Source organism: Anas platyrhynchos, chromosome 30 (assembly GCF_047663525.1).
Source record: "Anas platyrhynchos isolate ZD024472 breed Pekin duck chromosome 30, IASCAAS_PekinDuck_T2T, whole genome shotgun sequence".
In the NCBI taxonomy this organism is placed as follows: Eukaryota; Metazoa; Chordata; class Aves; order Anseriformes; family Anatidae; genus Anas; species Anas platyrhynchos.
This window is the reverse complement of record NC_092616.1, coordinates 6,397,819-6,538,846: the sequence shown is the minus strand read 5'-3', so window position 1 is coordinate 6,538,846 and position 141,028 is coordinate 6,397,819. Positions and strand designations below refer to the sequence as shown.

The 141,028-nt window shown below is 59.9% G+C and overlaps 5 protein-coding genes across 5 annotated transcripts in view; 1 reads left to right on the top strand and 4 right to left on the bottom strand.

The window, feature by feature from the left end:
- LOC139999872 (kremen protein 2-like) overlaps positions 1-5,923 on the bottom strand; it is a gene marked incomplete at its 5' end in the record, with an annotated part of 20,987 nt that extends 15,064 nt beyond the window's left edge. The window contains 5 exon segments of the mRNA XM_072029500.1: positions 2,443-2,728; positions 2,731-2,798; positions 4,845-4,998; positions 5,793-5,830; positions 5,833-5,923. Of these exon segments, the coding sequence (XP_071885601.1) occupies positions 2,443-2,728; positions 2,731-2,798; positions 4,845-4,998; positions 5,793-5,830; positions 5,833-5,923 (637 nt within the window).
- A 41,462-nt stretch (positions 5,924-47,385) lies between these two features.
- ATP2A1 (ATPase sarcoplasmic/endoplasmic reticulum Ca2+ transporting 1) lies at positions 47,386-70,854 on the bottom strand. The gene is given in 19 exon segments (XM_072029499.1): positions 47,386-47,522; positions 47,525-47,583; positions 49,167-49,387; positions 52,701-53,036; positions 54,757-54,975; positions 55,065-55,190; positions 55,271-55,402; positions 55,491-55,593; positions 56,312-56,400; positions 57,465-57,631; positions 61,503-61,800; positions 63,101-63,186; positions 63,874-63,954; positions 65,518-65,623; positions 65,625-65,657; positions 67,285-67,389; positions 69,004-69,086; positions 69,220-69,237; positions 70,716-70,854. Coding segments are annotated over 19 exon segments (2,517 nt in total). The 5' UTR covers positions 70,834-70,854.
- A 4,800-nt stretch (positions 70,855-75,654) lies between these two features.
- On the bottom strand, positions 75,655-93,106 carry SH2B1 (SH2B adaptor protein 1). Its single transcript, XM_072029498.1, is given in 15 exon segments — positions 75,655-76,088; positions 76,214-76,304; positions 78,215-78,386; positions 79,982-80,197; positions 80,200-80,211; positions 82,957-83,078; positions 83,165-83,232; positions 84,314-84,405; positions 86,012-86,113; positions 86,229-86,600; positions 86,602-86,691; positions 86,693-86,725; positions 86,727-87,023; positions 87,025-87,371; positions 93,094-93,106. Coding segments are annotated over 15 exon segments (2,046 nt in total). The 3' UTR covers positions 75,655-76,069.
- A 611-nt stretch (positions 93,107-93,717) lies between these two features.
- LOC139999869 (ataxin-2-like protein) lies at positions 93,718-116,040 on the top strand. The gene is given in 22 exon segments (XM_072029497.1): positions 93,718-93,790; positions 94,054-94,092; positions 94,095-94,123; positions 95,876-95,904; positions 95,906-96,042; positions 96,097-96,129; positions 96,132-96,199; positions 97,656-97,744; positions 99,322-99,371; positions 99,607-99,674; positions 106,830-106,958; positions 108,204-108,248; positions 108,251-108,293; positions 108,296-108,342; positions 109,223-109,248; positions 109,250-109,286; positions 111,365-111,373; positions 112,244-112,307; positions 113,110-113,251; positions 114,118-114,361; positions 115,139-115,331; positions 115,889-116,040. Coding segments are annotated over 22 exon segments (1,635 nt in total). The 3' UTR covers positions 115,930-116,040.
- A 171-nt stretch (positions 116,041-116,211) lies between these two features.
- TUFM (Tu translation elongation factor, mitochondrial) lies at positions 116,212-134,781 on the bottom strand. The gene is given in 13 exon segments (XM_072029496.1): positions 116,212-117,638; positions 118,747-118,866; positions 120,877-121,028; positions 123,381-123,485; positions 123,581-123,713; positions 125,608-125,772; positions 129,109-129,213; positions 131,609-131,705; positions 131,707-131,758; positions 131,761-131,769; positions 134,356-134,381; positions 134,383-134,473; positions 134,745-134,781. Coding segments are annotated over 13 exon segments (1,266 nt in total). The 3' UTR covers positions 116,212-117,464.
- Between the last annotated feature and the right edge of the window lie 6,247 nt (positions 134,782-141,028).

Sequence of the window (141,028 nt, the reverse complement as noted above, 5' to 3'; positions counted from 1 at the left end):
CAGGACCCCCCCAAATACTCAGGGACCTCCCCAAAACCCCATAACCCCAAGGGACCCCCAAAGACTCCACTTGGGGGGCAAGTTCCCCCAAATACCCCAAGGACCCCCCAAAATCCCATAAACACCCCAAGACCCCCCAGACCCCTTTCGGACTCAAGCCCCCAAATTTATGGGAGCCCAAACCCCCAGTAGCCCAAAGGACCCCCAAGGACCTCACTTATGGGGCCAGGACCCCCAACCCCCTTTTTGGGGCCAGCACCCATTCCGTGTCCCCCCCACCCCCCCTAAATTGGGCCAGGACCCCAAAACCCCCCCAAACCCCCTAAACCCCCCTAAAACCCCCCAAAACCCCCCTAATCCCCCCCAAGCCCCCCCAAGCCCCCCCAAAAACCCCCCAAAGCCCCCCAAGCCCCCCTAAAACCCCCCCAAACCTCCCCAAAACCCCCCAAAACCCCCCCAAAAGCCCCCCAAAGCCCCCCCTAAAACCCCCCCAAACCTCCCTCAAGCCCCTCCAAAATCCCCCAAAAACCCCCCAAAGCCCCCCAACCACCCCAAAATCCCACCAGAAGCCCCCCGACCCCCCAAAGCCCCCACTTGACCGAATCAGCCGCAGGCGACGACCCAGCAGCAGCAGCAGCCCCAGCACGAAGGCGCCGGCGGCCGCGTAGCTGGCGCGGGCTGAGCAGCCCCACGGATAGGGGTCAGGTGTGGGGCGGCCCATAGGTGTGGGTTGGACATGGGGCAGCCCCATAGAGTCAGTTATGGAGTCAGTTATGGGGTTAGATGTGGGGCAGCCCCATAACTACAGCACTTATGAGGTCACTTGTGGGGCGGCCCCACAGATAGGGGTCAGGTGTGGGGCGGCCCCATGGATAGGGTGGGGTGTGGGGTTAGACATGGGGCAGCCCCATAGATACAGCACTTATGGGGTCACTTGTGGGGCGGCCCCATAGATACAGGGTCAGGTGTGGGGCAGGGTGTGGGGCAGCCCCATAGATAGGGGTCAGGTGTGGGGCAGCCCCATAAATAGAGTCAGATATGGGGTCAGTTATGGGGTCAGGTGTGGGGCAGCCCCATAGATATGGGGTTAGATATGGGGCAGCCCCACAGATAGAGTCAGTTATGGGGTCAGTTATGGGGTTAGATGTGGGGCAGCCCCATAACTACAGCACTTATGAGGTCACTTGTGGGGCGGCCCCACAGATAGGGGTCAGGTGTGGGGCGGCCCCGTAACTACAGCACTTATGGGGTCAACTTGTGGGGCAGCCCCACAGATACGGGGTCAGGTGTGGGGTTGGGGATGGGGCAGACCCCATCAATCAAGTCAGATTATGGTGGGATTTGTGGGGTCAGTTGTGGGGCAGCCCCATAGATATGGGGTCAGGTTTGGAGCAGCCCCAAAGATACATCACTTATGGGGCTGGGTGTGGGGCAGCCCCATAGATAAAATCAGTAATGGGGTCAGGTGTGGGGCAGCCCCATAGATACGGGTCAGTTATGGGACTAGATGTGGGGCAGCCCCATAGATGTGGGGTTAGATATGCAGCAGCCCCATAGATAGAGTCAGATATGGGGTCAGTTATGGGGCTAGATGTGGGGCAGCCCCATAGATGTGGGGTTAGATGTGGGGCAGCCCCATAGATAGAGTCAGATATGGGGTCAGTTATGGGGCTAGATGTGGGGCAGCCCCATAGATATGGGGTTAGATGTGGGGCAGCCCCATAACTACAGCACTTATGGGGCAGGTGTGGGGCAGCCCCATAGATAGAGTCAGTTATGGGGTCAGTTATGGGGTTAGATGTGGGGCAGCCCCATAGATATGGGGTTAGATGTGGGGCAGCCCCATAACTACAGCACTTATGGGGCAGGTGTGGGGCAGCCCCATAGATAGAGTCAGTTATGGGGTCAGTTATGGGGTTAGATGTGGGCAGCCCATGGGATTGCGAGGGTGGGTCGTGAGCCCCCCCATTGCTCACCTCGGGTGCTGTGGGGCGCTGGGGGGCTCGGACTTCGGTCGTGGGGCTGGGGGCGCTGGGGGGCGCGGCCACACCTTTGGGGGGAACAGCGCCCAGTATAAACCAGTACCTCCCAGTGCCCCCAGTCTCCCCAGTTCCCCCCCACACTCCCTCCCAGTGCCTCCCAGCCCCTCCCAGCGCCTCCCAGTGCCTCCCAGTGCCTCCCAGTCCCCCCAGTACCCCCACACTCCCTCACAGTGCCTCCCAGACCCTCCCAGTTCCCCCAGTACCCCCTCCCAGTGCCTCCCAGTCCCCCCAGTCCCCTCCCAGTGCCTCCCAGTCCCAGCTCTTCCCATTCCTTCCCATACTCTCTCCCCACACTCCCCTCCCAGTGCCTCCCAGTCCCTCCCAGTGCCTCCCAGTCCCTCCCAGTGCCCCCCAGTACCCCCTCCCAGCCCCTCCCAGTGCCCCCGGTCCCCCCACTCACGCCGGTAGGTGGTGCCGGAGCCCTGCGCGTGCCGCAGGGTGTCGGAGCGGAAGGTGAGCTCCAGCGCCTCGGTGGGCAGCAGGAGGGCGCGGGCGGGGGGCGGGGGGCGGCGGCCGTCGAACTGGGCCAGGAGGCGGCGGCTGCGGGCGTCGCGCAGGGTCAGGCGGTCGTTGGGGTCGCGGATGTCGAACAGGCGGAACGTCACCTCCAGCGCCGCCCCCGTCCCCGCCGGGGTCCCCGTGCCCCCCCCCAGGCGCCAGCAGTCGACGTGTGGGGCATCATCATTCGCGGGAAGCCGGGGAGTCAGACGACCCCCGAGGGGGCCGAGCTGTTGGCGCGGCACGCGCCCACCCAGGCTGTGGGGAGAGAGGGGGGGGTTGGCATGGCAACCATAGGGTGTTGCCATGGTGACCATGGGGTTGTGTTGCCATGGAGACCTTGGGGTTGTGTTGCCATGGTGACCATGGGGTGTTGCCATGGGGTGACACCGTGGTGCCATCGCTACCACAAGGCCTTGTTGCTATAGGGAGCATTAAATGGTTGCTATGGCAACTGTAGGGTGTTGCCATGGCGACCGTGGGGTTGTGTTGCCATGGTAACCATGGGGTGTCGCCATGGGGTGGTGACACCATAGTGCCATAGGCAACACAAGGCCATGTTGCTATAGGGACCATTAAATGGTTGCCATGGCAACCATTGGGTTGTGTTGCCATGGTGACTGTGGGGTTGTGTTGCCATGGCAACCACGCGTCAGCATCACCAGGGTGACGTCCCCACGGCAACCCCATCCCCATCCCCACACCACCCCCGCCCCACGCGTCTCCATGGCAACCAAGGGGTGGTAACCATGGCAACCGCACCACCGGCACGGGGACATCACCAGGACAACGTCGCCATGGCAACCGCCTCCCCATGATGTACGGCTGCCAGGTCTACCCAGCAACCAGCTATACGGCTGCCAGGTCGACCCCAACCTAGCCTGCCCATTCCAGTCTACGCCTAGGTCAACCAGAGCGACCAGGATATGCGGCTGAGGTGGACCTAGAATTAGATATGCAGCTGCCAGGTCAACTCACTAACCAGATCGACGGTTGTCAGGTCAACCACAGAACCAGATATGCAGCTGCCAGGTCAACCCAACACACAGATCTATGCCAAGTCAACCCAGATATATGGCTGCCAGGTCAACCAAGCAACCAGATTTATGGCTGCCAGGTCAACCTAATACACCGCTATACAGTTGCCAGGTCAACCCACTAACCAGATAGACGGCTGCCAGGTCAACCAAATACCCAGACATACGGCTGCCAGGTCAACCCAGTAACCAATCTATGGTTACCAGGTCAACCCAGCACCTCCAGCAGGCAGCGCAGTGTGCAATACTCGCAGTGTTTGCAGTACTCGCAGTGCCCGCAGTGCTCGCAGCGCCCACGGGTATTTACTGTGCTGTTGTTTACAGTATACACCCGCGCTGCCGTGGTGTTTACAGTGCCTGCGGTCAGTGTTTGCAGTGCTCACAGCACCCATATCACTCGCAGTGCCTGCAGTACTCGCAGTGTTTGCAGCGCCTGCGTTGCCTGCAGTACTCACAGTACTTGCAGTACTCACAGTACTCGCAGTACTCGCAGTACCCGCAGCACTTGCAGCGTTTGCAGTACTCACAGTGCCCTCAGTGCCTGCAGTACTCGCAGTACTCACAGTGTTTGCAGTACTTGCAGTGCCCTCAGTACTCCCAGTGCCTGCAGTGCCTGCAGTACTCACAGTACTTGTAGTAGTTGCAGTGCCTGTAGTACTCGCAGTGCATGCAGTACCTGCGTTGCCTGCAGTACTCACAGTACTTGAACAGTACTCACAGTGCCCATAGTACTCGCAGCGCCCACAGCACTTGCAGTACTCACAGTACTCGTAGTACTCGCAGTACTAGCAGTACCCGCAGTACTCACAGTACTCACAGTGCCTGCAGTACTCACAGTACTCGCAGTACTCGCAATACTCACAGTACTCACAGTACTCACAGTGCCCTCAGTACTCGCAGTACTCACAGCACTCACAATACTTGCAGTACCCACAGCACCCGCAGTACTCGTGGAGTTTGCAGTACTCGCAGTACCCGCAGTACTCTCACTACTCACAGTACTCGTGGTGTTTGCAGTACTCACAGTACTCGCAGTGCCTGTAGCACTTGTAGTACTCGTAGTACTCACAGTACTCACAGCACTCGCTGCACTCACAATACTTGCAGTACTCGCAGTACCCGCAGTACCCTCACTACTCGCAGTACTCACGGTGTTTGCAGTACTCACAGTGTCCACAGCACCCACAGCACTCGCAGTACTCGCGGTGTTTGCAGTACTCACAGTACTCACAGTCCCCATAGTACTCACGGTGCCCGCAGTACTCACCGTGGTAGACGGCGAGGCGTCCGTCCCCTCCGCAGAGCTGGCTGGCCTTGCCGAAGCACACCTGGTCGCACTCGGCGGTGCCGGCGCGCTGCCCCCGCCGCAGGTCGCCCGCGTGGCCGCAGAAGCAGGCGTAGCCGGCCTCCAGCCCTGCCAACTGCGGGACGCTGGGGGGCGCCGGGGGCCGCACAGGGGCGGGGGGGGGGTGCTATGGGGCTGGGCGGGGTGCTATGGGGGCTGGGGGGGGTGCTATGGGATGATGTGGGGCTGGGGGGGTGATATGGGGTGATGTGGGGCTGGGGGGGGTGGGGAAGGGGGATGTGGGGCTGGGGGGTGCTATGGGGTGATGTGGGGTGCGCTGTGGGGTTATGGGGCTGTAGGGTGTGCTGTGGGGTGATGTGGGGCTGGAGGGTGATATGGGGCTGGGGGTGGTGTATGGGGTGATATGGGGTGATGTGGTGCAGGTGGGTCTATGGGGTGATGTGGGGCTGGGGGGAGTGGGAGGTGTGGGGAGATGTGGGGCAATAGGGGCTGGGGGGGGTTCTATGGGGGCGATGTGGGGTTGGGGGGTGTTTATGGGGCTGGGAGGTGTGGGGCGATGTGGGGCTGGAAAGAGGATATGGGGATATGGGGGGCTGTGGGGCAGTCAGGAGGCGCTATGGGGCTGGAAGACCTATGGGGGCTATGGGGCTGGGGGGGTATGGGGCTAAGGAGGTATGGGGCAGGTTGGGGGTGCCATGGGGGCTGTGGGTGGGGCTGTGGGTCCCCGGGGCTGTGGGGCAGGTTGGGGGTCCCACAGGATCTATGGGCAGGGCTGCAGGCATGCAGGGGCGATGCTGAGGGTGCCTTGGGGGCGGGGCCTTTGGGCGTGTCCCGTCGGGGCGGGGCTATTGGGGCGTGTCCCGTTGGGGGCGGGGCTTATGGGGGCGTGTCCCGGGGGCGGGGCCGTACCTCGTAGCCCCGCCCGCGGCAGAAGCGCAGGCAGAGGGCACGGTGAGGCGCGTGGAGGTGCCGCTGGCCCCGCTCAGCGCCGGCAGCGACCCCGAGTCCACGAAGCAGCCCACGAAGCCGGGCACTGGCGGGCAGGTGCGTGGAGGGCGGCACGGTGACCAGAACCCACCCCAAAACCACCCAAAACAACCCCAAAATGAACCAAAGACACCCCAAAATGAACCAAAACCACCCCAAAATGACCCCAGACAACCCCAAGACCACCTCAAAACGCCCCGAAAATGCCCAAAATGACCCCAAACCACCCCAAAATGACCCAAACACCCCAAAAAAACAAAACAACCCCAAAACCACCTCCAAAAGGACCAAAATGACCCAAACCACCCCAAAAAGACCCCAAACCACCCCAAAATGACCCAAATGACCCCAAACCACCCAAATGCCCAAAACCACCCAAAACGCCCCAAAATGACCCAAAACCACCCTGAAATGACCCAAAACATCCAAAATGAACCAAAACGACCCCAATGCCCCAAAACAACCCAAGACGACTCAAAACCACCCTGAAATGACCCAAAACAACTCAAAACCACCCCAAAATGACCCAAAACAACCCAAAACACTCAAAACCACCCTGAAATGACCCAAAACACCCCAAATGAACCAAAATCGACCAAAACGACCCCAAAACGACCCAAAACGACCCCAAACGACCCCAAACGTCCCAAATCAACCAAAAACGACCCCAAACTGACCTCAAAAACCCCCAAAAGCACCCCATAACACCCCAATGACCCAAAATGACCCCAAATGACCCAAACCACCCTGAATGCCCCAAAAACCCAAAATGACTCAGGAACCACCAATGACCCCAAACAACCCAGAAAGTCCCAGACCCCCCAATGTCCCCTGTACCCCCCATCCCCCTGTCTGCCCCCAACCCTCCCCATCACCCCCAACCCCCCATCCCCCCATTGCCCCCAACCCCTCATAACCCCCCGTGACCCCGTGTCCCCTCTATCACCCCCCAACCCCTCCCCCTATTGCCCCCAACCCCTCCCCATCACCCCCGACCCCCCGTGTCCCCTCTATCACCCCCAATGCCCCCATGACCCCCCAGTTCCCCTCACTCCCCTCATCACCCCCAACCCCCTACATGCCCCCCAACCCCTCTATCCCCCCATGTCCCCATGCCTCCATCACCCCCCAACCCCTCCTATTGCCCCCCAACCCCCCATAACCCCCCATTACCCCCCATCGCCCCCCAACCCCCCCATATCCCCCCATTGCCCCCCAACCCTCCATAACCCCCCCATAACCCCCCATATCCCCCTCTATCACCCCCCAAACCCTCCCCATCACCCCCCAACCCCCCATATTGCCCCCCAACCCCCCCAACCCCCCAAATCCCCAATTGCCCCCTATTGCCCCCCATCACCCCCCAACCCCCCTCTAGTTGCCCCCAATACCCCCCATATCCCCTACCCCCCATCACCCCCCTATTTGCCCCCAACCGCTCCCCATCACCCCCAAACCCCCCATATCCCCCCATCACCCCCAAACCCCCCAATATTGCCCCCCCCCCCATTTTTGCCCCCCTTACTGCGGCAGGAGATGAGGCTGCTTCCACTTGGGCGCCCTCGTCCCCCCATATCCCCTCTATCGCCCCCGACCCCCCAAATTCCCCCCAACCCCCCCAACTCCCCCATATCCCCCCCAATTGCCCCCTATTGCCCCCCATCACCCCCCAACCCCCCTCATTGCCCCCAATCCCCCATATCCCCCCTTCCCATCACCCCCTATTGCCCCCACGACACGCCATATCCCCCCCAACCCCCCAACCCCCCCATATTGCCCCCCAACCCCCCATAACCCCCCCCCCAATTGCCCCCTATCCCTCCCATCATCCCCCATATCCCCCTTTATCACCCCATATTTCCCCCATAACCCCTCCCCATCACCCCCAAACCCCCCATATCCCCCAATATCACCCCCCACCCCCCAATATTGCCCCATTTTGCCCCCTTACTGCGGCAGGAGGAATATCACAGTACTTCCACTCAGCGCCTTGGTCCCCCCTGGCCACGTAGCACCAGGGCCGGGCGTCGCCGTCGGGGTTTCGGCAGTGGTTTATGAGGCCCAGCCCCCAGGACCCCCGGGGGAGAATGGCGTCTGGTTCCAGAAGAGCAGGGCCACCGCCCCCCCGCCCCGTGCGGCTCTGGGCCCCCCGTGCAGTGAACGCCGTTCACCGTGGAGGACACTCGGACGGGCCTGCACAAGGAAGGTATAGAGATCTTAGAGCCCAGCTTGGGGGGACACAACCCCTTTCAGGGATGAAACCCCTTTTTGTGGGGAAGGGTATTGGAGGCACAACCCCTTTTTGGGGGGAGGGACCCCTTTTAGAGAGGGGTGGGACCCCTTTTAGGAGGAGATAAACCCCTTTTAGAGGGGCACGAACCCCTTTTTGGGGGGCACAACCCCTTTTTGGGGGGTGCAGATCCCTTTTGGGGGGCAGGACCCCTTTTAGGGGGCAGAACCCCTTTTGGGGGGCAGAGACCCCTTTTGGGGGCAGAGACTCCTTTGGGGGCGCGAGACCCCTTTTGGGGGTAGAGACCCCCTTTTGGGGGGGGTAAGAACCCCTTTTTGGGGGTAGAAACCCCTTTTGGGGGGCACAACCCCTTTTTTGGGGTTAGGACCCATTTTTGGGGGGGCACACCCACTTTTGGGGAGTCAGCCCCTTTTTTGGGGGGGCACGACCCACTTTTTGGGGATAGGAACCCCTTTATGGGAGGATCAACCCCTTTGGGGGTCACCAACCTTTTTGGGGGGGGGGGAGGGACCCTTTGGGGGCCGGGACCCCTTTTTGGGGGGGCAGGACCCCTTTTGGGGGGTCAGACCCCTTTTGGGGGGCACGACCCCTTTTGGGGGCACGGACCCCTTATAGGAGGTCAGACCCCTTTTGGGGGTCAGACCCCTTTTGGGGGGGCAGGACCCCTTTAGAGGACAGAACCCCCTTTGGGGGGGAAAAGGTCTTTTGGGGGGCACAACCCCTTTTGGGGGGCAAGAACCCCTTTTGGGGGGGGGTAAGAACCCCTTTTTGGGGGGGGTAAGAACCCCTTTTTGGGGGCACGAACCCCTTTTTGGGGGGCAGGGGTATTGGGGGGCACGACCCCCTTGGGGGGGTAGGACCCCTCTTTTGGGGGGTTGAGACCCCTATTGGGGGGGGGCAAGACCCCTTCTGGAGGGGTTGGGACCTTTTGGAGCACGACCACTTTTGGGGGATGAGACCCCCTTTATGGGAAGATCAACCCCCTTTCTGGTAGATCCCTTTTGAGATACAACCCCCTTTTAAATGAGGCACACCCTCGAAGATCAGGCCCCTTTGGGGGGTGGCAGGGGTATTTGGGGGGCCACAACCCCTTTTCAAGAGGGTCATGCCCCTTTTTATGGGAAGGGGGTGTCAACCCCTTTTTGGGGGGGGTCAGCCCCTCTTTTTGGGAATTAGACCCCTTTTTGGGGGGGCACACCCCTTTTTGGGAGGTAGGACCCCTTTTGGGGGGGTGAGACCCCTTTTTGGGGGACACGACCCACTTTTGGGGATGTAAACCCCTTTATGGGAGGGATCAACCCCCTTTTTGGGGGTAAATCCCCTTTTTGGGGGATACAACCCCCTTTTTGGGGGTAAATCTGTTTTATGGGTCTAGACCCCATTTTGGGGGGCATGGTTCCCTTTTGGGAAGAAACCCCCTTTATGGGAGATTTAGAAACCCCCTTTTGGGGGCAACCCCCTCTTTTTGGGGGATCCAATCCCCTTTTTGGGGTCTAATCCCCTTTTTGGGGGACTAAACCCCCATTTTCAAGGGCACTGACACCTTTTGGGGGCACAACCCCCTTTTTGGGGGTACAGGCCCCGTTTTGGGGGGAATCAACCCCCCTTATGGAGGAGGTCAACCCCTTTTGGGGGGCATCAACCCCTTCTGAGGGGGTGTAACCCCTCTTTGGGGGTCAGATCCCCTTTTTGGGTTGAACCCCTTTTGGGGGTGGGACCCCTTTGGGGGTAGAGACCCCTCTTTTCGTGTCGATCCTCTTTGGGTTTGGATCCCCTTTTTGGGGGCTTAGGACCCCATTTTGAGGGGTTTCAGCCCCTTCTTTTGGGGTTAAACCCCTTTTTGGGGGGGTCAACCCCCATTCTGGGGGGTCACACCCATTTTGGGGCTCAGGACCCCTTTAGTTGGCCATTTCCTTTTTTTTTTTTTTTTGGGGGGCAGCCCCAGGCGTGTCCCCAGCAGGATGGGGGTGGGTTTGGGGGGGGCCGGGCCTGCCCAGTTGTACCCCCCCGCGGCCCCCGCCCCACCTGTCGCTGCCCGTCACAATGGGGCCGGCCCCCGGCCCCCCCTTATGGGGCGGCCCCGGGTCTTTTGGGGGGCCTTGTTTTGGGTTGCTGGGGGGGGGGCAACCCCCCCCCCGTGTTTTATGGGGCGGGACCCCCCCCCCAATTTTATAGGGCTGGGTCACCAAACACCCCAACCCCACAAGGACCCCCCATTCCCATAGGACCCCCCCCCCACAGGACCCCAAACCCCATAGGACCCCCCAAACCCCATAGGGCCCCCCCCCCAACCCCATAGGACCCCCCCCATTCTATAGGACCCCCAACTGCCCCCCAAATCACACCCACTCACTGCTCCAACCTCCCCCAGCACCTCCCCCATCCCAAACTGGGCAACTCAGCAGCTGGGAGCACCTCAGGGCCTCCCCAGCCGGGGGTGGCTGGAGGTGCAGCCACTCCAGTCCGGAACTCAAACAGTTTGGGAAGAGAAATGGTGACTCAGACGGTCTGGAACAAGTGGACGACCGGGACTAACTGGGAGGGACTCAGAACCTGAGCCCAGCCGGGGAGGTGACTCTCCAACCCACCCCTCCCAGTCCCGGAACTGGGACCAACTCCAAAAGAACAACCAACTGTGAACCAACTAGGAACAAACTAGAACAACTGGGCAAAACAGAGCATGACTGAAGGACTGACTGGGAAGGACTCAGAACATCAACCCAAAGCCAGGAAGAGGTCACTCACCATCCTCAGCACCTCCCAGTCCCAAACTGGGACCAACTGGGAAGATGGGCCAACTCCAGGCTCACTGGGGGCAGCTCAGACAGACCGGGAGCTAACTGAGGACTAACTGGGAGAGGCTAGGAGCACCTCAGCCCCAGCCCGGGAGCCGCTCCAGTACCACACCTCCCGTCCCAACTGGGACCAACTGGGAAGGGACCGACCAACTGTGACCAACTGGGCAACGAGGCATTAGGTGGACCGGGGCTAATTAGGACTTAACTGGGGTTAGTTGGGGGCTCAGAGACTAACTGGGGGCTCCCCCAGGCCCCGGGGGGGGGTCACTCACCGTCCCCACCCCTCCCATCCCAATTCAAAGAAATGACCAACTGACCACTGTCATAACTGGGCTGGGACAGGGTGGTGCTAACTGGGTTAACTGAGGGCTGACTGGGGAGGACTGGGGGCTAACTGTGGGCCCCCCAGCCCCGGGGGGGGGTGGCTGCTCCGAGACCCCAGCACCCTCCCCGTCCCCAAAGCTGGGACCAACTGGGAGAGAAACAACCAGTAGGACCAACTGGGACGGACCAGGAGCTAACTGGGCTAACTGGGAGAGAACTAGGAGCTAACTGGAGACCCCCATGGCGGGGTAGCTGACCGTCCCCGTCGCCGTCCATGGCCGTGGCTCGCGCAGGGCGAGCAGGAGGCAGGCGGCGCGGGGCACCCACATGGCGGGGAGGGGGCCCAGAGGCCACCGGCCGCGGCTCCTTCACCCCGCGGGGGGGGGGGGAAGGAGAGGTGGGGGGGGGGGGGGGGGGGCAACGCCCCCCATCGGCCCCGCCCGTCGTCGAATGGGAGAGGAAGGGGGTGGGGCCGGGGATGCAGGTGGCTGGGGGGGGGGTGGGGGGGTGGGGGGGGGGGGGGGGCTTGTGGGGGCACGTTGGGGGGGATGGGGCTGGGGGGGGGGTGGGGGGGTGGGGGGGTGAGGGGGTGGAAGGGGGTGGGGGGGGTTAAAAGGGGGAAGGGGATGAGGGGATCCCTGAGAGGTTGGGGGGTCCAGAAATGAATAGGGGGGTCCAAAGAAGCTGGGGGTCCTAAAGGGGCTAAAAGGGGGGTCCCAAAGAGTTGGGGGTCCTGAAATGGATGGGGGGTACCCAAGGGTGCTGGGGGGTCCCAGAGGATTTGAAGGGGAGTGGGGGGGGTCCCAAGGGTGGGGGGTTGCAAGGGGGGTCTGAGGAGGTCCTAAAGGGAATAAAAGGGGGGTCCTGAGGAGGTTGGGGGGTCCCGGAATGGATAAGGGGGGTCCCAGAGTTGAAGGGGGATGAGGGGGGTCCCGAGAGGTTGGGGGGTCCTGAATGGATGGGGGGTCCCAAGAAGTTGGGGGGTCCAGAACAGGCTGAAGGAACTGGGGGCTGGGGGGGTCCCGAAATGGATGGGGGGGTCCCAGAGGGCTTGGGGGGGTCCTGAAATGGATGGGGGGGTGCCAAGGGGGTTGAAAGGGATGCTGGAGGGGCTGGGGGGTCCCAGAGGACTGGGGGGGTCCCTGGAGGTCCCGAAGAGGTTCAGGGGTTCCTGAAGGAGCTGGGGGATCCCAGAGGGGGTGGCAAGAGGACTAGAGAGGCTGTCAAGGGGGGTCCCAGAGGATTTAGGGGGTTCCAAAAAGGTCAGGGGTCCTGAAATGAAGGGGGGGGTCCCAAGGGGGCCTGAGAGGGGGTCCTGAAATGGATGGGGGGGGGTCCCAAGGGGACTGGAGAGGTCCTGAAAGGGTGGGGGGCAAGAGGATTTGAGAGGGATCCACAGGGTGGGGGGGGGTCCTGAAAGGGTGGGAGGTCCTGAAACATCAATTAAGAAGCTGGAGCATTTCAAGAAGGTAAAGAGAATACAAAAATTTAAAAAGAATACAAAGATTTTGGGGGGGTGCCCAAAAGGGCTAAGAGGCTGCCGCTGACCCCTTGGGGTGTGGGAAGGTGCCCGGGGGGCGCGGAGAGCGGAGGTGGCCGAGGAGCCTCAAAATGGCGCCGGCCGCAGAGCCGCGGCGCCCTGCCCCACCACGACAGGTCCCGGCCCGCCCGGACCCGGGGGCTGCCTCTGCCCCGACAGCTAGGAACTTGGCCGCCCAGCTCCTTCCCGCCGCCTTTTCCCCTTTTTTTTTAATTATTTTTTGAACATTTTTTTGAATGTTTTTTGTTGTTTTGAGGCTCCTCCTGGCGCCATGGCGGCCGCCGCCTCAGGGCCCAGATGGCGAGCACCAGCGGGCCCCTCCCGCCCTTCCCCGCCGCCATTTTGTGACCCCCTCAAAATAATTTTATTCCTTTTTAACCAATTTTCTGCTCCTCAAAACCCTAATCGCCCCAAAACGCCGCCGGATTCCCCACAAAGGTTCCAAATGGCTGCTGGAGCTTCCGAGCCCTGAGATCTTCCCTAAAGCCACTGAGGCTTACACGATAGCTCTGCCGCCCAAACCCTGAATCTTTGAGAGTTCAAGAATTCCCTCAAATTCTTCTCTAAAATGGCTTTCAGAACTTCTCAATTCTCCAAAATCTCACAGAAAAGCCGCTGGGTTCTTTCCTGACGCCTTTTAAAACAGCCACCGCCGCCTCCTGACCCTTTAAACCCTTGCCAAAAATATCGCAAGATACTGTTCAATGTCCGCCAAAACTCTCAATCCTAAATTCTGCCAAAACTACCCTAAATCTCCCTGACACCTTTGAAACGGCCGCAGCCCCCCAAATCTCTCCTCCCTTCTCCCTGCGCCTTTCTAGATGGCCGCCCTGCTTCTCGACCCCTTGATTCCCCAAAACCCTAAAAACTTTAAAATCTCCCCGGCCCCTCAGGACCCCTCGCCCCTTCTCCTCCCCCTCTTATTTCTTTTTAAAATGTCCGCCGCCGCCTCAAGCCTCCCGACCCCTCACTTACCTTTTAGCGCCTTTAGGCCCTTAAACACCCTTTTTAACGCCTTTTAACGCTTTTAACGCCTTTTAGCACCTTTTAGGCGCCTGCGCCTTTTTTGCCTTAGTCGTGGGCGAGCCGCTCCCGCTCCCTGGGTCCCCAGAGCCCCCGGGTCCCCTCACAGCGCCCAGCAGTGGCGGCCGCCCCCCGCCCCTTTCTTGTCACGTGTTGCCCGCCCCTTTCCCCCCTCACGTGTTCCCCGCCCTTTTCTTGTCACGTGTTCCCGCAAATAGGGGCTGGGACCCCCAAAAATTGGGGCAGGGACCCCCGAAATGGGGCCGGGACCCCCCAGAAATGGGGCAGGGACCCCCGAAATGGGGCAGGGACCCCCCAGAAATGGGGCTGGGACCCCGAAGTAGGGTAGAGACCCCAGAGATGGGGCAGGGACCCCCAGAGATGGGGCAGGGACCCCCGGAGTTGGGGCAGGGACCCCCAAAATGGGGCAGGGACCCCAAATGGGGGTTAGGGCTGTGGGGCAGGGCTGACTGTGCCCTCCCCATTCAACAATTTTGCCCCCCTATATTTGACGATTTTGCCCCCCAATAGCGATTTTGCACCCCCCCATATCAATGATATTAGCCTCCTGTGGCGATTTTGACCCCCCCATGTGACGATTTGTGCCCCCTATAGCGATTCTGCCCTCCTGTGGCGACTTGCCCCCCATCTGATGATTGTGCCCCCCCCGATCACGATATTCGCCCCCCTATATCACGATTGCCCCCCGGTGGTGACTTGCCCCCACGTCACGATTTTGCCCCCCTCTGTCACGATTGTGCCCCCACGTCACGATTCTGCCCCTCCTGTCACGATTTTGACCCCATATCGTGATTGTGCCCCCCATCATGATATCGCCCCCCATCACGATATCGCCTCCCCCCAGATCACAATTTGCCCCCCAAATAGCGATTTCACCCCCACATCACGATTGTGCCCCCCATCACGATTTGCCCCCCCATGATAAGATTCTGCCCCCCTGTCACGGTATCACCCCCCAAATAACAATTTTGCCCCCCTATATCACGACTGTGCCCCCCCATATCACAATTTTGCCCCCCATACGATTTCGCCCCCCCATATAGCGATATCGCCCATATAGAGCGATACCCCCCATTAGGTATAAAGGGAAGGGCTACCTTGAGCGGGGAGGGGTCCAGGGGGTCCCGGGAGGGTCCCGGGGGTCCCGGGGGTCCTGGGGGGGTCCAGGGGGGTCCCGGGGGGTCCCGGGGGGTCCCGGGCTACCTCAGGATGCGTCAGCCCCAGCAGGTGCTCGAGGTTTGGGGGGGGGGGCCATGGATGGCCGAGGTGCGGAGAGGGTCCTAGGGAGAGAAGGGCGACTTGGGGTGAAAAGGCAGCTGGGGCCGGAGCTAGGGTTGGGGGGAAAAGGAAAGTGAGGGGTTTTTGGGGGGAGGTTTTGGGGATTGGGGGGAAGGAAAGGTGTGGAGCAGAGATGGATGGGGGAAAAAGGGAAGGAAGGATGTTTTAGGGGTGTCAGTGATTTGGGGGGAAGGATGAGTGAAAGGAGAGTTAGGGGCACCTGGACTAATTGGGGTGAAAAAAAAAGGGTTTAGGGGTACCTTGGTTAAATTAAGGTGAAAAATGAGGGGTTGGGGGCCCTTGGTTAATTTGGGTGAAAATGAGGGGACTGGGGTGCAGAGCAGTTAAGTAAAAAGCAGGGGTTGGTACAGAGCAATTTGGGTGAGAGGAGGGATTTGGGGCAGAAGGGGATGGGTTGGGGGCAGAGGAGGGATTTAGGGTGGAGGGGGGCTTTGGGGTGGGGCAGGGTGTTAGGGTGCGGAGTTGGGATTGGGGCGGGAGGAGTGGTTGGGGCGGGGAGGGGGGTCTGGGGCGGAAGATGGTGGTTGGGGTGAGGTTTTGGGTGAAAGGAGGTTAGGGGCGGAAGGAGAATTGGGGTTGGAGGGGGGCTGGGGTGAGGTTGGGGTGGGAGAGGGGCGGTGGGGCCGGAGAGGAGGGGTGGGGCAGAAAGGAGTTAGGATGAGGTAGAAGAGAGTGTGGGGAGCGCAGCTTTGGGTCCGAGGCGGCTCCGTCACCTGGCACGTTCTCGTGGTCGGGGCCGTCCCCTTCGCTGTCACGTGAGCTACCTGGGGGACAGGGGCGGCAGGGGGTGGGGGGGTTATGGGGGAGGGTCGGTGGGGGGGTTTTTGGGGTGATTTTGGGCTTTTTGGGTTTTCTCACCCCACATAGCGGGAGGCGGGCTGGAGCCGGCGGCCGGGACATTGATTTGCTTGCAGGGGCTGTCCGCTGGGGGGGGGCACAGGGGGGGCACGGGGGGTCATGGGGGGGTCATGGGGTCATGGGAAGGTCATGGGGTCACGGGGGGTCATGAGGGGGCTATGGGGGGCTATGGGGGGTCATGGGGTTATGGGGGGTTATGGGGGGGTTATGGGGTGATGGAGGGCTATGGGGTCGTGGGGGGCATGAGAGGGGTGGGGGGGTCATGGGGGGCTATGGGGGTTATTTGGGGTTATAGGGGGTGGTGGGGGCTATGGGGGGCTATGGGGGGGTTATATGGGGTTATGGGGGGTCATGGGGGTTATGGGGGTTATGGGGGGTTGATGGGGTTATGGGGGGTTGTGGGGGGCTTATAGGGGTTTAGGGGGGTTATAGGGGTCATGGGGGGTTATGAGGGTCATGGGGGTTATGGGGTCATGGGGGTTATGGGGGTTTATGGGGGTTATGGGGGGTTATGGGGGTTGTGGGGGTATGGGGGTTATGGGGGGGGGGTTATGGGGGGTTAATGGGGGCTGAGGGGGGTTATGGGGGGCGGGGGCTATGGGGGGGTTTAATGGGATTATGGGGGTGGTTTATGGGGTTTTAGGGGGGCTATGGTGGGACTGCGGGGTTATGGGGGGCTTATGGGGGGTTATAGGGTTATGGGGGGATATGGGGGGTCATGGGGTTATGGGGGGCTATGGGGTGGGTTGTGGGGTGGGGGGATGTGGGGGTTATGGGGGGTCACGGGGGGGTTATGGGGTCACGGGGGGTTATGGGGGGCTATGGGGGGGTTATGAGGTCATGGAGGGTCATAGGGGGGCTATGGGGGGTATTGGGGGGTTTAATGGGGTCACGGGGGGTTATTGAGGGGGGTTATTGGGGGGGTTATGGGGTCATGAGGGGGGTTATGGGGGCTAAGGGGGTTTATGAGGGGGGCTATGGGGGGGGTGGGGGTTATGGGGGGGTCATGGGGGGGTACGGGGGGCTCTCACCCAGGGAGCGCCGGGGTCCTCGGGGACGATACTCGTCTCCTCTCCTGCGGCGCTGGGGGGTGGGGGGGTGGGGGGGGTGAGGGGGGGCACGGGGTCGGGGGGGGGTCATTGGGGGGGGTCATGGGGGGGTCACTCACCCGTGGAGCCGCTGTCCCTGTCCTGGGGGAGCCCCCCCGCCGCCTCCCCCTGGGGGTCCGGGAGCACCACCCTGGGGGGACACAGGGGGGTCAGGGGGGTCACGGGGTCATGGGGGGTCACAGGGATCGGGGGAGGGTGGGGGGGGTCAGGGGGGGACATGGGGGGGTCAGGGGGGGTCGGGGGGGGTCAGGGAGGGGTCAGGGGGAGTAGGAGGACTAGAAAGGGATGGGGGGGTCGGGGGGACATGGGGGGGTCAGGGGGGACAGAAAGGGGTCATGGGGGGGTAGGAGAGGGACAAGGGGGTAGGGGACATGGGAGGGGGTTGGGGGGGGACAAGGGGATGGGGGGTGGGGGACATAGGGGGGGGACAACGGAGAGGTGGGGGACATGGGGGGGGGTTGAGGGGGGTCACGGGAGGGGGGTGAGGGGGTAGGGGGTCATGGGGGGGTCAGGGGGGACATGGGGGGGGTGAGGGGGGGTCAGGGGGGGGTGGGGGGACGGAGGGGGACACGGGGAGAGCAAGAGGGGACAGGGGGGTCAGGGGGTCACGGGGGGGTCGGGGGGGTCAGGGGTCACGGGGGGGGTCCGGGGGGGGTGACCACACGTCTGCGGTGGCGTGGGGAGCTCGTCTGTGAATGGTCATTGAAGGAGGAGGAGGGGGGCATGGGGGGTGGGGGGGGGCAGGGTGGCCGCGGGTCACCCCCCGTCCCCCCATTTTACCCCCCAACTTCACCCTCGGGCTGGGGGCGGGCGGCGGAGACGCGGCGCTGCTGGGGGACCGGCACTAGAGGGGCGGGGGGAGGGGGGGGGCACGACCCCCAACTGACCCCGACCCAGGGTCCCCAGTGCCCAGTGTTCCCAGTGTCCCAGTACCCCATGCCCCTAATGCTCCCAGTGCCCCCAACATCCCCAGTATCCCCAGTGCCCACTAGTGCCCTCCCAGTGTTCCCAGTGCCCCATGCCCCCAACAACCCCAGTGTCCCCCAGTGCTCCCAGTGCCCTCCAGTGCTCCCAGTGCCCCCAGTGTCCCCAGTGCCCACCAAGTCCCCATCCCAGTATCCCTAGTCCCCCCAGTGCCCCCAGTCCCCCCAGTGTCCCCCCAGTGCCCCCAGTCCCCCCCAGTGTCCCCCCAGTGCTTCCCAGTGCCTCCAGTGCCCCAAGTCCCCCCAGTGCTTCCAGGTACCTCCCAGTGCCTCCAGTGCCCCCAGTCCCCAACGTCCCCCAGTATTCCCCAGTGTCCCCCAAGTGCCCCCAGTGCCCCCCAGTGTCCCAGTCCCTCCCAGTGTCCCCAGTGCCCCCAGTGTCCCCATCCCAGTGCTCCCAGTCCCCCCAGTCCCCTCCCAGTGCCTCCCAGTGCTCCCAGTGCCCCTCCCAGTGCCTCCCAGTGCTCCCAGTGCCCCCAGTCTCACCCACGGCAGGGGCAGGTCGGCTCCACCACGGGCGGGCGCTGCTGGGGGGGTGGGCGAGGCCTGGGGGCGGGACGCCGATGGGCGGGGCCGGGACGGGGCCTGGGAAGGGGCGGGGCTGGGGGACGCTCTGGGGCCAGGGCGCTATGGGGCTGGGGCAGGGCGGAGGTCTCTATGGGGCCAGGGCGCTATGGGGCTGAGGATCTATGGGGCAGGGGACAAAAGAATTCTATGGGGCTGGGGACAGGATGAGGACGCTATGGGGCTGGGGGCTGGGGCCAGGGCGCTATGGGGCAGGGGATGGGGACAGAAGATTCTATGGGGCTGGGGACAGGGATGAGGATGCTATGGGGCAGGGATGCTATGGGGCGGGATGCTGTGGGGCTGGGGACGGGATGAGGACACTATGGGGCTGGGGGTGCTATGGGGCAGGGGACAGGGGCAGAGGATCTATGGGGCTGGGGCCAGGGCTGAGGACGCTATGGGGCTGGGGGTGCTATGGGGCAGGAAGCTATGGGCTGGGGACAGGGACGGGGATCCTATGGGGCCAGGGCTGCTATGGGGCCAGGGCCAGGGACAGAAGTTCTATGGGCCGGGATGCTATGGGGCCGGGGACAGGACGAGGATGCTATGGGCCAGGGCACTATGGGGCCAGGGAACAGCTGTGGGCAGGGGTGCTAGGGGCCAGGATGCCAGTGGGCAGGGACTGGTGGGGGCGCTATCAGCTGGGTGCTATGGGGCAGGGGACAGGGACAAGGGGTTGCTATAGGGCTGGGGGCGGGACAGGGTGGGCTGTGGGCTGGGATTCTGGGGCCGGGACGCTGTGGGCTTGGGGCCAGGGGCTGGGACTGTGGGCTGGGGGTGCTATGGGGCAGGGACGCTATGGGGCCAGGGCTATGGGGCCGGGGCCACTCACGTGGAGAGGGGTGATGACGCCATGAGCTGCTGGTGGGCACAGGCTGGGGGTCCTGGGGGGGCACGGGGTGGGGGTCACACCCCCCACCCCCCGTGCCCCCCACACCCCCCACACCCCCCAGTCCCCCAATCCCCCAAAATCCCCCAAATCCCCCAAATGTCCCCAATGTCCCGGATCACCCCAAATCCCCCAAATGTACCAAATCCCCCAAATGTCCCAAATCCGTCCCAAAATCCCCCAAATGTCCCAAATATCCCCCAAATCCCCAAATCTCCCAAATTCCCCCAAATCCCCCTGCCCGCTCACTTGCACTCCTCATCCATGCGCGCGCTGTGACCTGGGGGAGGCGGGGGGGGAGGGGTGGGGGGAGGAGCACCCGAACAGCCCCCCAGAATCCCAGGGGTCCCAGAAATCCCGGGGGGGTCCCAAATCCCCGGAGCCTGGGAGGCCCGGAAGGCCCCGAGGCCCCAGAGCCCCCGGGGGTCCCCAGAAATCCCCCGAGGGGACCCAAAATCCCGGGGGGTCCCCAAAATCCCCCAAAGCCCCCAAGGGGACCCAAAACCCCGGGGGGTCCCAAAATCCCCCCATCCACTCACGGCGGTGGCAGCGGGTGCAGAGGGCGACCAGCAGCAGCGGGCAGCAGGGCCAGGCCCACAGCGCCTCCATGGGCCTGCGGGGACACGGCCGGGGGGGCCCTTGCCCCCGAGTGTGGGCGCCCCATCATGAGGGGCCCCGGAGTTCCAATACCGGAGTGACCACACACCCCAAAATACCCGTCTCCCGCCCCACAAGTGTCAGGTGCCCCTAGAGTGTGGGGCGGAGGTGCTGTGGTGCCCCATAAGTGGCCCCCCACCCCGAAATGGGCCCTCCAAGCATCCACCGACCCAGCACTTATGGAGAGCCAAGTGTCTAGATGCCCCCATGGTGCCCCCCAGCCCCAAAATGGGTCCCCCAAGTCAGCGGCCCCATAGTGGGGGGCAGAGGTTCTTCACAGATCCCCCCATCATACCCACCCCAAAATGCCCAGCCCACACTCTCCATCAGCCCCGCTTCCCGGCTGCCCAAGCAGCCCTGCCCCATGGTGGTCAGTGGCCCCCATCAGTGCCCCCCACCCCCAAACTGTGCCCCCAGCGCCCCATGACTGCCTCCCCAGACCCAAAACTAGCTCCTTTCACCCAAATGCCACCCCCGCCCCATGTCCAGCGGCCTCCGTCGGCTACCCCCACGGCTTCCGCGGTGCCCCGCTATGGGGGCTGCCCCACAGAGTGGGGCTCCAGCCCCACCCCGAAAGAGGGGTTCAGAAAGTGCGAGGGTCAGAGACCAATGGGGTCCTTTTCACAGAAATGGGGTCCCTACCTTCCCGTCTCGCTGGCTCCTGGCTGCTTCACGGTGCCTCCCCCACAAGTGCCGTGCCCCCACAAGTGGGGGCCACAGCCCAGAGATGGCTCCGTCACCCAGAGTCAGCTCCTCCACCCAGAATTCAGCCGCTTTTTTTACCCCGGAATTGGGCTCCTCTTCACCCGGAACTCAGGGCTCCGCCCCAACCCCAATGGGTCCCTCCCCACATCTCCCTGCCCCACATCTCTGCCGCTCCACATCACAGGCACCCGCTATGGGGCGCCCCATAGTGAGGCACCCCGATGCCCGACGCCTCCTGCCCCACGTCCCCTGCCACGCCTCCCAGCATCAGGGGCCTCCTGCCCCACGTCCATCACCCCACAACCTGGGCCCCCAATACCCCACATCCCCTTGCCCACATCTCCACGTTCCTCCCTGCCCCACATGGGGCCTTCCCGCCCACATCTCCACCCGCCCCACAACCTGGCCCACCTTCCTATGGCGCCCCATAGTGGGGCCCCCAAATACCCCACATCCCCCTGCCCCACATCAGGCCCTCCTGCCCCACATCATCCCTCTGCCCCACGCCTAGTAGCCCACAACCTGGGCATTTCACTATGGGGCACCCCATAGTAGGGCCCCCAAATACCCCACATCCCCCTGCCCCCACGTCTCTGCCCACATCAGAGCCCTCCCGCCCCACATCGTGAGCATCCTGCCCCACATCATCCCTCCGCCCACATCTCCATCGCCCCACTACCGGGGCACCCTGCTATGGGGCACCCCATAGTGGGGCACCAAATACCCCCGCCCCCTGCCACGTCTCCCCCTGCCCACATCACAGCCCTCCCACCCCACACCCCCCATCACCCCCAGCCGTGACCGCCGACTATGGGGCACCCCCACAGTGGCTCCCCGGTACCCCCCGCCCCCCTCGCCCCCTCCCCCGTGCCCCGCCCCTCACCCCGTGCCCCCCGCCCCCTGCCCCCGTCCCCCCCTTACCTGGGCCGTCCCTGTCCCGTCCCCATGTCCCCGTCCCCGCGCCGGGCCCCCCCGCCCCCTCCAGGAGGGGCTCCAGGCGCCAAGCCGTGGGGCGGGGAGTGTGGCGGAGGGGGGGGGGCAGCCTAGCGCCTGTGGGCCCCCGTCCCCCAGCATCCCCAAAAATCCGAAAAATCCCAAAAAATGTCCCCAAAATATCAAAATATCCCGAAATAGACAAAATGTGCCCCAAAATATTCAAAATATCCCCAAATATTCAAAATATCCCCAAAATATTCAAAATATCTCAAAATACTTCAAAATATTCAAAATATCCCCAAAATCCCCCTAAAATCCCCACAAATCCCCCAAAATCCCCAAAATGTCCCCAAAAACCCCGCAAATCCCCCCAAAATATCCGAAATGTCCCCAAATCCCCCCAAAATCTTCAAAATCTCCCAAAATCTCCCCAAATCTTCAAAATCTCCAAAATCCCCAAAATCTTCAAAATATCCCAAAACTTTTCGAAAATCTCCCAAAATCTCCCAGATCCTCAAAATCCAAAACATGTCACCAAATCCCCCAATCCCTCCAAATCCCCAAATATCCCAGAACCCCCCAAATTCCACAAAAGGTCCCCAAAGCCCCCCGGATTCCCCAAATCCCCCAAAATCCCCCCAGATCCCCAAAAACACCCCAGACCAGTTGGGGTTGAAGGGCTTGATGGGTGAATGGGGTGGGGGGAGGGGAAGGGGACACGCGGGGGGGGGCCTCGTGCTCCCTCCCCCCGTGTCCCCTCCCCCCGGTGTCCCGGGGGGGGGTGGCGCGAGGGCGCGCCGCCAGCCGGCACCTTTTGTGAGCGACCCCCGCGGCACCACCAGGTCCCCGTCCTCCTCATCAGCACCGGCAGCCCTGGGGACATTTGGGCATTTCGCGGGATTGGGGGTATTAGGGCGTTTGGGGCATTTCGGGGATTTTTGGGGGGCATTTTGGGGGCATTTGGGGGCATTTAGGGGACGTTTTGGGGACATTTTGGGGGCATTTTGGGGGATTTGGGGGACGTTTGGGGGCATTTTGGGACATTTTGGAACATGGAGACATTTGGAGGCATTTGGGGCATTTAGGGACATGGGAACATTTTGGGGATTTTGGGACACAGGAATACGTGGGGACATTTGGGGACTTTGGGGACATTTGGGGACACTGGGGGGCATTTGGGGGCATTTGGGGACATTTGGGGACCTTGGGGGGCATTTCGGGGCATTTCGGCCCCGAAATTTCGGGGCATTTTGGGGACATTTCAGGACATCTGGGGGCATTTGAGGGAGCACAGGGGGATATTGGACATTGGAACGTTGGGACATTTTGGGACATGGGGTCACAGGGACACGCCCCTTAGACCCCGCCCCTTGTGACCCGCCCCTTAGACCCGCCCCTTAGACCCCTGCCCCTTAAAACCCACGCCCCGTCCCTTGACCCCTCATGACCCCACCCCCTTCAGCCCCTCCCCCTTGAGCCCTCCCCCTTTAGCCCCGCCCCTTAGACCACGCCCCTTACCACCATCACCCTCCCACCCTCACGACCCCTTGTGACCCACCCCTTAGCCCCTCCCCCTTTAAGCCCCGCCCCTAAGCCCGTTTGTGACCCCTCGTGACCCCTAATGACCCGCCCCTTAGCCCCGCCCCCTTAGCCCCGCCCCTTTAGCCCCTCCCCCCTAAGCCCCTCCCCCTTAAGCCCCTCCCCCCTAAGCCCCTCCCTCTAAGCCCCTCCCCCTAACCCATTGTGACCCCTCGTGACCCCTAATGAGCCCCACCCCTTAGCCCCGCCCCCCCTTGGCCCCCACCCCCTCAGCCCCTCCCCTAAGCCCCTCCCCCTTGAGCCCCTCCCCCCTGAGCCCCTCCCCTCTGAGCCCCCTCCCCCTAACCCATATGACCCCTCATGACCCCTAATGACCCCGCCCCTTGGCCCAGCCCCCCTTAGCCCCACCCCCCTTAGCCCCTCCCCTAAGCCCCTCCCCCTGAGCCCCTCCCCTAAGCCCCTCCCCTCTGAGCCCCTCCCCCTGACCCATCCTGAGGCCCCTGATCGCCCCTAATGACCCCGCCCCCTGGCCCCGCCCCCTCACCCACCCCCTTAGCCCCTCCCCCTAAGCCCCTCCCCCCTAAGCCCCTCCCCCTAAGCCCTCCCTCTGAGCCCCCTCCCCTAACCCCGTTGTGACCCCTCATGACCCCTAATGAGCCCCGCCCCTTAACCGCCCCCTTAGGCCCCACTCCTTTAACCGCCCCTTTACCCCCAGCCCCTCATGACCCCTCGTGACCCCACCCCTTTGAGCCCCTCCTCTGAGCCCCGCCCCTAAGAGACCAGTGCCCGCCTCTTGACCCTTGTGACCCCACCTTTGGCCTCCCCCTTTGACCCCTCCCCTAACCCCTCCTCACACTCCACCCCTTAGAGACCCATTATGACCCTCATGACCCCTAATGACCCCGCCCCTTGGCCCCGCCCCTTAGCCCCACCCCCTTGAGCCCCGCCCCTTAGCCCTGCCCACTCACGCTCCGCCCCCTGACCCATGCCATCCTTGTGACCCTCATGACCCCACCCCTTAGCCCCGCCCCTTAGCCCCCACCCCCTTAGCCCCGCCCCATTTAAGCCCCGCCCCTCGCCCCTCCCCCACTCACGCCTCCCGCCCCCTTCCTGGCCCGCAGCGGAACCCGGGCAGGGTGAGGGCGGTGCCCAGGAAGCTCCAGCGCCGCCAGCGAAAGGGGCCCAGCAGCAGCGCCCCTGCAGGGACCTGGCCCCGCCCACCGTGGGGGGCAGCCGGGACCGGAGCGCGTCGCTCACCTGGGGGGGGTGACCAGTATGACCAGTTCAGCCCACCAGTATAACCAGTCTCACCAGTTCTGCCACCAGTGTGGCCAGTACAGGCCGACCAGTATGACCAGTCAGACCAGAACCAGCCAGATGTCAGCACTGAGACCACCCAGTGCACCCAGTGAGACCAGAATCAGCACCAGTTAGACCGACCAGTAAAACCAGTATGCACCAGTTATACCAGCCAGTATGACCAGTTACACCACCCAGTATCACCAGTGGGACACCAGCTACCAGTGAGACCGGTAGCACCAGGTCAGACCGACCAGTGAGACCAGTATGACCAGTTTACACCAACCAGGTGGACCAGGATGAGCACCATTATACCACCAGTGGGACCAGTTACAAACAGGTATTAACAGGTAGAAAACCACCAGGTGTAGACACTGAACCACCCAGTACACCCAGTGACAAGTATCACCAGTTAGACCGACCAAGTGAGACCATTTTACACCACCCAGTGCTCCCAGTGGAGCACCGCAGTGACACTGACCAGTATGACCAGTATAGCCAGTGACACCAGTGAGACCACCCAGATGTCAGCACTGGACCAGCCCAGTCACCCAGATGAGAACCAGGGTGTGGGCGTGGGCACTAGACCCAGATGTAGCCCAGTACACTGGACCAGTGCACCAAACTGACACCAGTCAGACCACCCCAGTGCACCCAGTATCCAGACCGTCACCACCCCGACAGAATCTGTCCATGCCCCCATCACCCTTCCCAGTGCCCCCAATCCTCCCAGTACTCCTCCCAGTGCTCCCAGTGTCCCCGTCCCTCCCAGTACACCCAGTACAACCAGTCATCGCATGACCCATTCACACCCCAGTGCTCCCAGTGCCCCTCCCAGTGCTCCCAGTGCCCCTATCAACCCTTCCCAGTACCCTCATCACCCCTCCCAGTATCTCCCAGTACCCTCCCAGCCCTCCCAGTGCCCACCAGTCCCTCCCAGTACCCCCCAGCCCCCTCCCAGTACCCCTCCAGTGCTCCCAACCCCCCAGTCCCTCCCAGTGCCCCTCCCAGTGCTCCCAGTGCCCTTCAGGACCCCTCCCAGTCCCTCCCAGTGCTCCCAGTACCCCCCAGTCCCTCCCAGTGCCCCCCCAGCCCCTCCCAGTGCCCCCCATCACCCCTCCAGGTCCTCCCAGTTCCCCCCAGCCCATCCAGTGCCACCCAGTGCCTACAGATTCTCACAGCACCCCACAGAGGCTGTGGGCTGCCGGCGGTCCCAGTAGGTGTGACACCACAATCTCCAGCGCCTCCGCCCGTCGAGCGCCGCGTGGCACCACCACGTCCTGCGGCGGTGACGTCATCGGGTTATGACGTCATCGGGTTATGACGTGATCGGGTGGTGGTGATGTCAGGTTATGGCGTCACCAGGGCAGTGACGTCACACCGGGCAGTGACGTGGTGGGAGGTGGTGGCGTCACAGGGTGATGACGTCACACAGCAGACCCCCCCACTGCCACCCACCCATCCCTCCCAGTCTGTCCCCAGTGCCCCTCCCATCCCTCCAGGTTCATCCCAGTGCCCCCAGTCCATCCCAGTACCTCCCAGTCCCATCCAGTACCCCCCAGTCCATCCCAGTACCTCCCAGTCCATCCAGGTCCCCTAGGTCCCCTCCCAGTCCCTCCCAGTCCCTCCCAGTCCCTCCCAGTGCCTCCCAGTCCCTCCCAGTCCATCCCAGTACCCCCATCACCCTTCCCAGTGCCCCCCAGTCCCTCCCAGTCCCTCCCAGTCCCTCCCAGTCTGTTCCAGTCCCTCCCAGTGCCCCCAGTCCCTCCCAGTCCCTCCCAGTCCCCCCCAGCCCCTCCCAGTCCCCCCAGTCCCTCCCAGTCCCTCCCAGTCCCGTCCCAGTCCCTCCCAGTGCCCCTCACCAGCAGTGAACCACGGCCAGTCTGAGGACAGCAGGGTCCCCGAAGATGGAGACCTGGGGGCGAGGGGGGGGGATTTGGGAAGTGGCCCCAATGTCCCCAACCCCCCAAATGCCCCAATGCCCCCAACCCCCCGGATCCCGGACCCAGACCCCAGAATACCCCAATGTCCTTAATGTCCCGGACCCCCAACCCCCAATGCCCCCATGCCAACGTTCCCAGATGTCCCCAAATCCCCCAAATACCCCTAACCCCCCCAAACCCCCCCAGATCCCCAATGTCCCCAATGGCCCCAAACCAAATACCCCAATCCCCCCAATGTCCCTAAATCCAGATCACCCCAAATGTCCCCAAAACCCTGGGCAATCCCCAGATGTCCCCAGACATTACAAGCCCCCGAACCCCAAGATCCCAGATCCCCCAGACCCCCGGATCCCCAGGTCCCCGGAATGTCCCCAGACTCCCAAATATCCCAATGCCCCAGAATCCCAGATGTCCGGGATGCCCGGATGCCTGCATGCACCCCAAATCTCCCCATGTCCCTAAATTCCCAAATCACCCCAAATGTCCCCGGACCCCAAATGTCCCCAAATCCCCAAACATCCCCAACCCCCCAAATCCCCCAAATGTCCCCAATCCCCAGATGGCCCAGAACCCCCGGATACCCCCAATCCCCCAAATCCCCAAATGTCCCCAGAATCCCCCAATCCCCGAATGTCCCAGACCCCCCAGTGCCCCCCTTACATAGAGCCACCAGCTCCGTGGCTCCCAACAGCGCCCAGAGCAGCAGGGCCCGACCCAGCCCCCCAACACCCCCATACCCCAGACGCCCCAAACCCCCCAAACCCCCCAACACCCCCAATGTCCCCAAATGCCCCGAATGCCCCAAATCCCCCAATGCCCCCATAACCCCTAATATCCTAAATACCCCCCAATCCCCCAAATATCCCCAAATCCCCCTAAATCCCCGAACCCCTAAATCCCCCGAATGCCAAATATCCCCGGACCCCCGAATCCCCGGATCCAATGTCCCTAGATCCCCGATCACCCGAAATGTCCCCGAACCCTACGACGTACCCCAGATACCCCAAACCCCCAAATACCCCAAACCCCAAAACCCCAATGTCCCCAATGTCCCCAATACCCCCAAATACCCCAAATCCCCAATGTCCCCAAAACCCCCAATGTCCCAATACCCCCAAACATCCCAGATACCCCAGAATCCCCAATGTCCCTAATCCCCGAATACACCCCAAATGCCCCGGAACCTGCGATGTCCCAAAACCCCTAATCCCCCAAAACCCCCGAATACCCCAAATCCCCGGAACCCCAATATCCCGAACCCCCCTTTACGTGGCAGCTTCCCCGGCTGCGTGTGGCCGCCAGCAGCTACGCCCCCACCAGCAGGGCCGCCCCCAGCCCCCATACCAGACACCAAAGTGCCGCCCCCCAACCCAAATGTCCCCAGTGTCCCCAATTCCCCCAGATGCCCCCAAACTTCCCAGATGTCCCCAATGTCCCCAGATCCCCCCAAATATCCCCAGATGTCCCCAAGTCCCCCAAATACCCCAATATCCCCAGATGTCCCCAGTACCCAACGAATCCCCCAAATCCCCCAAATGTCCCTAAACTCCCAAATCACCCCAAATGTCCCCAAAACCTCAAATATCCCCAAATACCCCCAAACATCCCCAATCCCCCCAAATACCCCAAATACCCCCAATGTCCCCAAACTCCCCCAAATGTCCCAAATGTCCCCAAATCCCCCCACGTCCCCAAATGTCCCCAATCCCCCCAATCCCCCCAATTTCCCCAAATGTCCCCAAATACCCCTAATCCCTCCAAAACCTCCCAAATATCCCAAATGTCCCTAATCCCCAGATCACCCCAAATCACCAATGTCCCCAATGTCCCCAGATCCCCCAATTCCCCCAAATGTCCCCAGATCCCCCAATCGCCCCAATTCCCCCAATGTCCCCAATCCCCCAGATACCCCAATGTCCCCCCTTACGTCCACAGCCCCCGGCTCCGTGTGGCCGCCAGCAGCGCCCCCAGCAGCAGGGCCGCCCCCACCCAGACAGGTGCCCAGAATCCCCCCAGATCCCCCAACCCCCATGTCCCCAGATGCCCCAGATGCCCCCAAATACCCCAGATCCCCCAGACCCCCAGTACCCCAGATACCCCAATGCCCCCAGATACCCAGTCCCCAGAACCCCCAGATCCCCAATGTACCCCAGACCCCATCCCAGATCTCCCAGATCCCCAGATCCCCGGATCCCTAATCCCCAATCCCAGTCCCCAATGTCCCTAATCCCAGATCGCCAAATCCCAGAACCCTAAATGTCCCCGGATCCAATCCCCAACCCCCTACGTGGCAGGCCCCGGCTCCCGCGTGGCCGGCACGCGCGCCCAGCAGGCCGGGCCGCCCCCAGCATCCCGGGGCGCGGCTGCCGCGCGGGGGGAGCGGGCAGCGCACCGGGCTGCGACGGGCCACCCCCGCCGCCCGGGCGCCCCCGTGGCGAGGCGTCCACCGCCCGGAACACGGGCTGCGGGGGCAAATGCGGGGAACACAAATAGGGTGGGAGGGGGTCAGGAACTCAAGCTCCAAGGGACATCGGGGTCATGGCCCCGTGACCCTTGACCCCATTTCCTCCCAGTGCCCCTCCCAGTCCCCACGTGTCCCCTCCCAGTGCCTCCCAGTCCCCCTCAGCCCCCCTAATCCCCTCCTAGCCCCCCTCCAGCCCCCTCCCAGTGCCTCCCAGTCCCTCCCAGTGCCCCCCAGTCCCCGTCCAGCCCCTCCCAGTGCCCCCCAGTCCCCCTCCCAGTGCCCCCCAATCCCCCTCCCAGTATCCCCCAATCCCTCCCAGTGCACCCCCAGTCACCTCCTAGTCCTCCCAGTGTCCTCTAGTCCCCCCAACCCCTCCCAGCCGCCCCCCCAATCCCCTCCAGTACCCCCCAGTCCCTCCAGTCCCTCCAGTCTCCCCAATCCTCCCAGTCCCTCCCAGTTCCCCCCAATCCCCTCCCAGTCCCTCCCAGGTTCCCAGTCACCTCTGAGTGCGCCCGGCAGCGGGCGGGGGCTGGCAGCAGAGGATCCCCGGCGGCCACGCGCGCCCCGTACAAGGAGAAGCCGGGCCGGCGCCAACAGCCCCCGTCACGAAGGCCACGGCCATGAAATTCCACGTGGACAGCACGAACTCCGGCTGCAACACCGCGGGGTCACCACAGGGTCACCACAGGGTCACGGGGTCACCACGGGGTCACCAGGTCCCCAATGCTCCCCATGCCAACCAGGTCACCACGGGGTCACCATGGGTCGGGTCACACGGGGTCACGGGGTCACCACAGGGTCCACACGGGGTCACCGGGTCACCAGGTACCAACCATGTCACCGGGTCGCCATGGGGTCACACGGGGTCATGGGGTCACCACAAGGTCACCGGGGTCATCGGGTCACCACGGGGTCACAGGACACCATGGGGTCACCCGGGGTCACCAGGTCACCAGGTCACCACGGGGTCACCGGGGTCACCACGGGGTCACGGGGTCACCCTGGGTCACCCCGGGGTCATGGGGTCACCATGGGTCACCCCGGGGTCACCTGGTCCCAATGTGTCCGTGTCCCCTGCCCCCATGCCCCCCCGCGCCCCCTGCCCCATGTCCCCCCTGCCCCTCACTTGGTGGCCAGGTCCCTGAGGTCGCTGGCCCAGGCCGTGTCTGCATGCAGGGGCGTCCGGGCGTCTCTCCAGGCCCCCCGGGGGGCTCCTCCACCACCGCCACCAACAGCGCCACCGCCAGCGCCCCCCAGCCCCGGCGTCACCTGGGGGCACCCCATGGGGCGGGGGCACCCAAAGGGAACCCCCAAGACCCCCAAGGCCCACAACCCCCAAGACAGGACCCCTGGGACCCCCGGGACCCCCAGAGACCCCCGGGACAGGACCCCCCAGGACCCTCTTGGGGACAGGAACCCCCCAGGACCCCCCGGGACACCCCTTAGGGGACAGGACCCCCCAGGACCCCCCAGGAACAGGATCCCCCAGGACCCCCCGTGGGGACAGGACCCCCCAGAGACCCCCAAGGACAGGACACCCCAGGACCCCTAGGACCCCCCGTGGGGACAGGAACCCCCCAGACCCCCAGGGACAGAGACCCCCAGACCCCTTGGGACAGGGACCCCCAGGACCCCCAGGGACAGGACACCCCCTGGGACCCCCCAGACCCCCAGGGACAGGACCCCAGGACCCCTCACCCTGAGCGCCCAGTGCCAGTTGACCGCCGCCTCCTTCACCTGGCCCTGCGGCGGTGTACCCAGCCCACTGGGGGGGGGCAAGATGGGGGGGGGGGGGGGGGGGGGGGGCGGGGGGGGCACGGCCCCACGTGGCCGCGGCCCCCCCAACACCCAATTGCCCCCGAACCCCTCCCCCCCACCCCCAATGCCACCCCAGCCCCCAAGTGCCCCCGGAGGCCCCAGAAGCCCCCCAAAGTGCCCCCCAGAATGCCCCAAATACACCCCAATTGCCCCTAAGTACCCCCAAATCCCCCCAAACACCCCAAACCCCCAAGTGCCCCTTACCCCCAAACCCCCCCAAATTGCCCCAAATCCCCCCAAACACCCCCAATTGCCCCCATAGCCCCCAAACCCCCCCTAACACCCCCCAATTGCCCCCGACCCCCCAATCCCCCCAATTACCCCCAACCTCCCCAAATGCCCCCAATCCCCCCCAAACACCCCCAAATGCCCCCAACCCCCCAACCACCCCTCAAGTGCCCATAGGCCCCAAAATCCCCTCACGCCCCCAAACCCCCTCACCCCCGGATACCCCCCGTTACCCCCCAACCCCCGAATACCCCTAAATTTCCCCAAACCCCCCTCCAGATATCCCCCCCAACCACCCCAACCCCCCAGTCCCCCCACCCCAATCCCCCCCACCCCGATCCCCCCACCCCCGAAATCCCCCCCCCCCACCTCCCGGGGCGCCGGCGAGGTCGAGGCGGCCGAGGGCGCGGCTGCGGGCGATGCCGGCGAAGAGGTGGGCGATGGAGGTGGGGGCGATGGTGGAGTCAGTCGCCTCCCCACCCCCACCAGCCCCCGCCCCACCACAGCGCCCAGAACCACTGGGGGGGGGGGAGGAGGGAGGAGCCCACGCGTCACCCATGGGTGCCCGACCCACGGGGCCCCAGCCCGGTGGGGGGGGGTGGGGGCACCCATGGGTGACACCCATGGCGGCCGGGGGGATCCCAAGGTCACCCCACAGCACCCAGGGGGGTCAGGGGGGCACCCGTGGGTCTGCCCCACACCTCCCCTGTGCCCCACATCCTGCCCACGTCTCCCATGGGTACCCCCACGTCTCCTGCCCCACGCCCCCCCTGCCCACATCCCCCCGGGGTACCCCCCACTGTCCCCACCCACACCTGCCCCACATCCCCAATCGGTATCTCTCACATCCCCCCTGCCCACGTCTCCATGGGTCCGCCCCACGTCCTGCCCACGCCCCCTGCCCGCGCCCCCGACCAGGTCCACCCCACGCCTCCCATGCACCCCACATCCCCCCATGGGTCTGCCCCACGTCCCCCCCGCCCCACATCCCTGCCCCACATCTCCCACAGGTCTGCCCCACACCCCCCACCCACACACCCCACATCCCCCCATGGGTCTGCCCACGCCCCTACCCCAACCCCACCCACACCCTGCCCACACCTCCCCATGGGTCTGCCCACATCCCCAACCACGCCCCCATAGACCCACCCACATCCCCCCAGGGGTCTGCCCACAACCACCCCCTGCCCCACATCTCCCATGGGTCTGCCCCACACCCCCTCTGCCCCACACCCCCACCCAACACCCACCCGCCCCACGCCCCGCCCCACATCTCCCATGGGTCTGCCCCACATCCCCTGCCCACGGCCGCCCCCTGCCCCACACCCCGCCCCACACCCTTGCCCACAGCTCCCAGCCTCCCGGGGCACGAAGCTGGTGGCAGGTCACGCGGTCCGAGGGCGATGCCGGGGCACACAGCCGCTTCATCTGGGCGGTGCAGGTCGAACAGGGGGCCGGCGCCATGTAACTGCTGATGGACACTGCACCACGTGCCGCCTCAGCCCCACAGAGTGGGACAGGACCCAAGCGGCGGTGGGGCGGGGTCCCCAAGTGTGGGGCGGGGACCCCTGTTCGTCCCGTCTGCACAGCCCGGAGCTGCCGTCCCCGATGCCGAATGTTCCTCCACGTGGGGAAGAACGCCTAAAGGGGGGGGAAGTGTGGGGCAGGGGGATGTTGGGGCTGCCCGTGGCCTGCCCCATTAGCCTCCATCCCGGCCACGGTGAAGCGGTCCATGTAGTTGAGGAGGTTCGTGTCACAGACCGGCCACGGTGGAGTGAGCGGCCGGGCTGCGCAGGGAGTGCCGTGGGCGCTGCAGGGCAGGCTATGGGGCAGGCTGTGCAGGGCAGGCCGTAGGGGCAGGGTGCGCCCAGCTCGCCCCCGTGTGGTCGGGGCGGCCAGCTCCGGCCACGGGCGGCGCTTGGGGGCGCGGGGCGACGCCATGGGGCCTCCCTCGGCCTGGGGGGGGGCGGGGAGGCATGAGGAGGTGGCCCACGGAGCCCTGCCCCATGCGGATCCTGCCCCATAGCGAGCCCAGACCCATAGAGAGCCCAGCCCCATAGCCCCTGCCCCATGGGGTCCTGCCCCAGTGCGAGCCTGGCCCCATCGAGGGCCCAGCCCCATGGCCCCTGCCCCATGGGGGTTCCTGCCCCATGGGGGCCCAGCCCCATGGCCCCTGCCCCACGGAGACCCCGGCCCCACAGAGACCCCGGCCCCATCGCGAGACCCAGCCCTACGGCCCCCTACCCCATGGATCCTGCCCCATGGGAGCCCAGCCCCACGGGAGCCCCAACCCCATGACCCCTGCCCCACGAGAGCCCTGCCCCACGGCCCCTGCCCCATGGAGCCCAGTCCCATAACCCCCTGCCCCACGAGGAGCCCAGCCCCATAGCGAGCCCTACCCCATAGCCCCTACCCCATGGGGGCCCAGCCCACAGCAGCCCCTGACCCATAGTGTCTGCCCCATAAGCCTAGCCCCCATAGCCCCTGCCCCATCAGGGCCCAGCCCCATGGCTAAGTCCCTAGGACCCCAGCCCCACAGGACCCAGCCCCATAGACCCCCTTGCCCCATGACCTCCTGCCCCACGGCGTCCAGGCCCCATAGCCTCTCCCCCACAAAGTACCTCCCCACAGCCCCCACCCCATAGCCCCCCTCCTGCCCCATAACTCCCCCATAGCCCCCAGCCCCCCATAACCCCCCACGACCCCCCACAGCCCCCATAGCCCCCCCCCAGCCCCCACCCACCCCGGCCCATACCCCGTCACGTGACCCCCCCGTCACGTGACCAGCCCCCCCTCCAGGGGGGTCAGACACCGGTTCCGCCGCCCCGGCGAGTCACTGCCGCCGCGGCCCCGCACATGACCACCGCCCACGTGACCACCAGCCCCGCCCCTTCCCGCGGGCTCTTATCGAGGGGCCGGGCCTTAACGGGGAGGGGCGGGGCCGGCCGCGGCGTTGGAAATGGTCCTCGAGAAGGGACACTGGACGCTGGAAGACTGGCACTGGATGGAGCACTGGAAGCACTGGGAGCACTGGATCACCCGATAGCACTGGGAGCACTGGGACTTGCTCCACACCCATACTGGGAGCACTAGGATGCCCCCATTCTGTACTGGGAGCACTGGGATTAACCCCATAGGCACTCGGAGCACTGGGATTGCCACAGGGCACTGGGATACTGGGGACACCCCACACCATACTGGGAGCACTGGGATCAGCCCCATTACTATACTGGGAGCACTGGGATTGACCCCCAGGGGGCACTGGGAGCACTGGGGCTGCCCCCACACCATACTGGGAGCACTGGGATTGACCTCATAGGGCACTGGAGCACTGGGATTGCCACCGGGGCACTGGAGCACTGGGATGGCCCACACACCACATACTGGGAGCACTCAGAGTGCTCCCACACCCATACTGGGAGCACTGGATGGCCCCCATTCCACACTGGGAGCACTGGACTGCTCCCACACCCATACTGGGAGCACTGGATCACCCCATTCCATACTGGGAGCACTGGGACTGCTCCCACTCCATACTGGGAGCACTGGGATAACCCCACTCCATACTGGGGGCACTGGGATCAGCTCCCACTCCATCTGGGAGCACTGGGATCGCCCCCATTCCATACTGGGAGCACTGGGATCCAGCTCCATATGGAGCACCTGGGCAGGGCTGGCAGCGGCTGTGTTGGCCCCTCTCCTTATCAGGAGCTGCCCGGACCCTGGGGGAGCGGGCTGAGGCTGCCCCCTCCTTCCCCTCCCCCCCCCTGCCCCCCCTCCCCCCTCCCCCCTCCCCCCCGGGTTGTTTTGGAGCCCCGGCCCCGCCCCGCAAATGAATCCCGGCCCCGACCCCCGGCCCCCACCAGCAGCAGCAGCGACCATGAGTGGGGGTCGGGGGGGGGGGCGAACCCCCCCAGGACCCCCCGGACCCCCCCCTCTGGGACCCCCCCCGACCCCTGACCCCTGGACACCCCCTCAGACCCCAAAATTGCCCCCGGACCTTTGATCCCCAAATACCCCCAATTACCCCCCGACCCCTTGATCCCCCCAGGACCCGAAATTGCCCCCCAGTCCCCGATACCCCCTAGATCCCCAAATGCCCCCAGACCTAAAATACCAAAACCCCCAAAATTATTTGCCCCTAGACCCCCTTGATTTCCCCCAAATATCCCTAGATCCAAATCCCAAATTGCCCCCACCCGGATGCACCCCAAAACCCGAATTACCCCCCAGACCCTTGGTCCCCAGACCCCAAAGTACCCATCCCCCAATTTTCCCCTAAGATCCCCAATTACCCCAATAACCCGAGTGCAACCCCAGACCCTCAATTACCCCCGGATCCCGAGATGCTCCCGACCCCTAGATACCCCCCCCAGACCCCCGATTTGCCCCCTAGAGACCCCCGATTTCCCCCAATAACCCCAAATGACCCCCCTAGACCCTTTTGACCCCCAGATCCCCCTCATCCCCCTAAATTCTGCCAATTTGCCCCCCAGATCCCCCCAACCCCCCTCAATTCCCCCATGACCCCCATGACCCCCAACCCCCCTGATCCCCAATTTCCCCCATAACCCCCCCATGACCCCTATGACCCCCATGACCCCCATAACCCCCCAATGCCCCCAATCCCCCTTTTACCCCCCAAACCCCCCATGACCCCCATGACCCCCATGACCCCAAAACCCCCCTCACCCCCGATACCCCCCCAGGCCCCCGAAGGCGAAAGCGGCGGCGCGGCCGAGGCTCTCCAGCCGTCTCTGCCATGTTCGGACCAGACCCAAATCCCCAGGTCAGGAGTCAGACCGGGCTGATGACATCATTGGGGGGGCTATTTTTGGGGGGGGTAGCCCCACCCCCACCCCCCCCAGGCACCTGTCCCGGTTCAAGGTGGCGCCTTTGGGGACACAGCTGTCTCCTTAGGGGGGGTGGGGGGCCCAGGGAGGGAATTCAGTTCCCCATGAGGGCTTGCAGCCCCCACCCCCTCCTTACCCCCTACCATCGGCCCAGGCGACTCACCGTCATCGACCCCAGAACCGCGATGACGGCATCATCGACGACCTGCGGGAGACCTCGCTGCCCCATGGGTGGGGGCGGGGCCTGGGGGCGTGGCCGGTGGGGGCGGGGGCGGGGACGTGGCCTGTGGGTGTGGCCTGTGGGGGCAGGGGCCTGTGGGCGGGGTCTCTTGGGGGTGTGGTCTCTTGTTCTGGGGGTGTGTGGATTACCTCTGGGGGCGTGGCCTCTTGGGGGTGTGGCCTCTGTGGGCGTGGCCTCTGGGGGTGTGGATTTGAACTGAGGGCATGGCCTATTTGGGCGTGGCTTCTGTGGGCGTGGCCTCTGGGTGTGGAATTCTGGGTGTGGTTTATGGATGGGTATTGTGGGCGTGGCCTCTTTGTGGGCGTGGCCTATTGTGGGCGTGGCCTTTGTGGGCATGGCTTGTAGTGGGCGTGGCACCGGGTGGGCGGGGCTTGCGGAGGCGGGGCTTAGGGGAGGGACGGCAGGGGTCGGGGCGAGGGGAGGGGCGGGGCTGGTGTGGGGGAGAGGGGCGGGGCTTGGGGTGGGACAAGGTTTGAGCGGGGCGGGGCTTGACGTGGGAGGGGCGTGGCTGGGGAGTCGGGGCGTGGCCTGGGGAAAGGGGGCGTGGTCTTAGGGAGAGGGGGCGTGGCTGGGGAAAGGGGGCATGGCTTAGCGAAGGGGCAGGGCTTGGGATGGAGAGGGGGCATGGCTTAGAGGAGGGGGCATGGGCTTAGGGAAGGGGGCGTGGCTTAGGGAGAGGGGCGTGGTTTAGGGGAAAGGGGGCGTGGTTTGTGGGGAGGGGGCGTGGCTTTGAGAGAGGAAAACCAGCCAGGAACGGGGACTTTTGGGGGGCGTGGCTCAGAAAGGGGCGGGGCTTTTTTTGGGGGGGTGGGGCATGTCCTGAGGCCCCGCCCTGCCCATTTTGGGCAGCTGAACTCCTGAAGAACAAGGAGGAGCTGGACGCCATGATCAAGGAGGCGGAACGGCCCCATCAACTTCACCGTCTTCCTGGCCATGTTCGGGGAGGCTGAGGGTGCCGGCCACCCACCCTCTATGGCGTCATCATGACATCATAGCGGGCACTGATGACGTCACTTCCTGTTCTTTTGAACACCCAGGTGACCCGGAGGACGTCATCATGGGGCCTTTCAAGGTGCTGACCCGGAAAAGGATTAATAAGAAAGCTCTGGTGGGGGAGGGCGGGATGGGGGTGGCGGGTGGATGTGGGGTCATGTGGGGTGATGGGGAGTGTGGGATTGGTGTGGGGGTTATGTGGGGTTGGATGGGTGATGGGGGGGATTGGGGTGGTGGGGACGTTAGGGGTCATGAGGGGATTGGGGTGATGAGGGTGATTGGGGTCACAGGGGTGATGGGGGACATCAGGGTGATCAGGGTGATGGGGACATTTGGGGTACTGGGGGTGGGTGATGGGTCATGGGGGTCATGGGGGTCGTTGGGGGTCCATGGGGTCATTTGGAGGACATTGGGGGCACTGGGGGTTCACTGGGGTCATGGGGGGGTCACTGGGGTCATGGGGGGGCATTGAGGGGGCCATCCTGGGACATTTAGGGTGACAGGCCGGTGACCCGTCCCCCCCGCCCCCACCTGGAGGAGCTGCTGACCACCAGTGCGACCGCTTCACCCCGGAGGAGGTGAGGACCCCGGAACCCCAGGAGTGCTGGGACCCCAGACCCCAGGACCCAAAATTGCCCCCAGGACCCCAGAATCCCCCCTAGACCCCCAGAATCCCTTCCAGGACCCCTGATCCCCGCCCAAGAGTCCCCAAAATCCACCCCTAAACCCTAGGACCCCAAAATCACCCCTAGGACCCCCAAATCCCCCCAGGACCCCAAATTCTCCAGGGTCCCCAATACCCTATGATCCAAAATCCCCCTGGGACCCCAAAATACCCCCCAGGACCTAAAATCCCCCCAGGACCCCAAATCCCCCCAACACCCCAATAAACCCCCCAAATCCCCCCAAACCCCCATAATGATTTATGGGGGGGTATCCAACCCCCCAATTCCCCCCCCTGGTGCCCCACCAATAAGAACATCAGCTACTCCCCCTAACCCCCCAACCCCCCAAATTCCCCCTAAACCCAAACCCCCCATATCCCCCCCAAATCCCCCTCCCACCCCAATTCCTCTTTTATGGGGGGGACCAGCCCCCCAATTTAATCACCGGGTGCCCCCCCCCCCAGATTAAGAACATGGCAGATACCTCCCCGACGTGGCCGGCAACATGACTTACAAGAACATCTGTGCTACATCATCACCCACGGCGAGGACAAGGAGGGCAGTGACAACCCCCCAATTTCAAGCCCCCCGAATCCGGGGGTACTGACCCCCCCGCTGGGAATGACGGCTAAACTGTTGGGTTCGGGGGTTGTTTTGGGGTGTGTGGGGGGGGATTTGTGTGGGGGGGGGGATTTGGGGGAGGGAGATATTTGGGGAAGGGGGGCTGTTTTGGGGAGAAGGGGAGTTTTGGGGGTATTGGGGGGGGGTCTATTGGGGGGGGTGCTTTTAAGAGATCTTAGGGTGCTTTGAGATCTGAGGTTATTTTAGGACCTGGTGGTGTAGGGGTGGGCCCATGGGGGAGGATTTTGGGGTCCCCTTGTTTTGGGGTCTAAGATTGGACTGGGGGTCCCCTCTTGTTATGGGATTGACCCCAAAGATGGATTTTGGGGGTCCCCATTGGGGGTCCCCTTGTTTTGGGGTTGGGTTTTGGAATCCCTTGCCATCGGGTGACCCCAAAATTGGGTTCAATTCCCCTTGTTTTGGGGGGGATCCCTTATTTTGGGGTGCCCGGATTGGGTTGCAACCCTCAGCACCCCGTCCCTCCGTCCCCGGGCAGGACGCGCACAGCGAGTCGATGGCGGGGGCGCTGTGGGTCAGCAGCTCCCCATGGAGACGACGTCGACGTGTGGGGCCAGGGAATAGGGGCAGGGTCCCTCCGTCGCCCGCTGGCCTCCACCCGCACCCCGGGGTGCGCCGCCTTCACCGCCGCCGCCCGGCCGCCGCCAGTGCCTGGGGGGGGAAAAGGGGCGGCGGCCCGCGCTGGGGGGCGACGCGCGTGATATGTGGTGAGTCCGCGCTTGAGGGGTGACACGTGTTATAGGGGTGACATATGCTATGGGGTGACCCACACTTGGGGGGCGACACATGCTCTATGAGGGTGACAAACACTTGGGGGCTAACCCCACACTTGGGGGTAAACTCACACTTGGGGGGCAACACATGCTATGGGTGTGAGACCCACACTTGGGGGGCACCTATACTTGGGGGTAGACTTACACTTGGGGGGGTTCCCCCACATTAGGGGGGTACCCCACGTTGGGGGGTCACCCACACTCAAATGGACTAATACTGGGGGTTACCCCACACTTGGGTGACCCTACACTTGGGGGTCACCCCATACTTGGGGCTCACCCCACTCTGGGGGTCACCCCACACTTGGGGGTACCCCACACTTGGGTCACCCCACACTTAGGGGTCACCCCACACTTGGGGTTCACCCCATACTTATGGGTCACCCCACACTTGGGGGTCACCCATATTTAGGGTCACCCCACATTTTAGGTCACCCCACACTTGGGGTCACCCCACACTTGGGGGTCACCCCACACACGTGGGGGTCACCCCATCTTTAGGGTCACCCCACACTTGGGGGGGCACCAATTTTAGGTCACCCCACACTTGGGGGCTCACCCCACTTATGGGTCACCCCCCACTTGTGGGGCACCCAGCTATGGGTCCGCCGCCGCCTGTGGTTGAAGTTGTCCATGAGGACGATGTCAGCCGCCCCGCCCGCCTCCAGCGCCTGCTCCTGGGAGCTGCATCCACTTCCAGCAGCTGCATGGAGCCCGCGGCGCGACGGGCATCCGCCACCACCTGGGTACGGGGGATACTGGGGGACTCAGGACACTGGGGGACTGAGTGGGGGAGGTGGGGGCAATGGGGGCAATAGGGGAGAGTGGGGTGAAATGAGGGTGGAGACGGGGGAGTGGGGGAATGGGGACAGTGGGGCGGGTTGGGGGACTGGGGGGCGCTGGGGCAGCTGGGGGCGATTGGGAGGGTGAGGTGGGGGGAATGGGGGGGCGGGTGGGATGGGGTCAATGGGGGAAATGGGGTCAATGGGGGAAATGGAGGTAGTGGGGGCACTGGGGGCAGAGTGGGGGCACTGGGGGCATGGGGCCAAACCCCCCCCAACCAAAATGAGCTCCCTGAGGGGAGAGGCTCCCCTACCGCCCCCCATGGGTCATCCCCTGCCCCCCACATATGTGGGGTACAACCCCCTATATGTGGGTCCCCACCCCATATATGTGGGTAAGAACCCCCCAATATGTGGGTACCCACCCCGCCAATACATGGGTACCCACCCCCCTACGTGTCCCCCCCCATACATGTGGGACCCACCCCCCCATATATATGGGTCACCCCCCATATGTAGCTCACCCCCCAATACATGATCCACCCCCCAATATATGGGTCCCACCCCCCTACATGCTCCCCCCATACATGTGGGACCCCCCCACCCCTCACCCCTCACCCCCAAGCCCCACTCCCAACCCCCCCCCAAAACCAAACCTGGGCTTCCTGGGACCAGCAGGTGGTTGTGCTGGCCAAGTCAGCAGCCCCCAGGTCGTAGCGGTGGGTGAGGCACCCCCACCCCAGCCCGTCTATTTCTCCACCAGCCGAAACCCTGCAGGTCCTACGTGCCGGCAGGCCTCCCGAGCAGCCCCGCCCCCAGGCCACCGCCACCGCCCTGGAGGCCGCCGTGGCCACCCACCGCTGCAGCGCCCCAGGGTGTTGGCCACCCGCTGCAGCAGCACCCGGCCCCCGGCCCCCAACCTCGGCCACCACCGTCCCCGGGGTGGCGGGGCGCCCCTCGGCCACCCTGAGGGTCACGGGGCGCCCGGTCTGACCCCAACGGCCTGGGCGAGGGCCCCCGCCAGCACCCCGGGGCTCTTGCAGACCAGGTGGGCTCGCCGGGGGGCCGCCCCAGCGCGAAGAGGCTCAGCGGGTCGGGGCCGGGGGCGTCCTTGTCCCAGGCCGGGCAGGGCCAGGGAGCGGAGGCAGGGCCGGGGGCAGGAGGGCGGCCAGGGTGGGGGCGGGGGAGTGGGGGGCGGGGAGGGCAGTGGCGTAGAGATAGAGGATGAAGCAATGAGAACCTGGAAAAAGAGAAAATAGCAGAAAAGATGGGTCCTGTGCCCAATAATGGGTCCTACCCCATGATTGGTTCTGCCCCATGAATTGGTTTCTGCTCCTGGATTGGTTATCCCCCATGGATGGTTCTGCCCCATCAAGGGTTAACCCCCATAAAAGAGTAATCCCCTGAGAGGGTCCTGCCCCATGGATGGGTCCTGCCCCATCATGAGTTCTGCCCCATGAGGGCCCTGCCCTATAGAAGTGGCTAGAGCAGTAGGGTCCTGCCCCATGGATGGGCCCTGCCCCATGGGTGAGTTTCTGCCCCATGGATGGGTCCTGCCCCATGGGAGTTGGACTCATGGATGGGTCCTGCCCCACGGACCCACCCCAATGACCGATCCCCAGACCCACAGCCACGTCCCAGCCATGGGTCCTGCCCCCATGGAACACCCCCTGCCCCATGACAGGCCCCGACCCCCGACCCCTGCCCCCGATCCTGCCCACAGCCACCCCTCCCTCTCCCCTCTATCCCTGCCCCACGGCTGCCCCCATGGCCCCTTCCCCCTCCCCCCCAGCCCCACAGCGGCCCCCTCCCCCGCCCGGCCCAGGGAGTGAACCACCAACCCAGGCGTCCCAGCACCCCTACCCACGCTATCAGGCAGCCTGCCATGGGGCTGACTGAGGGTCCCAGGGCCCCACTGACCTGCAGGGCCAGGAGGTGCTCGGGGTCTCAGCCGGGGGGCGCTGGGGGGCACCAGAGGCTCTGCCACGGCACCGGCGCCTGGGGCGGGGAAGCCCCCAGAAAGGGGCAGAGACCCATGTGTGGGGCGGAGGCCCAGGGGCTGCACTCCCTGGGTGTGGGGGCACCCCTCATGTGGGTCACTCACCCCAATGACCTGACCCGGGGGTGCACCCCTAGTGGGGGGCAACCCCTGACCTGGACCCCAGTGTGGGCAGCCCCCAATGACCTGACCCCCAAGTGTGGGGTGACCCCCAAGTGGGGCACCCCCAAGTGCCCAGACCTCATGTGGGGCGCCCCCTAAGTGGGCAAGGCCAGGTGTGGGCACCCCGATGACCGCTCGGGGCGGAGCTCTGCCACCGCCCCCTCCCCCGGCCCCGCCCCCTCCCCCGGCCCCGCCCCCTCCCCCCCGGAGCCCGCCCCCTCCCCCAGCCCCCAGACCAATCAGAAGCGGCGCCGTTTGGGGCGGCTCCCTTTCCTGGCAATCCGATCAGCGGCGCCGCTGGGGGAGGGGCCGGGGCTGGGGCTGCCCAGCGGCGCGGGGGTGTGGGGAGCCCCGTGGGGGTGTGGGGCTGCCCATGTGGCTGCAGGGCCCCCGGGGTGGCTTCCGGCTTCTTGCAGTGTGCCCTGCATGCGCACTGGGTGGGGGAGGGGCGATGACGTCAGAGGGGGGTGGGAGTAAGCCCCTCCCCCCACCCCGACCCCACACCTCACCCCCCCCACCCCCCCACTTTGTCACTCCCTGCCCCGTGGGGGGGGGGACACGGAGACACTGGGGGACACTGGGGGTACTGAGGAACACTGGGGTACTGGGGGTAGAGGGGAACAGGACAGTGGCAGGGCACTAGGGGAACATATTTTTGGGTGAGGGGGACACAAAAAATGGTGGGGGCACTGCGGGCAGTTAGGGTGACATGGGGTGATGGGGACATGGCTATAGGGTGATGGGGACAGCGGGGGAGTGTTGGGGTGATGGGGAACATTAGGGGGACACAGAAGTGGGGTAAGGGGAACATCGGGGTGACATTAGGGTGATGGGGACATGGCCATGGGGTGATGGGGACACAAAATGGGGCAATGAGGACATTTAGGGTATAGGGACATTTGGGTGACCACCTGGGGTGATAGGACTTAGGGGAGATTTGGGTGATGAGGACATAGAAAATGGGGTGAGGGGAACATGTGGGTGACGGGGACACAGAAAATAGGGTGGCTGAGAAAATTAGGTAACATCGAGTGATGGGGGACACGAATGGGTGAATGGGGACATTTTGGGGGACATTGAGTGATGGGGACATCTGAGGTGAGTGAGGACACAGAAATGGGTGAAGAAGGGGACATGGAGGTGGACACCTGGGTGGATGGGGACACGGAAGTGGGCGATGGAGACATTTGGGATGTAGGGTGATGGAGACACAAAATGGGTCAGGGGGACACAGGTGACACACGGGGGTGATGGGGACATTTAGAGGACACCGGGGACATTTGGGGGACGCGGAGAGGTCAAAGAGGTCCTCGGCCGGACGCGCAGAGGACGAATGGAGGCCGCGAAGGGTTACGCTACGGAGGGGGAGATGGGAACGATTCGGCTGCGAGTGGAACGGAATGCAATGGAGAGAACGGAATGGAATCATCCGGAATGGAATGGAATGGAACGGAATGGATTGGAATGGAATGGAATGGAATGGAATGGAATGGAATGGAATGGAATGGAATGGAATGGAATGGAGGATGGGGGCAGTGGAGATTTGGGGACATGGGGACATGGGGTCATGGAGATGTAGGGACATGGGGACATGGAGATATGGGGGACAGGGGGACAATGAGGATGGAGATATGGGGACACTGGGACATGGGGACAATGAAGATTTGGGGACATGGGGACAAGGAGATGTGGGGATGTGGGTCATGGAGATATGGGGACATGGGGACATGGGATATGGGTCATGGAGATATGGGGACATGGAGATATGAGGACAATGAAGTTGGGGGACACGGGGACATGGAGATGTGGGGACATGGGGACAATGAAACTTGGAACTGTGGGACATCGGGACATGGGGACAAGGCGATGTGGGGACGTGGGGACATGGGGACACGGGGACAGGATGTGGAGGTGCGGGGGCCGGATGATACGGGGGCGTGGCTATAGGAGCCGTTGGGGAGGCTGGGGACATTGGGGCCATCATTGGGAGCATTGGAGCCATCGGGACATTATTGGGGACATTGGGGACATTGGGGACATTGGGGCCATCATTGGGGGTATTAGGGGGACATTGGGGGCGTATTGGGGCCATTGGGGCCATTATTGGGGTCATTGGGGACCTTGGGGATGTTATTGGGGACATTGGGGGACATAAGCCATTATGGGGCATTGTGGGGTTGTTGGGGACCTTGGGGACCATCATTGGGGACATTGGGGCCATTGGGGACCTTGGGGACATTGGGGCCATCGGGGCCATCATTGGGGACCTTGGGGACCTTGGGGTCATTGGGGACCCCTGGGCCATCGGGGCCATCATTTAGGGTTGTTAGGAGACCTGGGGGACCCCTGGGTCATTGGGGACCATCGGGGCCATCATTGGGGCCATTGGGGCCATTGCTGGGGTTGCTGGGGTACTTGGGGACATCGGGGGGCCATTGGGGCCATCGTTGGGGTCATTGGGGCCATTGGGGCCATCATTGGGGACCTTTGGGACCTTGGGGCCATTGGGGCCATTATTGGGGTTGTTGGGGCCGTTGGGACCTTGGGGACCCTGTGGGGACCCCTTGGGGACACGGTGGCCCGCCGCTCACCCTGCAGGTGGTTCCTGGCCCACGAACTTGAGGGCCTCGTCCAGGAGGATGACGAGATCTTCAGCACCCATGGCAGTGCACCAGGTCCGCGTGGGCTTGGAGGTGGTTGTTGGGGGGGGGGAGCAGCCGGGACCACCTGGCACCCAGGAAAACCCTGAAACCCCCAGAAAAAAACCCCCAAGAACCCCTTACAGGCAGGGGTGGATAAGAGTGGCGGGTGCAGGGACGTGGAGAGGCCATGGAGCCACCAGCCCGATGTGACCCACGGCGGCATCCGCATGCAGCTGGTTCTCCGAGAGGCTGTGAGACGGCACGAGGTCTGGGTCACTAGGACCCCCTGACCCGATTTGTACTTTGTCCCTCCTGTTAGAGGCGTTGCACATCTCGATGGTGACCAGCACGAGGCGCCATCAGTCATGGGCACGGGCGACTCGAAGATGTCGCCATCCAGGCCCTTGAACTCGGCGTTGTGCCTCATGCCACTGCATGAGAAGTGGATTATATCAGGGCACGGAGAGAAACTATGGGGGTAGAGAGTAGATTTTTGGGGGTGGGGGGTGGACAAGATGGGTGGCGAGTCAACGCGGTGGTTGGGTCGTCAACGCGATGATGGTGGGGTCGGCGTGGTGGTGGGGTCGGCGTGGATGGGGGGTGTTGGGGTTGGGGGCGTGTTGGGTGGGGGGTGTATTGGGTGGAGAGTTGATTGTAGGGTGGAGAGCTGATTTTGGGGTGGGGGGGGTGAACGGAGGTGATCAGAGGGTGGACATGGTGGTTGGGGACGTAGACGTGATGATGGTGAGTAGAATGTGGGTAGGGGGGCATTATTGGGGTGGTGGGGGTGTTATTGGGTTAGTGGGGGCGTTATTGGGTTGGGGGGGCATTATTGGGTGGGAGTGATGATAGGGTGGGGGTGGCCAGGGTGGTGAGGATGAACGTGATGGGGAGGGAGATCAACGCAATGGTGGGTCTGGAGGGTGGTGAGTGTGGTGGGGGTGTACTCAGTGGGGGTGTTATATGAGGTGGGGGGGGGGTTTGTGGGTGGGGGGCGTTATTGGGTTGGGGGGGGGGTTATTGTGGGGTGGGGGGGGTTGACGGGGGGTTGGGGGTTGGCGGGGGGGTCGGCGGTTGGTAGCGATCAACGCGGTGGTGGTGAGGGTGGTTGGTGGTGGCGTCGACGGTGGAGTGTTGTGAGACTGGGAGCATTATGGTATCAATGAGAGCAATATGAGTGAAAGAAACACATGGCGGTGTGGGGGGGGTTGTTGGGGTGGGGGTGGACGTGATGGGGAGGTGACGCGGTGGTTGGGGTGACGCGGTGGTGGGGGGTGTTGTGGGGTTGGAGGGTGTTGTGGGGTGAGGGGTGGTTGTGGGGTGGGGGGCATTATTGGGTGGGGGGGCGTTTTGGGTGGGGGGGTGGACAGTGGTGGGAGGTCAACGGGGTGGTGGGGACATAAGGACGCGATGATGGTGGGGTTGGAATGTGGTGGGGGCATTAGGGGTGATAGGGGCGTTATTGGGTTCATGGGGGTGTTATTGGGTTGGGGGTAGTATTGGGGTAGAGGTGGTGGTGGGGGTGAGTATCACCGAGGTGGTGGGGGTGGTGATGGGGAGGAGGATGACGGCAATGGTGGGGTCGGCATGGTGGTGGGGGGTGTTATTAGGGTGGGGGGTGTTGGGGTGGGGGGGGCGTTATTGGGATGGAGGGCGTTGTTGGGATGGAGGGCATTATTGGGGTGTGGGGGGGCATTATTGGGGTGGGGGGGCGATGGCGGTGGGGGGGGGGGTCGACGTGGTGGTTGGGGACGTGGACGTGGTGGTAGGTCAACGCGGTGGTGGGGGTTGTTGGGGTTGGGGGGGGCATTATTGGGTTTGGGGGGGGGTCTTTGGGGTGGGGGGGTGATATATGGGGGTGGGGGGGCATTATTGGGGTGGGGGGGGGGTGACAGAGGGTTGGGAGGAGGTTGGACATGGTGGTGAGGGTTGTTATTGGGGTTGGGGGGCATTATTGGGTTGGGGGGCGTTATTGGGGATGAGGGGTGTTGTTGGATTTGGGGGGTGTTTTAGGGATGATGGGGGTGTCACCGAGGTAGATGGGAGGGATCTGGAACGTGTGGTGTGGGGGAGGTGGACGTGGTGGTGGGGGCATTATTGGGTTGGGGGGGCGTTATTGGGTGGGGGATGTTATTGGGGTGTGGGGGCATTATTGGGTTGGGGATTTCACCATGGCCCCAATGCCCACCATGCCCCCCAACACCACCATGATGACCCCCAACCACGATGCCCCCCCAATAGCCACGTTGACCAACCCCAACCACCCCAACGCCCCCCAACCCCCCCCAATCCCCCCACCCCCCTCCCCCAACCCCCCAACCCCCCCGCGCCCCCCCCCCCACCCCCTGACCCCCCCAACCCCACCAGCTGGTGGTGAGGAGACGCTCGGCCCATCTTCGGCGTAGAGGAACCACACGCGGCCGCCACCGTGGCCGCCCCCACGTTGCCTAAGGGCGGCCACATTTTGGGGCCATCAAAATTGGGGTGAGAGTACAACTCAGAGAGGGGTCAGAGCTTAGCCCCCGATGGCCAGGTAGCGGAAGGAGCCGTCCGCTGATGAGGGGCTCCTTGGGGCTGCCGGGGGCTTCTCCATGATGCGGGTCGGGGTCCAAACCAGCGCGGTCGCCGGGACCCCGTCGTTGGCCAGGACCACCACGGCAGCTGCACCAGGATCAGCACCTCCGGCAGCCCCAGCGCCGCCGTCAGGAAGATGCTTGGGTAGGGGGGTGGGGGGTGGGGGGGGGGGGATGGGGGGGTGGGGGGGTTGGGGAGGTTGGGGGGGTTGGGGGATGGGGGGATTGGGGGAACGGGAGGAGTTGGGGGGAATTGGAATAGGGGAATGGGGAGAATAGGGAGAGTGGAGTGGGGGAGTAGAGGGTGGGGGAGTGGGGGGAAAGGGGAATGGGGAGAGTGGAGAATAGAGGGGAGTGGGGGGATGGGAAATAGGGAGAGTGGGGAATTGGGAAATTAGGGGCAATGGGAAATGAGAAAAATGGGGGGAGTGGGGAGTTGGGGGGTGGGGGAGAGGGGGAATGGAGAATTGGCATGGAGAAGAATGGAGAATGGAGAGGATGGGGAGAATGGAGAATGGGGGAATGGGGGAAATTGGGGGAATTAGAGGATTAGGGGGGTGGGGGGAATAGGGGGTATTTGGGGGTTGGGGGAGTTGGGGGAAATTGGGGGATGGGGGGGAGTGGGGGGATTTGGGAAGTTGGGGGGATGGGGGGGATATGGGGGAGTTGGGGGAATTGGGGAAATTGAAGAATGGGGGGATGGGGGGAGTTGGGGGATAGAGGAATGTGGGGGATGGGGGAAAAGGGGGAGTGGGGGAATTGGGGGAGTGGGGGAGGTGGGGGGGATTGGGGGGGGTGGGGGGATGGGAATGGGGGAGTGGGGGGGATGGGGCGAGTGGAATGGGAAGGATTGGAATGGGGAAGAAAGGGAGTGCAGGGGAATGGGGAGAATAGGGGAATTGGGAGAATGGAAGGTTGGGGGGTGGGGGGAGTTGGGGGAGGTTGGGGGAGTGGGGGGAGTTGGGGGAATTGGGGGGATGGGGGGGGAAAATTGGGGGAAATTGGGGGAAAATTGGGGGAAAATTGGGGGAATTGGGGGAATTGGGGGAAAATTGGGGAAATTAGAGGGAAAGGGGAAATGGGGGAAAAAAGGGAAATCAGGGGGAATGGGGAGAATGGGGGGGTGGGGGAATTGGGGGGAATTGGGGGAAATAATGGAAATTAGGGGGGAAAGGGGGAATGGGGGAAATGGGGGAAATTGGGGAAAAAAAGGGAAATTAGGGGGAATGGGGAGAATGGGGGAAAATTGGGGGAAATTGGGGGCGAGTGGGGGGAATGGGGGAAATAAGGGGGAAATTGGGAGAATGGGGGGAACTGGGAGGGACTGGGAGTGACTGGGAGGGACTGGGAGGAGTGGGAAGAACTTGGAGGGACTGGGAGGAGTTGGGAGAAATGGGTGGACTGGGAGGAGTGGGGAGAACTTGGAGGGACTGGGAGGAGTGGGGGGAACTGGGAGGGACTGGGAGGAGTTGGGAGAAATGGGTGGACTGGGAGGAGTGGGGAGAACTTGGAGGGACTGGGAGGAGTGGGGGGAACTGGGAGGGACTGGGAGTGACTGGGAGGAGTGGGGGGGACTTGGAGAGACTTGGGGGGACTGCGAGGAGTGGGAGGAACTGGGCGGACTGGGAGGGAGCGGTCAAGACGAGTACAAAGTGATGGGAATCGAGGAACTGGGAGGCAACTGGGAGGCAACTGGGATGCAACTGGGAGGCGCAGGGCTCACCAGACCACCTCGCCCACGTTGGAGGAGATGAGGTAGCGGATGAACTGCTTCATGTTGTTGTAGATGGCCCTGCCCTCCTCCACGGCCGCCACGATGGTGGAGAAGTTGTCGTCGGCCAAAACCATTTCGGAGGCCGTTTTGGCCACCGCGGTGCCCGAGCCCATGGCGATGCCGATTTCGGCTTTCTTCAGCGCCGGCGCGTCGTTCACGCCGTCGCCCGTCTGTGGGGAGGGGGTTTCGGGGGGTCACGGGGGGGTCACGGGGGGGTGACGGGGGGCGGGGGTCACCGACGTGGTCCCCAAGGTGGGTGGTGAGAGTTGGGGGTGGGATCGGCAACGGCGTCCCCAAAAATGGCAATGGGGACGTCCGCAACGCCGGCATTGGTGGTCGTCAACAAAATCACCAAGAATGTCCCCAAAAATGTCATCGATGACAACGTTGGGGACATCATTAACACAATCATCAAGAATGTCCCCAAAAATGTCATCAATGACGTCCTCAATGTCGTCATCAGCGGTCGTCAACAAAATCACCAATAATGTCCCCAAAAGTGTCATCAATGACCTCCCCAATGTTGTCACCAACAACCTCCAACACAATCATCAATAACGTCCCCAAAAATGTCAATGATGACGTCCTCAACGCCATCATCAACAGTCGTCAACAAAATCACCAAGAATGTCCCCAAAAATGTCAATGGTGACATCCTCAACGTTGTCATCGGCGGTCGTCAACTAAATCACCAAGAATGTCCCCAAAAATGTCAACGATGACATCCTCAACTCCGTCATCGGCAGTCGTCAACACAATCATCAATAATGTCCCCAAAAATGTCATCAATGACGTCCCCAATGTTGTCACCAACAGGCACCAACAAAACCACCAAGAATGTCCCCAAAAATGTCATCGATGACAACGTTGGGGACGTCATCAACAGTCATTAACACAATCATCAAGAATGTCCCCAAAAATGTCATCGATGATGTCCCCAATGTCGTCACCAACGTGACTGCCAATGACGTTCCCAAAAATGTCATTGATGACGTCCCCAACATTGTCATCAACAGGCACCAACAAAATCACCAAGAATGTCCCCAAAAATGTCATCAATGACATCCTCAACGCCATCATTGGTGGTCGTCAATAAAATCACCAAGAATGTCCCCAAAAATGTCATCAATGACCTCCCCAATGTTGTCACCAACAACTTCCAACAGAATCACCAATAATGTCCCCAAAAATGTCATCGATGACGTCCCCAACGTTGTCATCAACAGTCATTAACACAATCATCAATAATGTCCCCAAAAATGTCAATGGTGACGTCCGCAACGCCGTCATCGGCGGTCGTCAACTAAATCATCAATAATGTCCCCAAAATGTCATCAATGACAACGTTGGGGACGTCATCAACAGTCATTAACACAATCACCAATAATGTCCCCAAAAATGTCATCGATGACGTCCCCAACATTGTCATCAACAGGCACCAACAAAATCACCAAGAATGTCCCCAAAAATGTCAATGATGACGTCCTCAACATTGTCATCAACAGGCACCAACAAAACCACCAAGAATGTCCCCAAAAATGTCATAAATGACATCCTCAACATTGTCATCGGCGGTCGTCAACACAATCATCAAGAATGTCCCCAAAAATGTCATTGATGATGTCCTCAACGCCATCATCAACAGTCGTCAACAAAATCACCAAGAATGTCCCCAAAAATGTCATCGATGACGTCCCCAACATTGTCATCAACAGGCACCAACACAATCACCAATAATGTCCCCAAAAATGTCAACGATGACGTCCTCAACGCCGTCATCGGCGGTCGACAACAAAATCATCAAGAATGTCCCCAAAAATGTCATTGATGACGTCCCCAATGTTGTCACCAACAACCACCAACACAATCACCAAGAATGTCCCCAAAAATGTCAATGGTGACGTCCTCAACGCCGTCATCGGCAGTCGTCAACAAAATCACCAAGAATGTCCCCAAAAATGTCATCGATGACGTCCCCAACGCCGTCATCGGCAGTTGGCAACACAAAGCATCTCAGGATGATGGTAAGACCCCAAAACCACGTCAGGATGATCATGGGACCCCAAAACCACGTCAGGATGATGATGGTGGGACCCCAAAACCATGTCAAGACAATAGTGGGATCCCAAAATCACATCAGGATGATACCAAGGCCCCCAAAAAACCACATCAGCCTTACAACGGGACCCCAAAACCATGTCAGGATTATGATGGGACCCCAAAACCACATCAGGACAATCATGGGACCCCAAAACCAAGTTGGACATGCTGGTGGGACCCCAAAACCACATCAGCTTTACAACGGAACCCCAAAACCACATCAGGATGACACCAAGACCCCCAAAACCACATCAGCCTTACAACAGGACCCCAAAACCACATCAGGACAATCATGGGACCCCAAAACCACATCAGAATGATAGTAAGACCCCAAAACCAAATCAGGCTTACGACAGGACCCCAAAACCATGTCAGGATTATGACGGGACCCCAAAACCACATCAGGATGCTGATGGGGGGACCCCAAAACCAAATCAGGCTTATGACAGGACCCCAAAACCACATCATGATGATACCAAGACCCCCAAAAAAACACATCAGCCTTACAACAAGACCCCAAAACCACGTCAGGATGATACTAAGACCCCAAAACCACGTCAGGACCATGACGAGACCCCAAAACCACATCAGAATGATGATAGTGGGACCCCAAAACCACATCAGGATGCTGATGGTGGGACCCCAAAACCATGTCAAGACAATAGTGGGATCCCAAAATCACATCAGGATGATGATGGTGGGACCCCAAAACCACATCATGATGACACCAAGACCCCCAAAAAACCACATCAGCCTTACAACAGGACCCCAAAAACACATCACAATGATGATGGAACCCCAAAACCACATCATGATGATACCAAGACCCCCCAAAAACCACATCAGCCTTACAACAGGACCCCAAAACCACATCACAATGATGATGGAACCCCAAAACCACATCATGATGATACCAAGACCCCCCAAAAACCACATCAGCCTTACAACAGGACCCCAAAACCACATCACAATGATGATGGAACCCCAAAACCACATCAGGATGACACCAAGACCCCCAAAAAACCACATCAGCCTTACAATAGGACCCCAAAACCACATCACAATGATGATGGAACCCCAAAACCACATCAGGATGACACCAAGACCCCCAAAAAACCACATCAGCCTTACAATAGGACCCCAAAACCACATCACAATGATGATGGAACCCCAAAACCACATCATGATGATACCAAGACCCCAAAAAACCACATCAGCCTTACGACAGGACCCCAAAACCACATCATGATGACACCAAGACCCCCAAAAAACCACATCAACCCTACAACAAGACCCCAAAACCCCCCCACCAACCCCCCCCTGAACCCTCCAGGGCTACCACCACCCCGTAGACCCCCCGAAATGTCGTCGCGGCGCCCTCACCATGGCGGTGATCTCGTCGAAGGACTGCAGGAACTCGACGATCTTGGACTTGTGGGTGGGCTCGACGCGGGCGAAGCAGCAGGCGCGGCGGCAGGCCTCGCGCTGCTCGGCGGGGGGCAGGTCGTCGAACTCGCGGCCGGTGTAGGCGCGCCCCGTCACCTCCTCTTCCTCGCTGAAGATGCCGATGCGGCGGCAGATGGCGATGGCCGTGCCCTTGTTGTCCCCCGTGATCATGATGACGCGGATGCCGGCGTCGCGGCACAGCCGGATGGAGCCCATCACCTCCTTGCGGGGGGGGTCCAGCATCCCCACGCAGCCCACGAAGGTCAGGTCGGTCTAGGGGGGGGGGTAAAAAGGGGGGGTGGGGAGGGTGGGGTGGGGGTATGGGAGTGGGGAAGCTGTGGGGGGCTTTATATAGAGATATGGGACCAGGAAACCTATAGAGGACTTCATATGGAGATATGGGACCAGGGAACCCGTGGAGGGCGTCGTATGGGGATATGGGACGAGGGAACCCGTGGAGGGCATCACAAGAAGATTTGGGACCAGGAACCCATGGAGGGCTTCGTATAAAGATATGGGACCGGGGAACCTATAGAGGGCTTCATATGGAGATATGGGACCAGGGAACCCGTGGAGGATGTCCCAAGAAGATATGGGATTGAGGAACCCATGGAGGGCTTCATATGGAGATATGGGACCAGGGAACCTATAGAGGGCTTCATATGGAGATATGGGACCAGGGAAGCTGTGGAGGGCTTCATATAAAGATATGGGATTGAGGAACCTATGGAGAACATCCCATGGAGGTATGGGACCAGGGAACCCATGGAGGACGTCCCACGAAGATATGGGATTGAGGAACCCATGGAGGGCGTTGGGTGGGGATATGGGACCAGGGAACCCGTGGAGGGCATCACAAGAAGATTTGGGACCAGGAACCCATGGAGGACTTCATATAGAGATATGGGACCAGGGAACCTATAGAGGATGTCCCAGGGAGGTATGGGATTGAGGAACCCATGGAGGGCTTCATATAAAGATATGGGACCAGGAAACCTATAGAGGGCTTTATATGGAGGTATGGGACCAGGGAACCTACAGAGGACATCCCATGGAGATATGGGATTGAGGAACCCATGGAGGGCTTCATATGGAGATATGGGACCAAGGAACCCAAGAAGGGCTTCATATAAAGATATGGGATTGAGGAACCTATAGAGGACTTCATATAGAGATATGGGACCAGGGAACCTATAGAGGGCTTCATATGGAGATATAGGACCAGGGAACCCGTGGAGGATGTCCCAAGAAGATATGGGATTGAGGAACCCATGGAGGGCGTTGGGTGGGGATATGGGACCGAGGAAGCCGTGGAGGGCATCACAAGAAGATATGGGACCAGGGAAGCTGTGGAGGGCTTCATATAGAGATATGGGACCAGGGAACCCGTGGAGGGCATCCCATGGAGATATAAGACCAAGGAACCCATGGAGGGCTTCATATGGAGATATGGGACCAGGGAATCTATAGAAGGCTTTATATGGAGGTATGGGACCAGGAAACACGTGGAGGATGTCCCAAGAAGATATGGGATTGAGGAACCCATGGAGAACTTTATATGGAGATATGGGACCAGGGAACCCATGGAGGGCGTTGGGTGGGGATATGGGACCGGGGAAGCTGTGGAGGGCTTCATATAAAGATATGGGACCGGGGAACCCGTGAAGGGCATCCCATGGAGATATGGGATTGAGGAACCTATGGAGGACCTCCTATGGACATATGGGACCAGGGAACCCGTGGAGGGCTTCATACAAAGATATGGGATTTAGGAACCCATGGAGAACATTTCGTGGAGATATGGGACTGAGGAACCTATAGAGGACTTTTTGGGGAGATATGGGACTGGGGAACCCAAGGAGAACATCCCATGGAGATATGGGATTGGGGAGCCCGTGGAGGACCCCACACAGAAATATGGGACCGAGAAACCCCCGGAGACCCTCCCACCAACCAAACCCCAATTCTTGAAGACCCCGTCCACCGCCCTCACCTCATACTCGGCAAACTTGGTGGAGTCCTCCAGCACCATGTCCTCTTTTTTGGGGGGCGTGTCGCGGGTGGCCAGGGCCAGGCAGCGCAGGGTGTCCCTCCCCGTCCCCCACTCCTTGATGACCGCCAAAATCTTCTCCTTGACCACCGGCGTCAACGGCACGCGCGCCGTGCCCACCCGCACGTAGTTGCAGCGGTCGATGACGCCCTCGGGGGCCCCCTGGGGTGGGGAGGGGGGACAGGAGGTGACAAAAGGACCGCGATAAGGGGGGCGAGGACGTGTGGGGAGGGGGTTTTTGGTGGTCCCACCTTGACGAACATCTTGTTGCCCACGGCGGCGCGCGAAGCCTTGGCCGGCGAGCAGTAGACCGACATGGACTTGCGGTCGCGGGAGAACTCCAGGGTGAATTCCTTCTTCATCAGCTGCTTGATGACCTTTGGGGGGGGTTATTGGGGGTCAACGGGGCGGAACTGGAGGCACTGGGAGGAGACTGGGGGCACTGGGGGGCACTCACCGAGTTGCAGGCGTTGGCGCGCTCTACTTTGGAGAGGTTGCGCACGTCGGTGTTGAAGACGTTCATCTTCTCCACCAGGCAGGTGAGCGCCGTCTCCGTGGCCTCCCCGACCTTCTCGTAGACCCCCTTGGACTGCGGGGAGGAGGCCGGGGTCACCGGGACCCCCCCCAAAAAGGTGGCGGGTGGCTGGGGGAAGGGGGTTTTGGGGCGGGGGTCTCACCTCGTTGTAGTCCAGGGAGGAGTCGTTGCAGAGGGCGCAGATGGTGGCCAGCTCCACCAGCCCGTCGTACTGCCCGGCCTTGACGTGCTTCTCGTTCTTCAGCCTGGGGAGGCAGCGGGGGGGGGGCTCGAAAATGAGGCCGGGATTGGGTTTTGGGGGGTGGGGGGGGGGTCAAAAATGAGGCCGGGATGGGTTTTGTTGGGGGTTGGGAGGTCAAAAATGAGGCCAGGATTGGGTTTTGTTGGGGGTCGGGAGGTCAAAAATGAGGCCGGGATGGGTTTTGGGGGATGTGGACCTCAAAAATGAGGCCGGGATTGGGTTTTGGGGGGATGGGGGGCTCAAAAATGAGGCTGGGATTGGGTTTTGGGGGATGGGGGGCTCGAAAATGAGGCCAGAATTGGCTTTTGGGGGTTTGGGAGGTCAAAAATGAGGCCAGGATTGGTTTGTTGGGGTTTGGGAGGTCAAAAATGAAGTTAGGATTGGCTTTTTGGGGATGGGGACCTCCAAAATGAGGCCAGAATGGGTTTGTTGTGGATGGGGAGCTCAAAAATGAGGCCAGAATTGGCTTTGTTGGGGTTTGGGAGGTCAAAAATGAAGTTAGGATTGGCTTTTTGGGGCATGGGGACCTCCAAAATGAGGCCAGAATGGGTTTGTTGGGGTTGGGGGGCTCAAAAATGAGGTCAATATTGACCCATTTAGGGATGGAGGCCCCAAAACCAAGGCCGATATTGACCCGTTGGGGATGATGGCCCCAAAAACGAGGCCGATACCGGACAGGAGCCCCAAGGGGAGGCCGTTCTGGACCCGTATGGACCACTCACACGTCTCCCTCGGGGGCGTAGGTGGAGCCGGTGATGGAGAACTCGTTGAGGGAGCAGACGTCGCCCTCCACCTTGTCCACGATGAACATCTGGGGGGGGGGGACAATGAGGTCAGGGGGCACCTGGGGTGTTCTGGGGGCAACTGGGATGTCCTGGGGTCAACTGGGGTCTACTGGGGTCAACTGGGGCCAACTGGGGTCTACTGGGGGACTTTGGGGGCACCCAAGGGGATGTCGGGAGGTCATGAAGGTCCTTGGGGCACCCAGGAGGAATTTGGGAGCTCCTGGAAGTCCTTGGGGCACCCAAGGGGACGTCAGGAGTTCCTTGGGGCACTCAAGGGGACGTCAAAAGGTCCTTGGGGCACCCAAAGTGACATTGGGAGGTCATCAAGGACCTTGGGGCACCCAAGGGGACATCAGAAGGTCCTTGGGACACCCAAAAGGACATCGGGAGCTCCTTGGGGCACCCAAGGTGACATCAGGAGGTCATGAAGGACCTTGGGGCACCCAAGGGAACATTGGGAGGACTTTGGGGCACCCAAGGGGACATCAAAAGGTCCTCGGGTCACCCAAGAGGAATTTGGGAGCTCCTGGAAGTCCTTGGGGCACCCAAGGGGACGTCAAAAGGTCCTTGGGGCACCCAAGAGGTATTTGGGAGCACCCAAGGGGACGTCAGAGGGTCCTTGGGGCACCCAAGGGGACAGCAAAAGGTCATGAAGAACCTTGGGGCACCCAAGGGGACATCAGAAGAACCTTGGGACACCCAAGGGGACGTTGAGAGCTCCTTGGGGAACCCAAGTTGACGTCAGAAGGTCATGAAGGACCTTGGGGCACCCAAAGGGACATTGGGAGCACCCAAGGGGACGTCAGGAGCTCCTGGAGGTCCTTGGGGCACCCAAGGGGACGTCAAAAGGTCCTTGGGGCACCCAAAGTGACATTGGGAGGTCATCAAGGACCTTGGGGCACCCAAGGGGACGTTGAGAGCTCCTTGGGGAACCCAAGTTGACGTCAGAAGGTCATGAAGGACCTTGGGGCACCCAAGAGGACGTCAAAAGGTCCTCGGGGCACCCAAGGTGACATCAGAAGGTCACGAAGCTCCTCGGGTCACCCAAGGGGACACGGGGAGCCCCCAAAGGCCCCGCGGTGCCCCCCACCTTGCAGACGGACATCTGGTTGGTGGTGAGGGTCCCGGTTTTGTCGGAGCAGATGACCGAGGTGCAGCCCAGGGTCTCGACGGAGGGGAGGCTGCGCACGATGGCGTTCTTCTTGGCCATGCGCCGCGTCCCCAGCGCCAGGCAGGTGGTGATGACGGCCGGCAGCCCTGCGGCAACAAAAAGGGGTCGTCAGCCCCCCGGGGAGGGGAGCGGAGACCCCAAAAGGGTCGAGGGGTGGGTGGGGTGAAGGGAGGGCGATACGGGGAGGTGTGGGGGCGAGGGAGGGCATTATAGAGGTCTGTAGGAGCAGGGAGTGGGGTGGGAGATAAATGGGGTTGAAAAAGGTGGTAGGAGATCATGAAGAAGGAAAAAAAAGCATTATGGGACACAAAAGGGGTTTATGACCCTATATGGGGTCAAGGAAGGGTGTTACAAAACTGTGTAGAATGAAAAAAAAAGCATTATAGGACACAAAAGGGGTTTATGACCCTATATAGGGTCAAGGAAGGGCGTTACAAGACCATGAAGAATGAAAAAAGGGCATTATAAGGCATTATAGGACACAAAAGGGGTTTATGACCCTATATAGGGTCAAGAAAGGGCATTACAAGAACATGCAGAATTAAAAAAAAAGCCGTAAAGGATCCAAAAAGGGCTTGTAACCATATATAGGGTCAAGAAAAGGCTTTACAAGAACATGCAGAACAAAAAAAGGGCATTATAGGACTCAAAAGGGGTTTATAACCCTATATAGGGTCAAGAAAGGGCATTACAAGACCATGAAGAATTAAAAAAAAAAGCAGTATAGGACCCCAAATGGGTTTATAACCCTATATAGGGTCAAGGAATGGTGTTAGAAGACCATGAAGAATGAAAAAAAAGGCATTATAAGGCATCATAAGGCATTATAGGACCCAAAAGGGGCTTATAACCCTATGTAGGGTCAAGGAAAGGCGTTATAAGGCCACGCAGAATGAATAAAAAGGGCATTGTAGGACCCGAAAGGGGCTTATAACCCTATATAGGGTCAAGGAAAGGGTGTTACAAGACCATACTAAATTTAAAAAGGGCATTGTAGGACCTGAAAGGGGCTTATAAGTCTATATAGGGTCAAGAAAAGGCGTTATAAGGCCACGCAGAATAAAAAAAAGGCATTATAGGATCTGAAAGGGGCTTATAACCCTATATAGGGTCAAGAAAGGGTGTTAAAAGACCGTACTAAATTTAAAAAGGACGTTATAGGACCCGAAAGGGGCTTATAAGTCTATATAGGGTCAAGGAAAGGCGTTATAAGGCCACGCAGAATGAAAAAAAAGACATTATAGGACCCAAAAGGGGCTTATAACCCTATATAGGATCAAGGAAAGGCGTTATAAGGCCACACAGAATTTAAAAAGGGCATTATAGGATCCGAAAGGGCCTTATAACCCTATATAGGGTCAAGGAAAGTGTGTTGAAAGACCGTACTAAATTAAAAAGGGCATTATAGGACCCAAAAGGGGCTTATAACCCTATATAGGGTCAAGAAAAGGGTGTTGTAAGACCATACTAAATAGAAAAAGGGAATTATTGGACCCAAAAGGGGCTTATAAGTTTATATAGGGTCAAGGAAAGGGTGTTACAAGACTGTACTAAATTTAAAAAGGACGTTATAGGACCCGAACGGGGCTTGTAAGCCTATATAGGGCGAAGGAAAGGCGTTGTAGGGCCGCACGGGGCCAAGGAATGTTGTGAGAAGGCCAGGCGGGGTCGGGGAACATGGTGAGAAGGCCACACGGTGTCCCCAGCCGGTGCCAGGAGGGGCCGTACGGGGCCAAGGAGCGGGGCGGGCTGCCATATAGGAGCAAGGAATGGTGTGAGGGGGCCACGTGGGGTCGGGGAAGGGCGCGAGGACGGGGTGTGAGGCCAAGGAGCGGCGCCGCGGGGCCGCCTCGGGGCGGGGAGCGGTGTCAGGAGGCCATATAGGGGCAAGGAATGGGCTCGGGGGGCCGCGGGGGGTCAAGGAACGGCGTTAGAGGGCCTTATAGGGGCAAGGAGCAGGGCTGCAGGGCCATATAGGGGCAAGGAACGGGCTCACAGGGCCACGAGGGGGCAAGGAAGGGGCTTAGAGGGACCTGTGGGATCAAGGAGCGGTGTTAGAAGGCAACAAGGGGTCAACAGGTGGGCTCGGAGGGCAACAAGGGGTCAGCAAATGGTGTTAGAGGGACATATGGGGTCAAGGAGTGGTCTTAGGGGGCCATATGGGGTCAACAAATGGTTTTAGGGGGCCATATGGGGTCAAGGAATGGGCTTAGGGGGCCATATGGGGTCAAGGAACCATGTTAGAAAGCTGTATGGGGTCAACAAAGGGTCTTAGGGGGCCATTTGGGATCAAAAAGTGGTGTTGGAAGGCCACATGGGGTCAATGGGGGTGTTGGAAGGACAGACAGGGTCAAGGAACGGTGTTAAAAGACCACAAGGGGTCAAGAAACGGTCTTAGAAGACCACAAGGACTCAAGGGATGGTCGTTGAAGGCCACATGGGGTCGAGGAACGGTGTTAGAAGACCACAAGGGGTTAAGGAACGGTCCTAGAAGACCACAAAGGGCCAACAAACGGTCTTAGAAGGCTACATAAAAGTCAAGGAACGGTGTTAGAAGGCCATAAAATGTCAAGAAACGGTGTTAGAAGGACAGATAAGGTCAAGGAATGGCCTTAGAAGACCACAAGAGGTCAACAAAGACCACAAGGACTCAAGGAACGGTGTCAGAAGACCCCATAGGGTCAAGGAATTGTGTTAGAAGGACAGATAAGGTCAAGGAATGGTCCTAGAAGACCCCAAGGGGCCAACAAACAGTCTTAGAAGACCAAAATGGGTCAAGGAACGGTGTTAGAAGACCCCAAGTGGTCAACAAATGATCTTAGAAGACCCCAAGGACTCAAGGAAGGGCGTCAGAAGACCCCATAGAGTTAGAGAACGGTGTTAGAAGGACGGATAAGGTCAAGGAACGGTGTTAGAAGACCCCAAGGGGCCAACAAACGGTCTTAGAAGACCACAAGAGGTCAACAAACGATCTTAGAAGACCACATAAAGTCAAGGAATGGTGTTAGAAGGCCATAAAATGTCAAGGAACGGTGTTAGAAGACCCCAAGGACTCAAGGAATGGTCTTAGAAGACCACATAGGGTCAAGGAAGGGTGTTAGAAGACCCCATGGGGCCAACAAATGGTCTTAGAAGACCACAAGTGGTCAACAAACGATCTTAGAAGACCACATAAAGTCAAGGAATGGTGTTAGAAGGCCATAAAATATCAAGGAAGGGTGTTAGAAGACCCCAAGGGGTCAACAAAGACCACAAGGACTCAAGGAAGGGCGTCAGAAGACCCCAAAGGGCCAACAAATGATCTCAGAAGACCACTTAGAGTCAAGGAATGGTCTTAGAAGACCACAAGTGGTCAACAAATGGTTGTAGAAGACCACAAGGGGCCAAGGAATGGTCCTAGAAGACCCCAAGTGGCCAACAAATGATCTTAGAAGACCACAGGGACTCAAGGAACGGTCTTTGAAGGCCACATAGAGTCGAGGAACGGTGTTAGAAGACCACAAGGGGTCAACAAATGGTGTTAGAAGACCACATAGGGTCAAGGAACGGTGTTAGAAGACCCCAAGGGGTCAACAAATGATCGTAGAAGACCCCAAGGACTCAAGGAATGGTGTTAGAAGACCCCAAGTGGTCAACAAAGGGTTGTAGAAGACCACATAGGGTCACGGAAGGGTGTTAGAAGGATAGATAAGGTCAAGGAATGGCGTTAGAAGACCCCAAGGGGCCAACAAACGATCTTAGAAGACCACAAGGACTCAAGGAAGGGTGTTAGAAGACCACAAGGGGCCAACAACTGGTGTTAGAAGGCCCAAAAATGTCAAGAAACGATGTTAGAAGGACAGATAAGGTCAAGGAATGGTCCTAGAAGACCACAAGGACTCAAGGAACGGCGTTAGAAGAGCAGCGAGGACCCCAAGGACCCCCCCACCCCCTAAGGACCCCCCCCCAAAGTGTCACCTTCGGGGATGGCGGCCACGGCCAGGGCGACGGCGATCTTGAAGTAGTAGATGGCGCCGCGGATCCAGGAGCCGCCGTGGACGGGGTCGTTGAAGTGGCCGATGTTGATGAGCCAGACGGCCACGCAGATGAGCGAGATGACCTTGGAGAGCTGCTCGCCGAACTCGTCCAGCTTCTGCTGCAGCGGCGTCTTGTCCTGCTCCGTGGCCGCCATCTCGTCGCGGATCTTGCCGATCTCCGTGTTCACCCCCGTGGCCACCACGATGCCCACCGCCTTGCCCGCGCCGATGTTGGTGCCCTGGGGACAGGGGGTTGGGGGCATGGTGGGCTTGGGGACATCGTGGTGGGGATGTGGTGGGCTTGGGGACAAGGGCTTGGGGGCGTGGTGGTGGGGACGAGGATTTGGGGACATGGTGGCCTTGGGGACTTCGTGGTGGGGACATGGTGGGCTTGAGGACAAGGTCTTGGGGGCATGGTGGTGGGGACGTGGTGGCCTTGGGGACGAGGATTTGGGGGCATGGTGGTCTTGGGGACACGGTGGCCCTGTGGACAAAGGCTTGGGGATGTGGTGATGGGGACAAGGGCTTGGGGACATGGGGATGGTGATGGTGGCCTTGGGGACATGGTGGTGGGGATGAGGCTTTGGGGGTCTGGTGGCCTTGGGGACAGGGACTTGGGGACACAATGGCCTTGGGGACTTCGTGGTGGGGACGTGGTGGTCTTGGGGATGTGGTGGCCTTGGGGACACGGTGGCCCTGGGGACAAGGTCTTGGGGGCATGGGGATGGGGACAAGGGCTTGGGGACAAGGGGATGGTGGCCTTGGGGCTCTGGTGGCCTTGGGGACAAAGCCTTGGGGATGTGGTGGCCTTGGGGACAAGGACTTGGGGACACAGTGGACTTGGGGACTTTGTGGTGGGGACGTGATGGGCTTGGGGACAAGGTTTTGGGGACAAGGGGATGGGGTTGGTGGCCTTGGGGACAAGACCTTGGGGACACAATGGCCTTGGGGACATGATGGTGGGGACGTGGTGGCCTTGGGGACAAGACCTTGGGGACATCGTGGTCTTGGGGATAAGGCTTTGGGGATGTGGTGGCCTTGGGGACATGGGGATGGGGATGGTGGCCTTGGGGTTCTGGTGGCCCTGGGGACACGGACTTGGGGACATGGTGGTGGGGATGAGGCTTTGGGGGCGTGGTGGTCTTGGGGGCATCGTGGTGGGGAGGTGGTGGCCTTGGGGACAAGGTTTTGGGGACATGGGGATGGGGTTGGTGGCCTTGGGGTTCTGGTGGCCATGGGAACAAGGACTTGGGGACATGGTGGCCTTAGGGACACGGTGGTCCTGGGGACAAGACCTTGGGGACTTCATGGTGGGGATGTGGTGGCCCTGGGGACAAGGCCCTGGGGACATGGCGATGGTGGCCTTGGGAACCCAGTTATGGGGTTGGTGGCCTTGGGGACAAGGTCTTGGGGTCCTGGTGGTGGCCCCGGGGTCCCAGTGGTGGCCCCGGGGTCCCGGTGGTGGCCCCGGGGTCCCAGTGGTGGCCTTGGGGTCCCAGTGGTGGCCCTGGGGACGCGTTGGTGGCCCCGGGGACTCACGGAGAAGAGCATGTTCTTCTTGTCCTGGTTGACGGCGCGGGGGTCGGGCACGGGGTCGGTGTGCTTGATCACCGACACCGACTCACCTGTCCAAACCAGTTCAAACCAGTTCAAACCAGTTCAAACCAGTTAGCACCAGTTAGGACCCCATTTCTGACCAGTTGCCACCAGTTAGGACCCCGTTTGCGCCCATTTTTGTCCCCACTTGTCCCCGTTCAGGACCGGTTGTGCACAAACACCTCCGGTTGTGCGCCCAGTTACAACCAGTTGGGCCCAGTTACAACCAGTTGGGCCCAGTTATAACCAGTTGGGCCCAGTTGAGCACCAGTTTACAACTGGTTGTGTCCAGTTGGGCCCAATTGCACCCCAGTTTATGACCGGTTGTGCCCAGTTGTGCCCCAGTTTACAACCAGTTGTAAACTGGTGTGTCCCCATCTACAACCAGTTGTGCCCAGTTATGCCCCAGTTATAACCAGTTGGGCCCAGTTGTGCCCCAGTTATAACCAGTTGGGCCCAGTTGTGCCCCAGTTTACAACCAGTTGTGCCTGGTTGTGTCCCAGTTTACAACCAGTTGTACCCGGTTGTGTCCCCAGTTGCACCCCAGTTGAGCCCAGTTGTCTCCCAGTTGTTCCCCCAGTTGCACCCAGTTGTAACCCAGTTGTCTCCCAGTTGTTCCCAGTGGTTCCCAGTTGAGCCCAGTTGCTCCCAGTGGTGCCCAGTTGTTCCCAGCTGTCCCCCCAGTTGCCCCCAGTTGCTCCCAGTTGCCCCCGTACCGGTGAGGATGGACTGGTCGACGCGCAGGGTCGTGGACTTGATGGAGAGGATGCGGATGTCGGCTGGAACCTTGTCCCCCACTGCGGGCAGCCGTCGTTACTGGGAGGGACTGGGAGCACTGGGAGGGGCTGAGAGGGGGCTGGGGGGGGACTGGGAGGGGCTGAGAGGGGGCTGGGGGGGGACTGGGAAGAGCTGAGGGGTACCGGGAGGCTGCTGGGAGGGACTGGGGGGCTACTGGGAGGTTACTGGGATGCATTAAGGGTAACTGGGATGCACTAAGGCTTACTGGGAAGCTACTGGGATGCGCGTGGGAGTTACTTGGGGGTTACGGGGAAGCTCTGGGGGTGACTGGGGAGTTACTGGGAGGCTACTGGGATGCATTAAGGGTTACTGGGATGCACTAAAGCTTACTGGGAGGTTACTGGGATGCACTACGGCTTACTGGGATGCACGAATTCTTACTGGGAAGTTACTGGGATGCCCTTGGGGATTACTTGGGGGTTATGGGGAAGCTCTGGGGGTGACTGGGAGGTTACTGGGATGCATTAAGGCTTACTGGGATGCACTAAGGCTTACTGGGATGCACTAATTCTTACTGGGAGGTTACTGGGATGCACTAAGGCTTACTGGGAAGTTACTGGGATGTATGTGGGAGTTACTGGGGGGTCACAGGGAAGCCCTGGGGGTGACTGGGGAGTTCCTGGGAGGTTCCTGGGATGCATTAAGTGTTACTGGGATGCACTAAAGCTTACTGGGATGCACTAAAGTTTACTGGGAAGTTACTGGGATGCCCTTGGAGATTACTCGGGGGTTACGGGGAAGCTCTGGGGGTGACTGGGGAGTTACTGGGAGGCTACTGGGATGCACTAAAGCTTACTGGGATGCACTAAAGCTTACTGGGAGGTTACTGGGATGCACTAATTCTTACTGGAAAGTTACTGGGATGCCCTTGGGGATTACTCGGGGGTTACGGGGAAGCCCTGGGGGTTACTGGGGAGTCCCTGGGGGTTACTGGGATGCACTAAGGCTTACTGGGATGCACTAAGGCTTACTGGGAGGTTACTGGGATGCACTAATTCTTACTGGGAAGTTACTGGGATGCCCTTGGGGATTACTCGGGGGTTACGGGGAAGCCCTGGGGGTTACTGGGGAGTCCCTGGGGGTTACTGGGATGCATTAAGTGTTACTGTGATGCATTAAGTGTTACTGGGATGCACTAATTCTTACTGGAAAGTTACTGGGATGCCCTTGGGGATTACTCGGGGGTTACGGGGAAGCTCTGGGGGTGACTGGGGAGTTACTGGGAGGCTACTGGGATGCACTAAAGCTTACTGGGGTGCACTAAGGCTTACTGGGAGGTTACTGGGATGCACGAATTCTTACTGGGAAGTTGCTGGGATGCCCTTGGGGATTACTCGGGGGTTACGGGGAAGCCCTGGGGGTTACTGGGGAGTCCCTGGGGGTTACTGGGATGCACTAAGGCTTACTGGGATGCACTAAGGCTTACTGGGAGGTTACTGGGATGCACGAATTCTTACTGGGAAGTTACTGGGATGCCCTTGGGGATTACTCGGGGGTTACGGGGAAGCCCTGGGGGTTACTGGGAGGTTACTGGGGGCTACTGGGAGGCGCTGGCCCCTCACCGGCCACCTCGGCGATGTCCCCGGGCACGAGGTCCCTGGCCTTGATGCGCTGCACGGCGCTGCGGTCGGCGCGGTACACCTTGCCCATCTCGGGCTCGTACTCCTTCCAGCGCCTCGATCGCGTTCTCCGCATTGCGCTCCTGGGGGGGATTGGGGGAAATTTGGGGATTTGGGGAGAATTCGGGGGATTTGGGAGAATTCGGGGGATTTGGGACAGTTCTGGGGGATTTGGGGGCAGTTCTGGGGATTTGGGGACAGTCCCGATCGCGTTCTCCGCATTGCGCTCCTGGGGGGGATTCGGGGGGATTTGGGGGGTTTTGGGGGGTTTTGGGGGGAGTTTGGGGGGGAATTTGGGGGGATTTCAGGACATTTGGGAGGTGTTGGGGGGGATTTGGGGGGATTTGGGGGGGTTTGGGGGCAGTTCAGGGGGATTTGGGGACAGTTCCAGGGGATTTGGGGGGATTTGGGGGGTTGGGGGGAATTTGGGGGGGGTTGGGGGGAGTTTGGGGGGACTTGGGGGGATTTTGGGGGGGATTTGGGGGGATTTTGGGGGGTTTTGGGGGGGTTTGGGGGGGATTTGGGGGGATTTTGGGGGGGATTTGGGGGGATTTGGGGACAGTTCAGGGGGATTTGGGGGGATTTGGGGGGTTGGGGGGAATTTGGGGGGGGGTTGGGGGGAGTTTGGGGGTGTTTGGGGGGAGTTTGGGGGTGTTTGGGGGAGTTCAGGGGGATTTGGGGGGATTTTGGGGGGGTTGGGGGGATTTGGGAGGGATTTGGGGGGATTGGGGGGATTTCGGGGGATTTTGGGGGGGGTTTGGGGGGATTGGGGGGGTTGGGGACAGTTCTGGGGGATTTGGGGGGGTTTGGGAGGTGTTGGGGGGGCTTGGGGGGGATTTGGGGACAGTTCTGGGGATTTGGGGACATTTGGGAGGTGTTGGGGGGATTTGGGGACGTTTGGGGACAGTTCCAGGGCATTTGAGGGCACTTCCTGGGGATTTGGGGGTGTTTGGAGACAATTCCAGGGATTTGGGGACATTTGGGGAGATTTGGGGGCAGTTCCAGGGATTTGGAGACATTTGGGTACAGTTCCGAGGATTTGGGGAGGGTTCCGAGAGATTTGGGGACGTTTGGGGGCAGTTCAGGGGATTTGGGGACAATTCAGGAGGATTTAGGGACATTTGGGGACAGTTTGGGACATTTGGGGAGGTTTGGGGGTGTTTGAGAGGGATTTGGGGGGGTTTGGGGTGTTGGGGGCCTTTTGGGGTCCCCAAAGTGTCCCTAAAGTGTCCCCAATGTCCCCAAAGTCCCCAAACCCACCCCCAAGATGTCCCCAATCTCCCAAAGTGCCCCAAAATGTCCCCAATGTCCCCAAACCCATCCCCAAGATGTCCCCAAGGTCTCCCCAAACGTCCCCAAATGTCCCCAACCTGTCCCCAAGGTGCCCCCAATGTCCCCAAACGTCCCCAAACATCCCCAAAGTCCCCAAATCCATCCCCAAATGTCCCCAAACCTGTCCCCAAAGTGCCCCAAATGTCCCCAAAGTGTCCCCAATCTTCCCAAAGTGTCCCCAACGTGCCCCCAACATCCCCAAAATGTCCCCAAATGTCCCCAAAGTGCCCCTAAAGATCCCCAAAGTGTCCCCCAAATCTCCCCAAATGTCCCAAAAGTGCCCCCAAACGTCCCCAAATGTCCCTAAAGTGTCCCCAAATGTCCCCAAACTTCCCCAGTGTCCCCAAACGTCCCCAAATGTCCCCAAAATGCCCCCACCTGCCAGACTCCCACCACGGCGTTGGCCACGAGGATGAGGAGGATGACGAAGGGCTCGACGAAGGCCGTGATGGTCTCCTCGCCCTCCTCGAACCACGCCAGCACCTGGGGGGGCACGGGGACCCCAAATCGGGGGGAAAAACCACAATTTAGGGCAAAACCCCAAACTGGGGGCAAAACCCCAAATCGAGGAGAAATCTCAAATTTAGGGCAAAACCCCAAATTTAGGGCAAAACCCCAAACTGAGGGGAAGACCCCAAATTGGGGCCAAAACCCCAAACTGAGGAGAAATCCCAAATTGGGGGGAAAACCCCAAATTAAGAAAACCCTAAATTGAGGGGGAAACCCCAAATTGAGGAGAAAACCCCAAATTTAGGGGAGAACCCCAAACTGAGGGGAAGACCCCCAATTTAGGGCAAAACCCCAAATTGTAGGGAAATCCCCAAATTGAGGGGAAAAGCCCGAATTGAGGAGAAAACCCCAAATTGAGGGCAAAACCCCAAATCAAGGGAAAAACCCAAATGGAGAGGAAGACCCCAAACTGGGGAAAACCCCAAATAGAGAAAACCCCAAATTGAAGGGAACACCCCAAATTGAGGAGAAATCCCCAAATTAAGAAAACTCCAAATTGGGGGGAACACCCCAAACTGAGGGGAAGACCCCAATTAAGGGCAAAACCCCCAATTTAGGGCAAAACCCCCAATTTAGGAGAACCCCCCCAATTTTGGGCAAAACCCCCAAACTGAGAAAACCCCCAATTCCGTGGGGTTTTCCCAATTTGGGGGTGTTTGCACCCAATTTTGGGTGGGGTCAGGGGGCACCTTTGGGGTTGTGACCCCCCCAAATTTGGTGACGTGACCCCCCCCCGGCTTGCAAAGCGTCCCCCCTCCCCAAAAACGTGCCCCCCTCCCCAAAAACGTGCCCCCCTCCCCAGAAACGTGCCCCCCTCCCCCCAAAAACGTGCCCCCCGCCCCCCAAAAACGTGCCCCCCTCCCCAAAAACGTGCCCCTCCCCCCAAAAACGTGCCCCCCTCGCCAAAAACGCGCCCCCCTCCCCCCAAAAACGTGCCCCTCGCCCCAAAAACGTGCCCCCCTCCCCAAAAACGTGCCCCCCTCCCCCCAAAAACGTGCCCCTCGCCCCAAAAACGTGCCCCCCTCCCCAAAAATGTGCCCCCCACCCCCCAAAAATGTGCCCCTCGCCCCAAAAACGTGCCCCCCTCCCCCCAAAAATGTGCCCCCCTCCCCCCAAAAATGTGCCCCTCGCCCCAAAAAACGTGCCCCCCTCCCCAAAAACGTGCCCCCCTCCCCAAAAACGTGCCCCCCTCCCCAAAAATGTGCCCCCCTCCCCAAAAACGTGCCCCCCTCCCCAAAAAACGTGCCCCCCTCCCCAAAAACGTGCCCCCCTCCCCCCAAAAATGCGCCCCAGTCCCCGAAAACGTGCCCCCCGCCCCCAAAAACGTGCTCCCCTCCCCCCAAAAACGTGCCCCCCTCCCCAAAAACGTGCCCCCCTCCCCAAAAATGTGCCCCCCGCCCCCCAAAAATGTGCCCCCCTCCCCAAAAACGTGCCCCCCCTCGCCAAAAACGCGCCCCCCTCCCCCCAAAAATGCGCCCCAGTCCCCGAAAACGTGCCCCCCGCCCCCCAAAAACGTGCCCCCCTCCCCAAAAACGTGCCCCCGCCCCCAAAAAACGTGCCCCCCCCCCAAAATTTTGGGGTACTCACGAAGGAGATGCAGGCGGCCAGCAGCAGGATGCGCACCAGGAGGTCCTCGAATTGTTCCACCACCAGCTCCCAAATGGTTTTGCCTGGGGGGGGGGCACGGGGGGGGGTCGTGGGGGGGTCGCGGGGGTGGGGGGGGGTCGTGGGGACCCCCCCGGGGGGGTTTGGGGGGGGTGGAGGGGGGGGAGACCCCCCCGGAATGAGAATTTTGGGGCTCACCTTCCTCCGCCGGGAGCTCTGGGGGGGGAATGGGGGGGTTAAAAAGGGGGGGGGCGATTTTTGGGTGCCCCCCCCCCTCGCGGAAGACCCCCCCCTTCTTGTGGAGCCCCCCCCCTCTCGTGGGTGCCCCCCCCCCCTTTATTGAAGCCCCCCCCAGACCCCTTTGTCCCCCCCCCAGTCTTTGACCTCCAGTAACCCCACGCCCCCCCCGTGACCCCCAGTAACCCCGTGACCCCCCTGTGACCCCCCCAATTTCCCCCTTTTTCCCCCAAAATCCCCCAAACCCCCCTGACCCCATAACTGACCCCAACCCCCCCCCAATTCCCCCATAACTGACCCCATACCGACCCCATAGCCCCCCCGACCCCGTAACGCCCCCCCCCGACCCCATAAGGCCCCCCCCCGACCCCACAGCCCCCCCAATTCCCCCCCCAGACCCCATACCGACCCCATAACCCCCCCAATTCCCCCTATATCCCCCCATAACTGACCCCATAACCCCCCCAATTCCCCCTATATCCCCCATATCACCCCATAACCCCCCCAATTCCCCATAACCGACCCCATAACCCCCCCCCAATTCCCCTATAACCCCCCCAGTTCCCCTATAACCCCCCCAACTCCCCCCAACTCCCCCCATATCCCCCTATATCCCCCCATATCACCCCATATCCCCCCATAACTGACCCTATTAGCCCCCGACCCCATAACACCCCCCCTGACCCTATAATGGCCCCATATCGCCCCCCCCGACCCCATAACGCCCCCACAGCCCCCCCGTACCGTTGTGGCCGTACTCCAGACCCCCAACTCCCCCCATATCACCCCATAACCCCCCCAATTCCCCTATAACCCCCCCAAATTCCCTATAACCCCCCCCAATTCCCCTATAACCCCCCCAAATCCCCTATAACCCCCTATATCCCCCTATAACCCCCCCAATTCCCCTATATCCCCCTATATCCCCCCATAACACCCCATAACCGACCCCATAATGACCCTATAACCCCCCCCGACCCCATACCCCCCCCGTACCGTTGTGGCTGTACTTCTCCAGACCCCCAACTCCCCCCATAACCCCCTATATCCCCCTATAACCCCCCCAATTCCCCCCCAATTCCCCTATAAGCCCCCCAATTCCCCCTATATCCCCCCATAACCCCCCCAACTCCCCCCATATCACCCCATAACCCCCCCAATTCCCCCATAACTCTCCTCCCAACCCCATAACTGACCCCATAACCCCCCCATTTCCCCCTATAACCCTCTCAATTCCCCCATAACTGACCCTATTAGCCCCCCCCGACCCCATAACCCCCCCCGACCCCATAACCGCCCCCACAGCCCCCCCGTACCGTTGTGGCCGTACTTCTCCAGAGAACCCCAACTCCCCCCATATCCCCCCCAATTCCCCCTATAACCCCCCAATTCCCCCATAACCGACCCCATAAGGCCCCCCCCGACCCCATAACCCCCCCCCTATAACCCCCCCGTACCGTTGTGGCCGTACTTCTCCAGGCTCTTTCGGACCTGCTCGGGGCTGAGGCCGTGGCTGGGGCTGACCCCGAAGTAGGCCAGGCACTCCTCGGCCGTCTTGGCGTGCGCGTTCTCCATGGGGGGGGCCGGGGGGGGGGGTCCGGGGGGGGCCGCGCTGCCCTGGGGGGGTCCCGAGCCCCGGGGGGCTCTAGGGCCGGGGGGGAGAGGGGACGGGGGAAGGATTTGGGGGGGGGTGGGGTCTAATGGGGAGAGATGGTGGGGGTGGGGGGCTGGGGTGGGTGTGGTGGTATGGGGCAGGTATATGGGGGTATGGGGTGGGGGTTATATGGGTGGAATGGGACAGGGGGGTGTGGGACAGAGTTATAGGAGGGTGTGGGGTGGGAGTCAGGGATTGGGGGTGTGGGGCAGGGGATATGTGGGAGTATGGGGTGGGGGTGTGGAGGGTATGAGCAGGGGTCTATGGAATGCGGGGGGCTATAGGGGTGGGGGCTATGGATCAGGGCCTAGAATCAGGGCTCTGGGGTGGGGGCTATGGGGCAGTGGGGCGCTATGGGGTGGAGCTATAGGGTGGGACCCTATGGGGTAGGACCCTATGGGGCAGGGGCCATGGGGCAGGACGCTATGGGGCAGGACCCTATGAGGTGCAGGTTATGGGGCAGAGAGTTATGGGGTTGGGGTTATGGGGCAGGACCCTATGGGGTGGGGGTTATGGGGTGGGACCCTATGGGGTGGGGGGTTATGGGGTGCAGGTTATGGGGCAGGGGGTTATGGGGCAGGGGATATGGTATGGGGTGGGAGGTTATGGGGTAGGACCCTATGGGGCAGGACCCTATGGGGTGGGGGGTTATGGGGTGCAGGTTATGGGGCAGGGGGTTATGGGGCAGGGAGTTATGGGGTGGGGGCTATGGGGCAGGAATTTATGGGGTGGGAAGTTATGGGGCAGGACCCTATGGGGTGGGGGTTATGGGGTGGGGGTTATGGGGTGGGACAATGTGGGGCAGGGGGTTATGGGGTGGACCCTATGGGGTGGAGGTTATGGGGTGGGGGGTTGTGGGATGGGAGCTATGGGGCTGGAGGGTTATGGGGCAGGGGGATATGGGGTGGGCTCTATGGGGCAAGACCCTATGGGGTGGGAGGATATGGGGCAGGACCCTATGGAGCACAGGATATGGGGCAGGAGCTATGGGGCAGGACACTATAGGGCAGGAGGTTATGGGGCAGACCCTATGGGGTGGGACAATGTGGGGCAGGGGGTTATGGGGTGGGAGCTATGGGGCAGGGACGCTATGGGGCGGGAGCATATAGGGCAGGAGGATATGGGGCACCCCATAGCGCCCTATAGCTGCCCCATAGCCACCCCATAACACCCCATAGCGCCCCATAACCATCCCATACTGCCCTATAGCTGCCCCATAGCGCCCCATAGCACCCCATAACCATCCCATACTGCCCTATAGCCACCCCATAGCGCCCCATAGTGCCCCATAACCACCCTATAACACCCCATAGCCACCCCATAGCGCCCCACAGCCGCCCCATAGCGCCCCACAGCCACCCCATAGGCCCCACAGCGCCTTCCAGGGGGCGTTTGGGGGCCGTGTCCTCGGGGCTGGGGTCAGGGGGGGCCGTGGGACCCCCTGGTGTGTGGGGGGGGGGGCGGTGTGGGGCTGCCCCACGGCGCGGGGGCCGCGGGGGTGTTGGGTTGCGCCCGGGGCCGCCACCGCCAGCACCTGCTGCACGGCTCCGGTTACTGGGGGGGGGCAGGGGGGGCGGCCCCATAGCGGGTGTGGGGCTGGGAACCCATGGGCTGCCCCATAGCGTGACCCATAGCGTGACCCATAGCGGGTAGGGGGCTGGGAACCCATAGCCTGCCCCATAGCGTGACCCATAGCGTGACCCATAGAAGGTTGGGGGTCTGGGACCCCATAACTTGCCCCATAGAGTGACCCATAGCGGGTGTGGGGCTGGGACCCCATAGTCTGCCCCATAGCTGCCCCATAGCGTGACCCATAACCTGCCCCATAGCAGTTGTGGGGCTGGGATCCCATAGCCTGCCCCATAGCGTGACCCATAACCTGCCCCATAGCGAGGTGTGGGGCTGGGACCCCATAACTGCCCCATAGTCTGCCCCATAGCGTGACCCATAACCTGCCCCATAGCTGCCCCATAGAAGGTTGGGGGGCTGGGACCCCATAGCCTGCCCCATAGAGTGACCCATAGCGGGTGTGGGGCTGGGACCCCATAGTGTGACCCATAACCTGCCCCATAGCGTGACCCATAGGGTGTTGGGGGTCTGGGACCCCATAACCTGCCCCATAGAAGGTGTGGGGCTGGGACCCATAGGGAGTTGGGGGGCTGGGACCCCATAGTCTGCCCCATAACCTGCCCCATAGCGCGCCCCATAGCGAGGGCACCCCCCAAGTGTGCCCCATAGCCTGCCCCACATCCCTGCCCCATAGCAGCTGTGGGGCTGGGACCCCCAAGCCCTGCCCCATAGCGTGCCCCATAGCCTGCCCTATAGCAAAGTGGGGGGCTTAACTGGAGGAGGGGGGGGCAGCTTAATTAATTTGGGGGGGGGGCAGCTTAATTAAGGGGGGGAGGGTAATTAGGGGGGGGGAGGTTAATTAGGGGGGGGCGGCTAATTAATTAGGGGGGGGCAGAGCCCTCCCCCTGCCCCATAGCGGGGGGGGGGGGGGGGGGGGGCAGGGTATAAAGCCCCCGGCGGCCGCAGTGGGGCCTGGAGGGGGGGGTCCCTGGGGGGGGGTTGGGGGGGGGCGTTTTTTGGGGGGGGGGTCCCGGGGGGGGGGGGGGGGGGGGGGGGAGGGCGCTGGGGCTTTGCCTTTTTTGGGGGCGGCGGCGCCGGGGTCCCAAAATAGCCCCCAAAGGGGGGGGGGAGGGGAGGGGGGGGGGGACAGGTGGGGATTAGGAGCCCCCTCCCCCACCCCCCCCCCGCAGCTGCTGCCCCCCCCCCACAACGGGGGGAGGGGGAGGGGAGAAAATGGGGGGGGAGGGGGGGAAAATGGCCCAAAATGGGCCAAAATGGGGGGAAAATGGCCCAAAATGGGGCCGGGGGGGGCAAAATAGGGGTAAAATGGGGGTAAAATGGCCCAAAATAGGGGGAAATGGCCCCAAAATGTGGAGAATTAGGGGTAAAATGCCCCCAAATGGGGAAAAGGGGGGGCAAAATGCCCCAAAATGGAGAGAAATGGCCCAAAATGGGGGAAATGGGGGGGAAAAAGCACCAAAATAAGGGGAAATGGCCCAAAATGGGGGAAAATGCCCCAAAAAGGGGGAAATGTCCCAAAATGGGGGGGAATGGCCCCAAAATGGGGAGAAATGGGGGTAAAATGCTCTAAAATGGGGAGAAATGGCACCAAAATAGGGGGAAATGGCACCAAAATGGGGGGAAAGGGGGTAAAATGGGGAGAAAGGGGGGTAAAATGCCCCAAAATGGAGGGAAATGGCCCCAAAATGGGGGTAAAATGGGGGAAATGGGGGTAAAATGCCCCAAAACGGGGGAAAATGTCCCAAAATGGGGGGAATGGCCCCAAAATGGGGGGGAATGGGGGTAAAATGCCCCAAAATGAGGGGAAATGGGGGTAAAATGGGGGAAATGGGGGTAAAATGCCCCAAAATGGGGAAAATGTCCCAAAATGGGGGGGAATGGCCCAAAATGGGGGGGAATGGGGGTAAAATGCCCCAAAATGAGGGGAAATGGGGGTAAAATGGGGGAAATGGGGGTAAAATGCCCCAAAAAAGGGGGAAATGGCCCCAAAATGGGGAGAAATGGGGGAAAAAGCACCAAAATAAGGGGAAATGGCCCCAAAATGGGGGGAAAATGGGGGAAAAGTGAAGGAAATGGGGCTGGGGGGGCAAAATAGGGGTAAAATGGCCCAAAATGAGGACAAATGGAGAGAAATGGACCCAAAATGGGGGGAAATGGGGGGAAAATGCCCCAAAATTGAGGGAAATGGGGTGAAATGGGGGTAAAATGATCCAAAATGGGGAGAAATGGCCCCAAAATGGGGTAAAATGGGGGGAATGGGGGTAAAATGTCCCAAAATAGGGGGAAATGGCCCAAATGGGGGAAAGTAGCCCCAAAATGGGGAGAAATGGGGGTAAAATGCCCAAAATGGGGGGAAACGGGAATAAAATGCTCTAAAATGGGGAGAAATGGCCCCAAAATGGGGAGAAATGGGGGGAAACGGCCCCAAAACGGCCCTAAATAGGGCCCCAGTGCCCCCAAATGCCTCTGGGGGCAAACTTACCCCAAATCCCCCCAAAACTGCCCCAAAGCACCCCAAATCCCCCAAAACCACCCCAAATCCCCCAAATTTACCCCAAATCCCCCAAATTTACCCCAAAATACCCCCAAACCCCCCAAAATGACCCCAAATTGCCCCAAACTTACCCCAAATTGCCCCAAAACGACCCCAAAACCACCCCAAATCCCCCAAAACGACCCCAAATCCCCCCAAATTTACCCCAAACTTACCCCAAATGACCCCAAAGCCCCCCAAACCCCCCAAATCCCCCAAAACTACCCCAAATCCCCCCAAACCACCCCAAACTTACCCCAAATCCCCCAAATTACCCCAAAATGACCCCAAAACCACCCCAAATCCCCCCAAACCGACCCCAACCCCCCAAATTTCCCCCAAATCCCCCCCCGCCCCCCCCAGGAGGACTCGTCACATTTTGGGTTCATTTTCCGGCTTTTCTTTTAAAAGGCGCCCGCGGTTTCTGTACAAACCGACCCGAAACGGGGGGGGGGGGGGGGGTACAATTTTGGGGGGGGGGGAGGGGGGCACGAACCCGATAGAAAAATAAAGGGGGGGGGGGAATTTTGGGATTTTTTTGGGGGGGGCAGCCCCTGACCCCCCTGTAGTGTTTTTTTTTGGGGGGGGGGGCTTGAACGTACCTGGAGGGGGGCAAATTTTGGGGGGGGGGTTAATTAATTAATTAGGGGGGGGGCGGATTAACGAGCGCCCGGGTGTGTCCTTGCCCCCCCCTTAAAAAAAGGAGCCCCCCCAAAAAAAATCCCAAAGGGACCCCCCAAAAATAGGAGCCCCCCCCCCCCAAAACGCCGCCGTCTTCATCGTCATGGGGGGGCCCAAAATCCTGGGGGGGTCCCCAAAATCCTGGGGGGGGGCCCAAGATTGTGGGGGGGTCCCCAAATCCAGAGAGGGGGGTCCCCAAAATCCTGGGGGGGGCCCAAATCCAGGGGGGATCCCAAAATCTGTGGGGGGTCCCCAAAATCCTGGGGGGGGCCCAAATCCAGGGGGGGATCCCAAAATCCGTGGGGGGTCCCCAAAATCCTGGGGGGGTCCCCAAAATCCTGGGGGGGTCCCGGCTATGGGAGATGCTCAACCCTGCGGGGGGGGGCAGAGAGAAATGGGTGTCGGGGGGGGGATTTTTGGTGTGGGGGTGTTTGGGGGTGCCCCCCCAAATTTTGGGACCCCCCCCAAATTTTGGGGACCCCCCCCCGGGTACTCACGAGCAGTCGGCGGCGGCCAGGGGGGGCGCGGGGGAGTCGGGGCTGCGGGGGCCGGGGGGGTCGGCGCAGCGGCTCCCGGAGCGATCCCGGCCTGGGGGGGGGCACAAAAAAATTAGGGGGATTTGGGGTTTGGGGGGGGTTGGGGGGATTTGGGGGGGTTATAGGGGGTTATTGGGGTAATTAAGTTAATTTGGGGGGGATTTGGGGGGAAAAATGGGGGATTTGGGAGGGTTTGGGGGGATTTGGGGGGTTATTGGGGGATTTGGGGGGGAAATGGGGGTTTTGGGGGTAATTAAGTTAATTTTGGGGGTAATTGGGGGATTTGGGGGATTGGGGCAATTAAGTTAATTTGGGGGGTAATTGGGGGATTTGGGGGCAATTAAGTTAATTTGGGGGGGGGTGGGGGGATTTAGGGGGATTTGGGGGGGGTTGGGGGAGTTTGGGGGGGAATTGGGCGGATTTGGGGGGGTTGGGGGGTAATTGGGGTAATTAAGTTAATTGGGGGGATAATTGGGGGTATTTGGGGGGGTATGGGGGGGAATTGGGGGGTGACACCACAGGGAGACACAAAATGTGTGGGTGGGGGAACACAAAATCGTGGGAAACGCCACAGAAATAAACAAAATGGCAAAAATATCACAAGGGGACAAAAAAATAATAAAAAATACCACAGCCAGTGACAAAAAATGGTGGAAAACAGCAAAAGAGGACACAAAATGGCGAAAAACACCACAGGGGGTGACCCAAAACTGTGAAAAGTGACCCAAAACGGCACGGGGGAGGCCACAAGATGGCGGGGGGACAAAAAATGGTGGAAAACACCACAAGAAGATGACAAAAAATGGCGGGAAACACCACAGAAAAGCACAAAATGGCGGGAAACACCACAGGAGGTGACCCAAAACGGTGCAAAGTGACAGAAAATGGTGGAAAACACCACAGGGGGTGACAAAAAATGGCAAAGAGTGACAGAAAATGGCGGGAGACACCACAGAAAAGCACAAAATGGCGGGAAACACCACAAGGAGTGACAAAAAATGGCGGGAAACACCACAGGAGGTGACAAAAAATGGCATGGGGTGACAAAAAACGGTGGAAACACAACAGGGGGTGACCCAAAACGGTGAAGGGTGACACAAAATGGTGGGAAACACCACAGAAAAGCACAAAATGGTGGAAAACACCACAAGGAGTGACAAAAAATGGTGTGAAACACCAGAAGGGGACACAAAATGGTGGAAAACACCACAAGAGTTAACAAAAATGGCGGGAACCACCACAGAAAAACACAAAATGGCAGAAAACACCACAAGGAGTGACAGAAAATGGCGGGAAACACCAAAAGGGAACACAAAATGGCGGAAAACACCACAGGAGGTGACACAAAACAGTGAAAAGTGACACAAAACAGCAGGAAACACCACATGGGGTAACACAAAATGGTGAAGGGTGACACAAAATGGCAGGAAACACAACAGGGGGACATAAAATGGTGGAAAACACGACAGGGGGTGACAAAAAATGGCAAAAAAAACACCAAAAGGGGACACAAAATGGCAGAAAACACCACAAGAGGTGACAAAAAATGGCGGGAAACACTAGAAGGCGACAGAAAATGGCGGAGAAACACCACAGGGGGTGACACAAAACAGTGAAAAGTGACACAAAATGGTGGAAAACACCACAAGAGGTGACAAAAATGGCGGGAACCACCACAGAAAAGCACAAAATGGCGGAAAACACCACAAGGAGTGACAGAAAATGGCGGGAAACACCAGAAGGGAACACAAAATGGCGGAAAACACCACAAGAAGATGACAAAAAATGGCGGGACAAAATGGCGGGGGGCACAAAATGGCAGAAAACACCCCAGGAGGTGACCCAAAATGGTGAAAAGTGACACAAAACGGTGGGAAACACCAGAAGGGAACACAAAATGGCGCAAACCACCCCAGGGGATGACCCAAACTGGCACAAAATGACCCAAAACGGCGTCCGTACCGTGGGGCCGCTGCGAGGCCACGACGTAGCTGACGAGGGTGACATCCCCGCTGCCGCCCGACTCCAGCGGGATGGGGTGGACGCGGAAGTGCTCGAGCATGTCGAAAACGCTCCGGAACCAGAGGTGCTGGACGCGGCACTGCGCCTCCTCGTTCAGCGACAGACGCAGGTGCTGCGGGGGGGGTTTAATTTTTGGGGGGGGGTCCCGAAATTTTTAGTCATTTTGGGGGGGGACCTAAAATTAGCCTGAGATGGTGGAATATTCGTGAAGTTTGGTTGAGGAGTCTAGAACTGACTCAAAATGTGCAGGTGCTGCGGGGGGAACGGGGGGGGGGGTAATTTTGGGGGGGGTCCCGAAATTTAGTCATTTGGGGGGGGACCTAAAATTAGCCTGAGATGGCGGGATATTGCACAAAGTTTGGTTGGGGGGTCTAGAACTGACTCAAAATGCGCTAAGGGAACCTAGAACTGACTCAAAATCATCTCAGGGAATCTAGAACCTCCCCAAAATCCTCCTAGGGAACCCAAAACCTCCCCAAAATCCTCCCAAGAAGGCGGAATATTCCCAAAGTTTGCTCAGGAATCTAGAACCGCCTCAAAATCCTCTCAGGAAACCTAGAACCTCCAAAAATCCCCTCAGGGAACTCAGATTCTCCCCAAAATCCTCTTAAGGAACCCAAACGCTCCCCAAAATCCTCTTAGGGAACCTAGAACCTCCAAAAATCCCCCCGGAACACCCCCAAATCCCCCTGGAACGCCCCCAAATCCCCCCGGAACGCCCCCAAACCCTCTGAAGGAACCCAGAACCTCCCCAAATCCCCCCAGAACGCCCCCAAATCCCCCCGAGACACCCCCAAATCCCCCTTAGGGAGCCCAGAACCTCCCCAAATCCCCCCGGAACACCCCCAAATCCCCCCGGAACACCCCCAAATCCCCCTTAGGGAGCCCAGAACCTCCCCAAATCCCCCTCAGGGAGCCTAGAACACCCCCAAACCCTCTCAAAGAGTCCAGAACACCCCCAAATCCCCCCAGAACGCCCCCAAATCCCCCTTAGGGAGCCCAGAACCTCCCCAAACCCTCTGTAGGAACCCAGAACCTCCCCAATTCCCCCGGAACACCCCCAAACCCCCCCGGAACGCCCCCAAATCCCCCTGGAATCTCTCCAAAATCCTCTCAAAGAGCCCAGAACCTCCACATATCCCCCCGGAACGCCCCCAAATCCCCCTCAGGGAACCCAGAACACCCCCAAATCCCCCTGGAACGCCCCCAAATCCCCCCAGAACCTCCACATATCCCCCTCAGGGAGCCTAGAACACCCCCAAACCCTCTGAAGGAACCCAGAACCTCCCCAAATCCCCCCGGAACGCCCCCAAATCCCCCTTAGGGAGCCTACAACCTCCCCAAATCCCCCCAGAACGCCCCAAATCCCCCCAGAACGCCCCCAAATCCCCCCAGAACGCCCCCAAATCCCCCTTAGGGAGCCCAGAACCTCCCCAAATCCCCCCGGAACACCCCCAAATCCCCCTTAGGGAGCCTAGAACCTCCCCAAATCCCCCCGGAACGCCCCCAAATCCCCCCGAGATGCCCCCAAATCCCCCTTAGGGAGCCTAAAACACCCCCAATTCCCCCTGTAACTCCCCCAAACTCCCCCGGAACGGCCCCAAATCCCCCCAGAACCTCCCCAAACCCCCCCGGAACGCCCCCAAACCCCCCCGGAACGCCCCCAAACCCCCTCACCCCCCCAAAAAACCGGGGTTCCGCGCTCACCTTGGCCTTGCCCTGGAAGTTGAAGGTGAGCACGTACTCCCCCCGCCGCGTCTCGCTCTGCCGCACCAGGAAGACGCCGTGGCCCCCCGCGCCCCCCGCCAGCACCAGCTGGGCGGCCTTGAGGCGCGAGAGGGTCCCGTGGAACCAGGGGTGCTCGGCCAGGGGGTGCTCGGCCTCCGGGGGGGGCGCGTCCCCCAACGGGGAGGGCGGGGAGGGGAAGGGGAAGGGGGCTGGGGGGGAGGCGGGGGGGAGAGACGGGTGAGGGCGCGGAGGAATTGGGGACGGGGAGGGGGGTTCTAGGGGCTGGGGGGGCTCAAAGGGGTGGAAAGGGGGTTCTAGGTGGAAAACTGACCCTGGATTTATCAAAAATGGGGTTCTAGGTGCGTAATTAACCCTAAATTGGTCAAAAATGGGGTTCTAGGTGCATAATTAACCCTAAATTCATCAATAAATGGGGTTCTAGGTGGAAAACTGAGCCTAAATTGATCAATAAATGGGGTTCTAGGTGCAAAACTAACCCCGAATTGATCAAAAATGGGGTTCTAGGTGCATAATTAAGCCTAAATTGATCAATAAATGGGGTTCTAGGTGCAAAACTAACCCCGAATTGATCAAAAATGGGGTTCTAGGTGCATAATTAACCCTAAATTGGTCAAAAATGGGGTTCTAGGTGCATAATTAACCCTAAATTGATCAAAAATGGGGTTCTAGGTGCATAATTAACCCTAAATTGGTCAAAAATGGGGTTCTAGGTGCATAATTAAGCCTAAATTCATCAATAAATGGGGTTCTAGGTGCATAATTAACGCTAAATTCATCAATAAATGGGGTTCTAGGTGCATAATTAACCCTAAATTGGTCAAAAATTGGGTTCTAGGTGCATAATTAACCCTAAATTCATCAATAAATGGGGTTCTCGGTGCATAATTAACGCTAAATTCATCAATAAATGGGGTTCTAGGTGTAAAACTGACCCTGGATTGATCAAAAACGGGGTTCTAGGTGGAAAACTGACCCTAAATTGATCAAAAATGGGGTTCTAGGTGCATAATTAGCCCTAAATTGGTCAAAAATAGGGTTCTAGGTGCATAATTAACCCTAAATTGATCAAAAATGGGGTTCTAGGTGCATAATTAACCCTAAATTCATTAATAAATGGGGTTCTAGGTGCAAAATTAACCCTGAATTGACCAAAAATGGGGGTTCTAGAAGTTTAATCAACCCAAAATGTGGCCAAAAGGGGGGTTCTAGGTGCATAATTAACCCTAAATTGATCAAAAATGGGGTTCTCGGTGCATAATTAACCCTAAATTCATCAATAAATGGGGGTTCTAGGTGTGAAACTGACCCTGGATTGATCAAAAATGGGGTTCTAGGTGCAAAACTAACCCCAAATTGATCAAAAATGGGGTTCTAGGTGCGTAATTAACCCTAAATTGGTCAAAAATGGGGTTCTAGGTGCAAAACTAACCCTGAATGTATCAATAAATGGGGTTCTAGGCGCAAAACTGACCCTGAATTGGTCAAAAATGGGCTTCTAGGTGCATAATTAACCCTAAATTGGTCAAAAATGGGGTTCTAGGTGCAAAACTGACCCCGGATTGATCAAAAATTGGGTTCTAGGTGCATAATTAACCCTAAATTGATCAATAAATGGGGTTCTAGGTGTAAAACTGACCCCGGATTGATCAAAAACGGGGTTCTAGGTGCAAAACTAACCCTGGATTGATCAAAAACGGGGTTTTAGAGGTTTAATCAACCCAAAATGGGGCCAAAAGGGGGGTTCTAGGTGCATAATTAACCCTAAATTGATCAAAAATGGGGTTTTAGGTGCATAATTAACCCTAAATTCATCAATAAATGGGGTTCTAGGTGGAAAACCAACCCTAAATTGATCAAAAACGGGGTTCTAGGTGAAAAACTAACCCTGAACTGATCAAAAACGGGGTTCTAGTAGCAAAACTGACCCGGAATTGATCAAAAATGGGGTTCTAGGTACATAATTAACCCTAAATTGGTCAAAAATGGGGTTCTAGGTGCAAAACTAACCCTGAATGTATCAATAAATGGGGTTCTAGGCGCAAAACTGACCCTGAATTGGTCAAAAATGGGCTTCTAGGTGCATAATTAACCCTAAATTGGTCAAAAATGGGGTTCTAGGTGCAAAACTGACCCTGGATTGATCAAAAATGGGGTTCTAGGTGCAAAACTAACTCTGAATTGATCAAAAACGGGGTTCTAGATGCATAATTAACCCTAATTTGATCAAGAAATGGGGTCCTAGGTGTAAAACTAACCCTGAATTGATCAAAAACGGGTTTTAGAGGTTTAATCAACCCAAAATGGGGCCAAAAGGGGGATTCTAGGTGCTGGGTTGGCCCAAAAGGGGGTTTTGGGTGCCAAACCACCCCTAAATGGACCAAAAATGGGGTTCTAGATCCCAAACCACCCCTAAAAGGACCCAAAGTGGACTCCAGCCCCTTTAGACCCCCCAACCCCCCCAAATTGGGGTCCAGCTCCCCTAGAGCCCCCCCAAATCCCCCCCAAATTGGGGCACAGCCCCCCAAGACCCCCCCAAAATTGGGGTGCAGCCTCCTTAACCCCCCCAAATCCCCCCAAAATTGGGGCCCAACCCCTTTAGAGCCCCCCCCAACCCCCCCCAAATTAGGGTGCAGCCCCCCAAGACCCCCCAAACCCAGGATACAGCCCTCAAATCCCCCAAATTGGGGTGCAGCCCCCCCAGGCACCCCCCAAATTGGGGTCCCGCCCCCTTAAACCCCCCCAGCCCCCCCCAAATTGGGGTGCAGCCCCCCAAACCCCCCCACCCCCCCTCAAAACCCAGGATACAGCCCCCAAATCCCCCCAAATTGAGGTCCAGCCCCCCGAACCCCTCCAAAACCCATCTAAGACCCCAAATCTCCCCCAAAACGAGGTGAACACCCCCCAAAAAAAGGGGGCGCCCCCCCCCCCAATACCTGCGCCGTCGGGGGTGTCGGGGAAGGGGCCGTGCAGCAGCGGGGGGGCGAAGGGGGGCTCCTCGATGGGGACCCGGGGGGGCAGCTCGGGGGCAGCAGCTCCGCCAGGCCCCCGTAGGCGCCTGGGGGGGGCCCCAAAAATTAAGGGGGGGTCCCCAAAATTAGGGGGGGGTCTTTTTTTTAATTTGGGGGGGGGTCTCGGCCTCACCCTGCGCCAGCTGCTCGCTGCTCTCCGAGTGGTTCGGGCAGGGGGGGGGCGGGCTCTGCGCCTCCTCGCTGGGGGGGGGGGGGGCGTTAAAAAGCTTCTGACCCCCCCCAAAATGTGTCCCCCCACCCCAAAATGTGCCCCCCCACCCCAAAATGTGTCCCCCCGCCCCAAAATGTGCCCCCCAAATGTCACTGACCCCCAAAAGCCCCCCCAATTCCCTCCCCAAAGTGCCCCCACCCCAAAATAGCCCCCCCAAAATGCCCCCCCCAAAGTCACTCGCACCCCAAAAGCCCCCCCCAAATTATCCCACCCTAAAAGTCCCCCTGAATTCCCCCTAAAATGCCCCCACCCCAAAATGTCCCCCCCAAAAGTCACTATCACCCCCAAAACCCCCCCAAAATTTTCCCCCCCAAATGCCCCCACCCAAAAAGTCCCCCAAAAGACCACCCCCCCGGGGGGATTTTGGGGTCAGGGGGGGATTTTGGGGTTTGGATTTTGGGGTCGGGGGGGTCTTGGGGTGCTGGGGGGGGATTTTGGGGTGTGGGGGGGTGATATTGGGGTTGGGGGAGGGATTTTGGGGTGCCAGGGGGGGATTTTGGGGTCGGGATTTTGGGGTGGGGGGGATATTGGGGTACAAAGGGGGAAATTTGGGGTTGGGGGGGATTTTGGGGGATTTTTGGGGTGGGGGGGTCTTGGGGTGCCAGGGAGGGCTATTAGATTTGGGGGGGATATTGGGGTTGGGGGGTGGATATTGGGGTACAAGGGGGGGAATTTGGGGTTGGGGGGGGATTTTGGGGTGCCGGGGGGGCTCAGGGGATTTTTGGGGTGGGGGGGTCTTGGGATGCCGGGGGGGCTATTAGGTTTGGGGGGGGGATATTGGGGTTGGGGGTGGATATTGGGGTACAAGGGGGGGAATTTGGGGTCGGGGGGGATTTTGGGGTGCCGGGGGGGATTTGGGGGGATTTTTGGGGTGGGGGGGTCTTGGGGTGCCAGGGAGGGCTATTAGTTTTGGGGGGGCATATTGGGGTTGGGGGTGGATATTGGGGTACAAGGGGGGGAATTTGGGGTCGGGGGGATTTTGGGGTGCCGGGGGGGGTCGGGGGGATTTTTGGGGTGCAGGGGGGATTTTTGGGGCCCCCCCAAACGCACCCGGAGCCGATGCAGTGCCGGATGTCGCCCAGCCAGGCCGTGGCCTGCAGCGCGTCCGGCGCCTCCAGGACGTACTCCAGGGAGTTGTGCAGCTGGGGGGGCAAAAATTGGGAAATTTTGGGGGAAATTTGGGGGGTTTTGGGGGAATTGAGGGGTTGGGAACCCGACGGGACCCCCCCGGACCTGAAAAGAAAGGAAATGGCCCCGAAAATGCGTGGAAAGAGGAGGAAATGGGGCTGAGAGCGAAAAAGAGGAGAAATCCTAAAATATGGGGGGCAGCAAAATACCCCCAAATTGCCCCAAAACACCCCAAACATCCCAAATGGCCCCAAAACCCCCAAATGGCCCCAAAGCTCCCCCAAAGTGCCACCATCCCCCCCTCAAATGGCCCCAAATGTGTCCCAAAAGGCATGAAAAGCCCCCCAAAATGCCCCAAAAAACCCCAAAGGACCCCAAAATCCCCCCAAATTGCCCTCTAATGTCCCCAAAGCCCCCCCAAGACCCCGAAAGATCCCCCAAAAGACTCCAAAGCCCCCCAAAAGCCCCCAGAGACCCCCCTAAAAGACCCCAAAAGCCCCAAAGCACCTCCCAAAGCCCCAAGGACCCCAAAAGCCCTCAAACCACTCCCAAAAGCCCCCCAAAAGCCCCCAAAGCCCCCCCAAAAGCCCCCCAAAAGCCCCCAAACCACCCCCAAAAGCCCCAAAGCCCCTCCAAAAGCCCCCAAAGCCCCCCAGAAAGCCCCCAAAGTCCCCAAAGGATCCCCAAACTGTCTCCAAAAGCCCAAAAGCCCCAAATAAGTCCCCAAAGCCCCTCCAAGAGACCCCAAAAGACCCCAAAGGACCCCAAAAGCCCGCAAAGGACCTCCAAAAGATCCCCTAAAAAGCCCCCAAAGCCCCCAAAGACCCCCAAATCACCCCCAAAAGCTCCCAAAGCCCCCTAAAGGATCCCCAAACCACCTCCAAAAGCCCAAAGCCCCTAAAAAGACCCCAAAGCCCTCCCAAAAGACCCCAAAAGATTCTAAAGGACCCCAAAAAAGCCCCCAAAGCCCCCCAAAAAGCCCCCAAAGCCCCCTAAAGGATCCCAAATCACCCCCAAAAGCTCCAAAGCCCCCAAAGCCCCCCAAAACCTCCCAAAGCCCCCCTGAAAGCTCCCAAACCACCTCTAAAAGCCCCAAAGCCCTTAAAAATACCAAAAGCCCCCCAAAAGCCCCCAAAAGACTCCAAAGCCCCCCCAAAACCCCCAAAGCCTCCCCAAAAAGTCCCCAAAAGCCCCCCAAAAACTCCCAAAGCCCCCAGAAAGCCCGCAAACCACCCCCAAAACGCCCCCAATTCCCCCCAAAAGCCCCCAAACCACTCCCAAAACTCCCCCAAAAGATCCCAAAGCCCCCCAAAAGACCCCAAATTGCCCCCAAAAGCCCCCAAACCCCCAAAGGATCCCCAAACCACCTCCAAAAGCCCCAAAAGACCCCCCAAAAGACCCAAAGGACCCCCAAAGACCCCAAAAAGCCCCTGAAGCCCCCCAAAAAGCCCCCAAAGCCCCCCAAAGGATCCCCCAAACCACCTCCCAAAGCCCCCCCAAAAAGTCCCCAACGCCCCAAACCACCTCTAAAAGCCCCCATACCAGCCCCAAAAGCCCCCAAAGCCCCCCCAAAAGATCCTAAAGGACCCCAAAAAAACCCAAAATCCCCCCAAATCCCACCTTGAGCACGAAGGTGTTGTCCCTGTCGGCCCCCTCCAGGGGGGTGACCCCGCGGGCGGCCGCCACCTCGGAGCACGGCACCGTCACCCTCGCTTTGGCCGCCTGCGGTGCCAAAAAGGGGGGGCCAAAATCCATCAGGGGGGGCGCAAACCCCCAAAACAGACCCAATTGTGTATAAAACACCCCAAAATGACCCCAAATTTGGGGATTTCAATACCTTGGGGGGCACGTAGAACTCCAGGACGTCGCCCTCGGCCGCCCGGCGCAGCAGCAAGCGGCAGCGTTGCCATCGCCCCCCCCCCCCTTCCACCCCCCCTGGGACCCCCCCCTCTTTGGGACCCCCTCCCCCTGGGGTGACCGCCAGCCCCAGGACCCCCTCCCTCCTCCTCCTCTTCCGAATTTTTTCGGGGGGGGGCGTCCGGCGGCCGAGGCGGAGGCGCTCGAAGCGCTGCACCCACCCCTCGGCCTCGCCGCAGCCCCCCGAGGGAGTTGGAGTTGGTGTTGGCGGAGGGGGGGGGAGGAGGAAGAGGAAGAGGAGGATGAAGGCTTTGGGAGGGGGTGGGGGGGGTCTCGGGGGGTGTTGTCGCCCCCCCAAAACCTCCTCGCCCAAATTGCAGCACCCCCCGGACGCTGCGGCCCACGCTGCGGAGGGAGAAGCGTTTTCGGGGTTTGGTTTTTTGGGGGCCGGGGGGAGGAAGAAGAGGAGGAAGAGGAGGAGGAGGAGGAGGAGGAGGAGGAAGGGCAGGTTGGAGGGGGGGGGACGCCTCCATGCTGCTCTCCGAGCCCCCCCGGGGGCGCTGGGTGCCGGTGAAGGGGCGATGTCGCAGCGGGGGGGGGAGCCTTCGTCTTCATCATCATCATCCTCATCCTCTTCGTCATCTTCATCATCATCGTCATCGTCGTGGGGGGCGTTTTGGGGGTTTTGGGGGGGATTTTGGGGATTTTGGGGCGGGGGGCGGCGGCGCTCGGCCTCCCGCGCCACCTCGGCCTCGAAATGGCGCAGGAAGCGCTGGGGCGAAGCGGCGGCCGAAAGCGGCCTCGGCCCCCCCAAATTGGGGGTGGGCCCCCACGAAAACCCGAAAACGCCGGGCGAAATCGCGGGCGGCCGCCCGGGCTTGGCCCTCGCAAAAATCCCGCCAGGAAGAAGCCAAAATCGGATTCGGGAGGGTTGAGGAGGGAGGGGGGGGGTCCAAGGGGTGGGTTTGGGTAAGGGGGGGGGGGGGCTCGGGGGGGGGCTGGGGGGGCGGCCCCGCTCCCACCCGCTGCCCCCCCCCCCGCTCGCGGGGGAGCCGGGGGGCGGCGGCGACGATGGGACCCCCGCGGCCCAATTCGGGGGGGGGAGGGAGGCGCCGGGGGGGTCCTCACCTGGGGGGAAAAACATAAAAATAATGAGAAAATTCGTTATTTAGAGTTTTAAAGATATTGTTTTGGGGAAAAAAGAACGATTTAGGGCAAAAATTCCTCACTTCCGGCTAAATTTCCTCATTTGGGGCAAAATTTCCTCATCTGGGGCAAAATTTCCTCATTTGGGGCAAAATTTCCTCATTTGGGGCAAAATCCCCAAGCTCAAAGTTGAGATTCCCTCATTTGAAGCCCCAATCCTGTCAGTTGAGGCCAAATTCCCCAATTTTTACCTCAAAGTTCCTCATTTGAAGCCCCAATGCTTTCATTTAAGACCAAATCCCTTCACTTTTACCTCAAAATCCCTCATTTGAGACCCAAATCCTCTCACTAGAGACCAAAACCACCAATTTTTACCTCAGATTTCCTCATTTGAGGCCTAAATCCTATCACTTGAGGCCCAAATCCCTTCACTTTTTCCTTAAAATCCCTCATTTGAGGCCCAAATCCTCTCACTTGAGGCCAAAATCCCCCAACTTTACCTCAGACTTCCTTCATTTGAGGCCTAAATCCTCTCACTAGTGCCCAAATTCTTCCATTTTTACCTCAAATTCCCTCACTTGAGGCCCAAATCCTCTCACTCCAGACCAAATTCCCTCATTTCAGCCCAAATTCCCTCATTTGAGGCCAAATCCTCTCACTTAAAGCCAATTTCCCCAGTTTTTACCTCAAATTCCCTCACTTGAGGCCAAAACCTCTCACTGGAGCCCAAATTCTCTCATTTTTACCTCAAGTTCCCTCACTTGAGGCCCAAATTCTCTCAATTGTGACCAAATCCTGCAATTTTTACTTCAGATTTCCTCTTTTGACGCCCAAATGCTCTCACTTGACACCAAATCTCCTCATTTCCACCTCAAATTCCCTCATTTGAGACCAAATCCCCCAGTTTTGGCCTCAAATCCACTCAGTTGCGGCCAAATTTTCCTTTCGAGGCCCAAATCCTCTCACTGGAGCCCAAATTCTCCAATTTTTACCTCAAATTCCCCCATTTGAGGCCCAAATGCTCTTTCACTGGAGCCCAAATTCCTCCATTTTTACCTCAAGTTCCTTCACTTGAAGCCCAAATGCTCGCACTTGACCCCAAATCCATTCACTTTTACCTCAAATTCCCTCATTTCAGCCCCAAATCCCCTCGTTTGAGGCCCAAATCCCCCCTTTGAAGCCCCAAATCCCCTCAACTGGGCACAAACCCTCAGTTGGGACCCAAATTCCTTCATTTTTGGCCCCAATTTCCCCTCACTTGAGGCCCAAATCACCTCACGTGAGGCCCAAATCCCCTCATTTGAGGCCCAAATTCCCTCATTTTCCCCAAATCAGACATTTTGAGGCAAAATCCCCTCATTGAGGCCCCAATCCCCCCTTTTGACACCAAATTCCCCAGTTTTGGCCCCAATTCTCCACTTTTGCCCAAATCCCCTCACACACCCCCCAATCCTCCCCCTTTGAACCCCCAAATTCCCTCATTTTGGCCCAAATTAGGCCAATTTGAGGCAAAATCCCCTCTTTTTGACGCCCAAATCCCCCCTTTAACACCCAATTCTCCAGTTTTGACCCCAATTCTCCACGTTTTCCAAATCTCCTCACACAACCCCCAAATCCTCCCCCTTTGAACCCAAATCCCCTCATTTTTACCCCAAATAGGCCCAAATTGACCCCAAAATCCCCCTATTCTGGTCCCAAATCCCCCCTTTGACACCCAAATTCTCCAGTTTTGGCCCCAAATTCTCCAGTTTTGACCCCAATTCTCCACTTTTGTCCCAAATTCCCTCACACAACCCCTAATCCTCCCCTTTAAAGCCAAATTCCCTCATTTTGGCCCAAAACCTTCTAATTTGAGGCAAAATCCCCCCTTGACGCGCAAAATCTCCAGTTTTGGCCCCAATTCTCCACTTTTGCCCCAAATCCCCTCATTTTGGCCCCAAACCTGCAAATTTGAGGCAAAATCCTCCTCTATTGAGTCCCAAATCCCCTTTTGACACCCAAATTCTCCTGTTTTGGCCCCAATTTATCCACTTTTGTGCCCAAATCCCTTCATATGACGCACCTTTTCTCCCCTTTTGAACCCAAATTCCCTCATTTTTCCCCCAAACCTGCCAATTTGAGGCAAAATCCCCCTCTTTGAGTCCACCCCCCCCCCTTTAACACCCAAATTCTCCAGTTTTGGCCCCAAATTCTCCAGTTTTGGCCCCAAATCCCCTCACACACCCCCCAATACTCCCCCTTTGAACCCAAATTCCCTCATTTTTCCCCCAAATCAGCCAATTTGAGGCAATCCCCCCCTTTGACACCCAAATTCTCCTGTTTTGCCCCCAATTCTCCTGTTCTCTCCCCAAATCCCCTCACCCCCCAATCCTCCCCCTTTGACCCCCCAAATCCCCTCATTTTCACCCCAAAACCCCCTGCCCCCCCCAGCCCCCCTTAACCCCCCCAACCCCCCCCCCAGCCCCCCCTCCCCCCAGAAGCCCCTCCCCCTCCCCTTAAGCCCCTCCCCCTCCAAGCCCCGCCCCTTTAAGCCCCGCCCTCCCACCTGCACTGGGGGTTACTCCAGGCTCCCCCCCTCCCAACCTCCCCCACTTTCCGCTTCCCGCCCCCTTTCCGCTTTGGCTCCGGCCCACTTTCCCGCCCTCCCCCCTTCCCTCTCCGCTCCCCCTGGAGGACTTCCCCTCCCCCTTTTTTTTCCCCATAGAGACACGCCAAGGACAGAGCGTGGCCCTTGGTAGATGGGGGCACCGGACGCCGGAGCCGCTCCCGGGGCCTCCGGGGCCCACCCGGGGCCTAGAGCGTCCGCGCGGGGCCCCCGCGGGCCGCTCCGCCCCCCGCCGCCGCCGCCGCTACCATAGAGACGACGCTCACGGGGGCCTAGAGCGCCGCCCGGGGAGGGCGGGGGTCCTCCGGGAGGAGGGAGGGGGCCTGGGGGCACTGCGCATGCGCGGGGAGGGCGGGGGAGGAAGTGCGCATGCGCGGGGAGGGGGGCGGGGTTATGGGGAGGGGGGGCGGGGTCGGGGAGGGAGGGGGCGGGGTTTAAAGAGGGGTGTGGTGGGGGTTAGCGGAGGGGGCGTGGTTACGGTTAGGGGGCGTGGTTATGATGATGAGGGCGCGGCTATGCTGATGAGGGGGCGTGGCTGATGGTTAGGGGCGTGGTTTGAGGAAGGGGGTGTGGTTAAGGGGTTGTGGGTGTGGCTTAAGGGAAGGGGGCGTGGTTAAGGGAAGGGGGTGGGGTTTAAGGGAAGGGGGCGTGGCTTAAGCGGCTCCAGCCCCCCGCGCATGCGCAGCGCCGCCGCCGCCGCTGCGCCCCTTGTGGCGCCGCCGCGCATGCGCGCCCCACGCGGGCTCTTTCCCCTCCACGTCTCCTTCCGCCTCTCTCTTCACCCCACCGCCCCCAAACATATAATCTGTGTCACCACCTCCTGATGCACCCATAAAAAAATGAGGTTTCGTGAGGTAAAATGGAGAAAAATGGGAGAAAAGTGTGAGAGGGCGCCAACGATGCGCATGCGCGCCGCTCAGGCGCCGTCTCCCTCCGCGCGGAGCCGCGGCCCCGCGATGCTGAAGCCGCCGCCGCCGCCGCCCCCCCCCAGCGCCCCCTCCCCCCCCGCCCCCCCCAGCCGCAAGACCCCGGCCCCCCCCCCCCCCAGACCCCCCCCCGGACCCCCCCCTCCGCCCCCAGCCCCGGAGGGGGAGGGGGAGGGGGAGGAGGGGGAGGGGCGGGGGGGGCGGGGAAGGGGGAGGGACGGCGGAGGGAGGGAGGAGGTGGGGGGGAGGAGGGGAAGGTGAGGGGGAGAGAGATTTGGGGGGGGTTGGGGGGGTTTGTGGGGTCTGGGGGGGGGGGTTTGGGGGGTTTGAGGGATTTGGGGGGGTGTATAGGGTTTTGGGGGGGTCTTCGGTGATTTGGGGAGGTTTGGGGGGTGTTGGTGGGATTTGGGGGGGGGCTGGGGGGGTCTTGAGGGGTGTGTGAGGGGTTTGGGGGGGATTTGGGGGTCTGGGGGGGTCCTTGGTGTCTGGGGAGGGGGTTTGGGGGGAATTTGGGGGTATTTGGGGGAATTCGGGGTCTGGGGAGGGTCTCTGAGCATCTTGGGGAGTTTTTCGAAGGGGTTTGGGGGTCTCTGGGGGATTTGGGGGCCTTGGGGGGTGTGAAGGGGTTTTAGGGGGATTTGGGGTCTGGGGGGTTCTTGAGGGGTGTTGAGGGGTTTGGGGGAGATTTGGGGGTCGTAGGGGGATTTGGGGGAGATTTGGGGGGTTTTGGGGTCTGGGAGAGATCTGGGGATTTAGGAGGTTTCGGGGGTCTGGGGGGGGCCTTGGTGTCTGGGGAGGGGGTTTGGGGGGCCTGAGGGGAGTTTGGGGGATTTGGGGGTGTCTTGGGGGTTTTGGGGGGTTTTGAGGGGGATTTGGGGGCCTGGGGGGTCTTGAGGGGGTCTTGGGGGTTTTGGGGGGGTCTTGGGTGATTTGGGGAAATTTGGGGGTGTTTGTGGGATTTGGGGGGGCCTCGGGGGGTCCTTGGTGTCTGGGGAGGGGATTTGGGGGGTGTCTGGGGGATTTGGGGGGGATTTGGGGGTTTTTGGAGTCTGGGGGGGGTCTCTGAGGGGGTCTGGAGGGTTCTGGGGGTGATTTGGGGGTCTGGGGGGGGCCTTGGTGTCTGGGGAGGGGGTTTGGGGGGATTTGGGGGGGATTTGGGGGGCTCTGGGGGATTTGGGGGTATTTGGGGGGATTTTGGGGGCCTGGGGGGGTTGTTGGGGGGGTGTTGGGGGAATTTGGGGGGGTTTTTGGGGCTGGGGGGGGTCCCTGGTGTCTGGGGAGGGGGTTTGGGGGGGGTTTAGGGGAGTTTGGGGGGATTTGGGGGAGTGTCTGGGGGGATTTGGGGGGGATTTGGGGGCTGGGGGGGTCTCTGGGGGTGTTGGGGGGATTTGGGGGGGGGTCTTGGGTGATTTGGGGAAATTTGGGGGGGATCTTGTGGGCGTTTGTGGGGGCCTCGGGGGGTCCTTGGTGTCTGGGGAGGGGATTTGGGGGGGATTTGGGGGTTTGGGGGGGTCTTGGTGTCTGGGGAGGGGGTTTGGGGGGATTTGGGGGATGTCTGGGGGATTTGGGGGGATTTTGGGGGGTTTCGGGGTCTGGGGGTGTCTCTGAGGGGTGTTTGGGGAGGGTTTGGGGGTCTGGGGGGGTCTCTGAGGAGTTTGGGGGGAATTTTGGGGGTGTCTGGGGGATTTGGGGGGATTTGAGGGGGCTTTAGGGGTCTGGGGGGGTCTCTGAGAGGTGTTGGGGGGGGGTTGGAGGATTTGGGGGGGTGTTTTTGAGGGATTTGGGGGGGATTCGGAGGCTTGAAGGGGTCCTTGAGGTGTGTGGAAGGGATTTGGGGGGGATTTCGGGGTCTGGGGGGGTCTCTGAGGTGTATGTTGGAGGGGGTTTGGGGGGATTTGGGGGCTTTTAAGGGGGATTTGGGGAGGTTGGGGGGGGTCTTAGGGGGTCCTGCCCCCCCCCCAACCCCATTTCCCCCCTTTAGGGGCCAGAGCACAGGGAAGGGCCCCCCCCAGTGCCCCGGTGAGTGCCCCCCCCCAAAAAATCCCCCCCACCCTAAAATTGTTCCCTGGCCCCCAATTCCCCTTTTTCACCCCAAAAAATTGCCCCTTTTCACCCCAAAATTCCCCCTTTTCCTCCCAAAATTCCCCCTTTTTGCCCCCAATTCTCACCTTTTTGTCCCATAATTTCCTTTTTGCCCCCAAAATTCCCCCTTTTCACCCCAATTTTGCTGCCCCCCCCAGGCGTTTGAGGGCGTCTACAACAACTCGCGCATGCTGGCTTACCCTCACTGCTGTCGTGGTCAGTGGGGCTGGGGGGGGCACTTATGGGGCTGGGGGGGGCACTTGGGGGGCTCGGGGGGCCACTTATGGGGCCTGGGGGGCACTTAGGGGCTTGCGGGACCACTTATGGGGGCTGGGGGGCCCTTGGGGGGCTGGGGGGGCCGCTTTTATGGGGCTGGGGGGGCACTTATGGGGCTGGGGGGCCGCTTATGGGGCTGGGGGGGGCACTTGGGGGGCTGGGGGGGCCGCTTATGGGGCTGGGGGGGGCACTTGGGGGGCTGGGGGGGCGGCTTATGGGGCTAGGGGGGCGGCTTATGGGGCTGGGGATCGAGTATGGGGCTGGGGGCAGGCCTTGTGGGGCTGGAGGCTACTGGGGGCGACTGGGGCTGAGCTCCCTATTTATGGGGCCAGGACCCCCGCTATGGGGCTGAGCCCCCACTTATGGGTCTGGACCCCCACATGTGGGCTGGGACCCCCGTGCTATGGGTCTGGGTCCCTACTTATGGGGCCAGGATGTCTCTCTATGGGTCTGAGACCCCCACTTATGGGTCCGGGCCCCCCACTTATGGGTCTGAGCCCCCCACATGTGGGTCTGGGCCCCCACTTATGGGTCCAGGACCCCCACTTATGGGTCTGGGACCCTCTCCCATGGGTCTGAGCCCCCACTTATGGGTCTGGACCCCGACATATGGGTCTAGGACCCCGTGCTATGGGTCTGGGTCCCTACTTATGGGCCAGGATGTTCTATTATGGGTCCGAGCCCCCCACTTATGGGTCCGGGCCCCCCACTTATGGGTCCGGGCCCCCCACTTATGGGTCCGGCCCCCCACTTATCGGTCTGCCCCCCAGGCTCGCCGTGCGACGTTCGGGTGCGCCGCGGCTGCACCTTCGAGGCATGTTTGAGACGCTCAGCTCCAAGGTCGGGGGGGGGCGCCGAAAACAGGGGGGGGGGAACCCCAAAAAAGGGGGGAGGGGGACCCCAAAAATGGGGGGGACCACCCCGAAAATGGGGCTGCCAAAAATAGGGGGAACAACCCCAAAATAGGGGAGGGAACCCCAAAAAGGGGGAGGGGCACCCCAAAAATGGGGGAGGGGAACCCCAAAAAATGGGGGGGGCACCCCAAAAAGGGGGCTGATCAATGGGGGGGGCATAATTGGGGAAAAGGGGACCCCAAAAGGGGGGGGGCACCCCAAAAAGGGGGAGGAACCCCAAAAAATGGGGGGGGGACCCCAAAAAGAGGGGTTCAAAATAGGGGGGGGGCAAAAATTGGGGAGAAGGGTGCCCCAAAATTGGGAGGAACAACCCAAAAAATGGGGGGGGGCACCCCAAAAAAATTTGGGGGGGTCACTTCTGATGAACTGGGGGGGACAGTTGACAAATTGGGGGGGGGGGCTGGCATGGAACTGGGGGGGTCCCTAATTAACTGGGGGGTCCCTAATGAGTGGGAGGGGGTCCCTAATTAATTGGGGGGGTCCTTAATGAACCAGAGGGGGTCTCTAATGAGTCGGGGGGGCCCATAATGAATTGGGGGGGTCTTTAATGAACTGGGGGTGCCCCTAATTAACCAGGGGGGTCCCTAATAAATTAGGGGGTGCTCCTAATTAACTGGGGGGTGCCCCTAACAAACCCGGGGGTGCCTCTAATTAACTGGGGAGGTCTGTAATTAACTGGGGGTGCCCCTAATCAACTGGGGGGGTCCCTAATTAACCAGGGGGTGTTCCTAATTAACCGGGGGGTCCCTAATAGATTGGGGTGCTCCTAATTAGTCAGGGGTCTCCATAATTAACCGGGGGAGTCCCTAATAAATGCAGGGGCGTCCTTAACGGACCTGGGGGTGCCCCTCATATAACCAGGGGGTCCCTAATGGGGCTTGGGGGTCCCAAACGAAGTAGGGGGTGCCCCTAATTAGGCTGGAGGGGTCCCTGATGGATTAGGGGGTGCCCCTAACAAGACGGGGAGTCCCTAATTAACTGGGAGTGCTCCTAATGAACCTGGGGATGCTCCTAATTAACCAGGGGTGTCCCTAATTAACTGGGGGTGTCCCTAATTAATTGGGGGTGCATCTAATGAACCAGGGGTGCCCCTAACAAGACGGGGTGCCGTAATGAATGTGTCGGGTACCCCTAATTAACTGGGGGTGCCCCTAATTAACTAGGGGGTGCTCCCTTGACGGACCCTGGGCTGCCCCTAACGAACCAGGGGTTGCCCCTAATTAACCGGGGGTGCCCCTAATTAACCGGGGGTGCCCCTAATTAACTGGGGGTGCCCCTAATAAACTCAGGGGTGCCCCTAATTAACCAGGGGGGTCCCTAAGAAACCCAGGGGTGCCCCTAATGAACCTGGGGGTGCTCCTAATTAACTGGGGGTGCCCCTAACGAACCATGGGGTGCTCCTAATTAACCGGGGGGGTTCCTAATGAACCGGGGGTGCCCCTGACGAATGTGGGGGTACCCCTAATTAACCGGGGGGGGATCCTAATTAACCAGGGGTGCCCCTAGTGAACCCGGGGGTACATCTAATTAACCAGGGGGTGCTCCTAATTAACCGGGGGTGCCTCTAATTAACTGGAGGGGTCCGTAATAAATTAGGGGGTGCCCCTAACGAGACAGGGGGGTCCCTAATTGACCGGGGGTGCCCCTAATTAACTGGGGGGTGTCCCTTTCGCCCCAGTCGGAGCTGGCGGTGGACGCGGTTCACCGGCGAGGACGTCGCGGCCCCCCGGCGCGAGGACATCGTGGACACGATGGTTTGCCGCCACGACGTCGCCTTCGTGCGCTTCCGCAACGTCGACTTCGCCTTCGCCACCAGAGGTACCCCCCCTTCCCCTTTTAGTAGCCGTTTCGAGGGCGAAGAACGAGGATTTTGGGTCCTTTCCAGACAAGTTGGCGGAGCGGCCATCGCCGGGGGGTGCAAGGCCCACGGGGACCCCGCGAGAAGGAGCTGCAGCGCTGGGAGGGGGGCGACGACGAGCACGACGAGCTGGAGGCCGACATGGTGGGCGGGGCTTAAAGGGGAGGGGTCCTAGGGGGGCGGGGCTTAAGAGGGGTGGGGGCTGGGGAGGGGCTGGGGTGGGGTCAGGAAGGGGTTGGGGTGGGGGTGGGGAGGGATTGGGGGAGAAAAGGGGTGGGAAGAGGGGGAAAGGGGCGGAGTTTAGGGAAAAGGGGGCGGGGCTTAAGTGGGTGGGGTAGCGGGGGGCGGGCTTGAGGGGGTTGGGGTTGGGGAGGGGCCGGGTGGGTGTCAGGGAGGGGTTGGGGGTGGGAAGAGGGAAGGGAGGGAAGAGGGCGGAGTTTCGGGGGTTTGGGGGCGGGGCTTAAGTGGGTGGGGTCAGGAGGGGGCGGGGCTTAATGGGGTGGGGGCTGGGGTGGGGTTGGGAGGGGTCAGGGAGGGGTTGGGAGGGAGGGAGGGAAGGGGAGGGGGCGGGGTTGGGGTCGGGGGCGGGGCTTAAGTGGGTGGGGTCTGGAGGGGGCGGGGCTTAGGGGGTGGGGTCAGGGAGGGGTAGGGGAGGGAAAGAGGTGGGAAAAGGGGCGGGGTTTGGGGTCTGGGGGCGTGGCTTGAGGGGTGGGGTCGGGGGCAGGGGCTGAAGGGGTGGGGTCGGGGAGGGGAAAGGGGGCGGGGCTTGGAGGGGCCTAGGGGGCGGGGCTTGAGGGGTGGAGTCTGAGGGGGCGTGGCATGGGCGGGGCTTAGGTGGGCGGGGCTTCGGGAGCCGGGGCGGGGCTTAGGGTCTCAGGGGCGGGGCTTTGAGGTGGGCGGGGCTCTGGGGGGCGTGGCTTCAACGTGGGCGGGGCTTGTGCTGCTCCTCCCCCCCCCCCAGTTAATTTGGGCTTTTTCCCCGTTTTTCCCGTTTCCCCGTTTTTCCCCATTTTTCCCCCATTTTTCCCCTTTTTCCCCCAATTTTCCCCATTTTTCCCCCTTTTTCCCCCTTTTTCCCCAATTTTCTTCTTTTTTCCCCCTTTTTCCCCCCTTTTTCCCCCTTTTTCCCCCTTTTTCCCCCTTTTCCCCCTTTTCCCCCTTTTTCCCTCTTTTCCCCCTTTTTCCCCCTTTTTCCCCCTTTTTCCCCCTTTTTCCCCCCTTTTCCCCCTTTTCCCCCTTTTCCCCCTTTTCCCCCTTTTCCCCCTTTTTCTCCCCCTTTTTCCCCCTTTTTTCCCCCTTTTTTCCCCTTTTTTCCCCCATTTTCCCCATTTTTCCCCCAATTTTCTTCTTTTTTCCCCTTTTTTCCCCCTTTTTTCCCCCTTTTTCCCCTTTTTTCCCCCATTTTCCCCCATTTTTCCCCCAATTTTCTTTTTTCCCCTTTTTTCCCCCTTTTTCCCCCCATTTTCCCCCCTTTTTCCCCCCTTTTTCCCCCTTTTTCCCCCTTTTTCCCCCGTTTTTCCCTATTTTACCCCAAAATTTCCCCATTTTTCGCCGAAATGCCGAAAGTGCCATTCCGCACCCCATTTGCAAATCCAACGAGCTGGGACGCGGCCGAGGAATGTTCCCGCTTCAGACACGAGGAGACGTGCGGCTCACCTCCACCTACGACAGCAGCCTGGCCGCATACACGTGCGGGGAGCCCCAAAATCACCCCAATTCACCCCAAAACCGTCCTTATCCCAAAAGCAGCCTCAGGAAAACAAAAGTACCCCAAAACACCCGGAACACCCCAAAATCACCCCAAAAATACCCCGAATCACCCCAAAACACCACAGGAAAACAAAAGTACCCCAAAAATACCCCAAAATACCCCGAATCGCCCCAAAAGCACGCAAAAAAAACCAAAAGTACCCCAAAAAGCAAAAAATACCCCAAAATCACCCCAAAAGTACCCGAAATCACCCGGAATCACCCCAAAAATACCCGAATCACCCCAAAAACACTCTCAGAAAGACAGAAGTACCCCAAAGATACCCCAAAACACCCCAAAATCATCCTCGTCATCCCAAAAATACTCTCAGGAAAACAAAAGTACCCCCAAAAATATCCCCAAAACATCCCCAATTGCCCCCAAAATACCCCAAGCACCCCAAGAACACACAAACACACAAAAATACCCCTAAATCACCCCAAAAATATCCTGAATCACTCCAAAACCACACCAAAAAATCATAAATATTCAAAAAAAAAAAAACCACCAAATCACCCCAAAAATACTCTGAATCACCCCAAAAACACCCCAAAAAAAACAAAAATTTCCCAAAAAGTACCCTTAAATCACTGCAAAAATACCCCAAAAATACCCCAAATAAACACAAAAAATACCCCAAATCATCCCCAAATTACCCTGAATCACCCCAAAAGACACACCAAGAAACAAAAATACAAACACCCAGAAAAAAACAGAAAGTACCTCCAAATCACCCCAAATTCATCCCTATCATCCGAAAGTCACCTTGAATCACCCCAAATTGTCCCCAAAACACCTGGAATCACCCCAGAAACCCCCCAAATCCCCCTTTTACCCCCCCATAACCCCCCCAAATCCCCCCGTAACCCCTCTATAACCCCCCCAACCCCTCTATGACCCCCCCCAGCCCCCCTATGACCCCCCCAAGTCCCCCCATAACCCCCCAATTCCCCCAAATCCCCCAATTCCCCCCTTACTCCGCCAAATCCCCCTATAATCCCCCCAAATCCCCCCATAGCCCCCCCAAATCCCCCATTTACCCCCCAGCCCCCCCAAATGACCCTATAACCCCCCATAACCCCCCCATAGCCCCCCAATTTCCCCCAATTCCCCGTTTTACCCCCCAAATCCCCCCATAACCCCCCATAGCTCCCCCATAAGCCCCTCAAATCCCCTTATAGCCCCCCCAAATCCCCCCCAGCCCCCCTATGACCCCCCCGACCCCCCCATAAGCCCCCCAAATCCCCCAATTCCCTCTTTTACGCCCCAAATCCCCCTATATCCCCCCATAGCCCCCCAAATCCCCCAATTCCCACTTTTACCCCCCAAATCCCCCCATAGCCCCCAAGCCCCCATAGCCCCCCATAACCCCCCATAACCCCCCAAATCCCCCTTTACCCCCCATAACCGCCCCATAGCCCCCAAATGACCCTATAACCCCCTATAACCCCCCAGCCCCCCTATGACCCCCCCAGACCCCATTTACCCCCCGTGACCCCCCCATTTGCCCCCCCAGGGTCCCCCTGCGCCGCGAGGACTCAGTGGGGTTCCGGCAGCGGGAGGCGCCCTAACCCCCCATAACCCCCCCATAGCCCCCCAAACCCCCCCATAACCCCCCCAAATCCCCCAATCCCCCCTTTTACCCCCCCAATCCCCCTATAACCCCCCCAAATTCCCCCAAATCTTCCCCCAATTTTTCCCATAGCCCCCCTATGACCCCCAGACCCCCCAGACCCTTTTTTGCCCCCCAGGGTCCCCCTCCGCCGCGAGGACTCAGTGGGTTCCGGCAGCGGGAGGCGCGGAGCGGCGCAGTTGGCTCGGGAGATGGAGGCCACGCACGCGGGACGACACAAGCAGGGGGCGCGGCGGGTACGGGGCCCTATAGGGGCTGGGGGGGGGTATGGGGTCTGGAGGGGCACCCTATAGGGGCTGGGGGGGGCTATAGGGCTCCTATGGGGCACATATGGGGGATTATGTGGGGTCTAGAGGGGCACCTATAGGGGCTGAGGAGGGCTATACGGGGTGTGTATGGGGCATCTATAGGGGTCTGGGGGGGCACCTATGGGGTGTGTGTGGGGTCTGGGGGGGCACCTATAGGGGCTGGGGGGCTATGGGGGGCATATGGGGTCTGGGGGGCATCTATAGGGCACCTATAGGGTGTGTATGGGGCATGGGGGGCACCTATGGGGCAGCTACAGGGGGCTGGGGGGCACCTATGGGGCATCTATGGGATGTGTATGGGGTCTGGGGGGCACCTATAGGGGCTGAGGAGGGCGTCTGTGGGGTGTATGGGGCGTCTATGGGGCATGTATGGGGCATCTATAGGGGTCTGGGGGGCACCTATGGGGTGCGTATGGGGTCTGGGGGGCGTCTATGGGGCACATACAGGGGCTATGGGGCACATATGGGGTACCTATAGGGAGTGGGGGGCACCCTATGGGGCGTGTATGGGGTCTGGGGGCACCTATGGGGCACATCTAGGGGTTCTGGGGGGCTATGGGGCTCCTATGGGGCACCTATGGGGTGTGTATGGGGCATCTATAGGGGCTGGGGGGACACCTATAGGGGCTGGGGGGGCATCTATGGGGCACATATGGGATGTGTATGGGGTACCCGGGGAATATATGGGGTCTGGGGGGGCATCTATAGGGCCTAGGAGGGAGCTATGGGCTCCTATGGGGCACGTATGGGGGGTGTGTGTGGGGTCTGAGGGGCACCTATAGGGCCTGGGGGGGGCTATGGAGTATGGAGGGCACCTATAGGGGCTGGGGGGGGCTATAGGGGGTGTATGGGGCATCTATAGGGGTCTGGGGGGGCGCCTATGGGGTGTGTGGGGGGCATCTATAGGGGCTGGGGGGCACCTATGGGGGCTCTGGGGGGGCTGTGGGGGTGTATGGGGGCATTGGGGGGCACATATGGGGCATACAGGGGCTGTGGGCACCTATGGGGTGCCTATAGGGGCTGGGGGGCACCCATAGGGGCTGGGGGGCACCTATGGGGTATCTATAGGGGCTGGGGGGGCACATACTGGGCATTTATGGGGCGTGTATGGGGCGCCTATAGGGGTTGGGGGGGGGATGTGGGGCGGCTATAGGGGCTGGGGGGGCACCTAGGGGGGCTGGGGGGCACCTATAGGGGCTGGGAGGGGGCTATGGGGCGCCTATGGGGCACATATGGGGGGTGTGTGGGGTCTGAGGGGCACCTATAGGGGCTGGGGGGCACCTATGGGGGGCTATAGGGGCTGGGGGGGGGTATGGGGGACATATGGGGTCTGGGGGGCACCTATGGGGTCCTTATGGGGCTGGGGGGGGCACTTATGGGGTCGGGGGGGTCAGTTATGGGGTGGGGGGTCACATATGGGGTTGGGGGGGGCACTTATGGGGTCAGGGGGCACTTATGGGTCTATGGGGCAAATATGGGGCAGGGGGGGCACCTATGGGTCTGGGGGTCATACGGGGTCTGGGGGGGGCACTTATGGGGCGGGGGGGCACCTATAGGGTCAGGGGGGGCACATTTAGGGTCTGGGGGGGCACTTATGGGGCGGGGGGCACTTATGGGGTCTATGGGGCGCATATGGGGTCTGGGGGGGCACTTATGGGGTGGGGGGGCACCTATAGGGTCTGGGGGGTCACATTTAGGGTCTGGGGGGCCCTTATGGGGTGGGGGGGCTCCGTGGGGCACCTCAGGCCCCCCATTTACCCCCCTGCCCCCCCCCCATTTCCCCCCCAGGACCCCAATTCCCCCCGGCGCGGGGGGGGGGCCGTGGGGCGGGGGCGGGGCCGCGCTGCTGCCCCCCGGGGCCCCCCCCCCGCGGCCCCCGGCCCCCCCCGGGTGGGGGGGAGGGGAGGGGAGGGGGGAGGGGGGGGAGGGGCCGGGGCCTCGCTGCCCCCCGCGGGGACCCCCCCCCACGAGGCCGCCCCGAGCAGCGCGGAGTCAACGGCGGTGAGTCGCACCCAAAATCCTGCTTTTTCACCCCAAAATTCACCCTTCTCGCCCTAAAATCCCCCTTATCCCAAATCTCACTTTTTTTACCCCAAAATCCTGCTTTTTCACCCCCAAATCCCCCCTTTTTTTACCCCAAAATCTTGCTTTTTCACCCCAAAATCCCCCTTATTATCCACAAATCCCGCTTTCAAAATCTTGCTTTTTCACCCCAAAATCCCCCTTATTATCCCCAAAATCCCGCTTTTTTACCCCCAAATCCCACTTTTTTGCCCCAAAACCCCCCTTTTTACCCCCAAATCCTGCTTTTTTCCCCCAAATCCTGCTTTTTCATCTCCAAATCCCCTTTTTTTACCCCAAAATCCTGCTTTTTCACCCAAAATTATCCCCTTCTTACCCCCAAATCCTATTTTTTCCCCAAATCCCTTTTTACCCCCAAATCTTGGGTCTGCTCTTTTTAACCCCTAAATCCCACCTTTTTAACCCAAATCCCGCTTTTTTTTAACCCCCGAGTATCACTTTTTTTTACCCTAACTCATGCTTTTTAACCCAAAAAGACCGCTTTTTGACCCCAAACGGCCAGTTTTCACCCCAAATCCTGCTTTTTCACCCCAAAATCCCCCCTTTTCACCCCAAAATTCCCCCCTTTTTACCCCAAAATCCCACTTTTTCGACCCCAAATCCCACTTTTTTAAGCCAAAATCATGCTTTTTCACCCCAAAGACCACTTTTTACCCCAAAATCCTGTTTTTACCCCAAAGTCCTGCTTTTTCACCCAAATCCCGCTTTTTACCCCAAAATTCCCCCTTGTTTAACCCCAAAGTCCCCTTTTTAGCCCAAATTCCATTTTTTAACCAAAATCCTTCTTTTTTTAACCCAAAATCCCTCTTTACCCCAAAACACGCTTTTTTACCTAAAAATCTCACTTTTTTCACCAAATCCAACGTTTTTAACCCCAAAATCCCACATTTTAACCCCAAATCCCTTTTATCCAACCTCTCTTTTTTCCCAAATTGCCCCTTTTTCTCCCCAAACCCCTTTTCCCCCAAATCCTCCTTTTTCCCCAAATTTCTCCCTTTTTCCCCAAAAATCCTTGTTATTTTTTTACCTCAAAATCCCCTTTTTCCCCCCAAACCCCCTTCCCCCTCCTCCCCGTTTTATCACCCCTTTTAACCAAAATCTCTCTTCTCCCCCAAACCCTTTTCCCCCCCAACCCCCTTTTCCCCCATTCCCCCCCATTTTTACCCCAAATCCCCCTTTTTCCCCCAAACCCCTTCCTCCCCCTTCCCCCTGTTTTTTCACCCCCATTTTACCCCAAAATCCCCGTTTTTCACCCCAAAACCCTCAGCCCCCCCCCGCACCTCCCCCAAATCCCAGCGCCCCTCCCGGGGGGGCAAAACCTCGGTGCTGGGGGGGCGCCCCCGACGCCCCCCCCCCCGCCTCCAGGTAAGTCCCAAAAACCCCCAAAACTCCCAAAATTTCGGGGGGGGGGGGGGCTCCTTGTGCCCCTCCCCCATTTTTACCCCCCCCAATTTATTTTAACCCCCCAATTTTTTTTACCCCCCCCTTTAATTTTTTACCCCAATTCCCCCCAATTTTCTGACCCCCCCAATTTTTTTCACCCCCTTTTTTTTATTTTTTTCCCCCATTTTTTTGCCCCCCCCCCATTTTTTTTTACCCCCAATTTTTTGCCCCCCAATTATTTTCGGCCCCCCCAAATTTTTTTTTCCCCCATTTTTTTGACCCCCCTTAATTTTTTACCCCCAATTCCCCCCCAATTTTTTTGACCCCCCCCCAAATTTTTTTGACCCCCCTTAATTTTTTACCCCCAATTTTTTCCTTTTTCCCCCAAATTTTTTTAACCCCCCAATTTTTTTGCCCCAATTCCCCCCATTTTTTTTTTACCCCCCTTTAATTTTTTACCCCAATTTTTTCCTTTTTCCCAATTTTTTGACCCCCCCTTAATTTTTTACCCCCAATTTTTTTTACCCCCCAAAATTCTCCCCCCAATTTTTTTACCCCCAATTTTTCTTCCCCCCAATTTTTTTGGCCCCCCCCTTTAATTTTTTACCCCAAATTTTTCGATTTCCCCAAATTTTTTTCCCCCAAATTTTTTTTGACCCCCCCTTTTTTTTGACCCCCCCCAATTTTTTTTTACCCCCAATTTTCCCCCCAAATTTCCCCCCCCAATTTTTTCCCCCCAAATTTTTTTTTAACCCCCCCAAATTTTCCCCCCCCCCAAATTTTTTCCCCCCCCCTAAATTTTCCCCCCCCCCAGCCCGCTCCTTCCCCCCCGCCCCCCCAAACCGCCCCCCCCCGGACCCCCCCCCCCTCATTATGTTGGTTTCGGGGGAGAACCCCCCGCCCCTCCCCCCTCCCCCCTCCCCCCTCTGCCCCCCTCCGCCCCCCCCCCCTCCGTGCCCCCCCCCCTCCTCCCAGGACCCCCCCCAGAAGACGCCGTGGGGGGGGCCCCCCCGAAGCCCCGGCCCCCCCCCCCCCTCCCCCCATTTTGGAGCCCCAGAAAGCGTGAGTTTTTAAGGGGGGGGGGTTTTGCGTGAATTTCGGGGGATTTTGGGCGAATTTTGGTGCCCCCCAGGCAGGCGCGGAGCCACTGGAGGAGCTGCGGGATTTCGGGGCGCACTTCAAGGTGGAGCCCCCCGGGAGGGAGGGGCAGGACCCTAAAAAAGAGTAGGAGGGGTCCCTATGGGGTGGGGGGGCCTATGGGGTGGGGGGCCCCAAAGGGGGGGCGGCCCTATGAGGGTGGGGGGCCTATGGGGTGGGGGGCCCTATCAGGGGCGGGAGGAGTTTTGGGGTTGGGGGGGGCTCTATGGGGTAGGAGGTCTCTATAGGGTGGGGGGGCCCTATAGGGGTTGGGGGGGTCCTATAGGGTGGGGGGGGATTTTGGGTCGGGGGGGGGGCCCTATAGGGGGCAGGGGGATTTTGGGGTTGGGGGGCCCCTATGGGGTGGGGGGGGTCCTATGGGGTGGGGGGGGGCCCCAAAGGGGGGGGCGACCCTATGAAGTGGGGGGGGGTCTTATAGGGTGGGGGGATTTTGGTGGGGGGGGGCCCCAAAAAGGGGGGGGCGGCCCTATAAAGTGGGGGGGGTCCTATAGGGTGGGGGGGGATTTAGGGTGGGGGGGGGCCCTATAGGGTGGGGGGGGGTTATGGGGTGGGGGGGCGGGTCCTATGGAGTTGGGGGGGGGTCCTATAGGGTGGGGGGGGGTTATGGGGTTGGGGGGGGCCCTATGGGGTTGGGGGGGGGTCCCTATGGGGGCAGGGGGATTTTGGGGTTGGGGGGGGCCCTATAGGGTGGGGGGGGGATTTTGGGGTTGGGGGGGGCCCTATAGGGTTCCATATGCCCCCCAGGCCCTGACCCCCCCCCCTTTCTTCCCCCCCCCCCCAGCTTCAGCCCAGCGCCCCCCCCCCGCCCCCGCCCCCCCCCCCGGAGGCGCCGCCCCCCCCCCATGGCGAGGAGCCGGGGGGGGGGAGGGGGAGGGGGAGGGGGGGGGGACCCGAACCCGACCCCCCCGCACCGAGAGCCCCCCCCGGGAACCCCCCCCCCGGCCAAGGGGGGGGGCGGCGACAAGGAGCGGGGGGGCGACCCCGAGTGAGTATGGGGGGGGGGATTTTTGGGGGGAATTCGGGGATTTTGGGGCTTTGGGGGGGCTGGGGGGGATTTTGGGGTGGATTGGGGGATTTTGGGGCTTTGGGGGGGGGGCTGGGGGGGTTTGGGGGGGGGCTGGGGGGATTTTGGGGGGGATTCTGGGGATTTTGGGGCTTTGGGGGGGGGGGTACTCGAGGGATTTGGGGGATTTTGGGGGAATTCAGGGGATTTTGGGGCTTTTTTGGGGGGGTTGGGGGGATTTAGGGGGAGTTCAGGGGATTTGGGGCTTTTGGGGGGGAAATTGGGGGCGTTTGGGGGGATTTGGGGTTTTTGGGGTGGGATTTTGGGGTTTTTGGGGCTGGATCTTGGGTTTTTGGGTGGGATTTGAGCTTTGGGGCCGATTTGGGGCCTTTTTGGGGACAGACCTGGGCTTTTGGGCCAATTCGGGGTTTTGGGGTGGATTTGGGGCCTTTTGGGGTCGGATTTTGGGTTTTTGGGTCAGATTTTGGGGTGGATTTTGGGCTTTTGGGTGGGATTTTGGTTTTTCGGGGCCGATTTGGAGCCTTTTGGGGTCAGACCTGGCATTTTTGGGCCGATTTGGGGGCTTTGGGCTGTCTTCGGGGTTTTTGGGGTGGGATTTGGGGTTTTTGGGGTCAGATTTAGGGTTTTTGGGGCTGGATCTTTGGGTTTTTGGGTGGGATTTGAGCTTTTTGGGGTGGTTTTGGGGGCTGATTTGGGGCCTTTTTGGGGTCAGACCTGGGCTTTTGGGGCCAACTCGGGGCTTTGGGGTGGGATCTGTTTTTTTGGGGTGGGATTTTGGGGTTTTTGGGGTCAGATTTTGGGTCAGATTTGGGTTTTTGGGTGGGATTTGAGCTTTTGGGGCGGTTTTTGGGGCCTTTTTGGGGTCGGACCTGGGCTTTTGGGGCCGACTGGGAGCTTTGGGGTGGGATTTGGGTTTTTTGGGGTGGGATTTGGGGTTTTTTGGGGTGGGATTTAGGGGTTTTGGGGGTGGGATTTGGGGTTTTGGGTGGGATTGGAGCTTTCAGGGCAGTTTTGGGGGCCAATTTGGGGCCCTTTTGGGGCTGATCGGGGCTTTGGGGTGGGATCTGTTTTTTTGGGGTGGGATCTGTTTTTTTTGGGGTGGGATTTGGGGTTTTTTGGGTCGATTTAGGGGTGAGATTTGGGTTTTTGGGTGGGGATTTGAGCTTTTGGGCCGATTTGGAGCCTTTTGGGGTCAGACCTGGCATTTTTGGGCCAATTTGGGGCTTTGGGGTGGTCTTTTGGGGTTTTTGGGGTGGGATTTGGGGTTTTTGGGGTCAGATTTGGGGTTTTTGGGGCTGGATCTTTGGGCTTTTGGGTGGGATTTTGACTTTTGGGGTGGTTTTGGGGGCCAATTTGGGGCTTTTAGGGGTCAGACCTGGGCTTTTGGGGCCAACTTGGGGGCTTTGGGGTGGGATTTGGGGTTTTTGGGGTAGGATTTGGGATTTTTGGGGTGGGATTTGGGTGGAATTTGGGCGTTTTTGGGGTGTCCCCGCAGGCAGGTGAAGAAGTCGACGCTGAACCCCAACGCCAAGGAGTTCAGCCCCGGGAAGCCGCTGCTGGCCGTGGTAGGGGCTAATTAACCCCCCCTAATTAGGGACCCCCCCCTAATTAGGGGCCCCCCCCCTTAATTAGGGACCCCCCCTAATTAGGAGACAGCCCCCCAATTAAGGGAAACCCCCCCTAATCGGGAGAAACCCCCTTAATTGGAACCCCCCTTTAATTAGGGACCACCCCCTTAATTAGGGACCCCCCCTAATTAGGGACCCCCCCTTAATTAGGGACCCCCCCCTAATTAGGGGAACACCCCCCTTAATTAGGAGCCCCCCCTAATTAAGGGAATCCTCAATTAGGGGAACTCCCCCAAATGGGAGAAATCCCCTTAATTAGGGACCTAATCTTAATTAGGGACCCCCCCCTAATTAGGGACCCCCCTAATTAGGAGGGACCCCTCCTAATTAGGGGAATCCCCCCAATTAGGGGAATCCCCCCCAAATGGGAGGAATCCCCTTTAATTAGGGACCCTTCCTAATTAGGGAACCCCCCCTAATTAAGGGACCCCTCCTAATTAGGGGATCCTGCCATAATTAAGAGAAGCCCCCAATGGGAGAAATCCCCTTAAATTAGGGCGTTGACCCCCCTTAATTAGGGCCCCCCCATTAGATTAAGAAACACCCATTTGATTTCAAACATCCCCTTTAATTTCAGCCCCCCCAATTAATTTCGGACCCCCCCAATTAATCCGGGACCCCCCTTTAATTTGAGGCCCCCCCGCATTTAATTTTTGAACCCCCAAATAATTAATTATTGGACCCCCCCCTTTAATTTCAGCCCCCCCCAATTAATTTAGGGACCCCCCCCTTAATTTTGGGACTCCTCCCTTAATTTAAGCCCCCCCATTAATTAGGACCCCCAATTAATTTAAGGACCCCCCCTTAATTTTAGGACCCCAATAATTAATTCAGGACCCCCCCTTAATTTTGGAACCCCCCCCCTTAACATAGGGAACACCCCCCAATTAATTCAGGACCCCCCATTAATTTAGGGACCCCCCCTAATTGTCAGACCCCAGTAATTAATTTCAGCCCCCCATTAATTTTGGGACCCCCCCCGTTTAATTTCACCCCCCCCATTAATTCAGGGACCCCCCCCCAATTAATTCAGGGACCCCCCCCAATTAATTTCAGCCCCCCCCCAATTAATTTCAGCCCCCCCCATTAATTTTTAGACCCCCCCCATTAATTTCACCCCCACCCCAATCAGATCCTCACCCCCCCCTAATTAACCCCCCCTCTTTTTTCTCCCCCCCCCAGAGCAAGGCCGGCGGCGCCCCCCTCCGGCCCCCGCCCACGTCGGCGCCCCCCCAGTGCCGGTGCTGCCCCAGGGGGGGGGCGTCTACGGCCCCCCTACATCTCCTACCTGCCCCAGCTGCACGTCAGCCCCGCCCTGCAGGTGAGACCCCCCCCAAAAAAACACCCCAAAATGACCCCCCCGCCCCAAAATCCCCCCCAAAACCCCCAAAATCCCCCCCAAAATCCCCCCCAACACCCCAAAATGACCCCCCCGCCCCAAAATCCCCCCAAAAGCCCCAAAATTCACCCCCAACACCCCCAAAATGACCCCCCAACCCCCCCACCCCAAAAACCCCCCAAAATCCCCCCCAAAAAAAACACACCCCAAAAATGACCCCCCGGGACACCCCCACCCCAAAATCCCCCCCAAAAACCCAAAAAGGCCCTCAAAACCCCAAAAACCCCCCCCAACACCCCAAAATGACCCCCCCGGGACCCCCCGACCCCCAAATCCCCCCCAAAACCATCCCCGGGACCCCCCCACCCCAAAATCCCCCCAAAACCCCCAAATCCCCCCCAAAACCCCAAAATCCTCCCAAAACCCCAAAAAGCCCCCCAAAACCCCCAAAATCCCCCCAAAACCCAAAAAACCTGCCCAAAACCTCCCCCCGGGACCCCCCCACCCCAAAAATCCCCCCTGGGACCCCAAAAATGCCCCCGGGACCCCCCCCGCCACGAAAGCCCCACCAAAACCCCCAAAAACCTCCCTATACCTCCCCCTGGGACCCCCCATCCCAAAAATCCCCCCCAAACCCCCCCACACCCCAAAAATCCCCCCCGGGCCCCCCCCACCCCAAAAATTACCCCCCAAAAATTCCCCCCCATTCCCCCCCAAAATCCCCTCCCACCCCAAAAATCCTCCCAACTTCCCCCAATCCCCCCCTCCCAAAAAAGCCCCCCCGGCCCCACAAGCCCCCCACCCCAAAAATCCCCCCGGGACCCCAAAAATGCCCCAATATTGCCCCCCCCTGTTCCCGCAGGCCCCCCAGGTGTTCCCCTACCCCATGCGGCTCCGTGCAGCAGGGGAAGTACCGGGGAGCAGAAAGGTACGGCCGGGGGGGGCTGTGGGGCAGCTATGGGGCGGGGGGCTGTGGGGCAGCTATGGGCAGCTATGGGGCAGGGGGCGCTATGGGGTGGGGGGTGCTATGGGGCAGGTTATGGGGCAGGGTATGGGGTGGGGGCTATGGGGCAGGGTATGGGGCGGGGGGGGGGCTATGGGGCAGCTATGGGGCGGGGGCCTGTGGGGCAGCTATGGGGCAGCTATGGGGCAGCTATGGGGCAGGGATGTGGGGCGGGGGGTGTGGGGCTGGGGGGGGGCTATGGGGCACACTATGGGGCAGGGATGTCAGGCGGGGGGTGTGGGGTGGGGTGTTGGGCAGCTATGGGGCAGGGTATGGGGCGGGATGACCATGGGGCAGCTATGGGGCAGGGTATGGGGCTGGGGGGGCTATGGGGCAGGTTATGGGGCAGGGTATGTGGTGGGGGGGGCTATGGGGCCAGCTATGGGGCAGCTATGGGGCTGGGGGGGGCTATGGGGCAGGTTATGGGGCAGGGTATGGGGTGGGGGGGCTATGGGGCGTGCTATGGGGCAGGGTGTGGGGGGGGGGGGGCTATGGGGCAGCTATGGGGCAGGGGGCGCTATGGGGTGGGGGGGTGCTATGGGGCACGCTATGGGGCAGGGTGTGGGGTGGGTGGTCTATGGGGTGGGTGTGGGGCAGGGGGGACGCTATGGGGCAGGGATGTGGGGTGGGGGGCTGTGGGGCGGCTGTGGGGCAGTTATGGGGCGGGGGGGTGTGGGGTGGGGGGTGTGGGGACGCTATGGGGCACACTATGGGGCTGGGGGGGCTATGGGGTGGGTGTGGGGCAGGGATGTGGGGCAGGGGGGGCTATGGGGTGGGGGGGTGCTATGGGGCAGCTATGGGGCAGTTATGGGGCGGGGGGGTGTGGGGTGGGATGTGGGGCAGCTATGGGGCAGTATGGGGTGGGGCTATAGGGGCAGCTATGGGGCAGGGTATGGGGTGGGGTGGGGTGTTGGGCAGCTATAGGGCAGGGTATGGGGTGGGGGTTGTGGGGTGGGTGTGGGGCAGGGGGTGTTGGGGTGGCTATAGGGGATGCTATGGGGCACGCTGTGGGGCACGCTGTGGGGCAGGGTATGGGGTGGGGGGGCCGTGGGGTGGCTATGGGGCTGGGGGGGCTATGGGGCAGTTATGGGGCGGGGGGGTGTGGGGTGGGATGTGGGGCAGCTATGGGGTGGCTATGGGGCTGGGGGGGCTATGGGGTGGGTGTAGGGGCAGGGTGTGGGGCAGGGGGGTTGTGGGGTGGCTATGGGGTGTGGGGGCAGCTATGGGGCAGCGCTATGGGGCGGGGGTGAGGTCGGGGGGGTGTGGGGACGTGGGGCAGGGAACTATTGATAAAGGATCGCATCTGTTGTGAGAATGAGAGAGAGAGAGAGATGTGGGTGGCTGTGGGTGGCTATAGGGGCTGGGGGGGCAGCTATGGGGTCGCTATGGGGTCCCAGCCCCACACCCGCTATGGGGCAGGGATGTTGGGGCAGCTATGGGGCAGGTTATGGGTCACACTATGGGGCAGGGCTTGGGGGTCTCAGCCCCCCACATGTGCTATGGGGCAGGCTATGGGGTCTCAGCCCCCCCACATGCTATGGGGCAGGGATGTGGGGCAGCTATGGGGCAGACTATGGGGTTCCACGCCCCCAAACCCCGCTATGGGGCAGGTTATGGGTCATGCTATGGGGCAGGGCTTCGGGGTCTCAGCCCCACATGTGCTATGGGGCAGGCTATGGGGTCCCAGACCCCCAACCTTCTATGGGGCAGGTTATGGGTCACGCTATGGGGCAGTTATGGGGCAGGCTATGGGGTCTCAGACCCCCAACATTCTATGGGGCAGGCCATGGGTCACGCTATGGGGCAGGCTATGGGGTCTCAGCCCCCCACCCGCTATGGGGCAGGCTGGGGGTCCCAGCGCCCCATGCTATGGGGCAGGCCATGGGGCCCCAGCCCCCCACCCGCTATGGGGCGGCCCCCTGGGGTGGGGGGGGCCACTTATGGGTCCCACTTTATGGGGCAGGACCCCCTCCCTAACCCCCCCCCTTTTTTTCTCCCCCCGGCTCGCTGCCCCCCCCCCCCGCTCGAGCCTCTCCCCTCTCCCCCCTTTTTGGCGGCCGCCCCTCCCCCCCCCTGGTGGCGGCCCCGCCCCCCCCACCCTCCCCCCACCACCCCCCCCGTACCCGCCCCCCCCCTCCCGGCCCCTACGGCCCCCCCCCAGCAGTTCCCGCAGCCCCCTCGTCCAGCCCCTCGCCCCCTACGCCTCGCAGGTCCGAGGGGGGCACGGGGGGGGGGCTGGGGGGGTCGTCGGGGGGGAATTGGGGAAATTGGGGGGGGAAATGGGGCTGGGGGGGGTCCTGGGGGGAAATGGGGGGTTGGAGGGGTTGGGGGGGAAATTGGGTCGGGGGGGGTCTTTAGGGGGGGTTGGGGGGGTCCTGGGGGGGGGAGATGGGGCTGGGGGGGTCCAGGGGGGGGGCATGGGGGGGGTTCAGGGAGGAATGGGTGGTCTAGGGGGGATTTGGGGGGGTTGGGGGGGGAAATGGGGCTGGGGGGGTCTAGGGGGGGTCGTGGGGGGGGGTTGGGGGGTCTTGGGGGGGGCGGAGGGGGTTTTTGGGGGGGGTTAAGGGGGAGATTGGGGGGGTCCTGGGGGGGTCTTGGGGGGGTCTTGGAGGAGTTTGGGGGGGGTCGGGGGGGGGAAATGGGGGGGTTTGGGGGGGGGCGCGAGAGGTGGGAGGGGCTGGGGGGGTCTGGGGGGGGGGTCCTGGGGGGGGTTAGGGGGGGTTTGGGGCAGTTTTGGGGCGTTTTGGGGGGGTTTTGGGGGGCGGAAACGGAAAAAAACCGATGGGGGGGGGGGGGGGGGGCACCCCCTTAATGACGTCATCCCCCCCCTAATGACGTCATCCCCCCCCCCCAGGTGTTCGCCCCCCTCCTCCCCGGCAGCCCCCGGCTCTACCCCGGCGCCCCCCCGTCCCCCGCCGAGCCCAGCGCCCCCCCGCGCTCTACGGTGAGTGACCAAAATCCCCCGAAATCCACCCAAAATCCCCAAAAATTGACCCAAAATCCCCCAAAATCACCCAAAACGCCCCCAATCCCCCCCAGACCCCCCAGGACCCCCCAGGACCCCCAAAATTCCCTTTGGCCCCCCCCCAGACCCTTTTAGCCCCCCCCCCCAAAATCCAAGAACCCCCCCAGTCCCCCCCAAACCCCCCCAGACCCCCCCCAAATTTCCCTCCAACCCCCCAGCCCCCCCAAAATCCCTTTTGACCCCCCCCAATCCCTTTTAGCCCCCCAAACCCCCCCAGACCCCCCAAATCTCCCTTGGACCCCCCCCAAGACCCCCCAGGACCCCCCCAATTTCTCTTAGCCCCCCAGACCCCCCAAATTTCCCCAAGACCCCCCCAGACCCTTTTAGCCCCCCAAGACCCCCCCAAATATTTCTTGGACCCCCCAGCCCCCCCCAATTCCCTTTACCCCCCCCAAAACCCCCCCAAATCCCCCCCAGGACCCCCCAGACCCCCTCAGACCCCCCCAGACCCCCCCAAATCCCCTTTAGCCCCCCCAGACCCCCCCAGGACCCCCCAAATCCCCCCCAGGACCCCCCCAGGACCCCCCCATCCCATTTACCCCCCCACGACCCCCCCAAATCCCCCCAAATCCCTCCTAACCCCCCCCGACCCCCCAATCCCCCCTATGACCCCCCAGCCCCCCCAACCCCCCCCAATCCCCTTTCCCCCCCCCCAACCCCCCTTTTAATTACCCCCCCCCTAATTAACGCCCCCCCCTAATTAACGCCCCCCTCCCCGCAGCCGCGGTGCCGCAGCCGTTCCCCCCACGCCCCCCCTGCCCCCCGCGCCCCCCCCGGGGGCTTCCGCGCCCCTCGGCCTCGCAGCCCCCCCAGCCCCCCCCGCGGCCCCCCCGCCGCCGCCGCACGCAGCCAGCCCCGTGCAGGTACCGGGGGGGGGGGGCAAAATTTGGGGGGGGGGTGCGGGGGGGGGGGTCCTGAAATTTGAGGGGTCCTGAAATTCAGAGGGTCCTGAAAGGGTCCCAAAAATTGGGGGGGGGGTCCTGAAGTTGGGGGGGGTCCCAAATAATGGGGGGGGTCCTGGAATTGGGGGGGGGTCCAAAAAATTGGGGGAAGGGGCCTGAAATTGGGGAGGGGCCCAAATATTTGGGGGGGGTCCCAAAAATTTGGGGGGGGCTGGAATAATGGGGGGGGGCCCAAATAGTATTGGGGGGGTCCTAAATAATAGGGGGGGGTCCCTAAAATTGGGGAGGAGACCTCAAGTATTTGAGGGGGGGTCCCAAAATTTTGTGGGGGGGTCCCGAAAATTTTAAAGGGGGTTCCCAAATATTTGAGGGGGGGTCCAGGTACTTAAAGGGGGTCCCAAAATTTTTTTGGGGGGGCTCTTAAGTTTTAGGGGGGGTCTCAAGGGCTTAAGGGGGGGCCCAAATATTTGGGGGGGGGTCCCAAAAATAAGGGGGGGTCCCAAATATTGGTGGGGGGGGTCCCCAATATTTTGGGAGGGGTCCCCAAAAGGGTGTGGGGGGGTCCCTAAATATTTGGGGGGGGTCAAAAAATAAGGGGGAGTCCCAAATATTTTGGGGGGGTCCCAAAAATAAAGGGGGGGTCCCAAATATTTAAGGGGGGGTCCCAAATATTTCAGGGGGGGCCCCCAAAACTTTATGCAGCTCCCCTAAATCTCAGGGGGGGGCCCCCAAACATTTCGGGGTCCTCCCCAAATTTTTCCGGGGGGGGTCCCCCAAATATTACCCCCCCCCTTGACCCCCCCCCCTTTTTTCCCCCCCCCCCCCAGCCTCAGGGGGGGGCTCAGGCCCAGCAGGGTTTGTTCCACGTGGCCGGGACCCCCCCGGCCCTGCCCCCCCGGGGCCCCCCCCGGCGCCGCCCCCCCCCGGGGCCCCCCCCGGGGCTCAGTCCCCTCAGGGGGGGGTTTTGGGGGTCCCCCCCCCCCCCCCAGCGCCGCCGCCGCCGCCGCCGCCGCCGCCGCCGTGTACGCGCTGCACGGGCTGGGCTACGGGGGCATGGCCCACGTCGGGCAGGTGGGGGGCACGGGGGGGGCAAGGGGGGGGCACGGGGGGGTTATGGGGTCGGGGGGGGGTTATGGGGTCATGGGGGGGTTATGGGGTCACTACAGGGTCAGGGGGGTTATGGGGTCATGGGGGGGCACAGGGGGGTATGGGGGGGTTATGGGGTCGGGGGGGGCGCGGGGGGGTTATGGGGGGGTTATGGGGTCATGGGGGGGTATGGGGTCGGGGGGGGGTCAGGGGGAGGTTATGGGGTCGGGGGGGGTTATGGGGTTATTGGGGGTTATGGGGGCAAGGGGATGTTATGGGGGGTCATTGGGGGTTGTGGGGGGGTCATGGGGTTATGGGGGGGAATGGGGGGGGTCATGGGGGGGTTATGGGGTCGGGGGGGGGGTTGTGGGGTCATGGGGGGGGGATTATGGGGCCATTGGGGGGGTTATGGGGTCCAGGGGGGGCATTGGCAGGTTGTGGGGTCATGGGGGGGTCGTGGGGTCATTGCGGGTCATGGGGTTATGGGGGGTCATTGGGGTCATGGGGGGGTTATAGGGGGGTTATGGGGCCATGGGGGGGGGTCATGGGGTTATTGGGGGGGTTATGGGGTCGGGGGGGTCATAGGGTCAGTATAGGGTCGAGAGGTTATGGGGGGTTATGGGGTCACAGGGGGGCACAGGGGGGTTATGGGGGAGGTTATGGGGTCATGGGGGGGGTTATGGGGGTGATAACGCCCCCCCACCCCCCTGCTGACCTTGGGGTCCCCCCCACCCCCCAATTTTTCCTCCCCCCCCCCCCCAGGCCCACGTGCAGCCGGGGCTGCCCCCAGCGCCGCCCCCCCACGCGGGCGCCCCCCACCCCCCGCAGGTGATGCTGCTGCACCCCCCCCAGAGCCACGCGGGGCCCCCCCAGGCCGGGGTCCCCCAGGGAGGGGGGGTCCCGGCCCTGCCCGCCTCCACCCCCGCCCCCTACACCTACATCGGGCACCACCAAGGTGAGGCCGGGGGGCGCCCCACGGCGCTGTGGGGCAGGCTGGGGGACTTGTGGGGCAGCCTTATGGTGATACGGGGCAGCCCCACGGTGCTATGGGGCAGTCTGGGGGACTTATGGGGCAGCCTCATGGTGCTATGGGGCAGCCTGGGGGGCTTATGGGGCAGTCTGGGGCACTTATGGGGCAGCCCCATGGTGCTATGGGGCACATCATAGTGCTATAGGGCAGCCTGGGGTATTTATGGGGCAGCCCCATGGCGCTATGGGGCAGTTTGGGGCACTTATGGGGCAGTCTGGGGCACTTATGGGTCAGCCTGGGGCACTTATGGGGCAGCCTGGGGCACTTATGGGGCACCCCACAGCACTATGGGGCAGGCTGTGGTGCTATGGGGCACCCCACTGCGCCGTGGGGCACCCCACCCACAGCACCACACCGTGCCCCACAGCTCTATGGGTCCCCCAGGGCGCTATGGGGTGCCCCACACCCCACGCTATGGGGCACCCCACAGCGCTATGGGGCAGCCCCACACTCACCCCTCCCCCTTTTTTCCCCCCCCCCAGTGCAGTCCCAGCAGCTCCCGTTCCACCCCCCGGGGAACTGACGCCGGCTCCGGGCAGCGCCGCGGCCCCGCCGCCTTTTCTATTATTTATAAGAATTAGCAAAAGGGAGGGAAACCGCCCCAAAACGAGGGCGGGGAGGAGGAGGAAAGAAATGGGTGAAAAACGAGGGATTTTGGGGGCACCCCTCCACCACAAACCACCAGGGAGCCGCCGCTGCCGCCGCGCTCTGGGACTTTTTATTCCGTTCAGGAGGAAAAAGAAAAAAAAAATTCAAAAAAATAATGCAAAAAAAGAGAAAAAACTTTAAAAAAAGGAAAAAAAAAAAAGGCAAAAAAAAAATAATTAATAAAACCTTCAACTAAACTTAAACCGTCCACGGTGTCGTTGGGGGGGGGGGGGGGGGGTCTTCGTCGCGGGGTCACCGTCGGGGTGTTGTCACCGTCGCGGGGTCACTGTCACAATGTCATGACATGGTGTCACTGCTGTCACTGTCACGGTGTCACCCTCGTGGTGTTGTCACTGTCCTGGTGTCCTAACTGTCAGGGTGTCGGTGTCACTGTCATGGTGTTGTCACCATCACAGTGTCACCGTCATGGTGTCCTGTCCTGGTGTCACTGTCATGGTGTTGCCACCATCATGGTGTCACCATCGCGGTGTCACCATCACGGCATTGTCACTGTCAGGGTGTCACTGTCACGGTGTTGTCACCATTGTGGTGTCACCATCACGGTGTCCTAACTGCTGTGGTGTCACCATCACAGTACCGTTGATGTCAGGGTGTCACTGTCACGGTGTCACGGTCCCGGCGTTGTCACCATCACAGTGTCACCGTCACGGTGTCCCCATCATGGTTCTCTAAGTGTCACGGTGTCACTGTCCTGGTGTCCCCATCACGGTGTCACCATCACAGTATCATCATGGTCAGGGTGTCACTGTCCCGGTGTTGTAAGTGTCCTGGTGTCACCATCATGGTATTGTCACCATCACAGTGTCACTGTCAGGGTGTCACCATCATGGTGCTGTAAGTGTCACGGTGTCACTGTCACAGTACCGTTGCTGTCCCAGTGTCACTGTCATGGTGTTGTCACCATCATGGTGTCATTATTGTCATGGTGTCACTGTCACGGTGTCATGGTCACGGTGTTGTCCCCATCACAGTGCTCTAAGTGTCCCAGTGTCACTGTCAGGGTGTCACCGTCACGGTGTTGTCACCATCATGGTGTCACCATCAAGGTGTCCCCATCATGGTTCTCTAAGTGTCACGGTGTCACTGTCACGGTGTCACCATCACAGTACCATCACTGTCAGGGTGTCACCGTCACGGTGTTGTCACTATCATGGCATTGTCACTGTCAGGGTGTCACTGTCCTGGTACCATTTCTGTCCCGGTGTCACTGTCACGGTGTTGTCCCCATCACGGTGTCATCATTGTCACGGTGTCGTTGTCCTGGTGTCACTGTCAGGGTGTCATGGTCACGGTGCTGTCCCCATCACGGTGCTCTAAGTGTCCCAGTGTCCCCGTCCCGGTGTTGTTGTCCCCGTGGCGGTGTCGTCCCCGTGGTTGTCCCCCCCTAACTCAGCCCCACTTGACGGCCTGGTCCTCGGGCTCCATGGGCAGGGTGCTGGTGACGACGCCGGTGCCGATGGTTCGGGAGCCGTCGCGCAGGGTGAAACGCTGCCCCTGCTCCAGGACCATCGGCTGCCGCAGCAGCAGCCGCAGCGCCGCGTCCTCGCCCGGCATCACCAGCTCCTGGGGGGGGGGCAAAGTGGGGAGATGTGGGGCTGGGGGGTGGTTGTGGGGCGGGTGTGGGGCTGGGAGGGGGCTGGAGGGGGCTGGGGAGGGGCTGGAGGGGGTTGGGGAGGGGGTGGGGGGTGGTTGTGGGGCAGATGTAGGGTGGTTGTGGGGCGGGTGTGGGGCTGGAGGGGTCTGGGGGGACATGGGGATGGGTGTGGGGCTGGGGGGTGGTTGTGGGGCGGGTGTGGGGCTGGGAGGGGGATGGGGAGGGGGTGGGGGGTGGTTGTGGGGTAGGTTTGGGGCTGGATGGGGCTGGAGGGGGCTGGGGGGGACATGGGGCAGGTGTGGGGCTGAGGGTGTGGGGCTGGGGGGTGGTTGTGGGGCGGGTGTGGGGCTGGGATGGGGCTGGGAGGGAGGTGGGGGAGGGGGTGGGGGTGGGGCAGGTGTGGGGCTGGGATGGGGATGGAGGGGACTGGGGAGGGGGTAGGGGGTGGTGTGGGGCAGGTGTGGGGTTGGGGGGACGTGGGGTGGGTGTGGGGCTGAGGGTGTGGGGCTTGGGGGTGGTTGTGGGGCAGGTGTGGGGCAGTTATGGGGCTGGGGAGAGGTTGTGGGGCAATTGTGGGGCAGATGTGGGGAGAGTGTGGGGCTGAGGGGTGGTTGTGGGGCTGGAGATGTGGGGCTGGGGGTTATGGGGTGGAGGACGGGGATGTGGGGCTGAGGGGGTGGTTGTGGGGCTGGGGGCAAATTTGGGCAGGAAGTTATGGGGTGGAGGATGAGGAGAATGTGGGGCAGGGAGCTGTGGGGCAGAAATGTGGGGCAGATGTGGGGCAGGAGCATGTGGGACAGTCGGTTGTGGGGCAAGGCGTGAGGCAGGGAGCTGTGGGGCGGGGAAATGTGGGGCAGGGAGATGTGGGGTGGGTATGGGGTGGGAGATGTGGGGCAGAGGAAGGATGTGGGGCAGATGTGGGGCAGAAATGTGGGGCAGGAGCATGCAGGACAGTCGGTTGTGGGGCAAAGCGTGAAGCAGGGAGCTGCGGGGCAGGGAAATGTGGGGCAGGGAGGTGTGGGGCAGGCTGTGGGGTAGATGTGGGGCAGGCTATGGGGCAGGCTGTGGGGGCAGCACCTTGCCGGGGGGCAGCAGCACGCGGCAGGCGATGTCCCAGGTGTGGGAGAACATCACGGGCATGTAGTGAGCCACGAAGGGCTTGTGGCGGCCCCCCTCCTGCGGGCTCAGCACGTACACCTGGGGGGGGGCGGGATGTGGGGCTGCCCCATAGCGGCCCCATAGCTGCCCCATAGCAGCCCCACATCTACGCCATAGCAGCCCCAGAACCACCCCATAGCAGCCCCACATCTACCCCATAGCAGCCCCATAGATGTCCCATAGTAGCCCCATAGCTACCCCACAGCTGCCCCATAGCTGCCCCATAACCACCCCATAGCGGTCCCATAGATGTCCCATAGCAGCCCCACATCTACCCCATAGCAGCCCTATAGCTGCCCCATAGTGGCCCCATAGATGTCCCGTAGCTGCCCCATAACCACCACATAGCCACCCCATAGCAGCCCCATAGCTGCCCCATAGCAGCCACAGAACAGCCCCATAACCACCCTATAGCGGTCCCATAGATGTCCCATAGCAGTCCCACATCTACCCCATAGTAGCCCCATAGCCACCCCACAGCTGCCCCATAGATGTCCCGTAGCTGCCCCATAGCAGCCCCATAACCACCCCATAGCGGTCCCACAGATGTCCCATAGCAGCCCCACATCTACCCCATAGCAGCCCTATAGCTGCCCCATAGTGGTCCCATAGCCACCCCATGGCTGCCCCATAGATGTCCCGTAGCTGCCCCATAGGCACCCCACAGCAGCCCCATAGATGTCCCATAACCACCCCATAGCTGCCCCACATCTGCCCCATAGCCCCCCATAATGGTCCCAGAGCTGCCCCATAGATATCCCATAGCCACCCCATAGCAGCCCCATAGCTGCCCCATAGCAGCCCCACAGTGGCCCCATAGCCACCCCATAGATGTCCCATAGCAGCCCCACATCTACCCCATAGCAGCCCCATAGCTACCCCATATCCACCCACCCCACATCTGCCCCACACTGTGCCCCACCTCCTGCCCCACATCTGCCCCACATCTACCCCACCTCCTGCCCCACACCCACCCCACACCTGCCCTACACCCACCCCATATCCACCCCACACTTGCCCCACATCCTGCCCCACCTCCTGACCCACATCTGCCCCATATCCACCCCACACACCCCCCACACCCACCCCATACCCTGCCCCACATGTGCCCCACATCCACCCCCCATCCTCCCTTCCCATCCCTTGTCCCACCCCACACCCTGCCCCACATCTACCCCCCCCGCCCCATATCCACCCCCCCCGCCCCACACGTGCCCCCCCCGCCCCACACGTGCCCCCCTGCCCCATATCCACCCCACACACCCCCCACACCCACCCCACACCCAGCCCTACCCCTGCCCCATATCCACCCTCCCGCCCCATATCCACCCCCCTGCCCCACACGTGCCCCCCCTGCCCCACACCCTGCCCCATCCCACCCCATATCCACCCCCCCCTGCCCCACATCCTGCCCCACCTCCTGCCCCACATCTGCCCCATATCCACCCCACATCTGCCCCATATCCACCCCACACTCACCCCTCCATCCCACCCCACATCCTCCCTTCCCATCCCTTGTCCCACCCCACACCCTGCCCCACATCTACCCAACCTTCTGCCCCACATCCACCCCCCCGCCCCATATCCACCCCACACACCCCCCACACCCAGCCCTACCCCCTGCCCCATATCCACCCCCCCTGCCCCATATCCACCCCCCCTGCCCCACACGTGCCCCCCCGCCCCACACGTGCCCCCCCTGCCCCACACGTGCCCCCCCACCCCACACGTGCCCCCCCTGCCCCATATCCACCCCACAACCCCCCACACCCACCCCACACCCAGCCCCATATCCACCCCCCCTGCCCCATATCCACCCCCCCTGCCCCACACGTGCCCCCCCTGCCCCACACGTGACCCCCCGCCCCACACGTGCCCCCCCTGCCCCATATCCACCCCACAACCCCCCACACCCAGCCCTACCCCCTGCCCCATATCCACCCTCCCGCCCCATATCCACCCCCCCTGCCCCACACGTGCCCCCCCTGCCCCATATCCACCCCCCCTGCCCCACACGTGCCCCCCCCTGCCCCACACCCTGCCCCACACCTGCGCCTCGACCTTCTGGTGCGCCCGCATGGTCCCGGGCTTGCCCATCACCATCCCCCTGCGCACGTCCTCGCGCTTCAGCCCCCGCAGCAGCGCCCCCAGGTTGTCCCCGGCCTCCGCCCGCTCCAGGCTCTTGTGGAACATCTCGATGCCTGGGGGGGTGGGGCAGGGTTAGGGGGCAGGGGTGTGGGGCGGGGGTGTGGGGCTGGGGGGGTACGGGGCCGTGGGGTGGAAGTTGGGGGGCTATAGGGTGGGGATATGGGGCTGGGGGGCTCTAGGGCCATGGGGCAGGAGCTATAGGGCAGGGTTATGGGGCGGGGGTGTGGGGCTGGGGGGGTACGGGGCCGTGGGGTGGAAGCTGGGGGGCTGTGGGCAGGGATATGGGCAGGAGGTGTGGGGCTGGGGGGCTATAGGGCCATGGGGTGGAAGCTGGGGGGCTATAGGGTGGGGATATGGGGCTGGGGTGTGGGGCTAGGGGGTTATGGGGCAGGGGTATGGGGCTGGGGGGGTAGAGGGCCGTGGGGTGGAAGCTGGGGGGCTGTGGGGCAGGGATATGGGGCTAGGGTGTGGGGCTAGGGGGTTATGGGGCAGGGTTAGGGGGCACGGTTATGGGGCGGGGGTGTGGGGCTGGGGGGGTACGGGGCCGTGGGGTGGAAGCTGGGGGGCTGTGGGGCAGGGGATATGGGGCTGGGGTGTGGGGCTGGGGGGTTATGGGGCAGAGTTATGGGGCCAGAGGGCTATAGGGCTGGGGGTTATGGGGCTGAGGGGCTATAGGGCTGTGGGGTAGAGGATATGGGGCTGGGGAGCTATGGGGCAGGGGATATGGGGCAGGGTTATGGGGCTGGGGGGCTAGAGGGCCATGGGGTGGAAGCTGTGGGGCTGGGGGGCAGGGATATGGGGCCGGTTCTATGGGGCTGGCACTTATGGGGCAGATGCTATGGGGCCAGAACCACAGGGCAGGATCCACAGGGCTGACCCCATAGGCCTTATCCCATGGGTCTGACGCTGTGGGGCTGATTCTATGGGGCCGATCCCACGGCTCTGACGCTATGGGGCGGATTCTATGGGGCAGGCACTTATGGGGCAGATACGGAAGGAGATCACCGCTATGGGGCAGGAACCACAGGGCTACTGCTGTAAGACTTATGCTGAATCTGACGCTGTGGGGCTGGTTCTATGGGGCCAATCCCACGGATCTGACGCTATGGGGCGGATTCTATGGGGCAGGCACTTATGGGGCAGACACTTATGGGGCAGACAAGGAAGGGGGATCAGCGCTATGGGGCAGGAACCACAGGGCTACTGCTGTAGGACTTATGCTGAATCTGACGCTGTGGGGCCGGTTCTATGGGGCCGATCCCGGGGCTCTGACGCTATGGGGTGGATTCTATGGGGCAGGCACTTATGGGGCAGGTGCTATGGGGCCGATTTTGTGGGGCCAGAACCACAGGGCTGCCCCTGTAGGACTTATGCTGAATCTGACGCTGTGGGGCTGATTCTATGGGGCCGAACCCGGGGCTCTGACGCTATGGGGCGGATTCTATGGGGCAGGCACTTATGGGGCAGACACTTATAGGGCCAGAACCACAGGGCAGGAACCACAGGGCTGCCCCTGTAGGACTTCTACAAGGGGCCTGACGCTGTGGGGCGGATCCTATGGGGCCGATCCCGGGGCTCTGATGCTATGGGGCAGATTCTATGGGGCAGACGCTTATGGGGCAGATGCTATGGGGCCAGAACCACAGGGCAGGATCCACGGGGCTGACCCCATAGGCCTTATCCCATGGGTCTGACGCTGTGGGGCTGATTCTATGGGGCCGATCCCAGGGCTCTGACGCTATGGGGCGGATTCTATGGGGCAGCCGCTATGGGGCAGATGCTATGGGGCTGACAAGAAGGGGGTCAGCCCCATAGGGGGACACCATAAGACTTCTACAATGGGTCTGACGCTGTGGGGCTGATTCTATGGGGCCGATCCCGCGGCTCTGATGCTATGGGGCAGATTCTATGGGGCAGGCACTTATGGGGCAGGTGCTATGGGGCCGATTTTGTGGGGCCAGAACCACAGGGCTGCCCCTGTAGGACTTATGCTGAATCTGACGCTGTGGGGCTGATTCTATGGGGCCGAACCCGGGGCTCTGACGCTATGGGGCGGATTCTATGGGGCAGGCACTTATGGGGCAGACACTTATGGGGCCAGAACCACAGGACAGGATCCACGGGGCTGCCCCTGTAGGACTTCTACAAGGGGCCTGACACTGTGGGGCGGATCCTATGGGGCTGATCCCGGGGCTCTGACGCTATGGGGCAGATTCTATGGGGCAGGCACTTATGGGGCAGATACGGAAGGGGGATCAGCGCTATGGGGCAGGAACCACAGGGCTACTGCTGTAAGACTTATGCTGAATCTGACGCTGTGGGGCTGATTCTATGGGGCCGATCCCGGGGCTCTGCCGCTATGGGGCGGATTCTATGGGGCAGGTACTTATGGGGCAGGCTCTGACCGGTGACCACGGAGCGCAGGCTGCGGTTGTAGCCCAGGAACTCGCACTCGTCGCCCTTGCGGATGGTGCCGCGCTCCAGGGTGCCGGTCACCACCGTGCCGCGACCTGTGGGGGGGAAGGGGGAAAAAATGTGTGGGGCAGGCTGTGGGGCAGGCTGTGGGGCAGGCTGTGGGGCAGGCTGTGGGGGCGGGGGGACGTACCGGGGATGGAGTGCACGGCCTCGACGGGCAGCAGGAAGGGTTTGTCCAGGTCGCGGGGGGGCAGCGGGATGTGGCTGTCGATGGCCTCCAGCAGCCGCAGCACCGAGTCGCGGCCCAGGGCGGGGTCACGGCCCTGGGGGGGGGGAGATGTGGGGTGATGTGGGGCAGGTGTGGGGCAGGGGGGTGTGGGGTGGTGTGGGGAGATGTGGGGCAGGGAGTGGGGTGGTGTGGGGTGATGTGGGGCAGGTGTGGGGTGGGAGTGGGAAGATGTGGGGCAGGGTGTGGGGCAGGGATGTGGGGTTGGAGTGGGGAGATGTGGGGCAGGGATGTGGGGTGGGAGTTGGGAGATGTGGGGCAGGGATGTGGGGTTGGAGTGGGGAGATGTGGGGCAGGGATGTGGGGTGGGAGTTGGGAGATGTGGGGCAGGGATGTGGGGTTGGAGTGGGGAGATGTGGGGCAGGGATGTGGGGTGGGAGTGGGGAGATGTGGGGCAGGCTATGGGGTGGGTGGCAGGGAGGTGTGGGGAGATATGGGGTGATGTGGGGCAGGGTGTGGGGCAGGGGGGTGTGGGGTAGGGAGTGGGGTGATGTGGGGCAGGTGTGGGGTGGGAGGCAGGGAGATGTGGGGCAGGGATGTGGGGTTGGAGTGGGGAGATGTGGGGCAGGCTATGGGGTGGGTGGCAGGGAGGTGTGGGGTGATGTGGGGCAGGGTGTGGGGCAGGGGGGTGTGGGGTGGTGTGGGGTGATGTGGGGCTGGGGGGTGTGGGGCAGGGTGTGGGGTAGGGGGAGGCAGGAGGCAGGGTGTGGGGTGGGGAGATGTGGGGCAGGGGGGTGTGGGGCTGGGGTGTGGGGCAGGGAGGTGTGGGGTGATGTGGGGCAGGGAGTGGGGTGGTTGTGGGACAGGGAGATGTGGGGTGATGTGGGGCAGGTGTGGGGTGGATGTGGGGAGATGTGGGGCAGGACGGGGAGCAGCGAGAGGGGAGACCGTGGGGCAGAGATATGGGGCAGGATGGGAACTTGTGGGGCAGGATGTGTGGGGCAGCCATAGGGCAGCTATGGGGCCATTATAGGGCCATCATAGGGTCTCTATAGGGTTGCTATGGGGCAGCCATGGGGCTGCTATGGGCCCGTTATAGGGTCGCTATGGGGCAGACTGCGTAGCCCACGATGACAGGCTCATTACAGGGTCACTATGGGGCCATTATAGGGCTGCTATAGGGCCGCTATGGGGCGCTATGGGTCGCTATGGGGCAGACCTGCAGGGCACAGAGGGCAGAGCCCACGATGACGGGGTCACTATGGGGCCATCATTACAGGGTTGTTACAGGGCTGTTATAGGGCCGCTATGGGGCAGCTATGGGGCGCTATGGGGCAGCTATGGGGCAGCTATGGGTCGCTATGGGGCAGCTATGGGTCGCTATGGGGCAGACCTGTAGGGCGCAGAGGGCGGAGCCCACAATGACAGGCTCAATATAGGGTCACTTATCAGGTCATTATAGGGCTCTTATAGGGCCGTTATAGGGCCGCTATGGGGCAGCTATGGGGCGCTATGGGGCAGCTATGGGGCAGACCTGTAGGGCGCAGAGCGCAGAGCCCACGATGACGGGCTCAATATAGGGTCACTTATCGGGTCATTATAGGGCTCTTATAGGGCCGTTATAGGGCCGCTATGGGGCAGCCATGGGGCAGCTATGGGTCGCTATGGGGCAGCTATGGGGCAGACCTGCAGGGCGCAGAGGGCAGAGCCCACAGTGACGGGCTCAATATAGGGTCACTTATCGGGTCATTATAGGGCTCTTATAGGGCCGCTATGGGGCAGCTATGGGGCGCTATGGGGCAGCTATGGGGCAGCTATGGGTCGCTATGGGGCAGACCTGCAGGGCGCAGAGGGCAGAGCCCACGATGACGGGGTCACTATGGGGCCATCATTACAGGGTCATTACAGGATTGCTATAGGGCTGTTATAGGGTCGCTATGGGGCAGCCATGGGGCAGCTATGGGGCAGCTGTGGGTCGCTATGGGGCAGACCTGCAGGGCGCAGAGCGCGGAGCCCACGATGACGGGGGTTTTGTCTCCGTCGAAGCCGAACTCTGCCAGCAGCTCGCGCACCTCCAGCTCCACCAGCGGCAGCAGCTCGGGGTCGGCCACCGCGTCCGCCTTGTTGACGTACACCACCACGTGCTGCACCCCCACCTGCCCCACAGCGCCCCATAAGTGTGGGGCGGACCCACAAGTGGGGGGCGGACCCATTGGGGTGGGGTGGAGCCACGGGTGTGGGGCTCGGAGACATAGGAAGGGGGTTGGAGCCGTGGAAATGGGGTTTGGAGTGGCACAAGTGGGGCTTGGACCCACATATGTGGGGCTCAGACCCATAAGTGTGGGGCCCAGACCCATAGATGTGGGGTGGACCCATAGATGTGGGGCTCGGAGCCATAGGAAGGAGCTTGGAGTGACAGATGTGGGGCTCAGACCCATAGAAAGGGGGCTTGGAGCTGTGGAAATGGGGTTTGGAATGACAGATGTGGGGCTCGGACCCATAAGTGTGGGGCGGACCCACAAGTGTGGGGCGGACCCATTGGGGTGGGGCGGAGCCATGGGTGTGGGGCTCGGAGACAGGGATGGGGGGTTGGAGCCGTGGAAATGGGGCTCAGACCCACATATGTGGGGCTCAGACCCATAGATGTGGGGCAGACCCACAGATATGGGGCTCAGACCCACAGATATGGGGCTCAGACCCACAGATATGGGGGTTGGAGTGACAGATGTGGGGCTCAGAGCCATGGAAATGGGGCTTGGAGTGACACAAATGGGGCTCAGACCCACATATGTGGGGCTCAGGCCCATAGATGTGGGGTGGACTCGTAGATGTGGGGCTCGGACCCATAGAAAGGGGGTTGGAGTGACAGATGTGGGGCTCAGACCCATAGATGGGGGCTCAGAGCCATGGAAATGGGGTTTGGAAGGACACAAGTGGGGCTCAGACCCACATATGTGGGGCTCAGACCCATAAGTGTGGGGCTGGGACCCACAAGTGTGGGGCGGAGCCATGGGTGTGGGGCTCGGAGACATAGGAAGGGGGGTGCAGGGACAGATGTGGGGCTCGGAGACATGGAAATGGGGTTTGGAGTGACAGATGTGGGGCTCAGACCCATAAGTGTGGGGCAGACCCATAGATGTGGGGCTCAGACCCATGGGTGTGGGGCTCAGAGCCACAGAAAGGGGCTTAGACCCATAGATGGAGAGCTCAGACCCATGGAAATGGGGCTTGGAGTGACACAAATGGGGCTCAGACCCACATATGTGGGGCTCAGGCCCATAGATGTGGGGCAGACCCATAGATGTGGGGCTCAGACCCAAATAAAGGGGGGTGGAGTGACAGATGTGGGGCTCAGAGCCATGGAAATGGGGTTTGGAGTGAGACAAGTGGGGCTCAGACCCATAAGTGTGGGGCCCAGACCCATAAGTGTGGGGCAGACCCATAGATGTGGGGCTGAGATTAATAAAAACAGGGCTTAGAGCCGTGGATGTGGGGCTCAGAGCCGTGGAAATGGGGTTTGGAAGGACACACGTGGGGCTCAGACCCACAGATGTGGGGCTCAGACCCATAAGTGTGGGGCTGGGACCCACAAGTGTGGGGCGGACCCATAGATGTGGGGCTCAGACCCACAGATATGGGGCTCGGAGACATAGAAATGGGGCTTGGAGTGACACAAGTGGGGTCCGGACCCATAAGTGTGGGGCCCAGACCCATAGATGTGGAGTGGACCCATAGATGTGGGGCTCAGACCCAGAGAAAGGGGGTTGGAGAGACACAAGTGGGGCTCAGACCCACAGATGTGGGGCTAGGACCCATAAGTGTGGGGCAGAGAACCCCCCAACCCCTCCCCACAGCGCCTCCCAGCCCCACAGCGCCCTATAACCCACCCCATAGTGCCCCATAGTGCCCCATAGCACCCCATAACCACCCCATAGCGCCCCACAGCCACCCCATAGCGCCCCATAACCCACCCCACACCCCTCCCCCTGCCCCATAGCGCCCCATATCCACCCCACAGCCACCCCATAACACCCCATACCCACCCTATAACACCCCATAACCACCCCATATCACCCCATAGCGCCCCATATCCACCCCATATCACCCCACAGCCACCCCATAGCGCCCCATAACCTGCCCCACGGCTGCCCCACAGCACCCCATAGTGCCCCATATCCACCCCATATCCCCCCATAACACCCCATAACCACCCCATAACACTGCATAGCTGCCCCACAGCACCCCATAACCATCCCATAGCGTCCCATAACCCGCCCCATAGCGCCCTATAACCTGCCCCACATTCCACCCCTGCCCCATAGCTGCCCCACAGCACCCCTATAACACCCCATAACCACCCCATAACACCCAATAACCACCCAATATCCACCCCATAGCGCCCCATAACCGCCCCATATCACCCCACAGTGCCCCATAGCTGCCCCACACCTGCCCCACAGCACCCCATAGCCCCCCATACCCACCCCATATCACCCCACAGCCACCCCATAGCCACCCCATATCTGCCCCATAACACCCCACAGCCACCCCACAGCACCCCATAACCTGCCCCACATCCCACCCCTGCCCCATAGCGCCCCATATCCACCCCATATCCCCCCATACCCCCCCTATAACACCCAATAACCACCCCATAACACCCCATAGCACCCCACAGCCACCCCATAGCGCCCCATAACCTGCCCCACATCCCACCCCTGCCCCATAGCTGCCCCACAGCACCCCATAGCCCCCCTATAACACCCCATAACCACCCCATAGCGCCCCATAACCCACCCTATAACACCCCATAGTCACCCCATAATGCCCCATAACCCACCCCACACCCCACCCCCTGCCCCATAGCACCCCATAGCCACCCCATAACCCACCCCACATCCCACCCCTGCCCCATAGCGCCCCATATCCACCCCATATCCCCCCATAACACCCCATAACCACCCCATAACACCACATAACACTGCATAGCTGCCCCACAGCACCCCATAACCTGCCCCATAGCCGCCCCATAGCTGCCCCACGGCTGCCCCATAGCCCCCCTATAACACCCCATAGTGCCCCATAGCCACCCCATAACACCCCACAGCGCCCCATAACCCACCCCACATCCCACCCCTGCCCCATAGCTGCCCCACAGCACCCCTATAACACCCCATAGCACCCCATAACACCCCATAACCACCCTAAACACCCATATAACTGCCCATAACCACCCCATATCCACCCCATATCACCCCACAGCCACCCCATAGCGCCCCATAACCTGCCCCATAGCTGCCCCACGGCTGCCCCACAGCACCCCATAGCCCCCCTATAACACCCCATAACCACCCCATAACACCCCACAGCCCCCCCATATCACCCCACAGCCACCCCATAGCACCCCATAGCCACCCCATAGCACCCCACAGCCACCCCATAGCGCCCCATAACCTGCCCCACGGCTGCCCCATAGCGCCCCACACCCCCACCTGCTTGGCCAGCAGCAGGTGCTCGCGGGTCTGCGGCATTTGCCCGTCGGTGGCGGCCACCACCAGGATGCAGCCGTCCAGGGGGGCCGTGCCCGTGATCATGTTCTGGGGGAAAAAAGGGCGGAATTGGGAAAAACGAGCGGCGGGGGGGGAGAGAGAGAAAAATTGGGGGGAAAGAGGGAAAATTGGGGGGAAAGAGAGAAAAAATGGGGGAAAGGTCAAAAATGGGGGGAAAAGAGGGAAAAATGGGAGGAAAGAGACCAAAAAAATGGGGGGAAGGACCCAAAATTGGGGGAAAAAGACCCAAAAAATGGAGGGGAAAGAGCCCAAAATTGAGGGAAAGAGACCCAAAATTAGGGAAAAAAAGACCCAAAAATTGAAGGGAAAGAGCCCCAAATAAATAAGGGGAAGGACCCTAAAAAAAGATGGGGAAAGACCCCAAAAAATTGGGGGAAGGACCCAAAATTGGAGGAAAAAGACCCAAAAAATTGAAGGGAAAGAGCCCAAAACTGGGGGGAAAGAGACCCAAAAAATGGGGGGAAAGACCCAAAATTGGGGGAAAAGACTCAAAAAAATTAAGGGGAAAGATCCCAAAATTGAGGGGAAGAGACCCAGAATTGGGGGGAAATAGACCCCAAATTGAGGGGAAAGCCCCCCAAAAAATAAGGGGAAGGACCCTAAAAATTGGGGGGAAAAAGACCCCAAATAATGGGAGGAAAGACCCAAAATTGGGGTAAAGAGACCCAAAAAATTGATTGGAAAATACAAAATTGGGGGAAAGCCCCCAAAAATAAGGGGAAGGACCCCAAAAAGGATAGGGGAAAGACCCCAAAAAATGGGGAGAAGGACCCAAAATTGGGGGAAAAAGACCCAAAAAATGGAGAGGAAAGAGCCCAAAATTGAGGGAAAGAGACCCAAAAATTAGGGAAAGAGACCCCAAAAATTGAAGGGAAAGAGCCCCAAAAAGGGGGGAAGGACCCTAAAAAATTGGGGGGAAGGACCCAAAATTGGGGGAAAAAGACCCAAAAAATTGAAGGGAAAGAGCCCAAAACTGGGGGGAAAGAGACACAAAAATGGGGGGAAAGACCCAAAATTGGGGGACAAAGACTCAAAAAATTAAGGGGAAAGATCCCAAAATTGAGGGGAAAGAGACCCAAAATTGGGGGGAAAAAGACCCAAAATTGAGGGAAAGCCCCCCAAAAAATAAGGGGAAGGACCCTAAAAAATTGGGGGGAACAGACCGAAATAATGGGAGGAAGACCCAAAATTGGGGGGAGCCAAAAAATTGATTGGAAATAGACAAAATTGGGGGAAAGCCCCCAAAAATAAGGGGAAGGACCCCAAAAAGGATAGGGGAAAGACCCCAAAAATGGGGAGAAGGACCCAAAATTAGGGGGAAAGACCCAAAAATTGAAGAAAGAGGCCCCAAAATTGGGGGAAGAGACCCCAAATTTGGGGGAAAGAGCCCAAAAAGGGGAGGGGAAAGAGGTGTGGGACCCCACACCTCCCCCAATCCCCTCCCTGCCCCCATAGCGACCCCATAACCCCAAATCCTGACCCCATAACGACCCCAAAACCCCCCCCAAATATTTTAGGGACCCCCCCAAATATTTTAGGACCCCCACCTCCACAAACTCACCTTGTTTTGGACCACCAATGAGCCCATATCCTGATACCCCCCCACCTCCCACCTCCCCCATTCCCCTCCCTGACCCCATAGCGACCCCAAACCCCAAATCCTGACCCCCAAACCCCCCCCAAATATTTTAGGGACCCCCCCAAATATTTTAGAGCCCCCACCTTGATGCACTCACCTTGTTTTGGGACTACCAATGAGCCCCTATCCTGGCATCCCCCCACCTCCCACCTCCCCCATTCCCCTCCCCTGACCCCATACCCCCAACCCCACCCCACAAACGCCCCCCAAACCCCCCCCCAAATTTTTTGGGGCCCCCACCTTGACGTAGTCGGCGTGGCCGGGGCAGTCAGTGTGCGCGTAGTGCCTGCTGGCCGTGCTGTACCCCACGGGGAGGGGGGGCCCCAGGCGACACCCCAACCCCTCCCTGACCCCATAACCCCAAACCCCATCATAAGCACCCAAAACACTCCCAAATATTTTAGGGACACCCCCAAATATTTTAGGGACCCCCCCAAATATTTTAGGGACCCCACTCACCTTGTTTTAAGCCATCAATGTGTCCTTACCTTGGTATCCCCATACCCTACCCCAACCCCATTCCCCTCCCTGACCCCAAAACCCCAACCCCTGACCCTATAACGACCCCATAACCCCCCCAAATATTTTAGGGACCCCCCCAAATATTTTAGGGCCCCCACCTCAACAAACTCACCTTGTTTTGGACCACCAACGGGCCCCATATCCCTCACACCCCCTGGGATCCACGTCTCCCCCATTCCCCTCCCTGACCCCAAACAACGCACCCCATACCCTAAATCCCGACCCCCTAAACCCCCCCCCAAAATTTTTTGGGGCCCCCACCTTGACGTAGTCGGCGTGTCCGGGGCAGTCTGTGTGCGCGTAGTGCCTCCTGGCCGTGCTGTACTCGACGTGGGCCGCGTTGATGGTGATGCCCCGCCTCCTCGGGGGCGCTGTCGATGGCCTCGTAGGGGCGGAACTGGGCCCCCCCGCCTCCGACAGCACTGGGGGGGGGGGAATGGGGTTAATGGGGGGGTTTGGGGGGTTTTGGGGGGGGTTAGGGGGGTTAAGTGGGGTTTAATGGGGATTTAGGGGGATTAGGGGGGTTAAATAGGATTAAATGGGGGATTTGGGGGATTAAATGGGGTTTAATGGGGATTTAGGGGGGGTTTGGGGGAAATTTGGGGGGGTTAAATGGGGTTTAGTGGGGATTGGGGGGTATTGGGGGGGAATAGGAGGGGTTGGGGGGAGATTAGAAGGGATTTGGGGGGGTTAAATGGGGATTTATGGGGTTTAATGGGGTTTTAGGGGGGTTTTGGGGGGATTTGGGGGGGTTAGGGGGAGATTTGGGAGGGATTGGAGGGCATTAGGGGGGGATTTGGGGGGGTTAAATGGGATTAAATGGGGTTTAATGGGGATTTAGGTTTTTTTGGGGGGGGATTTGGGGGATTTAAGGGGGATTTGGGGGGATTGGAGGGGTTAGGAGAGATTTGGGGGGGTTAAATGGGATTAAATGGGGTTTAAAGGGGGATTTGGGGGGGTTAAATGGGGTTTAATGGGGATTTAGGGGGGTTTTGGGGGGATTAGGAGGGTTAAATGGGATTAAATGGGGTTTAATGGGGTTTAAATGGGATTTAGGGGCTTTTGGGGAGATTTGGGAGGGATTGGGGGGATTTGGGGGCGTTGGGGGGGTTAAATGGGATTAAAGGGGTTTAATGGGGATTTAGGGGGGTTTTGGGGGGTTTGGGGGGAGATTGGGGGGGTTAGGAGGGATTAAATGGGGTTTAGTGGGGATTTATGGGGCTTTTGGGGGGATTTGGGGGGGTTTGGGGGGGTTAGAGGGGATTTATGGGGGGTTAAATGGGATTAAATGGGGTTTAAAGTGGGATTTGGGGGGGTTAAATGGGGTTTTAGGGGGATTTAGGGGGGATTTGGGGGGGGTTAGGGGGAATTAGGGGGGGATTGGGGGGGTTAAATGGGATTAAATAGGGTTTAATGGGATTTAAAGAGGATTTATGGGGGTTTGGGAAGGGATTTGGGGGGATTAGGGGGGATTGGGAGGGATTTAGGGGGGTAAATGGGGATTAATGGGGTTTAATGGGGATTTAGGGGGGGGTTGGGGGGGTTAGGGGGAGATTTGGGAGGGATTGGGGGGCATTGGGGGGGATTTGGGGGGTTTTGGGGGAGAACAGGAGGGGTTAAGGGGGGATTTGGGGGGATTTAAGGGGGTTAAATGGGGTTTAATGGGGTTTAATGGGGATTTATAGGGGTTAGGGGGGATTTGGGGGGGTAAATGGGGTTAATGGGGGGTTTAGGGGGGGTTTTGGGGGGATTAGGGGGGTTTGGGGGGGAGTTCAGGGGGATTTGGGGGGGTTAAATGGGATTAAAGGGGTTTAATGGGGATTTAGGGGGTATTAGGGGGGGTTTAGGAGGGTTAAATGGGGATTTGGGGGGATTTAGGGGGGTTTGGGGGGTTTTATGGGGTTTTAGGGGGATTTAGGGGGGGTTAGAGTAGGATAAGGGGGGATTGGGAGGGTTAAATGGGATTAAGTGGGGTTTAGTGGGGATTAGGGGGAAATTTGGGGGGGTTAAATGGGGTTTAATGGGGATTTAGGGGGGGGTTGGGGGGAATTTGGGGGGGATATGGGGGATTAAATGGGGTTTAATGGGGATTTAGGGGGGTTTTGGAGGGATTTTGGGGGGATTTGGAAGGGTTAGGGGGGGATTAGGAGGGATTAAATGGGGTTTTGGGGGAGAAAAAAGGGGGTTTAATGGGGATTTAGGGGGGAATTAGGAGGGATTTAGGGGGATTAAATGGGGTTTAATGGGGGTTTAGTGGGGGTTTAATGGGGATTTAGGGGGGTTTTGGGGGATAATATAGGGGTTAAGGGGGATTTGGGGCGATTTAGGGGGGTTAAATGGGGTTTAATGGGGATTTATAGGGGTTGGGGGGGGTTAGAGGGGATTTATGGGGGCTAATGGGGATTAAATGGGGTTTAATGGGGATTTAGGGGGGAATTTGAGGGGTTTTATGGGGAAATTAAACCCCCCAACCCCCCCAGGACCCCCCCCAACCCCCTCCCCACCCCCCTCCCTCTCCCATTTCCCCCCCAATTTCCCCCCCCCAACCCCCCCAATTTCCCCCCAGGACCCCCCCCCAACCCCCCCCCCATACCCCTCCCCTCCCCTCCCAACTCCCCTCCCCCCCCATTCCCCCCCAGGACCCCCCCCCAACCCCCTCCCCTCCCCCCCAACTCCCCCAATTCTCCCCCAACCCCCCCCCAAGACCCCTCCCCACCCCCCTCCTCCCTCCCCCATTTCCCCCCCAAACCCCCCCAATTTCCCCCCCCAACGCCCCCAATTCCCCCCCAATTCCCCCCCAATTTCCCCTCCCCTGCCTCCCATACCCCTCCCCTCCCCCACTCCCCCCAGCACCTCTCCCCGACTCTCCCTCCCTCCCTCCCCCATTCTCCCCCCTCCCCCCCAGCACCTCTCCCCTCCCCCCTCCCTCCCCCATCTCCCCCCCCCTCCCCCCCATAGCACCGTCCCCCCACCCCCCCAGGACCCCCCCCCAAATCCCCCCCCCCCACCTTTGGTTATGGCGGCCGTCAGCGGGCCTCCCGTGGTCCACGTGCCCGATGGTGCCCACGTTGAGGTGGGGCCGGTCCCGCACGAAGCCCCTCGCCTCAGCCGCCAGCCAGCACCTCCCTGCGCCGAAACAAAAAATCATTAAAAACCTCAAAATCGGTCAAAATGGGGAAAAGCAACTCTATGGTAGGCGACGCTCGAGCCTGGAGGACTTTGTCTATGGTCGCGCTCACCGAAAATGGCCGCCGCCCCCCTAGCGAGGCCGCAGCGGGTTTAACCTGCAAGGAACGGAAAAGCGCCTCAGGGAGCGTCTCATCGAGCTCCCCGCCCCCGAAAACCCCCCAAAAGGAGCCAAAAAAGCCCGGATTTGCCCCAAAATCCCGCCCCTCACCGCCCGCCGCCCGCAGCAGCGCAGAGGGCAGCGCCATCTTGCCCGCCGCCCGCGCCGGATGTGACGTCAGCCCGCCCGCTTCCGCACAGGGGCGGATCGCCGAAGGGGACCCGAGCGGGGGCGGAAGTTGCCGAAGGGGGGAGCCGAGGAGGGGCGGAAGTTGCCGAAGGGGCCCGAGTGAAGCCGGAAGTTGCCGAAGGGGGCGCCGAGGAGTGGCGGAAATGCCCGAAGGGGCTCCGAGGGACGACGGAAATTGCCGAAGGGCCCCGGGGGTGCCGGAAGTTGCCGAAGGGGCCCCAAGCCCCCCCCATAGGGCGCCAGACCCCCCGTAAAAGCCCCAAAATCCCACGGAATTGCCCCAAAATTTGTCATATTTGCCTCAAGATTCATCGTAATCACGTCAAAGTTTGTCATAATTCGTCGTAATTGCACCCAAATCTGTCATAATCGCCTCAAAAATAGCCCAAAATGCCCCAAAATGTCACAAAATACCCAAAAATCCTATAAAATGCCCCAAAATTCCACAAAATCACCCCCAAAATTTCACAAAATCACCCCAAAATCCCATAAAATACCCCAAAATCCCACAAAATCACCCCAAAATCCCACAAAATCACCCCAAAATCCCATAAAATGCCCCCAAATCCCACAAAATACCCCAAAATCCCATAAAATACCCCAAAATCCCACAAAATCACCCCAAAATCCCATAAAATACCCCAAAATCCCACAAAATCACCCCAAAATTCCATAAAATGCCCCCAAGATTCCACAAAATCACCCCAAAATCCCCCACAATATCCATTACCCTAAAACCCTTCTTCACCCCATAAACCCCAAATCCCCCCAAAATACCCCAAAATCCCACAAAATCCCCGAAAATCCCATAAAATACCCCAAAAATCCACAAAATACCCCTAAAATCCCACAAAATCACCCCAAAATCCTCACAGAATTCATAACTTTATAACCCCCCTCACCCCATAAACCCCAAATCCCCCCAAAATGCCCCAAAGTCCCACAAAATCACCCCAAAATCCCACAAAATCACCCCAAAATCCCTCACTGACCTCATAACCCTATAACTCTCTTCACCCCATAAACCCCAAATCCCCCCAAAATACCCCAAAATCCCATAAAATACCCCAAAATACCCCATTGCCCATACCCACCCCATAAACCCCAAATCCCCCCAAAACGCCCCAAAACCCCATAAACCCCCAAAACCCTCCAAAACCCCATAAACGGCCCCAAAACCCCAACCCCCACCCCAGGAAAATGGCCCCGGGGGGGAGGGGGGAAGTGACGTCATCACCGGGGGGAACAAAAATCCCATGGGGGGACCCAAAAAAAAACCCAAATAGGTTAAAAAACAAAGGGGGGAGGGGAAATCCTGAAAATCGGGGGCAAAAATCCTATAGGGGTGAACAAAAAACCTATAAAACTTCCAAAAACCCTATAAAACTTCCAAAAACCCTATAAAACTACCAAAAACCCTATAAAACTTCCAAAAACCCTATAAAACTACAAAAAAATCAATAAAACTTCCAAAAACCCTATAAAACCACCAAAAACCCTATAAAACTACAAAAAACCCTATAAAACTTCCAAAAACTCTATAAAACCACCAGAAACCCTATAAAACTTCCAAAAACCCTATAAAACCACCAAAAACCCTAAAAGGCCTCCAAATAAATATCCTATAAGGCTTAAAAAAATCCCAAAAGGCTTAAAAAATCCTATAAGGCCTAAAAAGCCCTAAAAGGCCTACCAAAAACCCTATAAGGTCGTACAAAAACCCTAAAAGGCCTAAAATAAAACTGTAAGGCCTACCAATAACCCTATAAAACTACCAAAAAACCCTAAAAGGCCTAAAAAAAACCCTATAAGGCCTAAAAATCCCTAAAAGGCCTAAAACCCCCATAAGGCCTAAAAACCCTATAAGGCCTAAAAAGCCCTATAAAACCTTGCAAAAACCCTCCAAAACCTGCCCAAAACCCTATAGGGCCTTACAAAAACACTATAGGGCCTAAAAAAACCTATAAAGCCTAAAAAACCCTATAAGGCCTAAAAAAAATCCCTAAAGGCCTAAAACCCCATAAGGCCTAAAAACCCTATAAGGCCTAAAAAGCCTATAAAACCTTGTAAAAACCCTATAAAACCTACCCAAAACCCTATAGGGCCTTACAAAAACACTATAGGGCCTAAAAAACCCTATAAAGCCTAAAAAACCCTATACGTCCTACCAAAAACCCTATAAGGCCTAAAAACCACTATAAGGCCTAAAAAGCCCCGTAAGGCCTACCAAAACCCTAAAAGGCCTAATAAATAAATAAATAAATAAAAGGCCTACCCAAAACCCTATAAAGCCTACCAAAAACCCTATAAGGCCTAAAAAGACCTGTAAGGCCTACCAAAACCCAAAAGGGCCTAAAAAGCCCTATAAAACCTACCCAAAACCCTATAGGGCCTCACAAAAACCCTATGAGGCCTACTAAAAACCCTATAAGGCCTAAAAAAAACTATAAGGCCTAAAAAACCCTATAAGGCCTAAAAACCCTATAAGGCCTACCAAAAACCCTAAAGGGCCCAAAAAGCCCTATAAAACCTTGCAAAAACCCTATAAAACCTGCCCAAAACCCTATAGGGCTGTACAAAAACCCTAAAGGACCTCACAAAAACCCTATAAGGCCTACCAAAAATCCTATAAGGCCTAAAAAAACACTATAAGGCCTAAAAAGCCCCTGTAAGGCCTAGCAAAACCCTAAAAGGCCTAATAAATAAATAAATACATAAAAGGCCTACCCAAAACCCTATAAAGCCTACCAAAAACCCTATAAGGCCTAAAAAGACCTGTAAGGCCTACCAAAAACCCAAAAGGGCCTAAAAAGCCCTATAAAACCTACCCAAAACCCTATAGGGCCTCACAAAAACCCTATGAGGCCTACTAAAAACCCTATAAGGCCTAAAAAAAACTATAAGGCCTAAAAAACCCTATAAGGCCTAAAAACCCTATAAGGCCTACCAAAAACCCTAAAGGGCCTAAAAAGCCCTATAAAACCTACCTAAAACCCTATAAAACCTGCCCAAAACCCTATAGGGCTGTACAAAAACCCTAAAGGACCTCACAAAAACCCTATAAGGCCTACCAAAAACCCTAAAAGGCCTAAAAAAAAAACACCTAAAAGGCTTACCAAAAACCCTATAAGCTTACCAAAAACCCTATAAGGCCTAAAAAGAAACCTATAAAGCCTAAAAAAATCCTATAAGGCCTAAAAAACCCTAAAAGGCCTACCCAAAACCCTATAAAACCTCCAAAAAACCATATAGGGCCTACCAAAAACCCCTAAAAGGCCTAAAAAAAAACCTATAAAACCTACCAAAAACCCTATAGGGCTTTACAAAAACCCTATAAAACCTACCTAAAACCCTATAAAACCTACCCAAAATCCTATAGGACCTCACAAAAACCCTAAGGCCTACCAAAAAAATCCTATAAGCCCTAAAAAACCCTATAAGGCCTACCAAAAACTCTAAAAGGCCTAAAAAACCCTAAAAGGCCTAAAAAACCCTAAAAGGCCTAAAAAACCCTATAAGGCCTAAAAAAACCTAAAAGGCTTACCCAAAACCCTATAAAACCTACCCAAAACCCTATAAGGCCTACCAAAAAATCCTATAAGCCCTAAAAACCCCTAAAAGGCCCAAAAAAACCTATAAGGCCTACCAAAAACTCTAAAAGGCCTAAAAAACCCTAAAAAGCCTAAAAAACCCTAAAAGGCCTAAAAAACCCTATAAAACCTCCAAAAACCCTACAGGGCCTTACAAAACCCCTATAGGGCCTCCGCCTCTCAAAAAGGCCGATCCACCCCAAAACCTCCCCGCCCCCCCCCTCCTTCGCAGGCGCCACCTGCGGGGTCCCCGGGGAGGCGGTTTTGGGTTTTTTTTGGGGCCGTGACGAGTTTTTGGGGCCGTTCCGGGGTTTTTAGGGCCGTGATGGCGGCCGCGAGGGTCCTGGGGGCCCTCCTGGTTTTGGGGCTGGGGGCCGGGACCCCCCCGGGGGTGCTGAGGGTCAAGGTCACAGGTACGGGGGCGTTTGTAGGGTTTTGGGGTGATTTATGGGGTTTTTGGGTCAATTATGGGGTTTTGGGGTCGGTTATAGGGTTTTGGGGTGATTTATGGGGTTTTAGGGTTTGGGGTCGTTGGGATTTGGGGGACGGGGCTGTGGGGTGGGGGGCGGGGAGATTGGGACCCCCCGGGACAGGGTCACGGGTTTTGGGGTGATTTGTGGGATTTTGGGGTTGTTTATGGGGTTTTGGGGTCAATTATGGTTTTTTTGGGGCGGGTATAGGGTTTTGGGGTGATTTACGGGGTTTTAGGGTTTGGGGGTGTTGGGATTTGGGGTAGGGGGTTGTGGGGTGGGGGGCGGGGAGATTGGGACCCCCCGGGACAGGGTCATGGGTTTTGGGGTCGTTTATAGGGTTTTGGGGGTGGTTATGGGTTTTTGGGGTCATTTACGTTGTTTTGGGGATTTTTGGGGTCAATTTTGGGATTTTGGGGTCGGTTATGTGCTTTGGGGTTCTGGGGGGCGTTTTTGGGGTCAGTTTTGTTTTTTTGGGGTCGGTTATGGGGTTTTGGGGTCGGTTATAGGGCCGGGGGGGGTTATGGGGTTTTGGGGTCATTTATGGGGTTTTGGAGATTTTGGGGTCGATTTGGGGGTTTGGGGGATTTTGGGGTTCGGTTATGGGGTTTTGGGGTCATTCGTGGGGTTTTGGGGTCGATTTGGGGGTTTGGGGGATTTTGGAGATGATTTGGGGGTTTGGGGGATTTTGGGGGTCGGTTTTGGGTTTTTGGGGTCGTTTTTGGGTCAGTTTTGGGGTTTTTGGGGCTGGGGGCCCGTTTGGGGGTCTCGCCCCAGCCCCCTGACCTCCTGCCCCTCTTTCTCTCTCCCCCCCCATTTTTTCCCCCCTCCCCCAATTACCCCCCCTAATTAATTCCCCCCAATTAATTACCCCAATTAACCCCCTAATTAATTACCCAATTGAACCCCCTAATTAATTACCCTAATTAACCCCCCAATTAATTAACCCCCCCAATTACCCCCCAAAATCACCCCCCCACTTAATCACCCCTCACTAACGACCCTAATTAACCACCCCCATTAATCACCCTAATTAACCACCCTAATTAATTAATTACCCTAATGAACCCACCAATTACGCTCCAAAATCACCCCCCCATTTAATCACCCCTCACTAACGACCCTAATTAACCACCCTAATTAATGACCCCAATCAATTAATGACCCTAATCGATTAATGACTCTAATTAATTAACGACCATAATTAATTAATGACCCTAATCAACCACCCTAATCAATTAATGACCCTAATCAATTAATGACCCTAATCAATTAACGACCCTAATTAATGACCCTAATTAACCACCTAATCAATTAATGACCCCCCATTAATTAATGACCCTAATCAATTCATAACCAAAATTAATTAATGACCCTAATTAACCAACCTAATGAATAACCATAATCAATTCATGAACCTAATCAATTAACGACCCTAATCAACCACCCTAATTAATGACCCTAATTAACTCCCCTAATCAATCAACGACCCTAATTACCCCCCCAATTAACGACCCTAATTAATTAACGACCTAATCAATGACCCCAATTAATCGATAACCTTAATTAATAACCTTAATTAATCACCCCAATTAATTAATTACCCTAATTAACGACCCTAATCACCCCTAATTAACGACCCTAATTAATCAACGACCCCAATTAATGACCCATAATTAATAAATCACCTAATCAATGACCCCAATTAATCGATACCCTTTACTAATTACCTTAATTAATCACCCCAATTAATTAATTACCCTAATTAACGACCCTAATTACCCCTAATTAACGACCCTAATTAATCAACGACCCCAATTAATGACCCCTAATTAATTAACCACCTAATCAATGACCCCAATTAATCGATACCCTTTACTAATTACCTTAATTAATCACCCCAATTAATTAATTACCCTAATTAACGACCCTAATCACCCCTAATTAACGACCCTAATTAATCAACGACCCCAATTAATGACCCCTAATTAATTAACCACCTAATCAATGACCCCAATTAATCGATAACCTTTACTAATTACCTTAATTAATCACCCCAATTAATTAATTACCCTAATTAACGACCCTAATCACCCCTAATTAACGACCCTAATTAATCAACGACCCTAATTAATGACCCTAATTA